At 39.4% G+C, this 116894-nt stretch overlaps 3 protein-coding genes across 3 annotated transcripts; 1 reads left to right on the top strand and 2 right to left on the bottom strand.

The window, feature by feature from the left end:
• Positions 1–2406: 2406 nt before the first annotated feature.
• Positions 2407–50335, bottom strand: LOC117434970 (G patch domain-containing protein 8-like). Its single transcript, XM_034057732.3, has 8 exons — positions 50144–50335; positions 47121–47195; positions 38824–38896; positions 34111–34178; positions 33486–33572; positions 28327–28470; positions 10340–10470; positions 2407–6951 (listed from the first exon to the last, which is right to left on the bottom strand). The coding sequence occupies exons 1-8, from the start codon at positions 50210–50212 to the stop codon at positions 3249–3251; spliced, it is 4350 nt and encodes a 1449-aa protein (XP_033913623.3). The 5' UTR covers positions 50213–50335; the 3' UTR covers positions 2407–3248.
• A 5076-nt stretch (positions 50336–55411) lies between these two features.
• On the bottom strand, positions 55412–77670 carry psme3 (proteasome activator subunit 3). The gene is made up of 11 exons (XM_034057125.3): positions 77492–77670; positions 70509–70541; positions 65029–65091; positions 63288–63392; positions 62714–62768; positions 61730–61848; positions 61430–61498; positions 61282–61349; positions 60270–60324; positions 59756–59842; positions 55412–56443 (listed from the first exon to the last, which is right to left on the bottom strand). The coding sequence occupies exons 1-11, from the start codon at positions 77531–77533 to the stop codon at positions 56363–56365; spliced, it is 777 nt and encodes a 258-aa protein (XP_033913016.1). The 5' UTR covers positions 77534–77670; the 3' UTR covers positions 55412–56362.
• Positions 77671–81322: 3652 nt separating this feature from the next.
• On the top strand, positions 81323–85625 carry LOC117434693 (large ribosomal subunit protein eL27). Its single transcript, XM_034057302.2, has 5 exons — positions 81323–81459; positions 82408–82490; positions 82837–83006; positions 83528–83638; positions 85540–85625. Exons 2-5 carry the CDS (start codon positions 82410–82412, stop codon positions 85586–85588), a joined length of 411 nt encoding a protein of 136 aa, XP_033913193.1. The 5' UTR covers positions 81323–81459; positions 82408–82409; the 3' UTR covers positions 85589–85625.
• The last annotated feature ends 31269 nt before the right edge of the window (positions 85626–116894 follow it).

The following is a 116894-nucleotide window of genomic DNA, read 5'->3' as shown; positions in this document are numbered from 1 at the left end:
TCAAATTCTACATTTCTATTGGAGACTCTGCTTACGAGATTTCTAATGAGATTACAATTACAGTATAAGGCATGTTCGCGCGATTTAAAGCTATATTAGATAATTTAAAACAGAGTTGCAAATTGTGACAAAATATAAATAAATGCCTTGACACAAAAACCCCAGAAGAATGTGCCCATGACCATATGGATTTTGTTGTTGAAGACAGCAAAGTAAAGAAGGTAAAACTAGTGTGCAAGTACTGTCGAGTTACTGCTATTGTGACAGAAAAAAACGGCCAAGCATTTTCAAAAATAACTGAAAACAATAATGTCATGCAGTATATAAAAAGCCAAAGCCCTGAAAAAAGAGGATTTACATAAAACTCAAATAACAAATCACAAGCAGTACATTCATCACAAAATCAGAAAACACTCCAACATGTTCATAAATCTTTTTATTATAAAGGGATTGTATTACTTTTACAGCAATATACTGTCTGTAATATACTGTGACAAAGTTAAATACAATGGGCCAGTTACTGTCACTGTTTAAAGTTACAAGAAGCTGGAAACAGAACTAATAAAAACCAGGCCACAATCACAATTTTCATTTTAGGTATCCAAACAGATTTTTTTAATTACAAAAGAGGAGGTCACCACATCGCCATATTGCCAGTTATGCTGTTTCTTTTTTCTTTTTCTTTTTTTTATTATTCAATAAAAATTAAGTATTAATTACTTAATGAAAAAAAAAGAAAAAAAAATCTGAAAACACAAGCTGCAGGATTTGAAACACATTGAATTTCACTACATTAAAAATCACATTTATCTATAAATGGCTCTTCATATTAGACTAAACTATTTATTTACTGATGATTTGAAATACTAGTGATGAAATGTTGGATATTACAGCAATGCAGGTTCATAATTAAGAAAGTGTAAAATCATGTAACTAAGGGTAAAGGGAGGAAAAACAGATTTAATAAAAATATTTTAAATTAAAAATGAGAACTCTACGCTACTGCATAATAACTCTCATGATTACTATCAAGTACATTAATTCAGACGAGACATCTAATGGCCACAAGCTGCAACAACAGCGTTAGAAATAAAAAAAAACGATATATAAAAAATACATAAAAGTTTCCGCTTCTGTCAACTTACATTTTTTTTAAGTTAGAGGATTTATCTAAGCCTTGCACAAGGCACCTTGCTTTCTACAAGAACCTTGCTTTCCACAAGCTAAAAACTGCAATATACTAATCAGTCTGCAATCATAAAAATCTGTTCATTTTTTTTAGTTCCACCCATTCACTAAAAAAAGTAATGTAAAATAAATAAATAAAAAACGTACATTATTGAATACATCTCAAATGCAAAACTTCTAAACTTTATAGAACTTCAAAAATACATGGGTACTGATAAAATCTACACTAGACACTGTGTTTTGCATTTAAACAGAAATTACAAACCCTAACCTTTACAAGTAATTTAAACTACAGCAGACATATTTACATTGAGCCAGACAATGTTAAGAACCAAATGTAACCCAAACCAGCTAGTTAGAAAAATAAAATATTGCAGTATTCTACAATCACATAACTCAAAAGCAGCATTTCTGTATACAGTTTAGTGCAATTCATTACAATGGAGAAAAAAAAAAAAAAAAAAGATTTGCCCTCTCAAACATTCACAAACTTCCAACAGTCAATTAAAAAACCATCAGCATCAAAGCATTGATATGCAGTTTTCAGGTTTTTTTTCCTGCAGTTTTAGATACAACAGCTTAAGCTTAGCTATCAGACAACAAGCTACGGTCCAGTATTCTTTCAGTGTTAGGGATTGTGAGGGAGACATTTACAATAACTAAGGTTAACTAACAGAAATAGAGGACCTATAAAAGGTGAAATATGACCATTGGCAAAGAAGAACGCATGGCTTATCTTTTAATTCTTTTAATTATTATTTTTATTTTTTTTACCACACAGGCTGACTCATAACCATTGCACCAGAGGGTACAAATAGTACCATAGAACATGTCTTTTAGTTTTGTTTCAAGTTGACATTTCCACACTAAGTTCTAAGTTAATGTAATGTGTCAGATGTAACTGGGAAGTTGTGCACCAAGCCAGGAGAATGGCAGTGCTCAATTTGAACATGCAGCTATGTAATCATGTCTTTATTGTTTTCTGAATCAAAGATAACTAACATAAATAACTGCCGCCACTCAAAACATAGAAAGCATGGCTGTTCATTGGCTGCAAATTCCAAAACTCATTGTTTAGCTCATAACCATGCTTTTATCGTAATTCTTCTGTACACCCCTTTGTTACTCTACTGAATTGCAAGGAAACCTGGTACTTACATTTCGTATTTTAAAGATCATTCATTTGAATTTGAAAAAAGGGAAAACACCACACACAGATTACAATTTATACACTTCATTTATTCTCAGAGATTCCTGAATCATGTACACGCTGTTCTAAAAACTCCCAAATCTTTTTTTTTTTTTTTTGCACTAAACAATGCAGGTGAAAAGTAATCAGAATGGTTTAATGCATTAACTCAAGATTTCCCACCCCAGAAGGCAGAGGGATGAATGAGGTAATCTGCGGGCGCAGTTTCAAGGGGACACACATGTGGAGGATTGAAAGATCTGGGATTGCCTCTCCTTACCAACACACATGGAAAGTCTGCAGTCCCTTCATATGGATGTGGGAAAAAAAAAATTCAAACTTGGAGTCTCTGTAAACAATCACTGTGCAATCACTCCACAGCCCTTCCTTCTCTCTTACCTTTCAAAACCCTATTCTAGGCCCTGCCCAGAATCCCATGAATTCAGGAGCTCAGGGACCCTGTTCGTTCAGTTTATATGATCCCCGCCCCCCTTAAACAATTAGGCCCCTGCTGCACAATTGTACTTGGGCTTCCATTCCTGGGTTACGTGATTGTTTCAAAAGTTTAATAAATGCAATCAATCCGAGCACTCCTCGCAGCTTCTAAGATGCCACCTATGGTGAACACAAGCTTTCATGCACTCTCATGCTTTGAACTCGTACACTCAGAAAATATATTTAGACATAAAAGAACCCTGGTTTGATTAAGGAGCTGTGCTCTCTTCTTACTGGTAAGAGCTGGCGGTTCTCTACAATGACAAGGCGGGAGTTCTGTCTCAAGCTCTGATTGAATGGGACTCGATTGACGTGGGCTGAAAGCGAAGATCTGCTTGAGCCGAGCCTGAGGGGACTCTCGCCGAGTTGCCCCCTCTCAGGAGCCATGATTGGGGGGGTGCTGCAGGTCCTGTCCTGAGAAGATGGGGTGCAAGAGGGGGTGAAGGTGCAGGGCAGCAGCAGCGGCAGCAGCTGCTGTGGGTCGGGGGGCAAACAGGGTGGGGTAGAGGGCAGTGTGGGGGACATGGTGCAGCGCCAGCTGGGTGTGGTGGATAGCTGAGGCTGGGATGATGTGAATGGGGTGGCTGGACAGAAAAGCAGTGTGGTGGGCTGGGATAAGAGAGTGGCCCAGCGGGGACAGGGAGAAGGGGGTTAGGTGGTGCTGTGGGATGTGGTGTACCTGAGCCAGCTGCTGGGGGTGATGGTGGTGGGGGTGTGGGTGGAGGCCGATGGCAGCTGCAGCGGCGGCATGGTGCTGCAGGATGGCATGCTGCACTGTGGTGATGGAGGTAGCGGTAGCTGTGGCTGCTGCAGGCTGCTGGATGTGGATGGGCTGCAGAGCTGGGGCAGGTGCCAGGTTGGCAGCCACTGGGAAGCTCTTGACTTGCTTGGCAAGGAGCTGCTGCTGGATGTGCTGCTGGGCTGCCAGCTGAAGCTTGCTATACTTTTCCATCTCCTCTGGGGTGAAGGTGATGGGCTGGCTCTCCAGGGGTGCCAAAGAGGAGTCCTCTTCTGCTTCTGGCTCCTCTTCCTCCAAGGGTTGGGGAGTGTACCCTGGAAAAAGTTGTAGCTCGGAAGGGAAGGGCTCCAGAGTCAGTACTTTGGCAGGGTCCTGGCAGGGCTCAGAGGGATAGGGCTGGAATAGGTGGCCTGGCTCTGGTTCAGACAGGCAGGCAGAGGCTTCGGCGGGCATCCCCTCCTGGGGGGCTTGTCTGTTCTCCCCAAGCTGTGGAGGGAGCGGCGGAGGAGGGGGGGGGAACTCTCGAATAGGCTCCACAAATACCACCTCCCCAGTAGTCCCATCTGCCTCAGGAATTTCCATCTCTTCTGCCCACTCGGATGCCAGTTCGTCTGGTCGGCGCATTAGAGGCTTTTTGACCACGGGCAGCTTCCCAAACAAAGGAAAAACAGCCTTATTCCCAAGTAATGGAGGGAGCTTTGGGCCAAAGTATCCCTGTGGAGGATCCATGAGTTTGATCCCTGCATTCCCAGATGCTGTAGGACCATCTTCTGGTCCCTTGCGGGCCTGCACTTTCTCTAGCAGCTGCCTGGTGGTCAGTGAGTTCCTCTCTATTACAATGCTTGGTTCAGGGTCGGTCAAAGCTGCTCCTCCTCTTGCTGCTGCTGTCCTCTGAAGAGAGGTGGTGCTGCTGCTGCTAGTCCTGGTCTCCTCCCTCCTTGCTGTGGTGCGGGAGGAGCAGTGCGGGGACTGGGAACGGTATATTTTGGAGCGGTTGAAGTCCCTGCGACGACGCCGCTCAAAAGAGGACTCGTGATGCCGGTTCCCTCCCCTGGAGGACCCCTTGGTGGAGCTGGATGACCGCCGGGACCGGCTGCCTGAACTGTGGCTGTAGCTGCTTTGGCTTCGTTTCCAGCTGTTGCTGCGGCTGCTGCTGCTGCAGGAGCTGCGATGTTGGCTGCGCCTCCGATGGCTACCTCGGCCCCTGCTACTGCTGCGTGAGCAGCTGGACTCTGATGAAGAGTGCTGGCGCCTGTGAGAGCGATGGCAACTGCGTCGGGAGCAGCCATAGTCAGAGTCAGAGGTGGGGGAGTGTTTGGAATGGCACCGCTGCCGTGAGCACTCGCTGTAGTCACTGTAACTGTCCGAGGAGCTGCAGCCCCTGCGCACGCTGTAGCGACTGCTGCGCTCTGAGAAGCGGCCCGAGCTGCTGGAGTCGGAGCAGCTGCCTGACGAGGCTTGCTGGCTGTGGCAACGCCCCCCTCTCCGGGAAGACCTGCTCAGTGAGCGTTCAGAGTCCTCACTGTAGTGCTGGTGCTGCCGCTGTGTCCGCGAGCATGACGATTTCCTGCGGGAGGACTCACAGTCTTCACTTTTGTCTTCCTCACTGCTCCTGTGCCGACTCTGGCTTCTCCTACCCCGACTGGAAGATTGTTTCCGCAGGGAAGAGGAGGAATAGGCCACAGCGGCGGGTTCCGATTTGTGTCGCTTGGCACCATTGTGCTCTTCTGAAGAGCTGGTTGGCTCTGAGCTCTTGGCCTGGTTGCCTCTACTGCTCTCCTCGGTTGCTGTCCTTTGGTGATTATCCTGGAGGAGTCGCTTTCTCTTGCCTTCTTCTGACACCTCTACAGCCTGCAACTCTTGGCTCTCCCTCTCCTCAGATGCCCTGCTTTTGCTTTTTTTCTGTTTGTGCTTCTTCCTCTTCTTGCATTTCTCGTCGGGAGCCTCTTCGCTCTTGCCTACCCCGCTGCCCCTCTCCTTCTGCTTTGATCGCTTGGATGACTTTTTGTGTTTCTTTTTCTTTTTCTGCTTGTGTGACTTCAGGGTTTTGTCTTTCTTTGGGGCTGGGTTTGTTAATGCTGGCTCTGTCTGTCCGTCTCCACTTGCCGCAGCTGTTTGCTCCGGTTTGTTCCCCGTGCCCTCTCCAATATTCCCTGTTGGCTTCTCAGCCTCCAGTCTGGCTTTTTGGCTCGCAGCTTGCTGCTCTCCAGTACAAACTGGGCCAGACTTTTCTGTGGCTAGCTTCCCCCGGCCATTTTTGTTCAGCGAGAGCTTAAAATCAAAGTAGAGAGGATTGCAGCTGTAGGAGAGGGAAGGCTGAGCCCGAGTGAACTCCAGGAGCTCTGATGGCCACTGCAGGGTGGTGCTCTTGTCTTTACTCAGGACTGGAAAGAAAGGGCCAGTGGGCCGACGTGGGCCATCGTTTGGCTCTGCAATAGTCTTCTTGTGTTCCACTGGTTGCTTTTCAGAAGCGGTGACTTTTGGGGAGCCCACTTTCTCTTTTACTTTGACCATGTTGGACCTTGGCTCTGTAGCAGCTGCTCTATTGTGTTCCACTTTGTGCTTGCAATCAGTTCGCTTGTTATCTCCTTGCCGAGTCTCCTTGAGTTTGCTATCCCCTGGTCTGTCTTCCCCCTGTTTGCTGCTGTCCCCTTCCCTGGCATCCTGGGGACACTGACTGTTCTTCTCACTCTCCTCTCCGCAGCTGCTCTGATCAGAAGCCCTCATGAACAGCAGGAACTGAAAGTTGGGCTTGACCCTGCAGTGCGCTGGTGGGATGTAATGGTAATACTGGGGCTCTTGATGAAAAGACGACTCCTCTCTTTTCATCATTATCTTCAGTTTGGAAAGTGTGGAAGCCAGCGCTCCCCCCTCAGAGTATTGCTGTTCCTCCCCCCCCCCATTGGCTGCCTGGGTGCTCAGAGGGCTATCTCTGCCAGGGAGTTTAGGGGGCACTAAGGGGTCGCACCCAGTTTTCTCCTCTTCCTCCTTTTGAGATTCATCTGTCAACACCTCCTCGCCCAGCTCCTTGAAAACCGATGCTGTGGTCTCCAGCTTCACCGGGACCTTCTTGGCAAAGGAGAAGGAGAATCCCACTTTGGGCTGGGGTGTTGAAGAGTTTTTTACAGGCAGAACGCTCACGGTAGTAGTGGCTCCCTGCTTGGGTGAAGCCACACTGACAATCTCACCATAGCTGGGGGTTCCCTTTTCCTCTGCAGGCATCCCCTCACTGGCTCCAGCCAGGACTGGGGTACCATCAGGGTACAGGCTCCCATCTTCACTGCTCTCCTCATCCACTGCCACTGTGGTGGCTTTGAACATGGGACCACTTCCTGGGGCGCTGCAATACAGACAGACAGACATATCAGACTGTAATGAGTGGGCTGAGTTACAGCAACAGACACATCAGACTATATTGAGTGAGTTGGGTTACAGTAACAGGCGTTGTCTTGCACATTATGGACCACCTGTTAAGATCTGAACTGATAATCCCAGGTAGCCATGGCATTTTAAAGCCTAATGCTGTTGCTCAAATATCTTTTTAATAGAATTGGGAAGGTTCTTGAGTCCATCTCCTAGTGCTGTTACTCTTCAGATTGGCTACCAGTCGTATATTTTACCAGAAAGTATCTAAGTAACTACTTAGTTTTTCACAAGCATATGTTTAAAACATGTTAAGGGAGTCAATGTTTTACTTAAATGTTCTGGTAAATTACAGAACACTAGTGGTAGCTTCACAGTATGCAAAACTATGTATTCTAAAAATCCAAGTTTTATCAAATTTGGATAAGTGGTTCTAAAGACATCATTAACCTTTCTAAACCAACCAAGAAGAGGCCTGAATGTCCCTTGATTCCCATACCATTTAGGAAAGTTGTACAAATTTGTGCCAAATGTATGTGGAACATGCGCTGGTGCCTCTATTACATCCCCAGTCATCTAGGATGTGAAAAAAACTATGGCACTCAGGGATTAATAGGGGTGTAACGACACACTAATGTCACGATAAAACTGCTGACCATCGCTGCTTCTGAGGAGGCAGTTGATCAAGAGATCCCCTCTGAGGAGGATGACTCAGATGGCGCAACACCAGTCACACGTTATCAGCTGAGCTTTTGCCACTGATAAAAAGGGCCACGGAAACACTCTCTTTTCCTCTTTGAGGTGCATTCTTCTGGGGTCACCTGGCTACAGCACCTGCTGCTTCACGTTCTTTGGGAACGCTGTACAGCCTGCATGAGGCAGAAAAACTTGGAACAAGCCCCAAAGCTAGTGCTTTTAAATAAAGATGCTACCTGCCTGAATAAGCAGTGCAGGGTTTCTGAAATTATACTTAAAAAGGCTTACTCGGCTGGTGCTTTTGCTGCACGGTTTGGTAAATATAACAACATCTTGGTGACTTACCAGAGCTGTTTGTTGAAGTCTCTTTCACAGACCCACACCACAGCAGCTCGAGGAACTGTGGCTAGTGAATAAGAACCTTCTCCATATTTCAAAATTAAATGGATAGGCAGCGAGTAGGAACCTGGCTGCTTTAGTAGCTGCAAGACGTCAGCTCTGGCTGTCTCAGGACACAGTTTTGGTCCTGTGGTAGATGACATGCTGCAGCGCTCTCATCAGGCGTGGGAGTCTACGAAGGAACTGGTGTGTCTGATGCCAAAGAGGCCACCTCCAGTACGTAGACCCACGCCAAACTGGAGACCGAGGTTCCAGCACCCTCAGAGACCGACACAGCCGGCTTCTGCTAAAGCCAGAGGGGGTTTCCACAACCGACCAGCGGCTGCGCAAAGGGGGAACTTCAATAAGAGCTGCCGTCAAGCGCAAAGGCAAAAGCCTCAGTTTAAGCCTCAGGCAAAGCAGCAGCCCTATTAATTTGCCGCCACAGGCCCAGGGCCCTTTTTTATGGAGTCACCTGGAGTTCTGGTGTCAGTGCACCGCGGGCACTGCTGCAGAAGCTGGCTATTTGCACAGTTCATCCTCTTCATTTGGAAGGTTTTTACTCCAGGTACTTCCTGGTGCCCAAACGGGATGGTGGCCTCAGACCAATCCTCCATCTCAGACAGGTCAACCCATATCTGAGTCGTCAGAGGTTCAAAATGTTAACCATGCAGCAGCTGTTGCAGTCAATAAGGCCAGGCGACTGGTTCACTACGATGGACTTACTTTCACATCCCGATAAAACAGGAAGTACCTCAGGTTCGCTTTCCAAGGGACAGTGTACAAGTTTCGGGTTCTACCGTTCTGCCTCTCTTTAGCCCCCTGTGCATTTTCAAAGTGCATGGAAGCTATTCTGGCCCCATTGAGACTCAAAGGCATCAGAGTGCTCAATTACCTGGACAATTGGCTGTACGAAAGCCAGCTCACACCTTCACAGACAGCCTCCTATTTAGGAGTGTGTCTGGATTCCAGGACCATGTTATCCACTCTGTCGGAAGACAAGAGTGCGGAGAATAGCTGCTTGTCTAAGCTTTTTCAGCTCAGCAAGAAGTTCACAGTAGTGACGTTTCAGCGGCTACTGGGCTTGATGGCAGCAGCTTCCCAGACCCTGCCCTTGGGTCTTCTGCACATGTGCCCTCCCCAAGGCTGGTTCAACACTAAGGTTTTTTTTTAAACCCACATTGAACTGCGGCCGTCTGCTGACAGTGTCTCGACTGGTTTGGTGACTTCAGCACCGGGTCGGTATGGTACGGGCATGGTACCGGGCCAGCACCTTGGTCAGGAACAGAGTGGGTCGGTGACCTTGGTACTGTGTGGTAAGGGTCCACTGGATCGCTGTTACCACTGGTAGCAATGTACAGGGATGCCCACCGGTACAAGCCACTGGCAAAAAGGTCAGTACTCACATGAGAGAAACCTACTTGTTAGAATGAACCAAGAGCCTTCGTAATGGTGATGCTAAAGTTGTCACCAAAACAGCATCAAGATACTGTGGAAGAGATTGCAAGCAACCACAACCGAAGCAAGTATCTTGGTCCTGTGCAGTGCTGCTGTTTGCCCAGCAGCTGCTCTAACTACATGTGTGCCGCAGCACCATGCTGCAGACAGACCTGCACCTAGTCTCTGTAAAAACAGAAAAAAATCAATGAGAAAAACACTTTTCTCAACAAAATACAGTAATTTAACAATTACATAAATAATAAAATACATCTCGTAATTTTAGCCAAAGTCAAAACGAGAAACAAATAACTCCAGCCGGAGCTATTGCAACCTGGGGGGAGAGCACAAAGTCAGCCGACTTATGTTGCTTGATCCCTGGGAAGGAGCGACTCAAGCCGCTGGCCTCCCGCGGGGCACAAGGCCGCAGTGGGACATAACAAACAACAGCAATTATTTTTAGGTCTGTGACCGCAGTGCCTTTATGCCCTCGGGGGCGGGCCATGACTGTGTCACAGGTTCTTGCGAGCAGCTTTGATATATCTTATTTAGGTTTTGGGTCTTTAGAGGTAAACACCCATATGATAATGGTTACATTTCGTACTTGAAAGAACTATTCGGTCAACTACAACAAGCTATGTTGTGCTTTTGGTCTTGTATCATGATACAAATGATTATGATATGATATCCTGTAAATAGATCATCACAATTCATCAATACACAATTAATCATTACACCCCCAATTATAAGAAATAATCAGAAACTGATTAACATCTATCTATCTAACACAGTACACTAATAGTGTCTCTCTGAGAAATCTGTAAATGAAAGAAGGTGATGCAGTAGTTTCTTACCAATCCTGCTGCTTCCTCTGCTCTGCCAGTTCATGCAGTCGCCGCAGTGCTTTCTCCTGCTTCTTCTCATCTCGACGCGATTTCGAGGAAACATTTCGGGCAAATTCACGTTGCTTCAGTTCCTTCAGTCTCTATACAGAGAGAGAGAGAGAGAGAGAGAGAGAGACAGGGTTCCATCTCGGTCACAGCTCTCTCTACACAAACTCCCCTGCGCTTCAGTCACTGCATTTCCAGGGATGGATAATGTGTGTAAAGGTTCTCTAATAAAACAGAGGTTGAAAAGGCTACCTGCAAGTATCTTGGTCCTGTGCAGTGCTGCTGTTAGCCCAGCAGCTAACTATGGTACAGTACAGTGAATCTGACAGGTGAGGTCAGGATGGATTTTAACACAACTGTTAATTTGTATTGTATTATAAATGAAATAGAAAAATGTAAATTTGATTTTACTTATTTAGATTTAACTAAAATATACAGTGCTTAGTGTTATGTACAACAGGTACAGTACACTTAACACACACACACTCAGAAACAGAAAACTCTTGTGTACATACAGCAACACAGCTTCCAATGTACTGAGCTGACTATACCCCGGCCCAGCAATCGGTCCGAATCTCTGACCCAGGCAGCACATGCTTAATGATTATGTCCATCAGAGTCTCCGCAGTCCCTTTACGACATACACGATCACTCCACGCCCAGCACTAACATCATAGATGCCGACCACCCACTTCTAAGGAACTTTATGTCCCATATTAAACTTCCTCTTAGTAATCACTGACTTGTCTATTTGAACAACATATTGAACTCCTCCAAAACGATTTGGTTCCCGTAGGGTAGGGGTACACAACATACAGGCCAGATTAAGGAGGCAGTGGGCTGTAATCATTTTAAAATGATGTATGAAAACCGGCCCACCTGCAGCATATATTACACTTGTTCTGTAACTACTCAACGCAGCCAGGTTCGCTCTCATAATACAAAACATGGGATACAATGCCCTCTAGTGTTCAAATATCTACATTGATTCTATATACCAAAATGTACGTCTCGTTCGTACTGACGTTCTTTGCGTGCATCACAGTGAGAGCCTCAGGAGCTGGAATTGAGTGTGAGGTGTTTAGTGGATTAGTGGCTGTAATTTTTTTCCCTACACAAAAAAAAACACTTAGCAAAAAAAACTGAGCTGATCTGAAAGAAAAAAGGATTTGTTTCGGACAATATATATTGGGTGAGTGAATTCACAAATATATCTCCGTCAAGCCAGATACTGGGAAAAGAGAAAGATTGATCATGTACACCGGCAGTTTACCCAGAGTGGAATCAAAGCTGGGTGTCTACACTTGTCTTGTCTGCCGTGAATGCCTAAAGAATACAATCTCCGTCGTCATTATGAGACAAAACATGCAAACTTCAAAGACTTGCTGGGAGAATTGCAGTTATTAGGCCAGCAAGGTGTTTTTGAACATCAGTTGAATTTGAATCTGCTATGAAAGCAAGTTTCAAAGTTGCTCAGCTCATGGCAAAATTAGGACTCCCCTTCACAGAAAGAAATTTTGTAAGAATGTCTGATGGAAATGTCATGCCGTTTGCAAAGAAAGAATCCTTTAGGTGGTTTGCCTTTCCAGAATGACTACGCAGCAGCATGTAAAAGACATGTGTGACAATAGGTATGATCAGCTAAAAAGCATATGTAATGATTTAGTGTACTTCTTGATGGCTCTTAATGAAAGCACCGATGCCAGTGATACAGCACAACTTTTAATTTTAATTTGTGAAATAACGAGAACATTTGAACTGGCTCTGACATTTTTAATGCATTTAAAATAACAGTAGAATGTTACGTTTGCCCTGGGATAAGCTGATGGGGGTGACTACTGATGTTGCACCGGCTATGACAGATGCGAGTTCAGGGTTCATTGGATGTTTAACACTAGAAGGACCGGAGATATACTCATACCTAGAAGCCCCGCAGCAGTCTTTCCGACGGCTGTATTCAAAACACTGTAAATAGTGTAACAAAAGGAGAAACAGTCTGATGCAATTCTCTTTTTTTTTTCTTTATTGAGTATGTTACATAACATCTGAACAATCGAAGCATATTATATACACTACCGGTCAAAAGGTTTAGAACACCCCCATTTTTCCAGTTTTTATTGAAATTTAAGCAGTTCAAGTCCAGTGAATAACCTGAAATGGTACAAAGGTAAGCGGTAAACTGCCAGAGGTTAAAAAAAAAAGTTTAGGTTACCAAAAACTGAAAAATAATGTACATTTCAGAGTTATACAAAAAGGCCTTTTTCAGGGAACAAGTAATGGGTTAACAACTTACAGCTGTTCTGCAGCAATGGAAGTAAATTAAGCCTTGAAAGTTAATGCTAACAATTCCTACAGGTGTCCCAACTTTTGTTGATTACTTACAAACCCTCTGTCTGTATAAAAGCAGTGTTGGAACAGACTGTGTTACTACACCCTCTTAAGCATTATTTGGACAGTATTGTACTGCAGGAAGTAGTATATTGCTCTCATAATGGCGAGAAAAAGGCAATTAACAAGGGAAGACAGACAGACCATTATAACCCTTAAAAGTGTAGGTCTTTCCTTTAGAGAAATTGCAAAGAAAGCCAAGGTGTCAGTGAGTACAGTTTCCTACACCATCAAAAGGCACTTGGAAACTGGAGGAAACTCTGACAGAAGAGGTCTGGCAGACCCAAAGCCACAACAGAATCAGAAGACAAGTTTCTGAGAGTCAACAGCTTGCGTGATAGGCGGCTCACAGGACAACAGCTTCAAGCACAGCTTAACACTGGTCGAAGTAAGCAAGTCTCAGTTTCAACTATGAAGAGAAAACTTCGAGCTGCAGGTTTGACAGGTCGAGTGGAAGTAAGAAAGCCATTGCTAAGATGGCAAAATAAGAAAAAGAGGCTTGCCTGGGCCATGAAGCACCGCCAGTGGACTACTGAAGATTGGAAGAAGGTCTTATGGACCAATGAATCAAAATTTGAAATCTTCGGTTCATCACGCAGGGTTTTTGTACGCCGTCGAGTAGGCGAAAGGGTGGTTCCTCAGTGTGTGACACCAACTGTCAAACATGGAGGAGGAAGCGTGATGGTCTGGGGCTCTTTTGCTGGATCCAGAGTCGGCGACTTGCACAGAGTGAGTGGCACCCTGAACCAAAACTGCTACCACAGCATTTTGCAGCGCCATGCAATACCCTCTGGTATACGCCTAGTTGGTCAGGGGTTCATCCTACAGCAAGATAATGACCCAAAACATACCTCCAGGCTATGTCAGAACTACCTTAGAAGAAAAGAACAAGACGGTAGGCTTCAAATCATGGAATGGCCAGCACAGTCTCCAGACTTAAACCCCATCGAGCTGGTTTGGGATGAGCTGGACAGAAGGGTGAAAGCAAAGCAACCTACAAGTGCAACACATTTGTGGGAACTTCTGCAACAGTGTTGGAAAGAACTTTCCGAACAATATTTGATTTCCATTGTAGAAAGAATGCCACGAGTGTGTTCGGCTGTTATATCTGCAAAAGGTGGCTACTTTGAGGAGTCAAAAATTTAGATTAAATTTTGTTAAACAAAACGATTCCATGATTTCTTTTTTGTCTCCAATTGTTTATTTGTTCTATGCTTTAATTTCAGAGTACATTGAGACATTAAACTACGTAAATTTCAATAAGAACTGGAAAAATGGAGGTGTTCTAAAACTTTTGACCGGTAGTGTACATATGAACATTTATTTTACAAATCAAAACAAGAAAATGTAAATAAACGGTTTAAACATACATATTTATAAAACTGAAACGACAGCAATACATTTTTAACTTTTCAACAGCAATCGTTTATTATCAGATGAGCAAAAACAACTGAACAACGTAGATAAATACTTAAAAAAAACATTTTACAGAAGCACACAGCACAAGAAGTTATACAAAAAAGTCTAATTTATTTTTCTTTTTTTTCGACAAAAGGGTATTCCTTTACTAAGGCTGTTCACAATCAATACAGATAATGCGCTTCTCCACGCCACCTTTCTGTACAGCTGCCCAAAGTTTTATTTTTATTGCACTTGCCAACCTGGCATTGGCGTATCTCAACGGGGTTGCCAGCTTCAGCTGTGGGTACACGCTTGGCAGTCTCCCTCTGTTCCAAATGCTTCTTGCGAAGTTCTTGTGCTAACTGTAAAATATATTCTCTCCTTGGTAAATTCTTCTCCATGCATTCTTTGTAAAGTACCCAGGAGTTGAGTTCCGCCCCCTTTCTAGCTGGCCGACTACCCTTGAACCCAAGGAAAGAACTGTCAGGCCAGCCCATCCAGGGAACTCTGTTCTCGCTGTTTAGCACCCTCACAGGTCGGGAAGGAGATTTACTACCAAGTATCATTGTATTTCTGTCACACTGACCCTATGGTGGGGAGCCCTCTGACCTGCAGGCACTGCCGGGCCGCTCAGTCTGGGGCTGCTGAGCCCTAGGGCGCCAAGGCACCATTTGTTTCCTGGCTTGAGGAGCTTTTTGGGCAGCAAGCGAACCAGCTCTTTAGTGGACTTGTGTGCCTTTTGGGAGCTCAGCAAAAGTTCGTCCACCGCTGAACCGAACGTGGCCTGGTGTGACCGGGGCATCCAAAAGGGACACTTTGTCCCCATCAGGCACTCGTGCCCGGGAGAGCCAAAGCTGCCGTCGAGCAGCTATCAGTGCTGCGAGGCCTCGCCCAAGAGACTGTCCATTGTATCTGGACAACTGCAGCAGATGGTCAGTGACTAGGCGCAGCTCCTCCAACGTCCGCTGGGGCGGCCTGTGATTCACGGACAGATTCTATACAAGCATCGACTAGTAATCCACCGGGTAGCTAGAGCTTCTGCCACATCAGCAGCCCTGGGAACGTCTGGGAATCGCCGGGGTCGTCGTGGGGTGTCCCCAAGTTGATTGGACCTCGTGCAGAAAGTCCGGGTGGACACGGGGGATCGAGGTCCTTCTAGAGGGAGCTGAGGGCCTGTCAAAAATGGAGCGCTTCGGCTTGGACTCCTCAGGCTACGGCACTTCTAGTGCTGTGGTGGCTCTTTTCAATAAGGCCATGAGCTCTGCGGAGAAGGGGAGGAGAGACGCTAGTGGTTCGTCCTCCTCCAGCTCCTCCAGTTGAAGTTCCTCTAGCTCCTCAGGAGTTCCAGAGGCAGCGAGGGACATGGAATCATCCTACACCCACTGCAATGGCCACTTGCACCACAGGGGGAGCAGGGGCGGGTTGTGCCGGGCATGCCTCAGCCAGCGCCTTCAACATCTGGTTCTGTGCCGAGATGGCTTCCCACATGCGATCCATCTGGGTCTTACTGGCCGGGTCGTCTGGGGAATGGGGGCGGCTAACCTTCTTATGCCTCAGGGGAGAGGACGAAGACGATGAGGCCGACATAGAAGACCGCGAGGAGCTTATGTCTCTGTGCTGTTGTTTGGCGACTGGAGCACGATCCGCCGGCGGGACCTGTGAGAGGAGATCGAGAAAGCTGGTTCTGCAAAGCAATTGTACCTGCACTCGACCGAACGCCTGGTGAGCACTGCACAGGCCCCACAAAAAGAGCGATCCTGGGAAGCCTGTTGAGCATGCTCAGCCCCAAGACACCACATGCTTATCCGGTATGGTACGGTACGGAACGGTGCATGGGTGGTACTGGCAGGGCATAAACAAACTGCGCGTGACCAAGGCAGCAACACAGGGATGCAATGCAAGAACCTGAAAGCGCCTGCTTACAGCTCTCTCCCACTGACAAGCCTTCACAAAGAGGTGCCGAAGTTGCCCGCTATTGTGGGATGGGGAGCAGAGCAAAGCTCTCTAACTGCTGGGCTTGAACCCACAAGTTAGTCTGTGCAACGCGAGAGCTAAACACAGTGCCCATCCAGGAGCGCTGGTTTGCAAGTGAGTCTGATTCCAGACCACTGCGACTGCTTGAGCAATGAGCTGCCCACACAGCACCTGGAATAAAACAGAGAGAAACACAAATAGAACAGTTTCAATCACAAAAAAATATTAAAAACATAGTTTAAATTCACAATACACTTGTAAAAAACAAAACTAATAAAGACTAACAAAACAACAGCCAGAGTTAAGGTAGAAAAAAGAAAATAAATAATATTAATAATACTGTGTCACTGATCTGCAAAGTGCAGGAGCAGGCAAACCCGCTGCTGCTGCTGGCCAAAAGGCCGCGAAGAACAGACTCATGATAAAACACAATTCAATTATTTAAACAATTTCGTGCTTCAGCGGTTTACCCAAGGGGAAATAAAATAATACAAGCTTATCTGACTCCTTCTGGTCGAAGATAGTGAATTTTCACTCTCTCGAACTGCTGAGTCGCTCTCTGTGTAGCAGAAAAGGCTGAATAGAAAATGGCACACAGTTTTGTCTCCTGTGGGGGCGGAGACAGGCGTGCTGACGTCGCGGGTGTAAGACGCAGCTTTGGTAGAGTGTTCAGTTGAATCGGGTATAGTAGGTTAACCCATTGTGTAATGGAACACATTTCGTACTTGAAAGGGAAAGCTTATTATTATGTTTAGCTACCAGGGTTTTAAAACAAATGCATATAGTATGCAATACGTGAGAATGATTTAAAATGTCTTGGTAATATTCTTTACTTCATGAATTTCGGCCCTTGGTGAGTTGGCGTTCTCTGTATCTGGCCCTTCAGAAAATATAGTTCTGCACCCCTCCTGTTAGGGTCTTCCATGAACAGATATCTTGAAAATATTCAACACACTGAATAACAGTCCCTTTCCTAATATCAAGGTGATTCACTGTTAGGTGAAATAAGGGTCTCACAAGCCCAAAACCAGAACAGGTATATAATTTTCTTAAAAGAAACACAGGTATCCTCAAAAAAAAATTGGTCAATGAAATACATTTACGGAACTTTGTACACCAAAAGGCAAACGCGCTTTTATAACTCTTTGTCTTCTCAACACTCATTTCCTTTTGACAGTTTCTCACTGGGCACCACACCTTCCTTCTCAGCAGTCCTTCATTCTGCAAGTCTGAAGGTAATATGCAGTAATATTTGGACCTATATTTCATAAATAAATTCAAAATTTCTGTATTTTCCTCACTTTATTTTTATTAAAATTGCCTATTAAAGGTTAACAACAAATTTGGAAACATTTTCTGTTTTTGTGTGTGAGAGTTGTGGTGCATATTCCCTGAATATGATATTCATACCTGAACGTGTATTAGAAATGTAACTGGGAGGCTTTCCGAGTGGTGCATCTGGTAAAGGCGCTCCACGTGGAGTGCAGGATGGGCCCTATAGCCTGGAGGTTGCCGGTTCGAGTTCAGGCTATTCCAAACAAAATAATTGGGCTTTCCAAATTGGTGAGAAAATGAAAAAAAAAATTGCAGATTCCAAATTTATTAAAAAAAAAAAAAAAGAAATGTAACTGGACTAATTAATGAAATCTCTGTCATGAAGAAAAAGGGCCCCTTTCCTGCAGACATACTGAACTGGATGACCAGGGTGAGGTGGCATCTGGATTCAACTGGATTAGGCTGAAAGGACAGTTGCATTATGTACAGATAAATCACAATGGCAACAAGCATTTTGATGCCAGGAAGACATAAAGCATCTATGTCCCAGTGGAAAAGGACACTAAACATCACACTGTGAGTTTTAAAGAGACACGATACACAAATGACCTCCTGCGAATAGCTACTTAGCAGAGTGAAAAGACTATAAATATTCAAGCAAAAGTAAACAATTTGCGCTCCATATCGATTGCTAAGAAGGTGCTGTCATTCTGCTAAACGAAGCTGCAACTCCTGGACTCTGCCTGAGACCAGGACCCAAGAAGAGAAAGCAAGCTGCAAGTAAGTCAATGACCAAATGCTATGAGTTTGAGGCCTGGCTGGAGGACTGCTGTAAAACTTAAGAGACTTTTATCAGACAAACCAGTCTGGGTCTGCTGTACACCTAAAGCCACAGCATCCAAAAGTGACTGCCCTGCTACCTGCATAGCTAAAGATTCAGTGAAAAGGACAGAGAGGACGGGAGCTGTTGTTGATCCTATCGGGATTGAAGACTTTGTTGCATAGTTTCTGGATCCTATTGGAGATTGAAGACTTCATTGCTGAGGAGAGCCTTTTATACTGGACACTTAATAGACAGAGTTCCAAACCAGCCAACCAAAAGTCTAAGCTTCAGGGAAACGTTGAGAATTCCAGTTGAATGTTCCTTTCATGGAACTAAATTAATTAATTTTAACACATTCACATAGAATTGAACTATTAATTGTTTAGTTTGCACATCTTGCTTGTGAAACTAATTTTAGTGAAAATGACGTACCTCACATTGTTGTAGAAGAATTTATTTTAAAAGCAAACTTGCTATATCATTAAACCATACCATTAGTAAGCTTAAAGTGATAGTCAAAGATTGTCTGCACCATTTCAGTTTAGGCTGTGTTTGTGTGTGTATTAGCAAGCTACTAGATACGTCACAGCCTGCACGCTGTTGCTGAGTGCTGTGTGTGAGAGTGAGCAAGCCTTATCATATTTCACTTGCCTGCCAGCTGCTTAGCATAGTAGGAGAGCCTTGACTTGTGTTTCTGTATGTAGAAACTAAGAGATTTACTTCCTGACTTTTCTGATTTCTGTTTAATATTTGTGTACTTAATAAAACGACTGTTGATTAAACATCCCTTGTGTTTAGTGTGTGTATGTGTGTTCATAGTAAATCCTCAATCTTGTAACACGTTAATTATTTTTTATAAGAGAAAATCAACCTAGACAAACTCTACATTATCAATTATAGAATTGTTCTTATAGTTAAGTGTACTGTAATCATGTATACTAAGTGAAATGTATTCAATACTGCCCTTCCTTGTGAGCAAACCCTCTATCAACTAACATTTTAAAAAAATACATAATTAAACCACAAGCTGCTCCCTTGAATGTAAAACAGACATTTGCTTATACTCAGATACATTTTCTAAAGATCTGTGTAGAATAAAGTGGTAGCTAAACACAGTACCAAATGCTATTTCACAGTTGCTCAATAAGCCATTGTTCTATCTGCCACATCTGCCATTTTCTGTACTGTTAACAGTTATACAGTGACAAATACCACAGAATGATATTTCACAGTAAATATTTGAGAACCGTGAATAACAGTGTTCAGTCTCATAGTGCACTTGCAGGAGGCATCTGTGGTAACTAACTGAACAATTTAGCACTTGCTTTCTGAGAACAATACCAAATAATAAATATTAACTTCCCATCCATTCCGACTACTCTTAAAACAAACCAATTTCTCAGTTCAAATCCCGGCACTGCAATACAGCTGTGCTCACCTAGAACTGGATCTCAAATCACTGCATTGGTGCTTTTTAAACTTCAACAAGCTGTTTAATTGTATTAAGTCACTGCTTGTGCATGCTGGGGAAAATGGACATCACACAAAATAAAACAGGGAAGCTGCATATTAGCTTGATCCTATATTTAATGGTAGATGTTTAAACTTTTGGTGTATTTAACCCATGTTCATTATGCAAGATATTGTACATGAAAAAAAGAAAAAAGCGAGATCTTTGTAATAAAGTACAAATCCTAGTAAGTATCAGACTTTTCCACCTTATACAGCCTTACTTACCAGCGCAGAAAATATACCTTTAAAGCAACAGCAATGGGGTGGTCTTTGCAGGCTGCTCTTGAGCCTTCACAAAAGGACATTACAAGTGGTCTTTGGCTAGTCTTTACTGACATTGGTAAGTGGCTGGATGTTTTAATGCTTTAAAGCCAGGGTTCTTAAACCTTCCAACGGAGCTATGCTTTTAGAAGAAACTCCCCTAGAGTACCACACTCACACACAGCCCTTACCTGCTGAAACCCAGTGACCGTACTTCTCTGCGTGCTAGGCTTGCTGTGATGAAGTGGTTTCAGAAAACAGGGTTATTGTGTTTTGCAGCAACAAGCAGCAGGTTACAATGTACAAAGCCACAGGACTCTACTGCACCTGTCACTAAGTGTAAGGCAGGGGTTGGATGAAGGGGACTCTGTAAGCTGATGCAAATGCAAAACTCCAGGGAAGCTATAGGGGGCACAAAACAATGTCCATATAGCAGGAAGGAACATTAGGACATTAGGAAGGGGGTCACTATGCAACTACATGCCACTTGTAGGGTTAAATTGTTCGTTCTGCAAAAACCATTAGTTGTTTTAGAGAAAGAAGAATAATCATTATTATTTTAGAACAAATGGTTTAGTTTGGCACAATGCTGTTTACACTGTAACTGGTGTTTTTTTGAAAGGAGATGTTTATGTTCAAAATGAGAAACAATCACCTGGAGAGTGGATATTATTAAATTTGCCATATGGATCTATTCTTGTAAAATGAACAGGCATTTTATCCCTTTCAAAAAATAGGAGTTACAGAAGGGAGTAAACACCCTTGGATACCCTTAATAAAATGTGACACTTTGTGAAGCGCAGAATGTTTTTCTGCATCCTTGTGAGATAGCCCATGTACTACAGCCCTCTGCAAAGTGGACATTGCTTTGAAAGGGTGCAATGGCATCAAACGAGACCAAGGGATTCAAATCACACAAACACAAATACGACTAATTCACTACATGAAGCGGGCAGGAGGGAGGCAGACACACAATACAGCTACAGAAAGGAGTAGATAGAAACTCACTCTGGTGATCTGGACGCCCACATTTTAGAAGGGTTTGCTGGCAATACATCAGCTGAAAATGTTAACATTGCAAAAAAATAAAAGAAATAAATAAAGGAAAAAAATAAGAGTGGAAAAAGAGAAAAATTAAAATTAAGCATTACATGGCAAGCTGTTCCGGCACGCAATCTACACAGACCATTACCCAGAATGGAGAGGGCAGGGGGAGGGGGTCCAAGCAGGGAACAGGAGGTAACGGTATAATGACAAGCACTGAGTAAAAGTTGGCTCCGGACTCCTACCAAGCCTCTCACTGGATGACTGACTCACCATTCTAGCAAAGATCCTTGGAATTATAATCCATGCTGACGTTTCTATTTGTGGAGCTGCAGTCGAGGTATTTTCAATCTTTAGAAAGCCCTTGCTCATGTGTACCAACTCCCCAGTAATGTTCTTGAAGCTGACACCCTGGGATCCTTCAAGAAGCTGCTTGATGAGATTCTGGGATCAATAAGCTACTAACAACCAAACGAGCAAGATGGGCTGAAGGGCCTCCTCTCATTTGTAAACTTTCTTATCTTCTTATGTTCTTATGTTAATTGCAAGAATCCTTTGCTAACATCTCACTGGCAATTTATTTTTTTCTGGAGCTAACTTGGGCATTAACTTTTATGTTCCCTAGTATCTTTATGCACCACTAACTCATGCCTCCTGCCAAATATTACACTGAGCTGCATCAATAACGATTGCAGTGGGTTTATTCCTGCTACCGTGGAAGGGAATATTGTTTAGATGCAAGACATTTGATATATCATCTGTATCAGTAACTGAGCTAAAAGTGTGACTCCATTCATAGATCTGAGCAGGTCTTCTTTACAAGACCACTGGACACCCGATCTCCTGATCGAGGCCATTCACATGGTAAATACATGAGTAGAGGCAAATCAGCGTCAGACCTTCGTAACAATTCCATTGCAATGTTAACATAGTGACTTTAACCTCCATGCAGCATGCATATAACCTTTACAGAACAGTCACGACTGTGAAAGCAAGCAACCACAAGCATACCTTGTAAAGATGCAAGCAATAGGCAAAGAAAGAGTGACATGAAGAGGAAACTTGCAAGGGCTGATATTTTTTATTTTATTTTCTCGTTCTTAAATGCATTGGGTCAATGGCTGGATTGCTATACATGCACTGTTCAATAACTGCTCATACTACAGGTAGATGGGTTGTGGGCAGTTTAAATTGAATGTATTTCAACACAGTGACTTAAGATTCTGATAATACAAGTACAAACAGAAACATAATGTAACCACACTGTAAAGTTGATTAACCCTTGACAAACTGGCGCAAGGGAGTCTGCTTACTGTTCTGTTCACCAGAGTAAAATTTGCCAACTTGTGCAACTAAACATCTGACCGGCTGTAAACAGTCATAATTTAATGCCTTAGTAGAATACAAAGTTAATATGTTATAAAATGGTTTATTTTGTGGTCTAAATTATATCTAGGGCTCTGATTTTCGGTTTTAACCAATAAAACACCCCCGATACAAAAAAAATGAAATTAATGGATAGCTGTGACAAAGTGGTTACTGATTATGAACAAGTGCAGAGGTGATGCAGTGCAGGAATAAACAGACAGAGGTTTGTAATCCAGTATGGAAAATGGTTGTTTTATTTTTGTTTATAATCCAGGTCTGGTGACCAAATAATAAACTCCGGTTATACACAGCGATGCGTAAAACACGGAGAACAGTAACAGGGATTGCAGCCCTAAACAATAAACACAGTATCTCTCCCACAATATACAACCACGGTCACCAGTCCTGGGTGCGTGCTGTAGTGCTCGTGGTGGGTGATACAGGTTAAAGAGTGACAAATAGTGCAGTGCTGTTCAGGGTTCAATGCTGGCCCTTAGCGACGCTCCGGAAAGTGTTAGCCGTCTATAAACACACAAGTAACAATTATAGACAAGCAAACAAAACAAACACTCACGATACTCTCAATACACAGTGCACGGGTCCTTCCGGGTCTATTTCAATACCGAAGCGAAGGAAAAGATTTACAATTTAAACTAGAAAGGAAGGGGGGAGAAAACAAAAAAACAGAAGGGAGACCACATCAAAACAAAGGCAACAACTCAGGTAAGACAACTATTAAATGTATTTATCTTAATGCTAGTAGTCTCAGAAACAAAATGTTAGAACCTGAAGCTACTGCACTAACAAGTAACTACAATGTAATAGGTGTTGCAGAAACTTGGTCGTCTGAGAGTGATGGAGACAAATATAATATTAGTGGGTACACACTGTAAAGGAAAGACAGGCAGGACAGAAGAGGCAGAGGGGTAGCGCTATACATAAGAAATAGTCTTGAAGCCCAGGTGTTAAATCTGGACAAAGAAAAAACAACGCCAAATCAATATGGGTCAGAATAATGGACAAAAATTCAAAGGGCATGATAATAGGAGCATGCTATAGACCGCCAAATTCAGACGCCGAGCAAAATAATCTGTTATACAATGACATTAGAAATGCATGTAGAAAAGGAGAAGCCATACCTTGATTTAGTCTTTTCAAATAACGAAGACAGAATAACTAAAACAGAGGTCAGAGAGCCACTGGCAAACTTAGACCACAACATGGTCTCATTTGAAGTGTTTTTTAAAACCCCAAAAGTAATGACTAAAGCTAAGGTTTACAATTTTAGAAAAGCAAACTATGAATGTATGAAACAGAGACTAACTAGATTGGAGTAAAATACAGAAAACATCCACAGAAAAAGGATGGCTGTTTTTTAAAAATGTAAGAACATAAGAAGAATATAAGAAGAACATAAGAAATTTTACAAACGAGAGGCGGCCATTCAGCCCATCTTGCTCGTTTGGTTGTTAGTAGCTTATTGATCCCAGAATTGATCCAGAATCTCATGTAGTACTAGAGGCGCAAAACAATTACATCCCAAAAGTAGACAAATCTAAATCTAAAACAAAATGGCCAAAATGGTTTAACCCTTTGCGGTGCATTGTCGGACCTGGTCCGACATTGCAATTATTCCTATCCGGTCCATTGTCGGACCCTGTCCGACATCATCAAAAAAACGCAAAAAACGGGTTTCTAGTCGTTTTTTCTCCGGAAAAAGCCGAGAAAGCCATTCAATGGCCGAGTGGGAGCGACAGGAGCTGAGACAAGCCGATAAAAAAAAATAAAAAAAAATGCCGTATCTCATGATTAGTCATACATGCCCCTAGCATTACATAGGGGGCGGTCATAAGCTGAATGGTACTGTATCAGAGCACAGAGACTATCACGGACATTTGCAGAGATTTTTTGAGATGTTATAGTAATAAAATAATGACATGGATTGCATTATTGAGGAATTTGGTGATAAAACGAGTGATCAGGAGATGATCGATCGGTATGTACGACTATTATTATTATTATTATTTATTTATTAGCATATGTGAAAGCGATAGCGAACGAAAGGGTGGGGCGGGGCTGGAGATGCCTAGTGAGTGCTTTGTTGATATGCAGGGCCTTTTAAACCCGTTTGACTGTGAAATAAAAACACTTTTAAACAGTGCGTCTAAAATTAACTGCGCGTGTGAAAATAAATTGGAACTGACGCGCCTGACATGCACTTAATAAATGGACTGCAAAGGGTTAATAGATCAATTAAAAAAAATATTCTGTGAAAAAAGGCACTTTACAGAGCATTTAAAAGGGACCAAAAACAAAGTACACAGAAAGAGTACTTGGAACTGCAAACACAAGTCAAAAAGGAAGTTAGAAAGGCCAAGAGAGATCGAAATCAATATTGCTAAGGGGGCTAAAACCAATTCCAAAATGTTTTTCCAATATTATAACAGCAAGAGGACATTCAAAGAGGAGGTTAAATGTCTAAGAAACACAAATGGCAAAATCATAGACGAAGAAAAAAAAATAAATAAATAAAAAAAAATTAAATGATTACTTTTCACAGGTTTTTACAAAGGAGGACATGGACAACATGCCCCACATGTCGACCTGTTCCTATCCAGTTTTAAATAACTTTAGCATAACAGAGGCAGAAGTATTAAAGGGACTAGGAGCTCTTAAAATAAACAAATCCCCTGGGCCGGATGAGATCCTCCCAATAGTACTCAAAGAAATGAAAGAAGAAGTTATTTACAAACTGCTAACCAAGATCATGCAACAGTCACTTGACGCAGGGGTTGTACCGACAGACTGGAAAATTGCAAACGTAATACCGATCCACAAAAAAGGAGACAAAACCGAACCAGGTATTATATGTAAACTTAAGGAAACTATAATAAGATCTAAAATGGAAAATTACCTATATGGTAACAATATCCTGGGAGACAGTCAGCATGGTTTTAGGAAAGGGAGATCATGTCTAACTAATCTGCTTGATTTTTTTGAGGATGCAACAATCGACAATGGATAATTGTAAAGCATACAACATGGTTTATTTAGATTTCCAGAAAGCTTTTGACAAAGTCCTGCATAAAAGATTAATTCTCAAACTGAACGCAGTAGGGATTCAAGGAAATACATGCACATGGATTAGGGAGTGGTTAACATGTAGAAAACAGAAAGTACTGATTAGAGGAGAAACTTCAAAATGGAGCGAGGTAACCGGTGTTGTACCACTGGGATCAGTATTAGGTCCTCTGCTATTCCTAATCTACATTAATGATTTAGATTCTGGTATAGTAAGCAAACCTGTTAAATTTGCAGACGACACAAAAATAGGAGGAGTGGCAAACACTGTTGCAGCAGCAAAGGTCATTCAAAATGATCTAGACAGCATTCAGAACTGGGCAGACACATGGCAAATTACATTTAATAGAGAAAAGTGTAAAGTACTGCACGCAGGCAATAAAAATGTGCATTATACATATCATATGGGAGATATTGAAATTGAAGAAGGAATATATGAAAAAGACCTAGGAGTTTATGTTGACTCAGAAATGTCTTCATCTGGACAATGTGGGGAAGCTATAAAAAAGGCCAACAAGATGCTTGGGTATATTGTGAGAGGTGTGGAATTTAAATCAAGGGAAGTAATGTTAAAACTTTACAATGCATTAGTAAGACCTCACCTAGAATATTGTGTTCAGTTCTGGTCACCTTGTTACAAAAAGGCTATTGCTGCTCTAGAAAGAGTGCAAAGAAGAGCAACCCGAATTATCCCGGGTTTAAAAGGCATGTCGTATGCAGACAGGCTAAAATAATTTAATCTATTCAGTCTTGAACAAAGAAGACTACGCAGTGATCTGATTCAAGCATTCAAAATCCTAAAAGGTATAGACAATGTCAACCCAGGGGACTTTTTTGACCTGAAAAAAGAAACAGGGACCAGGGGTCACAAATGGAGATTGGATAAAGGGGCATTCAGAACAGAAAATAGGAGGCACTTTTTTACACAGAGAATTGTGAGGGTATGGAACCAACTCCCCAGTAATGTTGAAGCTGACACCCTGGGATCCTTCAGAAGCTGCTTGATGAGATTCTGGGATCAATAAGCTACTAACAACCAAACGAGCAAGATGGGCTGAATGGCCTCCTCTCGTTTGTAAACTTTCTTATGTTCTTACACCCTCGCACATGTGAGAGGCTTGCCTCCACCAGCGCAGTGCTTCCCAGCATACGTGAGAGATATGCGTTTGGGGTGTAGCTGGAAGGCATTGAGCCACACCTGAAGCGGGCACATATGGAGTAATCCTATCTGGAGGGCTGATGAAGCCGCAGCCATCGGACCCAGCAACCTCTGACACAACACCAAATGTACTATCAATCTCAGTTGAAACAGGGATAGACAGTTCTGAATGGCTGCCACTCTGTCGTCTGACAAGAGGGCTCGCATTTTAAGAGAGTCCAGTCGGAGTCTCAAGTAAACCTTACTTCGCACCGGTACTAATTGGCTCTTGGCATCATTGGGTGAGACCCAGCCTCGACAGATGCTCCGTCATGATCGCCGTGTGCACCACTGCTCCTTCCTGCGACTGGGAACAGATCAACCAGTCGTCCAGGTAGTTCAACACCCTGATCCCTTGCAGCAGCAAAAGGGCCAGGTTGGCATCCATTTACTTTGAGAATGTTGTGTAACAGTTATGCAACATACTCAATAAAAAAAATAAAAAATAACTATTACATCCGACTGTTTCTCTGTTCGTTATATTATTTACAGTGTTTTGAATACAGCCATCAGAAAGACTGCTGCGGGGCTTCTAGGTATGAGTATATCGCCGGTCCTTCTAGTGTAAGGAATAGAAAGAAGACAAGCATTGAATTGACAATAGAACTGGCAGAAGGCACAGATGTCATTGTACATCAATCAACAGTCCAAAGCACCTTTGACCATTGTTCCATAGTCCTATTTCTGTGTTCTTATGCATATTTTAGCCTTTTAGTCTTGTTCCCCTTTCTTAACAGAGGTATTCTTATTGCAACACATCCTTTAAGTCCTGATATCAAGAGTGACCTTCATACTGTTGATTTGATGGACAACGACACCATGCCTTCTACCAGTTCTTTTGTCATTTCAACGCTTGTCTTCTTTCTATTCCTGAAGGGTATTATCTTTAAGTACTGCTCATCCTTGTTAGACAGCTTTTTAGGTCTTCCAGTCCTGGGTTTGTCAATTACAGATGATGTTTCTCTGTACTTGTTGATTATGCTTCAGATACCACACCTTGAAAATCAAGTGATGCAAGCTATTTCACTCAATGTTTTTCATTCTTTATGCATGTCAAGGTTGTTATAATAGTAGAAAACACTAGTGGAGGCTTTGAGTAAATTGTTGTTGCTCATAAAGCACCAGAGTAGAAAAATGCAACAGGTCTAAGACTTTTGCACAGCAGTGTATATAAAATAAATATATATGAAAAGGTGCTAGCAAGAAATAATACTGACTCTTGAAGAACGGAGCAGCAAGGGAGATAGCGTGAACTTAGCCGTAGAATGGGACTGAATCCCAGGGAAGGGGCAGGAGAGCTGCCTGCTTTGCAAGTGAAAGAAAAATGGCACTGATCCGTATGCGAAAGTCGTTGATATCTCCTGGGGGCAGAGACAACGCCTGACACAGACGGTGCTCTTAAAGAGCAGCTTTGATAAAAGTGCTCAGGTAATTTGGGCTATAAGAGATATATCCCATTCAGTAATGGTTACATTTCATACTTTAAAGGTAACTGTTGTGTTAGCTGTGAAGCACTGATTCAGCAAATGGAGAGGAGTTTCTGTCGCAAATGGAGAGGAGCGTCTGTCGCCCTGCCAGCCCTGGACATACATGGTTTGTTACAGCCCTGTGCTCTGAGCTCCCTACCTGCTTGTGTGCGTGGTCATAGGAGTTAATGTGGTTGTCGAACTCCTGGTGTTTTTGGTACTGCTTGTCACACAGCTCGCAGTAGAAATTTGCTCTCAGATCTTCCAGAGCTTTGGCGATTGCCTTCTCCTTCTCGGCATAGTCCTTTGGAAACAGACAGATAGGGCACATGTTAACTGACAATTAATGCTACTGTGCGTTCATTTCTAAGCATGTTTAGGAAGAACAGTTTGTAATCAAAACCAGTAAGAAACCAACCCTGTTAAGATTTGCGATTTGTTCATATTCTGATTGCATTCTATCCCATGCTAAAAATGTAAGGGGAAATAGCATATAATCTAAGGCTGAGGCGATGCATCGATGTATCTATCGTTTGACAACTACTGATAGTCAAGCCTGTGCACTGTTTTTGTGTAAAGTGTTTAAGAAATGGAAAGCTTTTACTTTTTATTAAATTTGGAATGGGCAATTATTTTTTGCATTTAGCGCAGAGCTTCTCTGCTCCCCTCAGGTGTGACTCGCTAAATCTGCATGGGATTGAGCTCACTTCTCCCCTCTGCCCCACCCCGCTGGCCACCCCCTGGGAGTGTTTACTGATGGGATTGGATCTGTACAGGAGTCTTCAAAGTAACAGAGTGTGTGCTAGAATTACAAATACTGTATCGATCCAGCTACAATGCTTTTCGATGTTTGACAATTACTTTCTAAAGTAAGACGGCAAGAAAGAAAAGTAAAGAAAGTAATGTTTGGGATACTCCGGTAACACAACTAATTTGCATGACCATTTAGAGATGCAGAGGTTGTGCTAGCCTTTAAAAATGTGTATTTGTAAAACGCATACCATCTCAAAGTCTGCGTTTTCAACCATAACACCTGCGTTTTTACATATTACATCAATATAGTTATATTATTTTCCAGTTTAACTATTTCAGATTAACGAAGTTAACATGCAAAACAGTACACAGTATAAATAATGGTAGTAGAAATAGACAAAGACAAGCTTACAATGAAACGTTTCACGACGTAAAAATCTATGTTGCAGAACATGTACCAATGTCTCTGCGGGTAGCTGTCAACATCAGAACTATTTACAGTTTTGCTGTTTAAAAGTTCTTTAAATTTTCCTTTTCGCACCCAAGTCAAAAAATGACTCGTGCTCCTTCCAAATCAGTGTTAATAATTCTCAGGAGCTTCCATTAAAATTGTCATGTTAGATGATCCTCACACACTCTGTTCTGACAGAGTTCTGCTGGTACACTAGATACAGGTATTGTAACTGCTACAAGTTTTGCGAAAGCAGGAATATGTTGGAATACTTCTCAATAAAAACCCTGCATGTCTAAAACCATGATTTGTGAGCATGTGTTTTACTTGTCCAAATTCCTGGCTGAGATTTCAACAGGTAAGATGCTCTGATACAGATTAGTGAGTCGACTTCCTAACCGGGGAGGTGTGTAGTGCTATATGGGATACTGAGACCTCCTCTGCCTTTTTTTTTTTTTTAAGAGGATGCAGGGAGCAGTGGAATCTTTTTTACACATTGCATTGCATAAAACTACTTTGTAATATAAATAAAATCATTGGATAGGGATAAAAGGGGGGAAGTTGTCTTTTACATCTACATTTTAATCACACTGCTGTTACTGTTGCTTTGACTCCCAACTACTGCATATACAGACGTGCTCAAATTTGTTGGTACCCCTCCACAAAAAATGAAGAATGCACAATTTTCTCTGAAATAACTTGAAACTGACAAAAGTAATTGGCATCCACCCTTGTTTATTCCATATTTAATAGAAATCAAACTTTGCTTTTGATTTTTTATTCAACATAATATTGTGAATAATAAAACAAATGAAAATGGCATGGACAAAAATGATGGGACCGCTAACCTAATATTTTGTTGCACAACCTTTAGAGGCAATCACTGCAATCAAACATTTTCTGTAGCTCTCAATGAGACTTCTGCACCTGTTAACAGGTAGTTTGGCCCACTCTTCCGGAGCAAACTGCTCCAGCTGTCTCAGGTTTGATGGGTGCCTTCTCCAGACTGCAAGTTTCAGCTCTTTCCATAGATGTTCGATAGGATTCAGATCAGGACTCATAAAAGGCCACTTCAGAATAGTCCAATGTTTTGTTCTTATCCATTCTTGGGTGCTTTTAGCTGTGTGTTTTGGGTCATTATCCTGTTGGAGGACCCATGACCTGCGACTGAGACAGAGCTTTCTGACACTGGGCAGTACGTTTCGCTCCAGAATGCCTTGATAGTCTTGAGATTTCATTGTGCCCTGCACAGATTCAAGGCACCCTGTGCCAGGCGCAGTAAAGCAGCCCCAAAACATAACCGAGCCTCCTCCATGTTTCACCGTAGGTATGGTGTTCTTTTCTTTGAAAGCTTCATTTTTTCGTCTGTGAACATAGAGCTGATGTGACTTAGTGTGGTGCACACAATGATACCAAACAGCACAGTGACTACTTTTCTCCATTTAAATAGGCTGAATGACTGATTACAAGATTGGAGACGTGTGTGATACTAATTAAAGAAACTAATTAGTTTGAAATATCACTATAATCCAATTATTTATTATCTTTTCCAAGGGGTACCAACAAATGTGTCCAGGCCATTTTAGAATATCTTTGTAAAATAAGCAATAATTCATCTCTTTTCACAGCTTCTTTGCTTTATTCTATGACATACCAAAGGCATGCAAGTATACATGATAAAATAGCTTTTAAATTTCATCACTTTTCAGGAGGAATGAAGCATTATTTCAATGAGCTGTAAGGGTACCAACAAATTTGAGCACGTCTGTACATAAACTGATGTAATCAATTTAATATGGATACTAGTTTTTAAAGTGTTACTAGCAATGTTACACAGTAATCCACAGCTTCACAAACTCTTTAACACCTCTCCCTCCCCCGCACCCCCTCCTGCTCCAACCCCTACACCCTTCTCTCCACTCTCAGACTCTGACCTCTCCTCCCTGCTCCAGGGTCACAAACCCACCACGTGTGCCCTGGACCCCCTCCCAAATCTCCTCTTTCAAGCTGCTGCTCCTGCTCTACTTCCCTTCATCTCCTCCCTTCTCAACACCTCTCTCCTTTCTGGTCTCTTTCCCTCTGCCTTGAAACATGCCTCTATCACTCCCCTCCTCAAAAAACCTACCTTTGACCCCACCTCCCTCCAGAGCTACCGTCCTGTCTCCCTCCTAACCTTCCTCTCCAAAACCCTCGAGCGGGCTGTACACCGCCAGCTCTCTGCTTTCCTCTCCAATCTGGCTTCCGCTCTGCTCACTCCACTGAAACCACCCTCCTGTCTGTCACCAACTCACTAAACTCTGCCCGAGCTGCCTCTCTCTCCTCTGTCCTAATTCTCCTCGACCTCTCTGCTGCCTTTGACACTGTCAGTCACTCTATTCTACTATCCTCTCTCGCTGACCTGGGAATCTCTGGCACTGCTCTGGCCTGGTTCTCCTCCTACCTCTCCAACCGCACTTACCAGGTAACCTGGCGTGGAGCAACCTCCACACCTCGCCCTCTCTCAACAGGAGTCCCCCAAGGGTCAGTCTTGGGTCCTCTCCTGTTCTCTCTCTACACCCGCTCCCTGGGCCCCCTCATCGCATCCTATGGTTTCTCATACGATTTCTATGCTGATGATGCTCAGATTTTCCTCTCCTTCCCCACCTCTGACTCCACCATCCCCTCCCGTATCTCTACCTGTCTGTCTGCTATCTCCTCCTGGATGCACTCGCATCACCTCAAACTCAACCTCTCTAAATCTGACGTCCTTTTCTTTCCCTCCTCCTCCTCCTCCCCCTCCTCCTCCTCTGATCTCTCTATCTCTGTTCCTCTGGAATCTACCACACTCTCTCCCTCCTCCTCAGCTAAGAGCCTCGGAGTCACCCTGGACCCCTGCCTCTCTTATTCCCAGCACATCTCCACTCTGGCACGCACTTGCAGATTCTTCCTGAGGAACATAGGAAGAATCCGACCCTTCCTCACCAACTACGCCACCCAGCTCCTGGTCCAGGCCTTGGTACTCTCCCGCCTAGACTACTGCAACTCCCTCCTGGCTGGCCTCCGTACGTCCGCCAAGGAAGAAAAACCAGATACGACTGGAAATGAATACATTTTGTAAAATAAAAGCTAATTTACAGTTCCGGTTGCGCTGTGTAATTTACAGTTCCGGTTGCGCTGTGTAATTTACAGTACCGGTTGCGCTGTGTAATTTACAGTTCCGGTTGCGCTGTGTAATTTACAGTTCCGGTTGCGCTGTGTAATTTACAGTTCCGGTTGCGCTGTGTAATTTACAGTTCCGGTTGCGCTGTGTAATTTACAGTTCCGGTTGCGCTGTGTAATTTACAGTATCGGTTGCGCTGTATTGCTGTATTAGTAATAGCAAGTCATTGGAAGCACATTCTTTCTAGCCCAAGCTAACTGTCTCTGTTGCTTCTCCAGCTATACTTCTGTTTGCCGAATAAACTATACACAACAAAAAAGATAACACACAAAACTAACAAAATAGTATTGTCAAACACAAGCCAGGCAGTGCACTATGGTAAGTAAATGCACTTTACAACTCAAATGACAACCTCTTTTTATGTAGTTAAATCTGGAGCATGAACACACGCTTAAATATAATCAGGAGTTTATGTAATTTTACAAAGCAGGGCAGTTATTTATTGCAAAGATATTAGTGCATTTGCTTTAGGTTAGTACTGTAAATGCTGGCAGTGCACACATGACTGATTAAAATAAATTAGACTTATGGGTAAATTAACAATCTGATCAATAAAGTGTAATCCAGTTTTCACATTTTATGGTTTTATAATTTATGAAATTATTAAAAAACATAGTGGACATTTGAGGTCTTACTGTATTAAAAGATTCACCTCTGTTTTGATCAACTGTACCAGTAGAAGCAACAAGCTCTAAGGTATTTTGGACTCTGTCACAGCTGGGCTATTATTATAAAACCCCTTTGCTGTGCTTTTCTGCTATATTGTTGATTTTACGTATATGCTTGTTACCATTTCGTACTTGTCCCAATAAATATGTTGGGGGAAAAATGTATGTGAAACGTGACCCAGTGGTTCCAACCTGTACATAGAGCTACAAGCAGCACCTGAAAAGCTCAACGCTGCAGAAAGATCTACCTTGTATTTCTGTCTCAGCTCCTCTGTATCCTCCTTCTCCACCTCCAGAGCTCGCCTCCTCTCCGTCACATCCTCTGCATAGTCCAGCTGGAACAGTGAGAACACACACACTCAGGGCATCGCTCACCGAGAGCATTCACTGCACAACCGCTACAATGCCCGGACCTTCTGAAGCGTTCGGGTTATTACACAGGGAGACAAAGTACAGCACTGTGGGTAACAAAGTCTTCACTAATCTGGACAGCACTACTGCCAAGCTGTTAAGATTTGATGCAAACCATTCTTTATCGTCTGCAAAATAAAAGGGAATTCGCACCCCCCCCATATTCTTAATTGACTTTCAAAGCTAGAATAACTAAACAAATACTTTAGTAAACAAATGACATTTGCCATGTTATCCCCATTGTTCACAAATAAATTACACCAATTAGGTGAATCTCCGGCACTAATAATTGTGATTAGAGGGTACTGAAAAACATATTACCCTCTTGCTCATTCCAAGCCCTTGGTACTGTGGTTTCAAGTCATATTGAGATGTTGCAAAATCCTACAGTACCACACTCACCACCACTGTGCTACTAAACACTGCCCTCTGCAGGTGATGCTGAAGCAGTGCAGCGCTTACCTCCATTTCCATTCTCCCCATTCCCATGACATCATACTTGAGGATAATCGGGACGGGATCTGTCCTGCCTGTAAAAGGGAAACAGAGAGAGGGGAGTGAGGGCAGGGAAAAGCGAGCTCGGGGCACACTTTGCACAGTAGGTTGTTAGAGATCTTGCCTTGGAATGCAGAGACCAAAAAGCTACAGTGAACCAAACACAAGCCATTCTCACAGCTTACAACTGTTTGTTTTTATTCAATCAAATTGACGTTCTGCTATCAAATCTTTGTATGAAGGCGGTAGCAGGAAAACAAGACCAAAATTAAGAGTTTTAAAATGTATTGCAGGCTGTGCTCAATCAGATAACAGAACTCTCCCAAATGTATAGTACAGCACATGATTATATCTCTCTGTTGGCCCAATCCTCAGAAACCTGCCTGCAATCTAAGAATTAGTTTAGGAGGACAATAAATATAAAAGCAGTTTAACAGGGAGAGAGCAATTTGGAAAGAACCGGACTAAAGTCTGAAGCAACGTGCATTAATTACTGGGGATGGCGGTGTTGATGGTTGCAAAAACACTAACACTAGGTAAACACACAATGAGGATGATGAGAATAATAATGATGATTCTTTGGTTTCTTTTTCCTTTACAATTTACGGCTTCACTAAACAAGGTGGCGATGTTCCTGTACTAGCGTTTCAGATGACAGCTACAGTTTCAACGCTGTATTGTTATTAGCAAGCTGTGAAAAGGATAAGTTGAGAAGAAATTAACTTTAAAAAAAAGAATCAGACTATGTTGGACACATATTGTTTAATTCACTAACCAGCCAAACAAAGCCAAACGGGTGGAGACAAGCACTTCACTACAGCAGCGGTTTCACATCACGGCCTGTGGACTCATCATGATGGGAGCACAGGTTATACTTACCTGGGTTTGAGTGAAGGGGGGGGGGAGGAAGGATTGCAAAAAGGAGGGGTGGGGGGGCTCCTTAAACAAAAGGCACAACACATACCTGCTGCTGCCAGGTATGTTTAATTAAAACAGATCAAGTTTGTCGGTACTTTTCGATTCCCCTCGTTTTTATACCCTTGGGCAAAAGCCTTTTTAAGAAATCAGAAAGCCAATTATTTTTCAAACCACAAAAGGGCTAGGAATTAATATCTAGAACTAAGATAAAGGTTAAAAAACTAAAACTTTCACAGAAGAATAATTAGTGAGGATATTTTTTTTTTTTTTTACGGTTTCACCCAATGACAACTTCACCCAATGATCTTCTAATTACACTAAAAGCAGTCGCAAAGTGTCGTCTGTATTGTTTTTGTATTTATTTATTGTTTTGTAAATATGACAGCGTAGCCGTGAGTTTTGTTTGTTGTTTTATTTAAAATGTGTTCTGGCAGAGGCGAGAGTGGGTACTCGTCCTCTGCCAGGAATAATTATAAAAAACCTTGTGCAGAAGGTGGCCATCTCCCAAATTAATTAAGTGATTAATTTGTTGCTAATCGGGAGATGGTTACCTGCATATAAGCCTGCAGCTCTCTGCGCTCTGGGTGGTGGGTGTGTTAGCAGCAAGAGGAGCGAGAGAAAAAACGAAACTAAAAATGAAATACAGGATCAGTGAAGGCTACTGCCCAGCCTGACCGGTATTGTTTATACTTTGTGTTTGTGATTTTGTTTTGTTTACCTGTTTCATTTTCGCTCTGTGAGCAAGTGTTTTTGTGTTTAAATATTTTATTTATTTTTGTATTATTTTAATAAAACGGCGCACGCCGCGTCTTTCTTTTGCAACCGCAGTTGCCTGTGTGTGCTCTTCCTGCTTCTGGCCTGACATCTCAGCCACCCTGCCACAGCTACCTTAACTAAACTGAATTAAAACTAAATTAGATCTGTCATTAACACAATTAATTTCTAGCCCAGTCAGCTTTTTTTTCTTTGGCAGGAGGATGGATTAGTGGCTATAGCCCAATGATATGATTAAAGAATGACTTAATTCCAGGGCTGCTGTACTGAATTGCACCATTGTTTGAAATGATGACCTCCACAGCAGTGTCTCTGAGCCGGGTGACCTTCTTAGGGGAGGGGGTGAAATTGCATACCTCTGTGACACTGTGTGACCTGGTCGAAACAGGCTTGTGGGGGTCTGTTTCACAAAAAACACCAGCTCTCCAATAATCATTAAAAAACTCTGCTTTCCTAAATTCTGTGTGCCCTAAGAATCCACGATTACAAAAATCGGGGCTCAGAAAAATATAGTGTTATACATCCCCACGTGTTGCTACAACTGTTTAAATAACGTACCTGACATTTCTCTTTTCATTGTTAACATCCTGACAACTTTTTACACTTAGAACTTTAAAGTCTGTTTCAAAGCTCTTTTCAAGTGCACTTCATTTATGTCCACCTTTTAAAGACATTCTAATTTTCCCTATCAGTGAATTATCAAACAAAATAAAAACATAAATAAATGAAAACAGACACGTCAAATGTCCCCTTGTACTGGACAGAGCGCTCTTTCTTTAGCAGAAATATTTCTGATCCTCGATGCAGCTGGTGTCTTTTTCATTAAAGACATTTTAAAGAAATTGTTCAGCTCTAGTCTATGCTGTGTGTTCGATCATTTACTGGAAGCAAACTAAACCAGCTGCCAGGTTCCTAAATGCAGTTTAATAAGACACATTTTTAAGTATATAAAAAAAATTGTATTTACATTAATTTTCAGAATTTGGAATTTTTAAGCTTATAGTAAATTTAACCGAAAACGTGAAATCTGTGGGAAAAAAAATACAGCCTTATCTATAGTTACTACTGTATGAGCACCAACAGCTATATTTCTACTAGTTTTTTGTGACGTTTAAAACATCAGTCAACTGAACGTATAGAATTTTGTCTGAATGATTAAACTATTAACACCCCTATTTTATGCTCATATAAGCAGAATCCCACAATGTATACTTAACTATATATCAGTGTAACAGAGCCCTCATATCTACAAGTATTCTTATAAAGCCAGTGGATTGCGTTGGTTGTCCAGATTTAGACAGATATTTTTTCCACCTCCTTGCTCACAACCACAGCTGTGAAGGTCAGTATCCAGCACAGTTTGCCTCAATTAGTTACTACCTGTTTCCATACTTTTTGCAGTAGCCAGTGCAGTAGCCAGGGGAAGGGAAAATCAGGTTTGGGCTGTATTCGATTTTTACGGTTGAACTGATTTGCAGTTTTAAAACAGATTGCAGATAATCTGACACCAACACAGGAATGTCAGGCTCGGGTGCTGGTGCCGGAGTTTCCTGATGCGTTTTCTCCCGTCCCGGGGCAGACTCGAGTAGCCCACCATCACATTGAAGTTGAGCCGGGGGCGCCAGTTCGCCAGAGGCCGTACTGCATATCTGAACGCAAACGGCAGGTAATAAAGGCAGAAATTGACAGACTGGGGGTAACAGAGGAGTCCCAAAGTGACTGGAACAATCCAATTGTTTTAATGGATAAGTCGGACAGGTCAACTTGATTTTGCATTGACTTCAGGCACGTTAATGAAAAATCGAAGTTTGACGCCTATCCCATGTCCCAGGTAGATGAGTTGCTAGAGCATCTAGGTATGGCTCATTTTGTGACGACACTGGATTTAACGAAGGGGTACTGGCAGATACCCCTGACCCCGGAATCCAGAGCGTTTTCAGGTTGTACCAATTTAGGACCATGCCCTTTGGGTTGCACGGAGCACCATCCAGTGGATGATGGATCGCATTTTGCGGCCCCATCAGCAATGCGCCGCTGCTTACACAGACGACGTGGTTATCCACAGATTCCTATGCAGGAAGCCAGTGTAAGGAGGCCAAGACAGGAGTAATATGTTCACCTTTTCTGGTTTTAGTTAGAATTCTTGCAGCAGCATTCTGAATAAGCTGCAAGCGAGACACCTTTGGAGACTTTAGAATCCCAGAAAAAAGTCAATTACAATAGTCAATTCTCGATGAAACAAAGGCATGTATTAGCCTCTCAGCATCAGATACAGAAATAATAGCTCAAAGTTAGCTATATTTCTCAAATTATAAGAAGATGCTTTAGTAATTTTCCTAATATAGGACTCAAATGATTGAGCGGAATAAGCGGCTGTCCCAATTAAATGAGAGGCATCTGAGATGACCTTAGTCACACTTTTTTGTTTATAAATGAAAAGAAAGAATGGAATGACATCACATTATGATTAAATGTTAAATACATCATTTAAAATAAGAATCAATAGGTTTTTTTTTATTCCTAAACAAAATTAATTGCTGTTTTTTATTTCAACATGCAATGAAAAAAAATGAAATCCCATCTTATCACAAGGCGAGGTACCTGTGATGTTGATACTTTCTTTGCAACAGCAGCCTGAGACTCCAGCTCCTTCAAGAGTTCATCATGGTTTACGCAATGTATGCAAGTCACAGCGTAATCACATACTGCACTGTGCTATGCGAACCTGTCTTTGCTCTGAAAAGCGATCTCCGTTCATCATTTGAAAACACTGTATCCCAATTAAATGAAGTCATGTCCCAATTAACTGACATAAATAGCATTGAGAAGAACTGTCTCCCAGAGTTGTATGCTACTTAAGCAGAAATCCTGATTACCAGAATGCCAATTAGGCGGCGCTGACTGTATAAAAAAAGATAGATGTTTGGTAGATGGACAGATACTGAAGAGGAACAGATATAAAACACAGACAAGACAGATACAACTTACCCTGCATCGTTTTCCCCAGTCCCTGCCCCAGCTTCCAGCCATGTTTCTGCAGTAACCGGTGTCCGACATTATCCTGACAGACAGAACAGAGAAGAAAAACCAAAAATATTCCAATAATAAGAACACCCTTCTCCTGCAGATGTCAAAATTATCACAAGATGAGGATCATGTACATAGTTACTATGGAGAATATACAAATGCATGCAAGAAAGTGCTAGAGGAAAGGACTGGGGATGGATGAACCCCTACCCCTCTGAGATAGAAGGGACTGGTTTCCTTAGAGTCAAAGCTCCACCAATCTCGTTCATGGTGTGATTCAGGCAGACTCAGTGCATAATGTTTAAGAAAAAACATAGTAAAGCTAGGTGGTGGGCACAAAAACGTGTAGAATATTTAACACCATATCTAGCTAGTAGATGTTTTATAACACTACATAGATATCGTACATAAGCATGGTGATACCCATCACCTGAAAGAGTATTACATTGCAGCAGGCAACAGAGAGGCATTACATTCTACTTTAGTCATTTGGTGTGTGCTTGAGTGCGAGTGGCTTTTGTTACCCTCGAAATTCACCAAGTAAAATGCAAGGCGGCCCCACCGCTACATAAAAACAAACACAATCATAGCAAGATTATACCAGGCTAGATTCAACTGGGTTCTGAAAACTAGCATGCAGCCGTTTGTTAAAAAAATAATTATAAAAAAAATTAACTAAAGTTAGTAAAAAATACATAAAAAAAGTGAAATGAAAAGACAAACAATAAAACCACTCAATAAATATCAATAAAATGAGCACAATAAAATGATGTACTTAACGTGTTATCAACAGAAGAGTTAAGGTTAGGATGGAACAGGCATAGCCATGGGTTAGACAGCAAGAACTATTAGTGCACGTAGGGGAAATCAGCAAGCAGAATGTCTCATGTATCCTTGGTGTTGGAATGCATTTTAATGGCAGTTCATTCCAGGGTCAGTCGGAAGCCGGCCATACAGGAAGGGGCGGAGCCACAATACCAGAAGTCATCGCCTTAATGCGGTAGGTGACGTGTCAGTCACGGATTGGAGGATACGTGATTGGCCATGCCAACGAAAGAGGGCGTGACTGAGGGTATTTAGGGGAAGTGGCTGAGCTAGCTGTTCCTTCGTCGTGGTTACTGAAAGGACCCGTTTAGAAAATGGAAGTAATTAAATTATCATGAGTGTCTCATGTTTTGTTTGTTTGATTGTGCTAAATGTTCGTCTTTTGTCACTGTTAGACGGCTAACACAAACCAGGAGGTGTCGCTACTAGCCAGCACCAAAACCCGGACTACACTGCACCACTGTTTCACAAACTGTTGTCTTTCACCACACCTGCACACAAGCACTCACTGTCTGGAAAAGTGACCATGTCAGTGTTTGGTGTTATTATACTGTCGTATTATTTCGGGACTAAAACCCTTGTTTTGCACGGAGCGATACACATGGCTGTGTAGAGCCCGTGCTTATTATTTAAGTGTTGTTGACACGCAACCCAGCTAAATAAAGGGAGCTGTTTTACTGAACTTTCACTGTCTTGTGTGTGTTATTCCTGCGCACTGCAAACCACTTTGCCACACCAAGTGATCAAACAGCTCTTGAGATCTGGGGGCCTGCTTTTCAATAGGATGGATATGGGACGATTTTGGCCAATGACTGGGGTTTCTAAGGGGCTTGTAGGAGAGCTTTGATGTCAATAAAAACCCAATACTAATCCAAACTGATTGTGAACATCTCAAAATACTGAAAGAAGCTTAATACATTCATGCCAAACACTTAAGACTTTCTCAATGTCTTCAGATGTCCTGAAGAGAAAGACTAGTCAAAACTTTTGGTCATTGTATTTATTACAGGTTTTTTTTTTTTTTTATATATTTCTAAATTTAACAGGTGTTTTATCATTGCAGATGACTGTAAACATGGTTTTCACCAAACCATTATTCTTCTATTTTTTATTGTGCTCAGACATTCATTCTTACTTTCCAACTAGGTTGTCAAATTCTGAATGCTAAATCAGCCCACAACTACAATAGTGGCACAGTGTTGAAAAGAAGCCTATAAAACATGCACAGCTCTGTGTGTGCGTGTGTGTTGCCCGCGATACCTTGTTTCCATTTGCAGATGAATTTAAAGAGCCCTGGCTCCATCTCAACCAGTCACGTAAAATTGGTACCGACATGCAAATGAAGGATACTGTACCTCAGGGCACAAAGTAAGTATTTCTCTCTTGCATGATAATGTTAGTGTTTCTTCCCCAGTTTGTCCAGAACAAATGTACACTTCTTATGGGTCTGAGGAAAACAAGGCAACCACTTTTTGAAAGAAAGGGTTATTTGTGTATCACTGAAACTATTGATTAAAGTCTGTTATGCCTTTACAAGAATTACCTTAGTGTTTAAAACGTATACAGAACCTCAATTATCCAAAGTAATTAGGACCAGGGGCGTGTTCGGAAAATCAAGTTACAACAATGTAATTGTTTAATATTATTATTATTATTTGTTTATTTAGCAGACGTCTTTATTCAAGGCGACTTACAGAGACTAGCGAGTGTGAACTATGCATCAGCTGCAGAGTCACTTACAACTACGTCTCACCCGAAAGACAGAGCACAACGAAGACTTGTTCAGGGTCACACAGTGAGTCAGTGGCTGAGTCGGGATTCGAACCAGGGACCTCCTGGTTGCAAGCCTTTTTCCTTAACCACTGGACCACACAGCCCATTACTGTATTTGCCCGAATATAAGTCGAGAAATTTAACCCCAAAACACAATCTAAGTTGGGGGGGTTGACTAATACACGAGTAAAAAAAAAAAAAAAAAAAAAACCTTATCAGCAAACCTTTGATGTCTGCAAAAGTCATGGCCAGTGTGTGGTTAGTACAATCCCCGTCTGTACTCAGCAGGGTTTAGGACCCAGGGGATGCATTTCAGTGCAGGAGGCAAGTTTACATACAGTACTTAGCAACGCACCTGCAGGTCGCTTTGAGGCTAGCTCACTGCCGCTTGTTTGTCATTTTTCTTTATTAATAGTTTGTATTAGCGCTTGAAAACAAAGTCTGGTTAAGATCAGGTTAACTTAGTTCAGAGAGAACGGACTCGTTCTGTTTCACTGAACATGCTTTTATGATTCACTGCACTGCCGCTGTGCACCTGCATTGCCATGCCTATCTTTCTTTTGTGGATTACATAAGAACATAAGAAAGTTTACAAACGAGAGGAGGCTATTCAGCCCATTTTGCTCGTTTGGTTACAGAGAATTGTGAGGGTCTGGAACCAACTCCCTGGTAATGTTGTTGAAGCTGACACCCTGGGATCCTTCAAGAAGCTGCTTGATGAGATTCTGGGATCAATAAGCTACTAACAACCAAACGAGCAAGATGGGCCGAATGGCCTCCTCTCGTTTGTAAACTTTCTTATGTTCTTATGTATGCTTTGCAATTATCCATTGATGTTCCATCCTCTAGAAAATCAAGCAGGTTAGTTAAACGCGATCTCCCTTTCCTAAAACCATGCTGACTGTCTCCCAGGATACTCTTACCATATAGGTAATTTTCCATTTTGGATCTTATTATGGTTTCCATAAGTTTACATATAATAGAAGTCAGGCTTATTGGTCTGTAGTTACCTGGTTCGGTTTTGTCTCCCTTTTTGTGGATTGGTATTACGTTTGCAATTCTCCAGTCTGTCGGTACAACCCCTGTGTCAAGAGAGTGTTGCATGATCTTGGTTAGCAGTTTGTAAATAACTTCATTTCTTTGAGTACTATTGGGAGGAGCTCATCCGGCCCAGGGGATTTGTTTATTTTAAGAGCTCCTAGTCCCTTTAACACTTCTGCCTTTTATGCTAAAGTTATTTAAAACTGGATAGGAACAGGTCGACATGTGGGGCATGTTGTCCGTATCCTTCTTTGTAAAAACTTGTGAAAAGTAATAATTTAAGATTTGCTTTTTTTTTTTTTTTCTTCGTCTATGAAGTCGTATATATGTAAAACAAACGTAATAATACAAAAAAGTAATTGCATAGGCCTACAAATTCATTGTCATTCCATTAAAACGCATTCGTATTTTGGGATGATCTTGTAAAAAAAATAAATTAAATAATTCACTTAGCCTAGAAGTTTTCTGTAGTATATACAAAACTTATTTATTAACATAATTTTATTAACAAAGACCATTAATCAGAGCAAGTATCAAAGCTGTCAATTTAATTAATATGCAAATCGAGTCATCCAAATATATAAAAGGTGTTATATTTAATGTATTCATACCAAAGATGGCGGTCATGCTCAGAATTACTTGACAGAGCAGAAACTTTATTTTCTTGAGTACATAAAAAATGATATCAAAATGGTAAAAGGTGGTAGAAAACACGCCACAGTGGTTTTGCAATGCTCAAATGTCTGGAGTGAAATTGCAACCAGATTTAATGCTGAAAGGCGTCCAGGAACAGTATCACATTTAAAAAAATTGTGGAAAAGGCTGTTGCAAAGCAATGCCGACAGTGATTGAGCGGAGCGCCTGACCATCCTTTGCCCCAGATACAGCCTTATTCCATCGATGATACCCAATTTGCTTGCATCAATAGAAGGAGCTATTGATAGTGATAGCATTGGGGTTGATGCACAAGAATCTGGAACGTCAGGTAATATTAACTGCAGTTTCATCAGCATATTGGCTATTACTAAATGCAAATAGTAGTTGTACATTAACGGTCCATTCATCACAGGTGCAGAGAGAGACGCACGGCATGGAATCCGCGCATCATGTGTGCTGCCTGCCCATCGGGCAACCACGTTAAGCATTCCAAGATGATGGTCACACACCATCTGGCAACTGATTGACTTGTAACTCTGCCTGTTGATGAACTTCGGATCCATATATTGCCTATGAAACCGAATACGGATGTGTGTACAGTCAATGGCCCCAATAACTCCAGGTATTCCAGCTGTAGAATAAAACGTGATACAAATATCTTGTTGCTCCTCTTCATTGGGCATGACAACATAGCCTTCATGCAGTGCCACTATCAGCTTGGAGATCCTGTGAACAACACGGCAAACAGTGCTTTCGAGGTTAATTATATTTACTGCCTTATTAAAAATGGAAAGCTCTTCTAAATGTAATACATATTTTGGATTCTACATATTTGATACCGGTTTTATTAATAGTTTCATTTCAGAAAATGTGTCTTTAATGAGGTTTCTCATTTAAACTCGAGTTGGTACGGTAACTCTTCTACTTAGTCTAAATAATTTGATGGTTTACTTTAGTCCCGTATATCAGGAACCTCTAGGGGGCAGCAGTCATGATCTGGAGTGCGGTGCAATTGGGAACATTTTTAATACGCACCTGCGGACTATCTGGAAGTTCTTGGTTTGTTGCAATTGGTGACAACTAGCACACTAGTTTAGTCTAGTCCTGAGGTACTAACCATGGGATCATCTGCAGCTTTTTGTTCGTTGCAATTGACCCATAGGTTAACAGATATTTACACAAGAAAAGCAATAACTTACTTTTACTTAGCTTTGCTTCACAAGATCCATGGAGAAAAAACAAGGTCTTGTTATATTGTTTTACAATCCATGCCATCATTAGCCACCTCAAAACCGAAATATTTATATACTTCACTGCGCAGGCTAGCCAATCTGGAAGTCATTTAATCTTCTCTGCGTGTAAATGCACGACACATCTAAAAGTATTAAGTACAGTGTCATACTGAATGTTGCATTATTTTGAGATGTGTTTTGAAGTACATCTAAATTTATAATGCCAAAAGTTCACATTTTAAATACATTAATAACAGTGTAAGTAATAGCATGGAAAAAATGCAATGAACCACACTGACGCATGCGCATACCTCAAAATAATCCCAATAGTGCTTAATGCAGCATGCAGACAACGTTTTGGTACATTGTAAGCACGTTCTGAATGGAAGAAAAAATTATATTCATATATCAAATTATTTAAGCCGATATTCCTGTTTATTATGTTTTTAGGTGTGTATCCCTTTAAAAAAGACAGTTCTGTTTCTTAATTAGTTGATGTAAGCACTTTTTGAAAACAGGATATAGTTTGGCTGGTGAGAGGAAACAGGTGAAGAAACGGGAGTAGAGCATACAAGAGAGGGTACACAGGTTGTGGATTTGTTGTTTTTCTTGATTTGTAGCTACTGAATGTTTGAAATACATTTATGAAATCGGGTTCTCTCAAAAAGAAAAACGGCAATCAATGGAATAAAATGGTAATAATTTATGTGTGGTGTTTGCCCACGAGACTAACAATGATTGGGTATATACAGGGTTTGTTGTATCTTAATAAAAAATAAACTTGATTATAGTGCGTTTGTGTTTTCAGCAGTAATAGCAATAAAATGTATGTCTCCGTCAGCGTACGTGATTTTTTTTTATCTCACGATATCGCGATATGGAAATTATTATTGATATTGAAATCATATCAAATTATTGATATTGGTGCCCACCCCTAATAATAATATTTAAAAAATGTTTGGATGATGCATTTTTAGCAGGATCAGATAAAATACGTATACAAATATGCAACAGCTACTTTCCCGAAAATTTCTTTGCTTTTCCACTCACATGAAGAATAGACTTGTGGTCTAAAGTGTGTGTGTGTGTATATATATATATATATATATATATATATATATATATATATAAAATCACACATACAGTGCCGTGAAAAAGTATTTGCCCCGTCTGATTTTCTGCATTTTTGCACATTTTTCACATTGTATTTGGTCAGATTTTTTTGTGGGTTGTAGTAGTATGTAGAGGGAGTCTGAGAGAAAAAATGACACCAAAGTTTGGTGCTTCTTTCATTTGTTTGGTGTGCAAGGTAATCAAACATGCAATCTTCAGGTGTGAAAAAGTTATTGCCCCCCTAGTTAACTCAACCCAATTAAAGGGATAATTAGGGTCAGCTGTTTGAGTACTTTGGTTAACAACCAGGCCTGATTTGGGCCAGAGCTGCCCAATATAAATCCGACTAACTTTGGCCCTTACCATCAGAGTGAAGTTGTCAGCACACAGATTCTAGAGGCACATCATGCCACGAACAAAAGAAATTCCTGAAGACCTCCAGAAAAAAGTTGTTGATGCCTATCAGTCTGGAAAGGGTTACAAAGCCATTTCTAAGGTTCTGGGGCTCCACCGAACCACAGTCAGAGCCATACTGTCCGAATGGAGAAAGTTTGGGACAGTAGTGAATCTTCCCAGGAGTGACCATCCTGCCAAAATCTCTCCAAGAGCAAGGCGTAAAATCGTCCAGGAAGTCACAAAGAACCCTAGAACAACATCCAGGGATCTGCAGGCCTCTCTCGTCTCGGCTAAGATCAGTGTTCATGACTCCACCATCAGAAATGCACTGGGCAAAAATGGAATTCATGGCAGAGTAGCAAGGCGGAAACCATTGCTCACTAAGAAGAACACGAATGCTCGTCTCAAGTTTGCCAAAAAGCACCTGGATGATCCTCAAGACTTCTGGAACAATGTTCTATGGACAGATGAGTCAAAAGTGAAACTTTTTGGCCAACATGGGCCCTGTTATGTCTGGCAAAAACCAAACACTGCATTCCACAGTAAGAACCTCATACCAACGGTCAATCATGGTGGTGGTAGTGTCATGGTTTGGGGATGCTTTGCTGCATCAGGAACTGGACGCCTTGCCATCATTGAAGGAACCATGAATTCTGCTCTGTCTCAGAGAATTTTACAGGAGAATGTCAGGCCATCCGTCCGTGAGCTGAAGCTGAAGCACAGCTGGGTCATGTAGCAACAAAAATTCCTCCACGGTGTGTGTGTGTGTGTGTGTGTGTGTGTGTGTGGTCTGCTATGAATGTGCAGACTTGCCAATGGACATGATGTATATCTGTAATCCATCCAATGAATTGTAACGGTTCACAGTACATTATCGACTCCTCACAATCACACAACAGTATAAACATCTTAATTAAGGGCAATATAATATAAAGAAAAGAAAAAAGCATAAAAAGACAAAAACACACTAAAATTAATAAAGGATTTTAAAACTTTTTTTTTTTTAATCAATCCTAATTTTAAATCAGCAAATGAATGAAAAACAATTAAATAAAATGTTTAGAACTAAGTGAATTGTATAACTGTACAGCGTGTGTCTCCTATTCCTTGCTGCGCTCACATCCATTCCCACATATCTGTAGCCAGCCTGCTCCCTGTGTGTGTGTGTGTGTGTGTGTGTGTTTGTGTTTGTGTTTGTGTTTGAGAAATTCAGTGCCTTACCGATTCTATGGGCTTATCCAGCGAGGCCTGCTCGAGTTCCAGCTGCCCCTCCTCATACTGATCGAAGTGATTTCCCTGCGGTTTAAAAAGGAATACATGAGTACAAAGTGAAGACATTGCCCGCTACTGTCAATGCAATGAGATCACCAGCCTCTCTTTCATACACACACAAATGCACAACAGCTGTATCGAAAAACATCATTCAGCAGAGGAGCAAAAAATACAGGACCCGACACTATTTTCTTTTACCACAGGTCAACCTTTAAATTTAACTTTGACCTTTTTATTCAAATAGACATTTTAGCTAAAATGACCTGTATTATATTCTCCTATATTAACCTAAGTCAGACATGTCAGAAATAAACAGACAGCTACTATACCCTTTGTGTTTCAGTACCAACCCCTGCCATTGGAGAACACTGTTTATGGATGACGGTTCACCAGCACACAGAGCATCCCTTATAAAAGTTTACCGGAGTAAATTTGCAGTTTTCCAATTATTATTTTTATTTATTTTCCCCCAATTTGGAATGACCAATTATGTTTTTTCTCCTCACCACAGCGAGTCCCCACACAGCACATTCAAAATCCTAAAAGGTATAAACAATGTCGACCCAGGGGACTTTTTTGAGCTGGCTCTCTATAAATATACCCGGAGTGTCTTTCTAGCAACAGAACGCAGATGAAAAATAAATAAAAACTTCTTGTCCAACGGGCAAAGTATAATGGCAAAACGTGTCCCTCACACAAATCTTGTTGTCCCGGGCGTCAGGTCATACGAATTGCACACCTCTAGTATTTACTACTGTAGGTTGCATAAACACACAAAAAATGAAACATCAGAGGGGCGATGAAACACCAGAGGAGCGCAGGATATTTATTTACTCGCTCTGCTTACTATGACGTGCATACACATTTTAATAACACTTATTATTATTATTATTATTATTATTTTTTATTAGGCAATGTTTAGCTGAATAAATTGTTGTTCAACTTATGTTAAAATTCAAGCTGTTACCTGAATCATACAGTACAGTATAAAAGTGACTAACTCAATGTGTGCTTTTGGTATTGACGAGCTTTAGCATGTGACATCATACATGCCAACAGTTCCTATGAGGTCGGGACAGTCCCGATTTCCTAGCAAATGTCCCGCGTCCCAATGCATAGGAAGAAAGTCCCGATAGTTACACATAGAAAAAAATTAATTTATTCTGCACAGTAGAGTTTGTGAAAACGACATGCTGTGCTCTTCATGCGGCTGACACATCTGCTGATACAAAGGGAAGAACGCTTCATTGTGCATGACAGTAAAGGTAGACACAATTTCAGCTATAATCTGTAACAAACCGGGTTCTAGTCAGATAACGTCCTCTAGTGGTTAACAAACAGGCATATCGCATTGACTTTAGTTTTATCTCAGAGTACCGAGCCATATTTGGACCTTTTACAGCTGACTATGGCTACCACTATAATAATCCTCTTGTGTACTTAATGAGTTAAAATATATTAAACATGTATGTCAACAACATATACATCCCCAGTCACAGCTGTAAATACAAAACTGGAGCAATCTATCATGAAAATGCCATTACCATGACCTACAGTATGTGCAATAAAGTCTTAACAAATATCCATCCCTTTTGGACAATCATATGGTCTTGAGTCTCCATTTAGGCTTTAATCAGAGGCCATAACTTAAGTAGGTCACCCTGACCTAGATTCTGATCCCCTCAAAAACTTCTGCCAAGGAATGTTTCAAGACAAGTTTCCTCATGATTGAATACGCATTCCCTTGGTATATGTATTTTTTTATTTTATTTTTATTTATTTATTTCTTAGCAGACGCCCTTATCCAGGGCGACTTACAATTGTTACAAGATATCACATTATACATTATTTCACATTATACAGACATCACATTATTTTTACATACAATTACCCATTTATACAGTTGGGTTTTTTTTACTGGAGCAATCTAGGTAAAGTACCTTGCTCAAGGGTACAACAGCAGTGTCCCCCACTGGGAATTGAACCCACAACCCTCCGGTCAAGAGTCCAAAGCCCTAACCACTACGCCACACTGCTGCCCATCTGTAAATGTATTTGTGACATATCTATGGACTGACTGACATGTGCCGAGTATATCCTCAGACATGCTGAATGTCTCTACAGTTGGATGAGCAGTTGTTATAAATACACACCTCCACTGCTCCCTGTGCCAGGGATAAAGTACCCCACAGGGGATAAGAATTCTATTCACGATTGAGAGAAACACACATAATAATGCCAAACATGTTGCTATAGATGCAAGAACCTGGCAAATCATTCCGCCAAGATCATTCTAGTAGAAAGTTACCTTATTGTAAATGTAAAAATGTAAGACTTGCATTACAGTTAAGAAAAAAACTCAGATAAACAGTTTGCCATGCAACAGTTCTCTAAGAGTACATGATTCACGTGTCCTTGTTTTTGCACAGTGTATAACACAGTCAAAGCATCTGACTGTGTGTACCGACGCACAGCAGACAGCAGTTAGGATTTGGCTGTGGACATTTTGTAGCGCAAAACAACAGATTGAAATGGTAAATACATAAACGGTATACAAATGCATAATGTGTGTAATGTTCTCAAAATCCCCAGTATTTAAACTCCTGCATGACCGTAGTTTTGCTGCCTTTGCACCAGTAACTTAAGTACACTGTTCTACCGCACTGTTCAATGTACTTATTCACCAAAAAATAACAAGGAAGCTATTGGCACTGCTTGATCACTCTGCTTTAATCACAAAGCAACGACAACGATGCCAAAAATCGTGACAGACATACTCCAAGGAAGCATTACTGCCTGCGTACATACTGAATGAACCGCCTTCATAAAGCTCGCACAAGCCACTCACAGACGCAACCGGCTGCATATTTCAGTACAGTTAAACGATATTTTGCTTTGCATTCGTACCAATGGTCTGCCCCTTCTCGGGAGCTTGTATAACATTCCGTTCTGTTTTTTTAGCAAGGTTTTACCTGGAAATCACGATCCTCGTTGAAGCGAGAGAACCTATCAGCCATTTTCCTGCCGCAGCTACTTCTCATCCCTCTGCTCAAAGGGTGCGTTCACGACACTTTTTTGCGGGCTAGCTTGCAGACGGGAGTCTGCGTGTAACGTCACGGTCTGTGCAGACGGAGCGTGGACAGCTTTGGTAGATGAACAACAGTTCTGAGCCAAAATGGAGGTGGTGTTGAGAGAAATTCTAATCGCAGAAGTGGATGCAATCGAAGTTCCATTTGTGCTCCACCAGCTTCATAATTTACAGCATGATCAGAAAATGTATAGTGTAAACAGTCCCTGCTATAAAGAGATAATATCAACGTATGTTTTGTGATGTGAGACAAATTAATGAGTATTATAACGGGCAGGATTCGCCCCCGCCTTCTCACAAAGGGGTTGTTAGACAATACTGTATTTTGATCTGGGACAAAAATAGTTCAGATACTTGCACATATGGTCACATATCTCACTTCAACTACCTGTTATTAAACCTGATTTATTCTTAATTCTCCCTATCCCTGATAGCCTTTCATCAATAACCAATTACACCTGCTGAAAATAACAGAGCGGTTTTAGGTTCATTTCAACCGTTTAGCATTATTATTATTTTATTATTGTATTATTTTTACATGTTTAAACCTTTAGCAGACGCCTTTATCCAAGGCGACTTACAGAGACTAGGGTGTGTGAACTATGCATCGGCTGCAGAGTCACTTACAATTACGTCTCACCCGAAAGACGGAGCACAAGGAGGTTAAGTGACTTGCTCAGCGTCACACAGTGAGTCAGTCAGTGGCAGAGGTGGGATTTGAACCAGTGACCTCCTCTTTGAATGTTCTCTTGCTGTTATAATACTGGAAAAACATTTTGGAATTGGTTTTAGCCCCCTTAGCAATATTGATTTCTATCTCGGCCTTTCTAACTTCCTTTTTACTTGTGTTTGCAGTTCCAAGTACTCTTTCTGTGTACTTTGTTTTTGGTCCCTTTTAAACGCTCTCTAAAGTGCCTTTTTTCGCTGAATATTTTTTTTTAATTGATCTAGTAAACCATTTGGCCATTTTGTTTTAGATTTAGATTTGTCTACTTTTGGGATGTAATTGTTTTGCACCTCTAGTACTACATTTTTTTAAAAAAGCCATCCTTTTTCTGTGGATGTTTTCTCTATTTTACTCCAATCTACTTCTGTTAGTCTCTGTTTCATACCTTCATAGTCTGCTTTTCTAAAATTGTAAACCTTAGCTTTAGTCATTATTTTTGGGGTTTTAAAAAACACTTCAAATGAGACCATGTTGTGGTCTGAGTTTGCCAATGGCTCTCTGACCTCTGTTTTAGTTATTCTGTCTTTGTTATTTGAAAAGACTAAATCAAGGCATGCCTCCCCTCTAGTCGGTGCCTTGACAAATTGTGTTAGGAAGCAGTCATTTGTCATTTCCACCATTTCAATTTCGTCCGTCATGCTCCCCATCGGGTTCTCCCATTTTATACAGGGGAAGTTGAAATCCCCCATTAGTATGGCTTCTCCTTTGCTACATGCATTTCTAATGTCATTGTATAACAGATTATTTTGCTCAGCGTCTGAATTTGGCGGACTATAGCATGCTCCTATTATTATGCCCTTTGAATTTTTGTCCATTATTCTGACTATTGATTCGGCATTGTTTTCTTTGTCCAGATTTAACACCTGGGCTTCAAGACTATTTCTTATGTATAGCGCTACCCCTCCACCTCTTCTGTCCTGCCTGTCTTTCCTGTACAATGTGTACCCACTAATATTGTATTCGTCTCCATCATTTTCAGACAACCAAGTTTCTGTAACACCTATCACATCGTAGTTACTTGTTAGTGCAGTAGCTTCAAGTTCTAACATTTTGTTTCTGAGACTTCTAGCATTAAGATAAATACATTTAATAGCTGTCTTACCTAAGTTGTTGCCTTTGTTTTGATGTGGTCTCCCTTCTGTTTTTTTTGTTTTCTCCCCCCTTCCTTTCTAGTTTAAATGCTTCTGGACCTCCTCAAGGATCCACACAATACCCGTCACAGACCGCTTCAGTCTGTCAGTGAACTACGCAAAGAGCCAGCTCACACCTTCGCAGACAGCCTCCTATATAGGAGTGCGTATGGATTCCAAGACTATGTCGGAGGCCAGAGTGCAGAGGGTTAATAACTGCTTTTCTGAAGTTTTTAAGCCCAACATAAGGCTCACAGTAGTGACGTTTCAGTGGCTCCTGGGCTTGATGGCAGCAGCTTCCCAGACCCTCCCTTTGGGTCTTCTGTACATGCGCCCTTTCTAAGGCTGGTTCAACAGCAAGGTTTTTCAACCCGCATTGAACTATGGCACTGTCTGCAGGCTGGGGCGCCATGTGGAATGACGGCAGGGGTGCGCAAGGAGTATGGAGACCCCCGTGGCAGAGTCCCTTTGAGCCCTTGCATTCAGCGGAACTGAAATATTTATCCATGAAAGCGGCTTTCTTGCTCGCTATTACTAACCAGGTGAGTGAGATGCAAGCTTTTTCAGGTGCAAAAGCCTACTTAATTACTGCATAAGCCAGGGTGAAAGTCACACTTCGCACTAATCATCTCAGCATTCCACTTGAAGCAGACGGTAGAGCTTGAGGCTTTTCTTCCGCCTCCTTTCCAGTCTGATAGAGAGCGGCAGTTCCATACGCTTTGCGCGGTGCGGGCACTAGCATATTATGTGGACAAAACCAGAAGTCAGTCTTAGCAGTTTTTTATCTGTTATGGGAAAGCTCTGTCTAAACACAGGCTATCAAGATGGATCACAGATATGGTTCAGACTGTATGAACGAGCCAACTTGCACCCTCCAAAAAAGCTCACAGCCCATTCTGCCAGGGGCATGGCAACTTTGTGGGCTTTATTCCAGGGCACAATTGTCAGACGCGAGTGAATCCAAGTCATAAATCTCCTTCCCGATCTGCGAGTGCGCTGTACAACAGGAACAGTGTGCCCCGGACTGGATGGGTTGGCAATTCATTCCAGGGAAAGTCGGAAAGTCGCAATTACAATTGCGGATTGCAGGAAAAGTGATTGCACCAGCTACCAAAGGGGGACATGACGAAGCGATCTGTTTCTCTGTTATGGTTATGCAAGGACCGCTGGAGGAGTGTAAAATAACCGTGAGTGTTTTGTGTTGCCTTGTCTATATTAACTGTTGTTACTTGTCATTATTGATGACTAAATATCCAGGAACTGTCGCTTTTAAGCCAGCACCAGACCTGGACTGCACTGCACTACTGTTCAGCATTTACTATGTATTTCACCACTTACACTGAGAGCATTCACATTGGACTGTGATCGTGTTGTGTCTAAGTGGTGGTGTTGTTAGTATTTCAAGACGGAAATCCCTGTGGGGTTTTGGCTGGGCAACTACACATTAGTGTATATTGCCAACCTTATTATTTATAAAGCTTTCATTAACTGGAACTGTGTTGGGTCGTTATTCTACTGCACTGCAAACCACTTTGCCACACAGAGACATTTGTGATGCAGCGGTGTGGGCCACACCCCACACTTTTACGCGGTTGTATCGGCTGAATGTCGTGGATCCACAAAACCCTGGGTTTGGAACAAGAGTGTCAAGGGCGGCCTCGAGCTCGACCCTTGCAGCATAAAAATGAAGGCGAGTTTCCTCTCAATTTTTTAGCCGACTGGGTTTCTCACGGTAACGTGCAATGTGGCCTTGGCCGAGCCTTGTAGCTTTTCAACTTGGTCTGCAATTTTCCTTGTGACAGCTTTGGTATGTCTATTCAGCCTAGATGGTATCAAAGGATTAATACCCATGAGGTAATGGTTACATTTCTATTTCAGAGAACCAGGGTTATGATAATAACCTAACTTTTTTTTTTTTTGTTCTCTCCAGGCTCACTCCACTTCTCCCAAATGTTACCAATATAGCTTCATTCTCTAATAAAGAGGAACAGGAAGCTGACCATTTCTAAAACTACAAGGAGGTCCAACTTTGAATTACAGTCTGTCAAAAAAAAAAGTCCCTAGTCACTTTGTTATCAGATAATACATAATGAAAAGTGGAAGACCAAGCAATTTGCAAAATTATAAACAAATCTAAAAGTAACAGATCAGTGTAGGTAAAATTTATTAATCCATTCTTGCAGCAAAGATTAAAGAATTGGATTGTATCAAAATAAATAGATATGAAATACATCGGTTTGCCACTGGTTCATGAAATTGAAGCCAAATTTTAAATTTCACACCCATACAAAACAAGATAGCTTCAATTGCCTATTTATTGGATGGTTTTTCATTTTTGTAATACGTTGGAGTGGTTAAGAGTTCTGTTGCACCAGTATTGCATTTTTTAAGTCTGTATTTAAAACTTGCCTGGCCTGTTTAAAAGGTCCCAAAAATTAATCAAAATTTGGCAAATTTAGGTGAAATCTTACATCTTCAGTTCTAAAGGAAGTGAATTTTCAGTGTTGTCAGGGTAAATGTATTTGACCCAAATTAAAGTTTTTTTAGTTTTTTTTTGTAAGTTTCTCATACAGCGATTGAAAACCCAATATCGGAAAATAACCAACAATTAGGTTGATTGCAAACATCATAAATTATTTATTCATGTCTCTCTCTCATCCTTTTTTTTTTTGTTAGGACATGTTGTGGTTGTTCCACCCCGTTGTTTATTGTTTATTGCCTACGTTATTTTTTTAGTCAAAACCTTTCCCTATGACTAAATAAAAAACATATTTGTTTTATTTATTTACGGTAAAAATTATTTGTCTATTTCGTCAGTGTTCATTACATACAAACATACATCTAGCTTTCAGCTTGTTTGTACACTGTACTTGTAATAATCAAGCGCATGCAGAAAACAGAAAAAAAAAAAAACCCCAACTCACTCCCGTAGGACCGGCAGTGCATTTTAGAACTCACTACTCAAAAGGTTAATGGGATACAACTCTGGGAGACGGTTCTTCCTAATGCTATTTATGTTTGAGATGACTTTTTAAAATCGGGATACAGTATTTTCAAATGATGAACGGAGATCGCTTTTCAGAGCAAGACAGGTTCGCATAGCATAGCACAGTGCAGTGATTACGCTGTGACTTGCATACATTGTGTAAACCACTTTGAACTCTTGAAGGAGCTGAGTCTCAGGCTGCTGTGGCAAAGATGGTTGGCGTATAAACATCGCAGGTGCCTTGCCTTGTGATAAGATGGGATTTAATTCTTTCATTTCATGTAAGAATAAAAAAAAACCAACAATGGACTCGTTTTAAATGATGTATTTAATATTTAATCATAATGTGATGTCATTCCATTCTTTTATAAACAAAAGTGTTACTACGGTAGTCTCAAATGCCTCTTGTTTAATTGGTACAGCCACTTAGGTCGGTATATTTTTACTTCTCCCAAGGCGAAAAAGTGGTGCCGACTGTACTTTGATAAGTTAAAAAGAATGCAAATGGGAGGCACCTCACTTTAAATATACTGTACACCATTTCTTGGTTACAGAATACTAAAGATCTGAAAACGTGTTGTAAAACTATACAATGTAAATGCATATGAACAAGTGCTATACAGCTTCTAATTCTTCTCCTTCGACACAATCTTTCTCTCTGGAACAAAGTTGTTTGAGATAAATCCGAAAACTGCAACAGCACAGAAACCAAGTAATAAAGATATTGTACATATCGTTTTCAAAAATATGCTTTAAAAATTAAAAAAAAAAAAAAAAAGCAGGATTTTAAAAGGAACCAAAAGTAATTAAATTATTTGAGAAATGGGGAGTTGGTAAAATTGGTCCAGTTCGGCACAATTAAAATCCCAATCTCTAAATTGCAAGCGCTATAAAGGTATCATTGTAACTGAAGACCTGTTAGAGAGAGAGAGAGAAAAACAAGTCTTTACAGCACTTAACATGAAGCATACTAATGGTTCTTATCTTGGTTTCGTAGAAGACATTCTTCCGTATGAAGTAAGCACTCAAGAAAGAATACCTGAGGTTTAAAATTGCAACACATCACAAAAACATAACAAAAATAAGTTTCTTTTTTAATACCAACATATAAGCTTGAAGTAGCATATGCTTTACAGTTCCAGCCATTTATTCCAATCTTGACAGTCCATTTGCTCGGAAACAAACCCAAGGCAATCATGGTCTTCAGCTATGAGAACAGTACTTGGATTCCCTTAAAAAAAATAAAAATAAAGTTCTTTCCTAATAAAGGGTCTCTGCGTTGCTGCTTCTGGGTCTCTTGATCTTTTCAATATTTTTGAGAATCATGTCATGCAGTGTTACCTGTATATGAATGAATAAAAAAAAAAAAAAGTAAAGAATGTTAGACAATTTCAAGATGGCCATGAGGATTATATTTCGAGGCAAGACTACAAAAAGAATTTGGGTCATTCCACACCAACAACCAGAAATGGGCCATTTTGTTGCCCGACCGTCTCAGATTTTTCTAGAAAAATTCACCTGGGGATTTTCGGGAAATGCTAATCTTTATTTATTTATTTTTTATTTCCCCTTTGAGCGGTGACCTGGCAATGGTCAACCTAAAGTAAAAAGTGACCCCGACCAGAAAAATCACCCAGGGCTCAACTTAGACGTTACCATCATGTGTAGCACCTCGTTCGACTCGTAATGAATAGGGCTGTCATGAGAAATCACCCAAAATATATTTTTGGATAGATGCTGATGAGATCTACCGTATCCGTGGATTTTGGATTTTTGAAGTTGCATTCGAGCATTGCTTGTGGCCACTTTGGTGAGGCTAAAGTACCACATACTCCTAACCAAACTGCCATTCTTCTTCTTCGAGAGAGAGAGAACGAACAAACTAGACTGAACAGAACGCTGCCAAGTTGCTGCCATTTCTTTTTTTTAATTTTTTTTTTTTTTTTTAATTTAGTCATTGCCAATTAGTTTTTATTATTTTCTCCCCAATTTGAAATGCCCAATTATTTTTTATTTAGGCTCAGCTCACCACTACCACCCCTGCGCTGACTCGGGAGGGGCGAAGATGAACGCACGCTGTCCTCCGAAGCGTGTGCCGTCAGCTGCCCGCTTCTTTACACACTGCGAACTCACCGTGCAGCCGTCTCAGAGCTACAGCGTCGGAGGACAACGCAGCTCTGGGCAGCTTACAGGCAAGCCCGCAGGCGCCCGGCCAGACTACAGGGGTCGCTGGTGCGCGGTGAGCCGAGGACACCCTGGCCGACCTAACCCTCCCTCCCCCCGGGCGACGCTCGGCCAATTGAGCGCCGCCCCCTGGAAGCTCCCGTCCACGGTCGGCTGTGGAATAGCCTGGACTCGAACTCGCGACGTCCAGGCTATACAGCGCATCCTGCACTCTAGCGAGTGCTTTTACTGGATGCGCCACTCGGGAGCCCCATTGCTGCCATTTTTTAGTTGGTTTTTGGCTGGAGCCATTTTTATTGTGTTTTGTTAAAATAACATTTAACTGTATTTGATCGTTTTGTTTTGTATCTTTCTGAATATTAATAGGAATTATAAAACAGTTTAAGGTCGACAGATTTCTCTAACTAAGTGGTGCTTGCGCCACTCATGCACGTGCACAAGCAACAAAACAAAACAGTAATAATAAAAGGCTAATAAAAAGGCCTGTGTATATAAATAAGTCTTTAATCTTGTCTTAAATAGCAAGACTCCGAGCTTCTCTGACAAAAAAAAGGCAGAGCGTTCCATAATGTAGGAACCTCATAAGAAAAGTCCCTTCCACCCATACTGTTTGTATTGACCCTCGGAATAACCAAGAGCCCTGCATCCTGAGATCTAAGATTCCACTTAGGAATGTATGGGATCAACAGTGCTTGTAAATAACTGGGTGCTAATCCATGAAGTGCTTTATAAGTTAAAAATAAAATCTTAATCAATTTGAAACTGCATAGGAAGCCAGTGTAAGGAGGCCAAGACAGGAGTAATATGTTCACCTTTTCTGGTTTTAGTTCGAATTCTTGCAGCAGCATTCTGAACAAGCTGCATGCGAGACACCAAATACTTTGGAATCCCAGAAAAAAAAGTCCATTACAACAGTCGATTCTCGATGAAACAAAGGATGCATTAGCCTCTCGGCATCAGGTACAAGCACATTGATTTTTGTTTTCATTGATTTTTGTGCAGTACATTCTCACTGCCTTATGTAGTTCTGCTTTTTAAACTAGTAAAACGTGTGCTTTCACGAAAGGGGTTAGAATGTGTACTATGCTTAAAAACATATATTTTTTTTCCCCCCCCGAATCGAGTGTCCAGCAATGCACCATAACAAAAATGTAAATCCTTTGCAACTGTAAATTTCAGAACTGTGAAACTATATAAAGTCTCTCAAATGTAAACATCTAACATTATGTACATCCAGCTGTTCATCATTGTGAAGCAGAGCACGCTCCATTTCCTGACAAAGTTCCCCAAAGCTGCGTTGTTTGGACAGGTTTTGCAACAGCGGTTAGCAAACTACAGTTGACACTGCAGACCAAACTCATTTGACCATTATCGTTATTAAACTCCAGCCGTGGGTAAATCTTCAGCCAGTTTGCTTGAAAATCTGTCTAACTTTCCCTTCACTGACATTGTGCTGTTGTATCATTAAGGCTGTATCTAAGTCTCTAGTCTAATCTATGTATTAGTCAGTGGTGTGTGACCGAGTTTAGAAAAAATACCCTGAATATTTATTTGCCAAATTACACATTGTATTTTTCATTACGAAAGTGTTGTTTTTAAAATTTGATTTTATTTATACCATTTTGATTTTTACAATGGAAAAGGAACCTGTATTTAATTTTTTTTAGGGTGTGAATCACAGAAAACTTTGATTTGTTTGAATTACAATTTTATCAACATAATAGGCTCTCTGTATTTCTTTTGTTGTTTTATGAATGATTATGAACTCGCCTTGGTGCCCTTGGGTTGGATTTATGTTTTGCCTTTTTGCCCCCTAGAACTGCCTTGGTGCCCCTGAATCTTCACGCCCAACGAAAACAACACTGCCTTGCCCTTCATGACCTTAACTTCATCCTCTGGAATGGTACCATCTAAGTTGAGCCGAGGGTGATTTTTATGATCAGGGTCACTTTTTCACTTTAGATTGACCTTTGCCAAGTCACAGCTCAAAAGGGGGGGCGGGGGGAATTGGCATTTCTAAACTCAGCGGGCCTGAAACCCCCCAGGTGAATTTTTCTAGCAAAATCTGAGACAGTCTGGCAACGGCTCTGGTTGAGTTGGTATGGAATGACCCATCTGACAAACATTTCAGCAATGCTTTCACTAATACTTTAGATTAGTAATATAACTTTGCACTCAACAAATGGTTCTAACATTGTTTAGTAATTTTCTGTATGTGTAGAATAATGGTGTTACTGATAAGACATAAGACATTAAGTAATATACTCATCACCACTGGTTACTACAACTTAATAGCATTTTACTACTTAAATTTAATTTGAGGTTATATTAGAAAGTCTGCACCAGTAACCCTCCCACCTTCTATAAATAAAATCTAGTAAATCTCTAAATGTAACAAACAAATAATCCTAGTGCAAAAAAGCCGTCAAGAATCCCATGCAAAATTCAAACAAAAACAATGTTACTCACGTATTGATTCCTCAGCTCGGACACTATAATTTTCAGGCTGATGTACTCTTTTTCATCAATTTCTGTCACTGTGCGCCGGTAGTCTTCCTGATGGGAGATCACAAGTATTTTTTGTTAGGACTCAGTTATTGCTGCTGTGGGAGAGGTATTCATAGACAAATCAAAGGATGCCATACTTAGAGAGATGCCATACTTTTTTGCAGTACAATTGATGAATGGTGGTCATATTGAACAGGTAATACAACACTAATACTGACAGATACACCCACTAAATACTGGCAAAGAAATGACGCAGTATTTGCAGGGAGAACCATGGCAGACAGTGGTTTAGTGTCTGAACTGTGAACTTGCCAGCCACTACCAACTAATAGGAAAAAGTAATTGCTAACTTGGGGGAAAGGTGCAATTGAAAGCTAAACATTCAAGATAAAAATTGTATTATGGTCCAACAGCCCCCCTAGATTCTCCCTCACTCGCCAATTTACTGTTGCATTTGACATACACATTTACTTACCACATGTGGATATTTAGCTATCTTGGACACCAGTTTTGCTCTTGTGATGTAGTATCTGGGGAAAAAAAGAAAGAAAGATGAGAAACCATGTATATTTAAAAAAAAAAAAAAAAAAATCATTATTTATTACATGGACTAGAGTCCTGCAAACAGGTCGGGTACCTGCGGGTGACCCGCAAAAGCGGGTCGGGTTCGGGTCCGAATGTGAACTTTTTTGCGGTTTGCGGTTCCGGTGCAGATCCAAAAAAAATATATATATACATACAATTTTCGGGTCTGAATTTGAATAACCAAAAACAAAAGGTAGCTCAGGGTTTATATCATGTAGTGGATAATAGTTCGAGAGGTACCGCTAAATCAGAAGTGTGGAATTATTTTGGAATCATAGTGAATGAAAATAATAAACATGTGACTGCATTCGTTGCTTGTAAAATCTGTCATGTTTTTGTAAAATGACAGCCACAAAACTGGTACATCTCTGTGAAAGCACAGGTGTAGCTCCCTTTCAACTGGTGGCACGAAAGGAAGAGGCAGGTATTTTATAGTAAAGTAAGTAGAGATAGTTAATATGTTACAATGTTAAAAATATACCCAGACCACTAGAGAAAGCTACCACGCTGTATATCCTTATGTATAAACTCAATCTGTGGAGAATGGTAGAGAATCTGTGTGTGAATGAGAACGTGAGAGAGTCAGTCGGCGCAGACAGTAGGTAAGAACAAACACCTGCGGGTTTGAGTCGGGCTGCAGGTCTTATTAAAGCGGGTCGGGTTGCGGGTAAGAAGATGGTGCTGCAGTGGGTTGCGGGTTCGGGTCTGGTCCTGTAGTAGCGATTCCGGGTCGTAAAAATGGGTCGTAAAAATCAGACCTGTGCAGGACTCGAACATGGACCCCCTTGGGACATGCATGGCTGCATGTCCAAATATTTACATTGTATATGGAAGAACTTTGTCACCACCCACCCGAAATGTAAAAGCACTATAGTAACACTTTTTCTTCAGTAAATAAATACCTTGAAATCTGGTCCAGGTAGGAAGCTGCCTCCCCCTCAACGGTACGGAGCTCCGCTACAGTCTCTTCCTGTTGGTTAGATTATATATTATAAATGCTTAACTTAAATGTACTTGATGCTAAATTAACTCATTCATATTTTTTTTTACCTGAATAGATACACCAAAGTTGTTTCCATCTTCTATTCTTGGAATTAACAGCTGAACCCACATTTTAACCTGAAAGAAATTTACCAAATTACACCAGTATCACTAAAAAGTAAATCCCGACATCCAGTATCCACTACATGCATGTGAAAGTTTCTACATGTGCAGACAGAGGCCTCAATATACCCCCAGATTCTGATACTCTTGTGCTATAGAAAGTTTAATCACAACTGGATAAGCGGTTCTCTAGAAAGGGGTTAAAAAAAAAACACACATTTCATGATCTTCAAAGCAATGACTTACTGTATTGCATTTTTCTATAAGGGTCCTGATCTCTGGCTTCACTTTTTCTATAAGGTCCACCAGCTGCTTATTACTCCTCATCATCCCATTGGGCATCACAAATACCTTGGTACCTGCCACTGTTCAGAGAAAGCCATTAGCAAGATACACAACAGTACAAAAAACACCTTTCACAGCAGAAAATGTTTTTAGCAACACACCTCCCACAAAGGTTATAAATCAGCATGCTCGAGAGTTTCACCTGATGTGATCTACATGGATAGTACATTCCCCAACTTCTTGTAACAAATGTCAATGCAAAGTGTGATCAAATTCAGGTGTAAAATTCCCAGGATACTGCCTTCAATAGTGTAACAAGCCTTGAATATGAGCTAGGCTATATCTTGAATCTCAAGGTTTTGTGGCATATGCCAACTTGCATGTTACTACAACAATCAGATGCCAGAAAGGTGAGGAAGCAGGTTTGTGTAACTTTTACTACAACGAGTCTATTACCTAAAATCAAAAGGAATTCCTACTGTAATTAGTTTGGCCAGATTGCTCAGATTTAACACCTGTTTACCAAAGTAGTTCTATTACAGCATTAGGTGCAAGGTAAGTGGATCTGTCCATGCTTGAGAAGAATGAAAGGAAGGCCTGACGAGCCATCTGATACCAACTATGATCTAGCATGCATCTAGTAGTGAACCACTGCTTTTAACCTGATACAGCAGCATGCATATGAACAGGTGCAATATTATTTGCAAACATATGAAATAATTTAATTAAATTAGCTCAGCCCTGGTGGTGATGTGTTGACAATTTATGAAGGAATAAGCCAGAATATCATCATTAGTGTTAGTTGCATACTTCTGTTACCTTTATTGCATTTGCAGATGTGTCAAACCTAGTACTTATTGGCATGAACCAATTGGCTAGTTTCAAGTTCCTTTTATATTGAGAAGACAGCACATACAATTCTAATGGGGGGGGGGGGGGGCTTACCTTGACAATTTCCATCACCTGCATCATCATCCAGCTTTCTCTTTTTGGCATTTTGCTGCAATATTAATTACATGTTTAAAAGTAAATCCTAAGATGTTCCAGAATACATTACTTGCTTTGAAACAATTTAACAGCCTTGTAAATGTATGTTACTTTAAAAAGAAAAATGCAATGCAAGTTTCCCACAAATAGTTTTTAGCTTGCATCTAGAGATCGTGCAGGAGTCATGGAATCACACAGTCATAAGAAACTAAGTTAGACGTTTTTACATTAGGATCTATATGGATGCAATCACCGAGACAGATAGTTTGTTGCTTGCAAAGGGTGCTGGGAGATGGAGTTCTTCTCCCCTGAATCAAGTGATTACACAACACTTCCATAAAATACAGCACACAATACTACAATCTAAAGGCAGTTCCATGTAAACAAATACTGCTGCACTCAATTACAGGGTTTTCCTATGAAGTGTGATTCTTTAAGATTTGAGACAACAATTACATTTTCCTATAGTCTAAATACCCCCCCCCCCCCCCAATTACTTCTACTATATAAAAGTGCAGTAATTGAAACTTACATGTTCCAATGCATCATGACTGTTTGTGAGCAAGATTGGGTCTGGCACCGTCAAATTTATTTCTGAATGGATATCTTTTAAATCCACAACGTTTAAGATTGGGTCCTACAATAGTAAGATACAGAAATATTAATACTTTAAACAAATGCATGCAACCCTTAATTGATACTATTTTAGTATATAAAGACTGGCGATGCAGGCCAATCCATTACACACTGCTGTTGAACTTTATGAAACATGATGTGCTTTACTTTACAAGCTGCTGTATTTCAAAGACCCCAAGAAGTGATTAACAAACTAATCCAGTTTTCTCCCAAGGGATCAAAACAATGTTAAACGCAGATCAAGGAAATTAATAAATTATAACTGACTGAGATTTTTACAACACTTTAGGTAGTCCCCATTTAAATCTGCTCTGAACTGTTCACACTTATCATAGCATGCATAGGTCACACATGAGTCTGTAGGTTTACCAATAGGAATTGTTCATGCAGCTACAATAGTGGAGGGACAAATTATTTAACAATTTAACATCGAACTCCTGGCTCCTGAAGATTTACATATAGGGCTTGAAGTTTTCGGTTTTAACAGATAACCATAAAAACACCCATTTAGAATTTTTTTTTTTTTTAATTATTATTTTTAAAACCGATTAAAGTGTGCAAAGACATGCTACTGACCAATTAGTTTTATGGACCTACGTAATGTGACGAGTGGGCTGAAAAAAAAAAAAAGCTCAGCGTTGGAAGACTATTTTTGTTATTGTTTAGAACCAATAAAGTCAGGACCAGTAATTAATTTAAATGTAGGTTAACACATTGTGTAAAATATTAAAATAAATCATTATTTTGATTAAAATACAAAATACTTACTGTAAAAGGCTAGTAAGTTAAATGGTTAAACTCTCCTGTTAACTTGAATCTTGTTTTGCAGTATGCTTTGCAGTGGCGTATTAGGGTTTGCCTGCTAATTTTTGTATAAAGTTATTGAAGGGTCTTGTATTCAATAAGCTGTATTGCTAAACCAGGAGGTGAGTTGAGGTGAGATGTTTGTAAACAATGGGTGCGCTGCAGTAAGACCACTGTAACATTGGAATCTGTCTGCATCCAGCTGAATTACTGATACAAGAGTTATTTTTTCACCATATTCGAACCCCAATATTACAGTGTGCAGACACGCGGGCGTAAAACTAAATATTTCTCACAATTGTCAGGATTTAAAATGCATCCAGAGTTCTTCTTAATGTGGACATCCTCACTTCAGCACAGTAAGTTAATGTTTGTATATGTATTAGTAAGACGTACTGGCAATGTATTATTGAAAATGAAAATTGATGCGTTTGAGTGTTTATTTTTAAAAAAACGAAAATAACCGGTTTTGCCAAATAATAACTGAAACACCAATGAACAACAAATAGTAAAAATAGAAAAATTCAAGCCCTATTTACATAATACCATTAATTGAAGTTAGTTCAATCCTCTAAACATGGAATAAGTGTTTAAGAATGTGGCTTTTATAACACAGGGCTTTTTATTTTTTTACCACCATGCTTCAATAAGGCATCAATTATTGAATGTAATCAAATGGAGCTAAAAATAAATAAATAAAAATAATAATCACACTCTCTAATTACTGTACACCTACTTTTTTCTTTACTCTTGAATTACAATTTTCATAATGCACATCCCTTAAACTGAGATAAGCTAAAGTGGAGAAAAATAAAAATTAGTGACATACTAACCTTCAGAAAATGATCTAGTTCTAATAATTTCTTTGGAAAGAAATTTGCAACCAAGTCCTCTGCCTATCAAAAATGAAAACACAGGTTAGTAAAAGATGCAAGAACTTGTGTATGTTCAGGGGAAAACTTTGTTAAGAGTATTAGCCTCCTTTTGGATTGCATCTTTCAGATGGTGTTTAAGGCTGCATTCATGGTTTGGTAACAATTTGCTTGCTGTTCACACTTCTCTGCAAGCAAAGGGACAGTTCATTTGGATGCAAGCTAAAGTTTGTTCCTTTGGGTCCTTTTACCTTTTTTTTTTTTCAGGACTCAGTTGGTTTGTGTTTACAATGCAGATTGAAAGTGCACTCTGTTAATTTATATCTGGCCGGTTTACAATATCCTGCAAGGCATCTTGGTATCTGGAAACTATTGATGTATTGCTCCTGTTTTTAGTAGCATGTTTTAGACTACATATTAATTTTTAATAAATAGCTCATTTAATAAATGTGTTGTGCAGTGTTCAGTTGCACAATACTGCACTATTCTCCTACTGGTCGGCATAAACAAAGTAATTTTACTATTTTCGTGAGTTTTGTCCAGTTCGGCTTGCCTTTTGGTGTCTGACCAAATTTCTATGAGAGCTTCAGTTTCTCACACTGTCCATGCAGTTAAGGGTTACCAGATTTCCAGTGAAAAACTAGGAGGTTCAAAAATTAAACATAGGGTGTATTTATTGCAAATCATAACTCATTATTGTCTTTATACTGTCATCTAGTCAAAACATGTTAAATGTGCAAAAAGTCAAATTAAAAAATAATTACAAAATAAATCAGCTATTACCATTTAAACCACAATCAGAATGATTAAACAAAAATAGGCTAATCCATGTTCATTTTTTGTGAATGGTGTTAACTAAGACTGTAAATCTATGTGTGAAGTGTCTAAATATCCAGTTGTTTACCAGTTAAACGACTTATAAACATCCTGTGGCAAAATGGTTAAGTGGATACAGGTGCAAGAGTAATGCAGTGTGTGATTAAATAGACAGAGTTATAAACCAGTTGGAAAAGGGATTTTATTATATCCAGGTCTGGTGACCAAATAACAGGATCCCAGCAATACACAACAATGTGTACTGCACAGAGTAAATAACAACGGGTTGCAGTCTCAAACAATAAACACAAAATATCCGCCCCACAATAATACTAACACGGTCACCAGTGTCACCAGTCCTGGGTGCGTGCAGTACTGCTCGTGGCGATACAGTTTATTAGTGACAGTAGTGCAGTGCTGTTCCGGCTTTGTGCTGGCCCTTGGCAACAGCTCCGGAATCACGTTAGCTGTCTAGTAATTTACAAACAAAAACAAACAAAACACTCACAATATTGTTATTTCTCACTGGGTCTCTCACAGTCCTTCCAGGTACAAAACACCAAAGCGAAGGAACAGATTGCTTTTCTCTGTCTCCTTTTATGCCGTCACACATGACCCCTTGGTAAACGAGTGCAACCGCCCCTCCAATCTGCAGCTGCCACGTCGTTTCCCTTCCGGGTCAATGCGTTAATGCAACGGAGTCCTGCTCCCTTCCTAGCTGGCCGACTTCCCTTGAACCCTGGGAAAGAACTGTCAGGCCAGCCCATCCAGGGAACTCTGTTCTCGCTGCTTAGTGCCCTCACAGGTCGGGAGGGAGATTTACCACCAAGAATCATTGTATTTCTGTCACACATCCCTATTTAATAAAAGTACTCTTGTGACTTAATCAAATGTTACTAACTTTATTTTAACTCGTATTTTTTTACTTACGTTTTTTATTGACAAATATATTGTCAGTACTGATGTTTTAAAACTAGTGGTTTAAAAAAAAAAAAAAAAAAAAAGTGCTATTTGGAACTACATCCGTTGACACAAGTTGTCACAAATTGTCTTCTGATCTAAAATGAGCTTATGTTATTCAGGAATCAACTAATATGTTCTTTTAATCACCTTGCAGGTTATTTTTTTTCAATATAGCGGGGTCACTCTGAACATTATCATTCATTAAAGTTATTGTACAGATATAGATTTAATCAATTGTATCTATCTACATTTTTTTAATGGTGCATAGCATTAAATGGAAATGTTTATCTACTGAAAAATGTGGGCTACCAAAATTTGTGGTGGGCTACCATAGTTTGCCTTTTGGTAGTCCATCGGTCTACCACACATAGTAGTGATTTGTCCACCCCTGACAGTAGTAAAATCTAGTGTGTATTTCAAGTAAAAAAAAAAAAAAAAAAAAAAAAAAAGGTAGACAACTTTCTTTCTTTTTTTTTTTTTTTTTAAATAAATCACTGACCTTGTTATGTGTTCGCAATAAACAACGTGGTCATTAGACACATTTTCATGCAGTAATAACATTGGTTTTTAACTTGAATAAACACTTCAAATAAAATGCACTTTAAAAAGAGAGTGTTGTACAATGAAAAAAAAAACAATATTTACTCACTGTTTTATTTCTTTTTTTGCATTCCACATAACAAAAACTAGGATTGCATTGTGAAAGAAAATTAAAGCGTTGATTAATATACGAGTTTTGCAAGCATGACCTGTATCCTAACATTGCAGACAGAAACGAACCCTGATTGTAGCGGCGGTAAGAATCCAAGCATACAACTTATCTTCCAGAATAGAAATCTATTTTATTTAGTAAAATCGAGTGAACAGCAACACTCGGGCTGATCTTAACTGACAGTCAGAGCGCACCAGGAGAACGCCCCCCACTGTTCCGTGCCTGCCAATGGGGCACTGGCAGGACACACCCCCCACTCACAGCAGCAGCAGTGACAATGGCAAATGGGTGAAAAAAAATGAAAACAAAAATACAACACACATTTTTACAGACCTGCCCCTTTAGTCATAGTCGCTCCCCCCAACTTTGCGTACCACTGGTCTAGAGGCACACTCATTCACTGTTGTTAGTGACAGCTGCCCGTCACAGACCTTTTGCTGCCACTGACGATGGGTTCAGTCTCTGCCAGTAAACTTAGCTTTTGAAACCGTCAGATGGGTATTTACCAGTTAACAGAAACACTGAAGCTATTGTAACAGCTATACCTTGCTGCACACAGGGGTTGGTAGCGGTTTGCAAGTTCATTATTTTGCTTGGTTTATCTTGTCAGCAATCTCTCGTAGGATCCTGGCCATGTTTTGCACATCTGGGTGTAGTAAAACAAGAGAGTACAGACTGAAATTCCACTAAATGGAGACAGGCAGAAGTAGTCAAGGGAGGTGTAAAACATACTTTCTGTAAATGCATACCCTTGCAATCGGCATCATCTTGCCTTTACTCTTATCTACAGTAATGCTGTATTAATGTAATATCATAAAACATTGGAAAACTGTGCTCCTATTTATTTAATGCCATGTGTATGACTGCTTCCTGCCCACTAAGTGGCATTTCAGTATGTACTGGACATCTTTACTAGGGATGCACCGAATCCAGGATTCGGTTTCGGCCCAAATAGCTACTTTTTGAGTTCGGGTTCAGATTCGGCCAAATTCTTTGGATTTGGTGAACCGAATCCTAATCCTACATCCGCCCAAACACATCCATTTTAACCCTTTGCGGTCCTATGTCAAAAAGATGTAAAAGCACAGGTCTCTAGTCGTTTTTTCTCCGTAAAAAGCTAAGAAAACCATTCATTCAATGGCCGAGTGAGACCGATAGGAGCCAAAAAAAAGGGGCGGATCTGAGCAATACACATAGCCCCGGCACCACAGAAATAACACGGCCATAAACAAACAAGATAGCTGCTTCTGCATCCAGTGCTCAAAGAATATCACAGACATTTGCAGAGCTTTTTGAGACATTACAGTAATAAAATAATGACTTGGATCGCATTATTGAGGAGTTTTGTGATAAAACGAGTGATCCGGAGATGATTTAAATCGGTATGCACGACTATGAAGAGGTATGTGAAAAATACAGTGAACAAGGGGTGGGGTGGGGCGGGGCGGGGCTGGAGATGCAGTACTGGGTGTCCTGTTGATATTAAGTGCCTTTTAAATCTGTTTTACTGTGAAAAACATATTTAAAACAGCGTGTGTAAAATAAACTGCGCGTGTGAAAATAAATTGGACCTGATGTGCTGAATAAATGGACCGCTAAGGGTTAATACATCCCTCCAATGTGTGCAGTTCTTTAAATAAGACACGAATCCGGTATTGAACGTAACTCTTGTATTTAGTAACAGGTATTCAAGAACAAGAACACGTTTGATGAACTCTGTCGCAGCTCTCAACTCCCTAAATTACTGGTGGCGCACTCAATAAACACGTCACACAGCTGCTGAATGTAAACACACCCCTGTATGCAACACAGCACAGTCAAATCACACTTTTTATGGAGTAGTTATGCAGTAAATCTGTAATTTATAGTAACGGCAAACTGTTGTAGACATTTGTGCTTTGTCTAGAGATCATACGGAGATAAAATAAAAACTCGGTGCACAGAAATATATATTTTTTGTAACTTTACAACTGTCAGATGCAAGACGTTGAACAATATGCTTTAGTAAATGACATTTTATGTTATTGTAATGTGCCAATACAAGTTGAACCATTTGGGAACTGCTGTGTTTTATTAATTTAAAAACTATCACAATTTTTTCCTCATAGCTCTCAGATCAGTTGACACGGGTTGAAACATCATAAAAGAAAACAGTGGCTTATTTATGGCAAAGATGCAGCTCTCCTTTCTTGTAAAGGAGAAGTAAATGGTTCTGTATTTTGACATTTCTGTTGTGGGTGGGAGGGGGCTAGCGGTAAATTGTGTAAGTTTCAAACAAAAATCTTCAGAGATATATAAACATTCGGTAATAAAAACACTTAACTAAAAGGCTTAAAGCTATAGATTGTGCGCGTCCCTTGTTAGTAGCTGCCAGGCAGTTTTTCATTCAACATTTTTCAGTTTTCTTGACAATTTTTGTAGGATTTGGTATTCGGCCGAATCCCAAAAACTTAGATTCGGTGCATACCTAATCTTTACTGAAGTGATTACCAGTCGGCATATGCAAAGATTGAAATACAAGATGAGCAAATCAAAACTGAACTCGGTAGCTGCTACTGACTCCAGTATGTAGGCATTGCTGTGGAGAACCAGCTTCGTGTGAGAGCTGAGTGTAACTATTCAGCAACAATGTGGGTAAACTGATGGATCCAGGTGACTGCACAAGGGGCATTATAGTGGATTCCCATGAAGTTGTCCCTGAATGCAGTCTCTCCTGTTGTACCTGGAATGTCAACGCTTGCAAAAAACCACCACCAGAAAGCACAACTCCAGTAACAACCAGTCATGATGGTTCAAACCCAGAGATGTGTACAACACATTGTGACAAGCAACAGCAACCCATATCACTGAAACCTTCAACGGTGGACGTTTAACATACACATCGTGCACTGTTAAAGAAATCCTATAATTTGGCTCAGAGTACGAAAGATAAATATTTTCTTCTACTTACTTCACCAGTAATTCGTTCTCTGAAAGCATCGACCTGTAAAAAATAAAAGGGCAGGTTAATAATCAATTTTTAAACAGCAGTAACTAGCACAGCAAACTGACCACAAGCATATAGATTCAGTGTAGTAATCAAGGCTTTGAAATCCACTCATTAACACTAGTAATCAGTGTCCCTGACTCAGTTCAACTTTTCCTTGAAGCTGCAGACACTGGAAGTCACTGCTGTCAAATGGGAGTATCCACACCAGCAGCAAGCGACGTCTGAGAATTTCACGTCGCTAAAATAGACCGTTTCTATTTTATTTTTTCGTTGCGCGACTGGAATGAAACTGACCAATCAGCAGCCTTGAAACACTCAAACACACGCCTCAAAACACGTCACGCCTGAAAACAAGTTAATCATTTTATGTAGTACCAGTAGTCGTGGCTTGCAGGTGGTGCATTTAGCAGCACCGAGAAATTTTCTTTCAGATTGTGCAAGTTGCATAAAAATAGGTTTATTAATAAGCAAAAATAAACCAGACCACACATGCAGGCTATATATCCAGCATTTAAATGAAAAATGTGCACTTTTGTTGGCTTTTAAAAATGACACAAAAAAAGGTCCCGCATTCACACAACTTAGAACATGTGACCTAATTTTAAGCTATGGCTTTTTTTGGGTTTGCTTGTTTGCTTTTATGATAAATAACGTTTTTTCACTAAATTGTTCTATGGCACAAATGTGACAAGAATGTCTTTACATATGCATAAAGAGATTCACCAAAACAAACAATTTTAATTGAGGTCCTACTATTCTATACATTGTAAAACAAAGCCAGCAACACGTTTGTATTCTATGTGACACATCCCAACATTACCAAGTAGGGATGTGCTTTTGGTACATTTTTATGAACGTTTAAATGCTTTGCAGTGTCAGCGTTTAAAAATATCTACGTACACATACTCTTTATATTACATTCTGATACAGACAGCCCTGGTTAGTATTTTCTAAGCAAATAAACCCTAAATAAGCAAATAACATTTTAACATTGCAAAAGACAACTACAAAAGTTAAAAAAAAAAAACAACACACACACACACGACTGTATAGCGCTAATGCAAAATGGCTTCAGGAAAGCAAAAGGCAGTTGTGCTTACAATTGAAGAGAAGCTGGAAATACTTTCACTTCTGGAAAAGGCAATTACCACGGATAAAATAGCACAATATTTTGGAATTGTAAAAGAGCACTGTGCCTGATATTTAAAAATAAAATAAAAAAAAGTCTGCCTCAGAGATTTAAAAGTTTGCGGTCTTTCATAGTAAGGGTGGGATTTTTGAGATCTATTGCTCGAGAGGAGTACTTGAGCATTACCATTTCCAAGTACTCTAATCAAACGCCACTCTCCTCTACATACTGTACTAGTGTACATAAACCTCCCAAACATTGCCACAAGTCCAATTTTCCTATTTAAAACACAACTTCACATTAAATTGTAAAGAGATGCCTGGCCTAACTGTCTGAAGTGTGACTCAGGAGGTCCTTTACTAGTACAGTAGTTCCAACATACAAATAAAAACTGTACTAAACAAACGGCTGTTGGGTCCAAAAGGTTACAGAACAATTTCAAGTGAAAAGGCCTTCCACCTATATGGAAAGATTGGAGAATGGGGTCCACAACTCTGTGGTAATTGCAACTTTTTCTTTTGAAAGTTTTCTATGAACAGCTGCAGCACGATTTTCTGTAAGTTTTTCCAGGCTCGCTGATATTGTTTTATAGGTCGGCACAGTATTGGGATAATCTTACATCGATTTCAAAACTGCATAGTTTATAACAATTTCATAAACACTTCAAATTAGTAATTGACAGAAATATAAAGTTCAACTTATTCTCTTCGCTGCTGGCCTAAAAAACACAGCAACATGACTGACAGTACTGTACCTTACCTGCAAAGCAACTTGCTTCCAACAGGCTGCGCTAACTTATGGAAGGCCATCCGGGTCAAAAACACATGGTTTCAAATAATCAGTACACTTACTGATTCGGACCAATCAGAATACATAAAATAGTATGTGTTCTAAATAAATGTATACTAGCTACGGGCTGGTAATTTTACAGAAGTACCTAGTCATGCAGACGTAGTTGCTTATGATTAATTTGTATTGAGGTTTTTCACGTGACATCACAGCACGGCACGGCCATACTGGCGGTCAAACAACCATGGTGGCTAATGCAAAAACGGTATCTTCCACACCAAAATGATATGTATTTGCAACCACAGAGCAGACCTCCCACCTCCCGTCACAGGAATTAGAAAGATAATGGTAAGTGCCAGATACTTGGAATTTGTGGCCCGTATTGTGCACCCCCGATAAGCAAGCACACTCACGTGATTTGCTGTGTAAACACCTTCTAGTTTTTTTTTTTCTTTTAAGAAAACTTATGAGTTACCAATTAAGAAAATATACATTTAATAGTTTGTTTAAAAATACAGTACTAATATGAATTATATACAGTACTATGTTGTTTGCATATAAACGTTTTACATCTTTGGAAATTAAAACGTATATGAAATATTTGGTATCAACTAGAGCAGTGGTTTTCAACCTGTGGTACGTGTACCTTTACTGGTATGCAACGACAGTTCTTTTATGACGATAAGATTCCTCAAAAACACAATGCTCCCTCAAATCGCTCCATCTTAATGTATCAATCTGTTTGTACCACTGAATCACAGAGAAATGACAAATTATGATGCAGGGCTCCAGACTGCAACTGAAATGGTTACAAATGCTAAAAAAACCATCTTTTTTAGGGGTTATAGGCACAAAAATGCTACATCTCCCTTCAAAAGCAAGTGTCAATATTTACAAATGCAACACGACGTCAGTCTACGTATGTATGTATGTATGTTACACACACACAGTGTCTATAGAAAGTCTACACCCCCTTGAACTTTTTCACATTTTGTTGTGTCAGTGCCTCAGTTTCATGCATTTAAATGAGGATTTGTTCCCACTTATCCACACACCATACTCCACATTGTTAAGGGGAAAAAAGGTTTTATTGAGAGAAATTATATTTTAAAAATACAAAACTGAAAAGATCATAATTGGATAAGTCTCCATCCCCGATTTAATACTTGGTGGAAGCACCTTTGGCAGCAATTACAGCTGTGAGTCTGTTGGGATAGGTCTCTACCAACTTTGCACACCTAGATTTGGCAATGTTTGACCATTCTTCTTTACAAAACTGTTGAAGCTCTGTCACGTTCCTTGGGGAGAGTTGATGGACAGCAATCTTCAAGTCATGCCACAAATTTTCAATTGGATTTAGGTTGGGGCTGAGTGGGCTACGCAAGGACATTTACCTTTTTGTTCATTAGTCACTCCAGTGTAGCTTTGGCTGTGTGCTTTGGGTCGTTGTCATGCTGAAAGGTGAACTTTCAGCATAACAAGGTGAAGAAAAGTCCTGGGGACACTGGCGCCAGTGTTCCAAAAGTGGGACTGTCCCGCTCAAAATGGAACGTCTGTTCACCTTAGCTACGGTGAATTTCAAACTTAAACTCTTTTCCTGTGTTTTAGATAGAGCAACGTAGTGCATCCTCCTCTATCTTTGTCCATCCACTTGCCATCCCCCCCCCCCCCCATTACTGTGATCTCAGGCTGTATACAAATTTGTCAGCTGGGGCCTTTAAGCTACACACCACGTATGTTCACTTCTCATTGGTCGGTTTCCCTAGTTATGGTGTGTGCAGCTTCAGGATTGGATCAACATTGCAGAACAGTGGAGCCTGATCCAGATCCTCGGAGTAAACCAACATCTCATGATCGGCTTCAGTGATCCCAGATCCGATCCCATTTTTCTTCCCATTGACTTCTACACTGACTACTGATTATACCTATACATTTTCGTAAAATAAGAAAGTTTTAGTACACCTGCAATGCGAGAGGGAATATTTACCCATCATTGAAAAACTGAGGGGGACATGTCCCCCGTGTAAATGACGCCTATGGTTCCTAGTGTATGTCTGCAGACCGGAGGATTGTGAACTGTACAGCTCAAGATTGTTAGCATGTGTGGCATCAACTGGATTAAAATAAGGTAAGTAGTATATTCATTTGTAAACCTACCACATGTACATATTTACCCCTAGGCTGTAACAGACGGCATAGTTACTACAAACATATTTTAATAGCTGACAAAAAAAAAAAAAATAATAAAATGAAAATCTTATTCCTATACTGTTGGTACTCCTCGTTATCTACGTATAAATATATTTGGTACAATACATTTCCCAACCATGCACACAACGAACCAAATATATAAAGAACTCCATCGTAATTATCTATTAATTTACATATAATTAATATACAAGCGATTTTTTCAGCAATTTAAAATATGTTTGTACTAACTATGCCGGTGAGTTACAGCCTGGGGGTAAATATGTGCATGTGGTAGGTTTACAAATTAATACACTACTTACCTTATTTTAATCCAGTTGACGTCACACGTGCTAATGATCTTTAGATGTACGGTATGGAGCGCCATTTGTGCCTAAACTATCCAGCTGTTAGTTTGTCAATTCGTGAATTTGTCCAGCAATTCATCCATAAATTTGTCAATTCATACAGTAATCCATAAATGTATTTGTTAATTCATCTAAATTAATTAATTAATTTGTCAATTCATTAATACGAAAGGCTGTGGACCTGCAAATTTCCAATCAACCAGACAAATTTCCCAACAAACAGACAAACTTCCAACTGTCAATCTCGCACTGTGCCAAAAACACTGCAACCTTTCTAGCCAATGGGAGCACACACTAATATTTTAATCAATGAAAATCCAGCCTCTGTCAAAACTGCTTCAGCCAATAATATTTAGAAGGGTGTTTCAAAAGATATTCTATTTAACAAGATACTCGAGTCCGCTGATTTTCAATGGAGACTTCCGTCTCACTGCGCAAAGCATTGTGGTATATAGAGAGTTAGGCAAAAAAAACTTATATGGAGAGTCAATGCAGGCGTACGAAATGTTGCTGGTATTCGCCATGTTAAAAAAATGTATAAAACTTTTGAAGTAGATGTCACATTTGCCCAAGGCCTTTTGAAGAAAACGGCAAAATTAGCAAATTATGACAATACGTAGTTATTATGAAAAATGCTATTTTCTGAGCATTGTCCCATGCGCAGAAACATCATTCTAAAGAAGCGTATTGATTAAATCATTTAGTCCGGTAACGCCGGTTACTTTAGAAATACATAACATAAAATATTATCAAGACACAGCAATATAAACAAACTACCGGCATTTTTTTTTTTTTTTTAACATGGTGAAAACCAGCAACATTTCTTACACCTTCATTAACTCTCCATATAATTTTTTTTTACCTAATATCACAATGCTTTGCGTGTGCGCAGTGAGACGGCAGTCTCCATTGAAAATCAGCGGACTCGAGTATCTTGTTAAATAGAATATCTTTTGAAACGCCCTTCTAAATATTATTGGCTGAAGCAGTTTTGAGAGAGGCTGGATTTTCATTGATTTAAAATATTAGTGTGTGCTCCCATTGGCTAGAAAGGTTGCAGTGTTTTCGGCACAGTGCGAGATTGACAGTTGGAAGTTTGTTTGTTGGGAAGTTTGTCTGGTTGATTGGAAATTTGCAGGTCCGTACAGCCTTTCGTATTAATGAATTGACAAATTAATTAATTATTGGGTGAATTAACAAATACGTTTATGGACTACTGTATGAATTGACAAATTTATGGACGAATTGCTGGACAAATTGACCAATTCACAAATTGACAAACTAACCGCTGGATAGTTTTGGCACAAATGGCGCTCCATAGTACGGTTCAGGCGCCTCTGGTCTGCAGAAGAACAACGACATCAAAGGCATAAACAAAATTTGGCAGCACTGTTGACAAGGTTCAAATTAATTTGTAAATAAGAATTAATTTACAAATTAACTTATAAATTGACCAATGTAATAATTAATTAACAAATTAACTATTTAATTTATATAATGCTCCATAATAAACAACCTGTTGGTTCATCAATAATAACTTCTGCAACTACATTTACAACCTCTGCCATTTTTAATGACTGGGTCAGTTATTGTGTTGTGGTCACGTTCAAGTGTTCTTGGTCAAAGATCGCTTAATCCGGTTCTGTTGCGGTCAAAACGCACCCTTAAAATGTACATTTATTTATAACACATTTCTATTTTATGTATTCTGATTGGTCCAAATCAAATACGTGTACCATGTGTGCGTTTTTGACCCGGATGGCCTTTCAAACCAACCTACTCTGACCTGTCAATGTACTTGTATAGTATATTCCCAAATTTTAGCCCGTTTTAAAACTTTAAATGTATGTATTAATAGAACGTAGGTAGGTTTGGTTTTCTCTTAAAACAGTAAGTACTACTAGCTACCACCATTTTTTTCACAAAATTAATTGACATTGGACTCACACGTTTGGTAATTGAATTTCCAAGTGCAACCACCTAACGAGAACTTTAAAGTGTAGTGCTTTTTTAAAAGCTGCTGAAATAGAAAATGAACCCGTGCGCTTTACTTATACAGAATTTGTTTTAGGTCGCCAATATAACAACTCCCCGCTTCAACAATGTTGTACTGCGCACACGCGGCTAGTCTCTACTTCCACCCCGTCGATTTACTTTAGATAAGGCGAATCCTAACCCCCGTGAATTTTAACCAGGGTTAATTCTCACCCCGTATAGACAGTTATCCTAGTCTAAAATTCACGGCGGTGAAAGTTGGCCTGGGGGTGAGCATTAGGCGGTGACACCAGATAGCAACAAAAGATAAATAAATACAACAATTAAAAAAAAAATAGGACCAGAACGACATTATAATTAGCTGTACGCCCGGCACGTATACTACTTATTAGTATATAGGCCTAGTTTTTTTTTGTCAGCTATTTGTTAAGCTGAAACTATTCTTTGTACGTGGGCCGTGCTGATTTCTTGCTTACCTTGGTCTTGATTGCATTATCCACCTTGAGAAGATAAGACATTCTAATTGCAGACAAAAATGTTGAGTACTGTGACAGTATTACAAGCAAAACGTCTGCACTAAACAGATCTCTAGGCTTAGCTATTCTTCACAGCAGCACGCTACCAATGTGGAAAAAAGAAATGACGCTTAAAATCTGCGACTGCTGCTGAAAAGGCGCTCCGTCAACCACGTGTTTTGGTTGCCAACCTTATCATTTTGTTACTGACATAATTTTTTTTTTTTAATCAGAAACAACAACATATTTGTTTCTACTTACATTTCTTTAAGTCTTATTTACTTCGTATGGTCATATTATAAGCCACGTTTGTAGACTGGATAATTTGCTTTGTTGGTCTGAAGCTAGTGCTGTTTTTAATAACAGACTTGATAGTCACAATTCAAGCCAGCATATCTGTAGAAATTTGATTTCTTATGTCTGTTTTTACAAGGTTCATCTGAGGAAAAGAAAACTTGTTATAATTATGCAGTAGTGTGTGGCAAAGCTAATGGGAAAATGACCACTGTGGTCATAGCATTAAAGGCGATTTAATCAGGCAGTATTCTGGACACTCTTGCAAGCTGTTTTGTTTTGGACTCAGGAACCTTGGAATTTTAAAATGATTTATCGTATGTTTATTTCTGGCCTGCGTTGAAGATATGGTACAGACTTGAATTGTCAGGAAGAAATGGCGACTCGAAATGAAAATAAACCTTCAGTTAACAAAAAAAAAAAAAAAAAAAAAATCAGTTTCAGTGCAGAGGAGGTTAGTAGAATGATGAATAATTTAGTGACAGTGATGGATCTGGTTTGGAGAGCTGCGATACCGGAGACGTGTTGTGCTTTGTAGAAGGAAGAGAACCTTTATTGGAGATCTAAGCATATCATTTGTTCTCTTTATATGATATAAAAATATTATTTAGAAATTATAATTGTCATTGTTTATTTTTTGTTAATGTCATATACTTCTTGAAGTAATAAAGTACGCGCGCCTCGTATATTTGATGTGCAGCTGGTCACAGCGCAATGCATGGTGTTGACATTAATTTTTTGCCTTGTTGTTTCCAGGTTATAAAATAAATATTCTGAGTAGGGATGCACCGAATCCAGGTTTCGGATTTGGCCCGAATATCTACTTTTTGAGCAGGATTCGGAGTCGGCCGAATACTTAGGATTCGGTGAACCAAATCCGTATCCTACATCCTACCAAACACACATCCATTTTAACACATGCCTCCAATGTCTTCTTTAAATAAAATACACGAATACGGTATTGAACGTAACTATTGTGTTTAATAACAGGTATTCAAGAACAAGAACACATTTGATGAACTCTGTCGCAGCTCTCAATTCCCTAAATTACTGAGGCGCGCGCATTAAACATGTCACGCAGCTGGTGAATGTAAACATACCCACGCCCCTCCCTTCCCCACTCCCCCCCTCGCCAGTATGCAACACAGCACAGTCACATCACACTTTTCATGGAGTAAAGTTATGCAGTAAACCTGTAATATATAGTAATGCAAACTGTTGTAGACTTTTGTGCTTTGCTGCTTTGTCTGTGAAACGTGTTCTAGAGATCATACTAAGATTTAAAATAAAAAAAACTTAACAACTGTCAGATGTGCAAGACGCTGTTGAACAATATGCTTTAGTAAATGACATTTTACGTTATTAAGAACATAAGAAAGTTTACAAACGAGAGGAGGCCATTCAGCCCATCTTGCTCGTTTGGTTGTTAGTAGCTTATTGATCCCAGAATCTCATCAAGCAGCTTCTTGAAGGATCCCAGGGTGTCAGCTTCAACAACATTACTGGGGAGTTGGTTCCAGACCCTCACAATTCTCTGTGTAAAAAAGTGCCTCCTATTTTCTGTTCTGAATGCCCCTTTATATAATCTCCATTTGTAACCCCTGGTCCTTGTTTCTTTTTTCAGGTCAAAAAAGTCAATACCTTTTAGAATTTTGAATGCTTGAATCAGATTGCCACGTAGTCTTCTTTGTTCAAGACTGAATAGATTCAATTCTTTTAGCCTGTCTGCATACGACATGACTTTTAAACCCGGGATAATTCTGGTTGCTCTTCTTTGCACTCTTTCTAGAGCAGCAATATCCTTTTTGTAACGAGGTGACCAGAACTGAACACAATATTCTAGGTGAGGTCTTACTAATGTATTGTAAAGTTTTAACATTACTTCCCTTGATTTAAATTCACAATATATCCGAGCATCTTGTTGGCCTTTTTTATAGCTTCCCCACATTGTCTAGATGAAGACATTTCTAGGAATCAACATAAACTCCTAGGTCTTTTTCATAGATTCCTTCTTCAATTTCAGTACCTCCCATATGGTATTTATAATGTACATTTGTATTGCCTGTGTGCAGTACTTTACACTTTTCTCTATTAAATGTCATTTGCCATGTGTCTGCCCAGTTCTGAATGTTGTCTAGATCATTTTGAATGACCTTTGCTGCTGCAACAGTGTTTGCCACTCCAACTATTTTTGTGTTGTCTGCAAATTTAACAAGTTTGCTTACTATACCAGAATCTAAATCATTAATGTAGATTAGGAATAGCAGATGACCTAATACTGATCCCTGTGGTACACCACTGGTTACCTCGCTCCATTTTGAGGTTTCTCCTCTAATCAGTACTTTCTGTTTTCTACATGTTAACCACTCCCTAATCCATGTGCATGTATTTCCTTGAATCCCTACTGCGTTCAGTTTGAGAATTAATCTTTTATGCGGGACTTTGTCAAAACCAATCTAGGTAAAGTACCTTGCTCAAGGGTACAGCAGCAGTGTCCCCACCTGGGATTGAACCCACAACCCGCCGGTCAAGAGTCCAGAGCTCTAACCACTACTCCACACTGCTGCCCAAATATAAATACTATACCTGTAGCAAAACTGAATCAAGGATTTATCCATGAATGCGTCAGTAAAATGTCCATCTTGTTTTATGTTATCAAAAAGGTCCAGCCAAAACTGAACGCATTCCTTTCTTAGTGTGAGCCACCACTGCTCAATTTGCCGGTTTTCTGTACTTGGACCAAAAGTGAAGCTTTGATGTGCATCTTGTTAACCAGTTAATTGCATGCTCAAACACAAATGTCTTGAACTATGGAAATCTATGGTAAGTCACTTGAGATAGTAAGTTGAAATAACGAGATACTAAGTCAAAATTATGATAAACCTTAAAATGGAAATTTAAAATGTATTTCGTTTTTTTTTTTTTTTTTTGGTGGCGGAAATGGGCTTCAATCCTAAAACATCCACGGATAGTATTTTTTTGTTGAAGTGTTTCAGAATTGAAACATTTATGTATCAGTATTACTTTGCCGGTATCGAGTATGTAATTCATAAGGAAAATGACATGACTAGAGGCGATTCACACCCCCTACATAGGTGGCAGTAGCACGTGGAGTGAGGATCGTATCTGGTTGACTACACACCTCTTTGTCAGCTAACACGCCTCTTGTCTTGCAGGTATACACTGTTGGCCGCGGCTGGCTGTCCTCACAAAGGTAACACAAAATTATCCTGTCAGGACACTGCATATTGATTGGCTATCATATTATTGTTAATAAAAAAAAAAGAAAAATAATCTCCCTACACCTAAACCCTAACCTTAAGGTCAGTATCCTATACTGCAGCCATTACACATCTAAAGTAGTTCATGTTTGGCAGTGAACAAGCGTTTTTGTTACTTTAAAAAAAGGTGATCGGAGGTGCTGACGCCCTCAGTTGTCCTCACAGGAACATTTCGTGGTACCTTTGTATGCACTGCCCGCGGCTGCTCCAGTGCAGTGCCTGGGGAGCTGCGCCATGAAGCGCTCAATCCTGCAGGCGGAAGAGGCACTGACGTCACGAAGTGGGTGGTGTGAAAGGTCAGCCGAATCCGTTTCTTCTTTCTTTATTGTCAGCGGCGGCCATTGAGAAAGAAGAGTGAGTAGTTTTTTGTGACTGTAATCCCTCTCCATCACCCAGAATTCAGAGAAATAACCTGAAAAACACACTCTTTGTGATTAATATGTATACGTAATAATAAAGTGAAAGTTATATTTGGAGGTTTACTTGTCCTGTTAAAAAGATAATAAAGACGCAACACAGCTATTGTCGGCACTGGTTTAGTGGAATATGGTAGCGTATATTTAAACCACATATAGTAACGTGTACATATCAACACAGACGAACTAATGTAAATATTGCGTTTAAGTCTTCATTTGTTACAGAAAGCGAGTAAGTCCTGCATTATAACCTCTATACTTGAGAGTAGTATTTTAAAAAACGTGTGTTGCGTTTTAGGAAGGTACTATAATGTAATATACACTTGCTATATATATTAAGTAAATAAGTAACGTTTGTGTCAGCCAAATTCGTGTGCCATTGTAATTCAACAAATGCCAGTGCAATTGAAGTCAAGGCATGGACTGTGTTGTCACAGAAATAATTGTGTTTACATATATAATACTGTGTCGGGACTACTGATGAACTTTTCCGAGTTGAGATTGTATTGTTTTATAATTAAGAACATGTAGTATTCCCATAGTCTTACTGCAGGCCTGGTGTGGCCTTAGGTGATATTTTGCAGTAATTCTACAAAGTTTATACAGAACTAAACGAGAGAAAACCAGCAATTGCACTGTACTGCTTTTTAAGATTTACATTTTGGAACCATGTTGTGTATATTAATCTGCCATGCAGTATGGACAAACTTCAACTACTGCCTTATAAAGGTGCCTATAAGAAACTAAGTGCACTAATGGTTGTTTTTTTTAATTCCATCAAAGCAATTCAGAGAGCCAAATGAGTTTGTTTGGAAAATGGTGCTGACCTTAAATAAAGGCTGTTAATTTACTTAAATGTCTTCATATCAACACACTTTTCTTGCAGAGATGGGCAAATTTATGAAACCCGGAAAAGTAGTAATGGTCCTGGCCGGACGCTATGCGGGACGCAAGGCAGTTATTGTAAAGGTACGGTCCAGTTTACTATCTGACTCTAATAGTAACTGTAGGCAGTAATAAGAAATTACAAACATGGTGGTGTATTTGGGTTAAGAGAAGTCAGAAGTGGTTGACCGTTACATAAGTCATAGCCTTAATCTAGGGTTTTAATAGGAAATTTAAATGAGCATATCTTTAAGAAAAGTAAACCTCACTAGTTCCAGACCTGGTAACCGTTGAATACTGGCAATACTAACATAATAAGCCTATAAAACCAACTACTAGTCTCTATTTAATAGTGGTTGTCATGTCCAGAGTACATAGGGGAGGGTGTAAACAATGTGATAAATGAATGTATTCTGTCTTTGCTTTTCAGAACATTGATGATGGCTCCTCTGACAGGCCGTACAGCCATGCCCTGGTTGCTGGTATTGACCGTTACCCACGCAAAGTGACAACCACAATGGGCAAGAAGAAGGTTGCCAAGAGGTCCAAGATCAAGGCCTTCGTGAAGGTCTACAATTACAACCATCTGATGCCAACCAGGTTAGTAACGATTTAGCAGTATAAATACAGCTCTAAACATTTTCAACACGCTGTTGTACCTCAAGATAGTTTGTGTAATTTCTATGTATCGGCATACCTAGACTAGTTTGAAGTTCTTAAGATGGAGATCTCCATCTTGGACTTCTACCCGTCTAGTGTTCAAAGACATTGTTATAGTGTTTTTAGAAATACTGGAAGCTCATTGTTTCAACTAAGTCTGCTTGCTCGCAAAGGTATTTTAGTATGTCTAATGGATTATATGGTGTCTTGACAGAATGAAAGGCTTTCTGTCAAGACACCATATCATTTAGGTTCCCAATACCTAACAGATCTGAATGCATATGTACTTAAGTTACTGCTGCAATGTCAGGACAGGAGAAACAAATTGAATACAAACCAAATTTGCTCAAATTGGATCAGTCATGCCTTCTTGTGAACAGCAGCCCACATAATACTGTCTTATTAGTGCATCTGGACTGTTGCTATTTCTGCTAAACAGTCGTTTTTCTGTGTGTTTGCAGATACTCTGTCGATATCCCTATGGACAAGACTGTTGTCAACAAGGATGTGTTTAGGGACCCAGCCCTGAAACGCAAAGCCAGACGTGAAGCCAAGGTCAAGTTCGAAGAGAGGTGAGTGTAAATGGATTGTACTCAGTGCTTTGAGTTTCAGTAGTTTTGTGGGTTGATTTGTGAATGGCTTAAGAACATAAGAAATGCAGTATGAACTGGCAGCAAGTTTACAGCAGATGTACTTTTATCCTACCATTGAAATCCTAGACATTGCATTATGGTGGTACACTAAATTGTTCATAATACGGGTACTGTTTTTTGAAATGGGATTAACACATTCTGTAGTGCACTGTATGTCTTTTTGCCTGCATGGATCTAGTCGGCCGATTTTACCAGTATTCAGTCTTCTGGGCATAAACTTTGTACATACATTCAGGGTTTGCTGATTTTTAAATAGAGTTGATTTTAAATCGTAATTAAATTATTATTATTTTTTTTTAAATCATTGATTTTTTTTTCATTTACTACCTATTTTATATAGTTTCAAGGTAAATGCATGAATAGTATGTTTTAAAAACCTTTTATTAAACACAAACATCTTAAACTCTTACTGTCTAAACTAAAGCTCTTAGGGCTGTATTCTGATCACAGCGCAAATATGAGTGCAAGCGCAAACGGTGCTTGCCCCCGATTCTGTGGCGCATAAATGGAGCGAAGACTCTCCAAAATACTTCAGTGAAATGGTATTCTGAAGACATGTCTTGCCCCGTTGTAAAGCGCCAGCCCAATTAACATATTCACCAAAGCGATTCTGATGCCCCAAATAGACAATTGAGCACTGTGTTAAGACCTGCTGAAACCAGGTTTATTTAGTGGTGCAATCAGGAACTTTAACAATTGAACACACTATAAAAAGCAAAGTAGTCCTAAGTAACAACTGCGTGTGTTTGGACTGACACAGAAAGCGGAAATCGAAGGAAGAAAAGTAAAAGCAAAAAATGACTGGGATGAGTGAAGGGCGTTTTTCTCTGGTGTACTCAATTGCTAAAGGCAAGCACGTCATTATGAATGCCTTGCTTAAACGCTGCCCAACCTGCTGGAAATGTGTAGTGATTTTTATGTATGTATTTATTATATATTTTTTCTTTTGACTTTGTTACGTGGAATGTAATAAACGAGAACCAAAACGGTGAGTTTTTTTTCCCCCTTCGTTTTACAACTCTATTTCCACATTTTTTATTGGAAGTTAAAGTAAAATTTGTTTGTTTGCTTGTTCAACTACAAAAAGGCACAAGTAAACCTCATGTTATTACTTTATAAAAACTACACATGGCCACTGTTTACTGCGATGAAACGGCAATGGCAAGGAATGAAAAAGTAATAAACAAATAATGCGGTGTCAGCTTTATGTACTATATTTGGGGAATAAACAAAACAACGTTTAACTTGAACTGCTATTTGGCATCCTTTTGTTTTGTAGTTAATTCACTGGGGTAAAAAAAGTCCTACATAATGTGTTCTTTACTCCTGGGGTATTTTTTTTTACTTTAACAACTTTAGTGTAACGTCTTGCTTTAAAATAAAGGTGCATACACACACAGTGGCCATGCCCCCTGCCTTTGCTGCTATGCTGTCTCTGCCTGCGTTCTGAGCAATATAATGGCTTTTATTACTTTTTGAAAACTAACGAATATTTCAATTGAGCGAATATCCGAACATGTTCGTCCCAGCACTGATACATATTAGTACTAAAACAAATTGGACTTGTCCACAAACTGCAATAAACTAAACTATGCGGTTTAAAATTTGATGCTTGTGGATTGTCAAATTCACAGAAGTACGTATATGTCTTTTGAAGATATAACTTTCTGTAATCCTTGTTGTATCCTAGTTCATATTGTACATGGTAGTATTGCATTGTAATACTTTACTGTCCTGTAACACCTGTGTGTTACCTTGAATAAATGTGTCTGCCAAATAAATAATGATCTTGATGGATTTTTTTTTTCCCCCCTCTACAGATACAAGACCGGCAAGAACAAATGGTTCTTCCAGAAGCTTAGATTCTAAACTTACTAAAATGTTCCAATAAATTTTATAAAATCCACCCACTGGTCTGTCTTCAATGATAAAGGGTTGCAGTTTGCAGAATATTGAAATGTGAAGATCTTTTGTTTCCATCTCTTGTTGAATATACATGAAAAGATTAATTGTTTGTTTTTCTGCAGGTTCCCCTATTTATGTATTTTCCACCCTGATTCTAAACATCGGTAGCTCTTGCACCTCCAAATATTTGTTATAGTTTCTGTTCAGATCCAAAACTAACTTGCGAGTATATTTGGGGGTGGATCTCTCTCCCTGCAGAAGTGTCTGTGTAATACTATGTTGCATCCTCTTGGGATGTGTATTCCAGGCAAGGGCAATGATGATGATGGTGGACATCCCTCGAAGTTATGTATATATGGAGAACCGCATATCCACTTGATGAAACTTAATGGGACATTCTGGTTGAGCATCAATCTGGGGATTTAAATTGGTACTTGTCATGTGTCAAGTCACACTTGGATTATTAAATATCTACATAATTTGGGATTAATTCACAGTTGACATTAAACTTCAGGAGTTTTTGACCTACAGCTGTATGTGACTTGAACATGAATTTGCAATTCATTAAACAAACAAAATATTTTATTCTGAAACTAAATTAGGGCTGTCACTCGATTAAAAAAAACATTCTCATTTTGATTATCATTAATGAACATTTTTGTGTTTGAATTGAAAGTGATGGTCTCGAGTCGAATGGGTCAAAGTTCTAGTATATTTTCCTCAAGAGGAATTATCACTTTTAAATGGCTCAGGATACAAATATAGCCTTCATCCATGTATTGTATCTGTGTGTGTGTATCGATCGATAGATGGATAGATTTTTCAAAATTACAGCAATATAGCTTTATTGTAAAACTTGATTGGAACAGAGAAATGCCTCCATATACAGTGCGTGTGTGAGAGAAAGAAAAATAGAGAGGAGAGAGATATATGTTGTCAAAAGTTTGCAAACACCAATGTGTGGAAATATACTTACATTGGAGATTTAAACTGTTGACGACAACTTTGTTGTCAAAACTTTGTGCTTAAGCATTTGTTTATTTATTTCTAAATAAAACCTGAATATTTTTTTTTTATTTATATATTTAAAGAATCAATTTTTTTTTATTGAATAATTCTACCTGATTTTTTAAAAAAGCATTCACCCGAATTTGGAAAACAATTTCACCCGAAAATCAGACGCCCTACTTCTACAGTATTCAATTTGTTTTGTCAATTACAGAAAATCTTTTTGTAATACTATTAAATACTAGCATATTACCCTTGTAAACAAGTAACAGGCAATTTACATTATCAATGGCAACACAATGCATTTTCCTTTTTCTGGATTTGGGACAAATATTGCCTCATTTGTGGTCCTGATGTGGTGTCGTTCTGGTACATATGGAACCATATTATTATATACTGGTCCATTGTGATCCTACCAAGCGGTACCATTACCAATCCCTCATCCCATTGCACTTGCCCTTATGGTACCCCTCATTGGTAAGGGGTGTGCAGTACCTCTGTTCAACAGGGCATAACTCACTTACTGAATTTATTCAGTACCAACTTTTCCTTTTTTTTTTTTTTTTTTAAATCTGATTACATTTCATTTAATGTTTTAATTAATAACGTAGCTCCCCATAGATATATTGTGACATTTTTACAAATGTACACATATATCAGTATAAAAAATAGATCATTTGGGAAAAAAGCAATTGACTTAATTTCCTTTTAGTTTTCTGTGCTATACTGAGCTGAATTCTGAATTCAATCTATTCCTGCTAGCGTGACACACAGGTTTCAATGAGCTGGTGTTCCCTGTATTAAACTAATATATTGGGGAATGTAAACAAACTAAACTGTCTACAAGTTACTTTGTTTTAAGAGTATAGTATATGGAATATTTGTTAGCAAAACATGCGCTATACACTGACAAAAGCTTGCACGCAAATAATTTGATTTGACTTAAAATGAGACACGAAGGGGTTCTGAATTTACAACTAAGCAAAGAAAACCTGTTCAATATAAATATTTTAGAATTGGGTGTTCAGTCCCACTGGGCTTTACAGATCTCATTGGAAGAAAGTTTATTTTTCAGACTTCTTTAATCAGCGTTGCATGAAGAGAAAGAGCTCAGAGCAAACTGAAGAGTTACAGTACATTCATGCACACCTAGTCTGGAATTCCAAGTATGTGGTAGAGACCATGTATGGTTGGTGCCATTTCTACCATCAAGCACTTACACAACTAAAAAGTTAACATTCACAAGAACCAAGTCAAGTAGACAGACTTTTCTGCTAGTGCCTTTATCACAGTATACACTAAAAATGTTTCTAGCCGTTGGATGATCTTCACCACTGCTGGGCGTACTGCATTGACTGAAAGAAAAATAAATATCTTTGTGACAGTGCAGTGGCACTGACAAACATTCAGACAGTTACCCAATTTCAATATAAACATATATATAGTTTTAAGATTGTAAGTCATTATCAATTTGTATTTAAAAATTACCAGATGGTACGACATTTTAATAATATGTTCCTGTTTACATTTTCAGCTGTCCATGGAAAAATACCTTATTCACTACCTAACTAATTTATGACCATCATATTTTGAAACGTCAAGTTTGTTGATTTTTTGCTGCAAAACATAAAATATTTACATTTAAAAATGAAAAAACACACATCAGGCATTAAGCCTTAATAGGAGTAAAATATCTTGAAAATTGCACGCAATATCAAAAGATGACATTACTCACTGAGTATCTGTTCTCCATTTTTGCACTGTAGTGGTTGTGACAGCGTGGTTGACAGTTACATTGACTTCTAGATGTCTCTGCTGAAGCAAACCAGAAAAGGGACACTGTGGTTCAAAGTCATAAACCATTTACAATAGTGCAAAGATTGGAACTTTTATTTTTAAAAGGAAAAACCAATTGATTATTTTATAGGTCTAGAAAGAAACAACTCTGCATGTGGGACATCCTGAATGAACCTCCTGGGTTATTTATTTAAATAATGTATTTGGAACAGATATTGCACAGTGGTCCTGATACAGTGGCACACTGATACTGAGGTATAATAGTATACCAATTATACAATATAATTTAATGGATTACCAGCAGTTTAATTATTATTCATATTATTGAGAGACCACTGATATGTCAAAATATGAAAATGTTACCATTGTGGTTGCATTCTTTGCAAAATAATTATAGAAATGTGTTATATTCAATCCAGAGACAATTATTATTACACTTCTCTTACATATTTTAGAGACATAATATGCTAGATGTCAGTTATTATTAAAAATACCTTGTGTAGTTTTTATTACGTTTGTAATTCCAAACATAACACTCTACATTCCATGGAGGCATAGAGAACAAAAGCTGAAAATATCAGAATGTTATCTTTTGTAGTTTTTAAGATATTATCCTTTTTTGTAAAATAAATGCAGTTTAACTTATTGGGCAGGCACACCCAGGCTGCCACTCTGATCACAGAACACTTTGAACGCAGTGTCTAGGTGCTATGCTTCCACAGATAGGGACAGGTGCTGGGCTCTTATTTTACTCTGTAACAGGGGGTCTTAGTACCTGCTACTTTAGTTGTGGGTGTCCGCTAAATGATGAGAGAGAGACAGAGGGATGCAGTTGACAACGCCACTCTGGCGTCCAGGTTTTATTCAAATAAACACAAAATTGCAGTGACAGGTGGCCACCACTAGGGTACCAGCAATCAGTACTTTTACATGACAAAGCATTAGTTTTCGGAAAGCTGAATCTTAAAACGTCACTTTTCTGTGTTTACATGATTAACGATAGAAAATCTAAATACAATTCAACTGTATACATGGATTGAAGTTTTTGGAAAATGCAGGATATTTTCGCATGCAAAGTACTGTGGTAGCCTAAGTACGATTTGAAGACCGATCCAATATAGTGCTTTATCCAAGTGTCAGGTCTTAAATTCAAAGATTACTATCCTATACCTATATTCAGATTCCCCACAATGTGCAATCAACCTTTCCAACAGCTCATCCTGTTCTATATTACCAGTTTCTTTTGCAGACATTATTTTAAATTCTCACGTCATTTTAAAGCTGGAAAACATTAGCTGCTTCAGTATGTGCTATTAACAAATACATGCAGACTTTAACAAACGTATTACTTTATCCCTAACTAGACAAATGGATGCATGCAGACTGACTACAGATTATTATTATTTTCTGTTTTCTAAAACCACGTGCAGGAATGAAGATCAAAGTTTGCACATGTGCAGTACGTTATCGGAATAAGTTTTCCAAAAAGTTTGTTTACATGACATACATTTTGTTAGTTTTCGGAATTTAATAGGACATTTCTAGGTGTTGTTTTCCGAAAACTGACTTTCGGAATATTCCGCAACATTTTCCGAAAACCGTGTTTATATGACTTGATATCGGAATTAGTTTTCAGAAAACGTAATTTTCTGAAAAATATCGGAATTCTCATGCTCATGTAAACACACCGATTGATTGGTATTAATAGGGTTTATTGTATTGGTGGCCATCACTAGTTTATTTATCTTGAATCCTGCAACTCATTTTTTACTGCTAATAATCTGATGAGGGTGTTATTAAAGGTAAAATGCAGGAGGCTTTGCAGAGTGAAGACTGATGGCTAGTATTGTTTTGTTACTTAGTTCTGGACCACATGTGATTAGATGTTAAGAAGCAGTAAGTACATCACATGATCAAGTTTAGCTTGTCAACCCGAACCAACCGAATTCCACCAGTCCTAAGCACTGAGTGGTAAGGTAGTTACTGACAAAACTAGACCATGACTTTTCTCAAAGTACATACCTGGAAGTTGATGCTTCTCGTGGTTTTGCATTATGTACCCATCACTTGCACTTGGCTGCACTGAAGCCCTTTCCACCTGTGGGAGGGACTGCGATTAGTCTTTTGATGGTGGAAAGCCTAGCTAGACTCGCCACGCGCTGCCACATTTGCGTGACCAATTTCTAAATGAAAGCTCTTCGCTGTTGCCGTGAAATTTCCATAATCTATGACAATCTCCCAAGTGGGAGACCTGCTTATCCTTCTCACCACAATTGCAAGAGGTGGTGGATTTTCAAGAGTAAGTGGCAGGGTTCCGCCATGTGATGCTACAACTGTTTAAACAATGTACCTGTAATTTTTCTTTTCATTGTTAACATCCTAACAACTTTTTACACTTCATAAAGCTTGCAAGGTCCCAGGCAGGACATCTATAGTGCCTGGTATATTCATTGGTTAATCTACAAGCCTATTACCAGCAAATTCCAATAAACCTATAAGGTGTGTGTATATCTATATATATATATATGTGGTGACAACCTCTCTCCTGGTAACACTGCCCAGCACAGGCTGTGTCCACCAAGATAGTGCCTGCATACAGTGTCGAGACACTGTCTCAGCAGACGGCCGCAGTTCAATGTATGTATATATATATATATATATATATATATATATATATATATATATATATATATATATATATATATATATATTTCGCAAACTCAGTCTTGTCGTGCTTTCGAATTCCTCCCCAGCCACCACCACCTCACTCCCAGCCTCGTTCTTTCAAAATGGCCGCAGTGCACTGATAGTGTAAGGATTATTGACCATATTGTCAAACAGGTAACACAGCAATAATAAACCATGATGTGGCACAGAACTGAAAAGCCAGAGCACTTGTTGTTATGTTGCTCTTCCTGCAGTGATTTAGAGGACAGATCTCAAACCCCAGTACACTAGAGCGGACATTTTTTAAAAAGCTTCGAAACAGACTTTAAAGTTATAAGTGTACATAAGAACCAAGAAAGTTTACAAACGAGAGGAGGCCATTTGGCCCATCTTGCTCGTTTGGTTGTTAGTAGGTAGCTTATTGATCCCAGAATCTCATCAAGCAGCTTCTTGAAGGATCCCAGGGTTTCAGCTTCAGCAACATTACTGGGGAGTTGGTTCCAGACCATCACAATTCTCTGTGTAAAAAAGTGCATCCTGTTTTCTGTTCTGAATGCCCCTTTATCTAATCTCCATTTGTGACCCCTGGTCTTTGTTTCTTTTTTCAGGGCAAAAAGGTCCCCTGGGTCGACATTGTCTATACCTTTTAGGATTTTGAATGTTTGAATCAGATCGCAGCGTAGTCTTCTTTGTTCAAGCTGAATAGATTCAATTATTTTAGCCTGTCTGCATACGACATGCCTTTTAAACCCGGGATAATTCTGGTTACTCTTCTTTGCACTCTTTCTAGAGCAGCAATATCCTTTTTGTAACGAGGTGACCAGAACTGAACACAGTATTCTAGGTGAGGTCTTACTAATGCATTGTAAAGTTTTAACACTACTTCCCTTGATTTAAATTCAACACTTTTCACAATATATCCGAGCATCTTGTTGGAATTTTTTATAGCTTCCCCACATTGTCTAGATGAAGACATTTCTGAGTCAACATAAACTCCTAGGTCTTTTTCATAGATTCCTTCTTCAATTTCAGTATCTCCCATATGATATTTATAATGCATATTTTTATTGCCTGTGTGCAGTACCATACACTTTTCTCTATTAAATGTCATTTGACATGTGTCTGCACAGTTTTGAATGCTGTCTAGATCATTTTGAATGACCTTTGCTGCTGCAACAGTGTTTGCTACTCCTCCTATTTTTGTGTCGTCTGCAAATTTAACAAGTTTGCTTACTATACCAGAATCTAAATCATTAATGTAGATGTAAAAAAAGTTGTCAGGATGTTAACAATGAAAATAAAAATTACAGGTACATTATTTAAACAGTTGTAGCAACACATGAGGATGTGTACTCCCCCAGGCATCTACATAGATCCCTGAAATGAAAAAAATAAAATAAAAAAATAAAATAAATTACAGTGGCTTAACTAGTAAAGATACCAGTACCATTTAGTATTAAACAGTATATTTATTTAAATATTAAGACATTTAGTGCTAAGAGACATCTGTTACTGGTCCTAATTGAAGCAAAGGCAAAAAAATATATATATATTGTTATGGTTTGAAGCTTTTTTTTTACTGTTCAAATGATTTGTACTTGCTTCAAGTAGGGGTCCTACGTTATATGACATGTATGTTTTAAAACATGGGTTGCATAGATAATTTTGATTTGATTTTCTGGTGCATAAAGGCAGACTAAAAAACTCATGGAGATACGTTCGCTTGCTGAAAAAATTGTAGAGCCTGAAAACTAGTGTAATTTACCTAATGAGGGAGGAGTTCTGTCAGCCATTTCTAAAGATGCCTGCCTAGATACTGAATGAAAACAAACACTAACAGGCCTGGGGGGTGTATGCAATTTGTTTATTAAGAAATGAAGGCACAATCCTTTTTCATTTTGTGCAGGTATAGCAAGATCTTTCTTTCAATAATTAACACTGCTCTTCTGTGTATTACATAGAAGTCATGTTTACTTAAGGGCATTACTACTTCATTTTATTCAGTACATTGCTAAGGGTGAACTGTGCATTGCTTTCTAATACTACTAGCATTTTTGCTTTAAAAAAAAAAAAAATAATAATAATAATGATGGGAAAAATCTTTTATCTGTTAAAAAGCAGCCAGCAAGAATGGTTTGTAACTGTATAATAAGGTTGGTTTAAATTTGCTTTGTATTTGTTTTATTTAAGTCTCTATGTATTATTGCTAATATTAACTTTATACCATCAACATTTTCATCATGTTTAATTTGTATCTGTTTAATATCCTGTTATATGAGTTATTTATCATCCTCTATTGTTGTTTCTGCTTAAATCATTTTTACTCAGATTACTTGCTAACCACTTGGTATGCTTGGTGCAGCTGTAATTTCTGATCCTTTGTTGTTGAAAAATTATATTAGTTAAACAATTTATCTAAGAAGAAACAGCAGTAGAGAATTATACAAAACACACATAATATTAAGCAGGTAGAAATGAATTGACTGAAAATGTAACTGGATAAAGTACCCCTTTAAGATCAGCTCTTTAAATGTTGCATCAAACCTGACAAAAATATTTTGGCCTTCCAAGCACAGCCATGTGGTCAGGGAAATTCAGAGTTATAATTAAACCCAAGGCTTTTAACAAACATAATAGAATACAAAGCATTTCAAATGAAAGCATTCTAAGTGCTTTTTGTGCATTTCTGCCTCCAATGTCTACTTTTCTAATATGATTATGTTGGCAGACAGGCATTACATAATATGGTTAACATTTTTGTTTTTATTTAGCTAATAAGGTCTGCGTGATCCGGCACCTATACAGAGATCAACAACACAGTGATCCATTACCCTGCAGACTGAGTCAAATCAAGACAGCCTCTTAATAAAACAGTGTGCTGACACAATTTTGCCACTTATACGGATTGGGCTGCCTCCTTATATGGTTTATAACTTCTGTGTTTGATCTTCTGTGTATTGGGTGTCTAGGTTCACTGTCTGAATATTATATTACCTTACCTGTTTGTGCATCATAGCCATCCTCCTGTCCAGTACAGATTGTCTGCGGCGAGCTTCCCAGTGCAAGGCTGACATTTCAAACCACCACCTGCAACTGTTTTATATTTCACAAAATGAGACTGATACAGGACCAGTAATCCAATATCAGTGCCTTTGTTCTTAATGCCTGATAATGACTAACCTGAAAAAGACAACACTACTCTCCTTGGTATAGGGATAAGTGTACAGGCCTGTTAAGCACAGCTTTATTGTGACAGTATTTTAATATAAAGTGAATTCTAATACTGTAAATTGGTACTTGAATTTCTTAAAAGCTAGTAATCGCAATCGTGGTCTTATTTCATACAATGAAGGTGCATTTTGTAACCATTAAAACAGTTATTATTTATTTATGTTAATGATTCAAAACTGGTTGTGAGTAAACCTTACCACATCAAAAGCACTGTTAATGTTACGCAAACACACCAACAATAAACAGACAGACAGAGGGCAGGCAGACAGCTAAAGTGTTACACAAAGTAATATTGCTTTTGATTTAATTTGTCCCTTATAAGAGATAACACTGAAAATAGCACAACATTGTCCAGTTTTGTCCATTTCCCTATGCATTTATCATAGTTTACCATCCATGGTGTGTCATATTTTTAATATGCTTTACCATGCCTCTGTGCTTTTCAATGTTTACATATGCTACTATGCTGTATTATACTTTGCTTGGTTTTTACTACGGTAAACATTTATAAGTGGTGTTTCAGAGAACAAAAACATAACAGTTTGTATTTAATGTAATCTACGACTATACGTTGTTCATATGTTTCACTAAACCGTGCTTTCCTTAATTAACATATTTTCTACATTTTCTATGAGCATATAGACAGATAGATATTGGATAAAAAGTTGCGGGGTCAGGACTAAAGCATAACCATAGCGACGCCTATGCAGTGTCTGATGACGGTATTTATGATTTTATGTTGCCAGAGGTAAACTATGACAGGGTCGCAGCAGTATTCCATACAAAGCTATTTTTTTTTTTTTTTTTCCAAAGAAAAGTTTAAAATCAAACAAACAAACTCAACCATAACACATTTTAAGTAGTAGAGAATACAAACATGATATGCGTGTGAAGGAATTTAAATTGTACAACTTACAAAAGAAATATGTCTGGACGACAGTAGGTGTGTGGAAGACGCGGTGGTGAAGTTTTGAAGTTTTACTTCTTAAAAAAAAAAAATTTAAAAAATCAATGATCAGTACGTTTGGCTTATCAGCAATGTAGGTGTCAGCCCTGAAACACCACCAAGTGCTTTGAAGGCTGCAGGTTGCTAAGCAAGAGGACGCACAGTGGGTGCGGAAAAACAAACGAGTAACTAACCAGCTGATTAGGTCACACTGAACAGGCACTTCATAAATACTTGTAACAACACGTGACGTTTGGATTAACATTGGTTCAGGATAGAAAGCAAATTTATCTTTTTGAAGATACGCAAATAGTTTTTCGTAGCGATATATTTTCTTCTAATTAGTTAACTTTTTAAAAACATGTTTTTTTGTGTGTGTGTTTGTTTTATCAGACGACTGTTAAGCCAAGAGACATAATTGCCCTGAATATCAGAAAGCTTTACCGACCGTCGGGGAGGGTTCTGGTGAAAAGCCGGTGTAGCGGCCAATTCAGACAGTATCCCCTCAGAAATCTGTAACCCCTGGCGCAATGTGTAAAATGAGATCTGCTCACGGGCACGGCTGATTCTTCTTTTGCTCCTGTCTGAGGTAAAATACGAATAATGTGCATTTTACTATAATTTACTCACGGTTTCGACAGGACGACATGATTTTTTTGTGATGTGTATAGTCAGCTATGGTCTGTTTTCATTAACGTCTTTGACGTCTTCTTTAATACGCAATTTATCACAATGATCTTGAGCAACCTGTTGAGTTTTGTCTTGGTTAAAAACGACTTATTATTATTATTATTATTATTATTATTATTATTATTATTATTATTATTATTATTATTGGTAATACTGTAGTGTATCTAGTTCAATTCTATAGTCAAGTTACAAGAGCACTAGAACATAAGAACATAAGAAGGTTTACAAACGAGAGGAGGCCATTCAGCCCATCTTGCTCCTTTGGTTGTTAGTAGCTTATTGATCCCAGAATCTCATCAAGCAGCTTCTTGAAGGATCCCAGGGTGTCAGCGTCAACTACATTACTGGGGAGTTGGTTCCAGACCCTCACAATTCTCTGTGTAAAAAAGTGCATCCTATTTTCTGTTCTGAATGCCCCTTTATCTAATCTCAATTTGTGACCCCTGGTCCTTGTTTCTTTTTTCAGGTCAAAAAAGTTCCCTGGGTCGACATTGTCTATACCTTTTAGGATTTTGAATGTTTGAATCAGATCACCGCGTAATCTTCTTTGTTCAAGACTGAATCGATTAAATTCTTGTAGCCTGCCTGCATACGACATGCCTTTTAAACCCGGGATAATTCTGGTTGCTCTTCTTTGCACTCTTTATAGAGCAGCAATATCCTTTTTGTAACGAGATGACCAGAACTGAACACAATATTCTAGGTGAGGTCTTACTAATGCATTGTAAAGTTTTAACATTACTTCCCTTGATTTAAATTCAAAACTTCTCACAATATATCCGAGCATCTTGTTGGCCTTTTTTATAGCTTCCCCACATTGTCTAGATGAAGACATTTCTGAGTCAACATAAACTCCTAGGTCTTTTTCATAATTCCCTTCTTCAATTTCAGTATCTCCCATATGATATTTATAATGCACATTTTTATTGCCTGCATGCAATACTTTACACTTTTCTCTATTAAATGTCATTTGCCATGTGTCTGTCCAGTTCTGAATGCTGTCTAGATCATTTTGAATGACCTTTGCTGCTGCAACAGTGTTTGCCACTCCTCCACTAGTATGCAAAGAGTTAAGCTTCTTTAGTTACGTCATACAGTTAAGACTGCTCAAGTGCATAACAGTGCAGTACTACAAAAGACTTTGTATGGAAGCAGCTAATAAACACAGCGTTAACTTTACTTAGGTTTCTAGTCTCTTAATCTTGTTGTATAATGAAACACAACAAACTGGCGACGAGGATGGGATGTTAAGAGAACCAAAATGTGTATGGAATGTTAAATAAAAAATAAATAAAATACAGCAAAAACGAAGAGGGTCGTCGCGTTGCAAAGGCACCAAGTCAGCGGACATCTTAAACACAGGAACTACGAAAAACAAACAAAAGAACTCCAAGAAAAAACTGTGAGTAGCTGTGTCTGTTATTTCTAATAATGATTTTAACAAATGTTTCAAGGGACTCAAACTTCTGGAAACCTCCATTCTACTAAAAATGTATACAGGAGAGAAGATTGCACCACTTGGGCTGTCAAAAGTGCTTGTTCAGTATAAAGACTAGAAATGCAGATTGGACCTCTATGTCATTGAAAAAGGAGGACCACCATTGTTTGGCCGTGAATGGCTCAGTAAAATTCGTCTAGATTGGTTAAAACTCTGCAGCCTAGCACAGCAGCCGGAAATACAAAGCTGACGCTAGAGAAGCTATTGGCTGATGCAGCTACAGTCTTCAAAGAGGGCATTGGAACTTTAAAAGAAATAAAAGCTAAAATTGTGCTAAACCCCGATGCAAATCCAGCACGGCAAGTACCACATGCCATCAGAGACAAAGTGGACAAAGAGCTCGAATGCCTGGAAGAAATGAGAATTCTGACAAAAGTCAATTGGAGTGAATGGGCAACTCCAATTCTGCCAGTTGTGAAGAAAAACGGCACAGTCAGAATCTGTGAAGACTTTAAGGTGACAATTAACCCTGTGCCACAACCTGAGCAGTATCCACTGCCCCGCATTGAAGACATTTTTCTGTCACTCTCGGGAGGGAAACAATTCAGCAAGCTAGACTTAGCCCAAGCATACCTCCAGATGGAAGTGGAGGAAGAATCAAAAAAATTCCTCACCATCAACACACAAAAAGGGCTTCTACAATATAATTGGCTAGTCTTTGGCGTGGCCTCAGCCCCAGCCTTATGGCAGCGTGCTATGGACCAAGTGCTCCAGGGCATTTCTGGATGCAGATGCTACAGTACATATTTTAACATTAGCATTTTAACATTTCTTCTGACAGCGAGTTTAAAACCAGCAATAATGTATTCCTGTCAGTCAGGAAAACTCTTAGAAAAGCAGGTAAAGACAAGGTCAGACACCACCCTCCAAATTACCGGCCTGGATTTGAAGTGTCTGCTGGAAACTGAGGTCCTGTCCCCTGACACCGTGGTCAGATTGGTGCGTAAAGTCTGGTTCAATCATCAACTTAATTTGGCACGACTAGGACAAGAGGGTGTCCGACAACTAACAAAACATCTTTTGAGATCCAAAAGGATGAAAATCCGGCTTCAGCGCAGCTGCTCCTGCCTTTCTCAGTGTCATTTGAAACTCAGCTTGTGCTCAGTCATCTAGTTTCTAGTGAGATGCAGGAATTAACAATAACCGGAGATGTGCAATTATTTTTTTAATAAGTGAACAATACATTAAATTGAATTACATCTGGGATTACACTGTGGATGTGTATATGTAGTAAAACTATAATATAAAACATAAGAACACCACATATCCACTAAAAACTAATACCTACTGTAAAAATAGCAATGTCGTTTATGGAATAGCCTGTGAAAAATGTGATGAAATCAAATATGTTGGAGAGACTGGAACTACTTTATATAAAATAATTCAGAACCACCTTTCATTAATTAGAAATAAAAAAATGAATGAACCAATAGTACAGCACTTCACCAGTCAGGGACATGACATAAATGATGTAAAGTTTGTAGTATTAGAACAGCTCAAATTAGACAATGCGACATATAGAAGAATAAAAGAAAGTAAATGGATAAATAGACTGAACACGATTATGCCAGCAGGACTCAACAGAAAAGAATGAACTAATTAACTTCAATTAATATATAACATTTAAATAAATAAACAAAATTCATTCAAAAGTTGTGCATGCTGATGCGCTGGGGAGGCCAAATCTAGACTGATCCTCAGAGCCAGCATTGCATGATATAATAAAAATATAAGTTTATATAAAGTAGTGTTAATTAGAATTAATACAGATTCAAAGATAGAAGTAAAAATGATGTCACAATATATAGAACACCATTACATCATGTAAGAATAAATCATGGATTTGAATGTAAACAATAACAAGTAGTTGTCATGCTGTCAAAAACCTATAAATACCTCCATGTTTTGATTCAAACACAGGCTCCCTTGAGAAAGATATGTACAACATATCGAAACGTTGGGCAGCTGGCTCTTTGAGCTAATATATATATATATATATATATATATATATATATATATATATATATATATATATATATATATATACAGACGTGCTCAAATTTGTTGGTACCCTTACAGCTCATTGAAATAATGCTTCATTCCTCCTGAAAAGTGATGAAATTAAAAGCTATTTTATCATGTATACTTGCATGCCTTTGGTATGTCATAGAATAAAGCAAAGAAGCTGTGAAAAGAGATGAATTATTGCTTATTCTACAAATATATTCTAAAATGGCCGGGACACATTTGTTGGTACCCCTTAGAAAAGATAATAAATAATTAGATTATAGTGATATTTCAAACTAATTAGTTTCTTTAATTAGTATCACACATGTCTCCAATCTTGTAATCAGTCATTCAGCCTATTTAAATGGAGAAAAGTAGTCACTGTGCTGTTTGGTATCATTGTGTGCACCAGAGAAAGCGAAGGAGAGAGTTGTCTGAGGAGATCAGAAAGAAAATAATAGACAAGCATGGTAAAGGTAAAGGCTACAAGACCATCTCCAAGCAGCTTGATGTTCCTGTGACAACAGTTGCAAATATTATTAAGAAGTTTAAGGTCCATGGAACTGTAGCCAACCTCCCTGGGCGCGGCCGCAAGAGGAAAATTGACCCCTGATTGAACAGAAGGATAGTGCGAATGGTAGAAAAAGAACCAAGGATAACTGCCAAAGAGATACAAGCTGAACTCCAAGGTGAAGGTACGTCAGTTTCTGATCGCACCATCCGTCGCTTTTTGAGCGAAAGTGGGCTCCATGGAAGAAGACCCAGGAGGACTCCACTTTTGACAGAAAAACATTAAAAAGCCAGACTGGAATTTGCTAAAATGCATATTGATAAGCCACAATCCTTCTGGGAGAATGTCCTTTGGACAAATGAGTCAAAACTGGAGCTTTTTGGCAAGTCACATCAGCTCTATGTTCACAGACGAAAAAATGAAGCTTTCAAAGAAAAGAACACCATACCTACAGTGAAACATGGAGGAGGCTCGGTTATGTTTTGGGGCTGCTTTGCTGCGCCTGGCACAGGGTGCCTTGAATCTGTGCAGGGCACAATGAAATCTCAAGACTATCAAGGCATTCTGGAGCGAAACGTACTGCCCAGTGTCAGAAAGCTCTGTCTCAGTCACAGGTCAGGGGTCCTCCAACAGGATAATGACCCAAAACACACAGCTAAAAGCACCCAAGAATGGATAAGAACAAAACATTGGACTATTCTGAAGTGGCCTTCTATGAGTCCTGATCTGAATCCTATCGAACATCTATGGAAAGAGCTGAAACTTGCAGTCTGGAGAAGGCACCCATCAAACCTGAGACAGCTGGAGCAGTTTGCTCAGGAAGAGTGGGCCAAACTACCTGTTAACAGGTGCAGAAGTCTCATTGAGAGCTACAGAAAACGTTTGATTGCAGTGATTGCCTCTAAAGGTTGTGCAACAAAATATTAGGTTAGCGGTCCCATCATTTTTGTCCATGCCATTTTCATTTGTTTTCTTATTTACAATATTATGTTGAATAAAAAATCAAAAGCAAAGTCTGATTTCTATTAAATATGGAATAAACAATGGTGGATGCCAATTACTTTTGTCAGTTTCAAGTTATTTCAGAGAAAATTGTGCATTCTTCATTTTTTGTGGCGGGGTACCAACAAATTTGAGCACGTCTGTATATAATAAAAGTTTCCGGTTTTGTCTTAATTTAAAATGTGTTTTAATTATTTTTCTTCCCACAAATGACAAGGAGCCGTATTATAAGCGGTATAAACCACTTTGGGCCCTGCGGTTCCGATGCTATAAGCCGTTCCATGAGGAGGATGTGAAAAAGTACTTGTTCAGCAGCTTTGTGGTTCCAATTGAAAGTCAGAATTTTGTATTAAATATGGAGCATTTGGAGTCCAAGATGGCCAACACAAGAAGCACATTCTCAAGATCCAGTTTCTATACATCTATGCTTTAAACCATCTTCAGATCCCCATAATCAGGTTAACAAATGTACCTTGAAGATTAGGATTGATTATCTTTTTTTAAACACCCGTAAATATCTCTCCATCTGATATTAATTTCCCATTTATATAGCAGTCCAGTTGTTGGCAAATACCATATTTATTTTGGTGTTCCCTTTGCTATGCTTTTACTGAGTATACTACAGTAAACATTTATAAAGGATAAGATTCAAGAATGAGAATTATCTGCAGTATATACTGTGTTTTATTATATTGAGTACATTAGAATGAACTGCCTGTATTGATTGGAACATGTGAGTTCATATTCCTGATCTAAAAAAATACTGATTATTTTGTTTATATATATATATATATATATATATATATATATATATATATATATATATATATATATATATATATAATCAGCATCTCTTGTTAATTAAAAAAATTAAGTAAGCCTGTGCCCAACCGCTCAAAAAAAAAACATGTTCTTTTTACTGCAGTCTTTACCAGCTGGTAATCTTTACCAATATAATTATGAAACTAATAAACACAATTGAATAATTCATTGCCAACATGACTTGACTGGAGGGAACCAACAAATACACACAATATATGCATATACATGTTACTTTACCATGGTGTTTTTGCACAGTATTTTTGCAGATTTACCATGCTTTTCCTATGGATATACTATACATTTACCATAGCTCACCCTGGTTTGCCATGCTTATTAATATGCTTTGCCATACCCAGCCATTCTTTACAATGCTTCCCTGTACTTTACCATGCTTTTACTATGTTAAACTTTTATGAGAGACACTCTTAGGTATATGGCATGTGCAATATTTCGCTTTATTCCACATTCCATTTTCTGAAATTATCTTAAGGAAGGCTATACGAAATACTACATTTGTTCTGTGTTGTATTTCTTACTGATCCACTAGGGGCAGAGTGTTGCAGGAAGTGCTGTAACTTGCCCTCGTGTACTTGCAGGCTGTGAACACGCATCAGTCTGAGCATTGGCATGCTGGCTGTTCACACTCATAAAGCTGTAATAAAAAAATCTAAATTATACATCTTGACAAGTGTTGAGGAAATTCATACACTGATATAGACAGAATAGTATTTTATTAATGGGAGAGTATTCATGAACAATGGTTGTAAGTTTTTTTTTTTTTTTAACAGACCCACAGAGTTTAGATATTGGACATCTCCTCTTTAAAATGCTTCAGATTACAGGAAACAAACTTCAATTCACTGCTTTAAAAAAAATAATGCTGGTTGAGTAACAAGTGGTCACTGTACACATCTTATCAGAATGGAGCTTATTTGCCACTTAAAGGGTAGTACTGTATGTGCAGGGGTTTAGACAAAAAATAACAGAAACACCACACTGTAAATAGGTTCCCACTGGCCAACCAGCATGGAATAAATTCAATGTGACAAGACGGCAAGGCTTTTAAATTATTCTGAAATGATATATTACCATTTCTGAATAATTATCACCAATAATTCCTCCATGAAAATTTGAAGGAAAGACTCCTTTTTTGAGACTGTTCCTTGTGTAATTTGGGAAGCGTTACATGCATAACAACACAGGTACATAGAACGAATGAGGACACAATTGGCCAATCAAAGCTCTTCCAGTTCCTAGTAGCTGATAGATAGAATTTTGTCTAGTCGGTTCTTAAAGGATCCCAATGATTCAGCAGCAACAGTCTGGGTGGGTAACCCATTCCATACACTCATCACTTTCTGTGTAAAGAAGTGTCTCCTACCCTATGTCCTACGGCTGTCACCCAACTATGTCCTCTGCTCCTGGTCTCTGTGCTGCACTTAAAATATTGGATATGATTAACTTTGTCAACTCCTTATAGGATTTTAAAAACTTCAATCAAGTCTCCCTTAAACCTTCTTTATTCTAAGCTAGATTCAGTTTCTTATCTGTCTCCTTCCTTTTAGCCTTAGTGTTTTTGTAGTTCATAGACCAGAACTGAATGCAGACTCTCAAGTGTATTATACAACTTCATCATAGCGTCCTTCTGTTTTGAATTCTACATTTTTGATTATATAACCAAGCATTCTGTTTGCCTTTGTAAGTTGCTTCCCCATGGTTTGGTTGCTGTCAGCAATGAATCTATTACAACACCAAGGACCTTCTCATACCGTCCTCTTCCAGTTCTATAGCAGACATTTTAAATTTGAATACTATTTTCGTGACTAGTGTAAGGCTGATGGATTTGTAGTTTCCTGCTTCTGACTTCTCTCCCTTAAATATTTTTAACATGGCCTTTTTTTAACCTGTGCAGGTACTTCCCTATGCTCTTTTTTAGTTTTGATGTGCTACTTTATCTTTTGTTTGCCCAAATCGCAACCTTTGCAACCTTTGTGATGAACTGGCCCTGAACTTCCACTACTCTGAACTTTTACCCCTTTTCCACTGGCAAAACCAAACCTGGGGCCCTTATGTACGCGTGGATCTTCATGAAACTGGCCTCACAACACATCTGAATCTGTCTCGGAGCTAAGCAGGGCCAGGTTTTTTTTTCATGATTTTCGTCATTACGTTGCATCAGTCAGTACACTCAAGGAACATTGAACTACATGGCATTCTTCTCCTCTTTGCATAATCAGCCCCTCATTGCATTTCAGTTGTATTCAGTATTATATGAAGAAGAAAAACAAAGAAAAACAACCATAACCACTGGATCTGCCATACTTAAATACAGCACTTCTTAATATGCATCATCTACATGTGACTCAACATGTTCATTGCGTGTGATGTCAGTTGCACGGCTCAGGCTATGCAATGGAAAAAACAACCAGGCTCCTCCTAAGCCGCACCAGGCTGGCTCAGCACGGCCCGGCATGGCTCGTTGTACAGTGGAAAAGATGTATTTGCCTTCCAGGGTCTTATCCCAATCAGTGTTTTGCAGGCTCTGTCTCACTCCTTCAAGGAAAAAAAATATTATTTGAATAATGTATTTAAATAACAAAATAAATCCATACATCTTACCCATTTTGAACTTACATTAGCTACATTGGTCTCAAATGTACAGTTTTTAAAAAAACGTGTTATAGCAAACAGATATTTCTTTAGCCTAGTGTAGACCAGATATCATGTTTAAAAATGAAAACACATGTTTGCTAAAACATGTGTTTCTTTCAAAACTGCACCTTTGAGACCCATATAATGAATGGATGTACAATGGTGGAGAAAATGTATGGAACTATTTTGTCAGCTAAAATTACTTCAATGAATGCAAAAATAATCTACATATATTTTGCTAAATGAATCTGTTCAGATGTTTATTGTCCAGCATTACAGTATATAATATCTGTTTAAAGCGCATTCTGCCTACAGTATGTGCAGGATGTGGAGTATAGTACAAGTAATTAACCCCCAAAGGATTCCTACAGATTGTACTGTGTTCCTCTTTACTGTACCAGACCTCCAGAGTACAGTGCGTTCTCAACTATCTGACCCCTGGACTGACGTAAACAAGGAAAACTGTGACAAACAGACAGGTTAATATGTAACAGTTGTACTTTGCTATGGAATTAATCAGTCTTGGCCTTGGGTCTTCAGGATAAATAAAATAACTGGCTCTATGCCAGAATCCCTGAGTCTCCCACAATGTGCAAAGTGGCTAGTCTTTGCTAGGGATTCCACAGGGAGCATTGCATTATCTCTAACAATGGTACGGGTTAGGGAGTCAAAATCATCACGGACTGTTCCTCCTCATCCTGCTATAGCAGACCCCGCAGGCCAACTCAGTAAGCTTCAATCAGACACATGCAGGGCTGAGCTTTGGCTTTTAGGGGCTGGTAGCTTACAGACAGCCATTCTGATGGTGGAATCACGGGAAGCCCACTGTCCCTTTCCCTTGCAGTTATGAAGATTGCTCCAGTGAGGAAACATATTGGACATTAACACTAAATCATTAGAATAATAAGGGATACAGCAATGGTGAACTAATGTGTTTCTTATAAACACTGCAGGGTGTTCTAAGACAGCATTTAGCAGTATTGAGAAAAGGTTTGCTAAATCCATTGCAGACACCCTACAATGTCATATTAGCAAGAAATTGGCTGAGAAATAATAGTTGCTAATAATGTTCTAATCTGTTGCTAAATGTTAACAACAGTTAACACAGCTTTGATGAATCATGTTATAAAATGGTGCTTTAGAAAAAGGACCTGGAGCAACCTGGAGAATTTACATGTTTGAACAAAAGCAATACCTATACACATTGATGGAGTTTTCCATCATTCCATGAGGTCAGTCCCAAGTCCCAACTGTGATTGCATCCCAAAAGTAAAGATTGCAGCATAATGTACCACTTGCTTGCTCAGAGGGGCTACAAAACACAGGGTTATATTTTCAATATGTGGTTTGACTATGCCAGTTCAGTGCAATAAGGCAAACAATATTTGATAAATGATCAAGTTATTTTTATTCGGATATAGAAAGATACATATAAAAGCAATGAGAACATTTTTATTGGACAGCACAGTTAAAGGAGCAACAACCACATTGTTAAAAGATAAGAGTTGTCAATTACAGACTTTCCATCATAATTAAGATTTATCAAAATGCCACAGTGCAAACTGCAATATTGCACTTTTAAAAAGTGCTTAGTGCATTTAGGAAAGGTGTGGTTCGTTAACCAGGCTTAAAATACAGGGTAAAACAAACTATTATAAAATAAAAAAATAAAAAAACATTTTTTGACACGTTGTCTGTGCAGGGGAGAGGACATCAGAGCGAGGGAAAATATCTGTATAGCAAACAATCTCTTTACTTTCCATACCATAGGCTCCAATCAGCTACCTACAAGCTAAGACTTAATTCACTCACACTCATTGTTTAAACAGGCATACTGTATGCCAGCCAAATACTACATGTGTTCCCACTCCTGCACAAACAAAACCACAATGAAAGACGGAAAGAAGGACACACAGACACAAGCCCCCAGGATGGCCATGCAGTTTGCAAGAGACGTGTGCTATTTATATTCAGTTGCGAATATAAATTATTCAATTAGTCAATACCCAATAAGGCATAAAAGGTGAACAGGGTGGAGAAGCGACTAAAAAGTGATGAATCAATTATGAAGTGTTTAATCAATAAAATATAAAACATGCACTAATCAAATCAAAATGTAAATTTATAAAAATAAAACATAATAAATATGTGAAAGATAACATGGGCATTATTGACCCTGTTACTCTTTTCATATTGCATATGTTTAGTCAATGTTCAGCTGTAACATACCAGCCAATCCATGGATTAAAACTTCAAAACTTCTCCGGAGTTTGTTGGGACAGATTATGTAATCCTAATGAGATGAACAAATTCATTTTAAATGAAGGACAACCTGATGTGGAAAACACAGATATGCACTGGGTGGGAATGCCATAAACATTAAACAACAAAATTCCAACGTCACGCCAGACCAGAACACATGCAAAATTAGGCTAATATAAAGTGAATGTTGTTGATCAGAGCTCTTTTTGGATAAAAGAGCCATATAGCTGATCAAGGAGATTGTAACAAAATAATTCCAAAATTATTGATCGGAATGCAAAATTAGGCTAGCAGATGAGTAGACCTGTGGCGGGGAGAGGGGGGCTGTCTAGCTAATGATAAAAGTTGATGATGAGGGGGTGGGGGCTGAAAACTGTAATTCTTAAACGTTCCCAATGAACCTGCGTAGAACAGCGTGCTGTTTGTTGTCTGTGTGTCTGCGTCAGGAAATCAGAATGCATGTTTACATGATTGAGAAATATATTTGGATAAGGACTCAAATCTGGTTTCTCTGAACCCCAGTGTGTTCTTGTTTTGAGCAGTGCTTGCCACTGCTACTACTGCCAATATATCATAAAGCATTTCATCTGTAAACTTCAGATTTTCAGTATTGGGAAAACTGCTTGAGAAAAATCTAACAGCACTGTTCACTTGTGTCCGAAGATTGCCGCTATAATGGGATTACTTGGAGGATCACACAGTTCTGAACTCCATACAGACAGGCATGCAGGCGCCCGGCCATCCATAGGGGTTGCTTGTGTGTGCAGTGAACCAAGGACTCCCCAGCCGACCTACCTGGCTATGTAATCCCTGTACGCAGCGTCAGGTTTACAGTTTGAAAAAACAGCACTGACTGCAACAGCAAGCAAGCATGACTGGAAAGAGAAAAGCGATGAGCATCATCATGAAAATTCAGTGTAAATAAAATCTCGCTGTTAGATATTGTACGCTTGCTAAAGCATGTTTGGAACTCTGTCAGTCAGCATACAATGCAACGTTGCTTCAAAAAGCTGAGGACAATTTGGGAATGGCCCTGATTATGGACTGGGGAAGGGGATTGAAGTGCTTTGTAAATTATGTGTGTTTGTAAACTGTCTTATTCCTGTTCAGATCTGTTAGAGTTCTCTTTGTGTTTTGGTGCTTGTGTGACTTTGAGCTGAAAGGCTGCCTGTGTGTGAGTGCGTCACTGAGGGGGGTGGGGGGTTGGGGGGGGTGGGAGCAGGTCTGACACGAGCAGTCAGAGATAGGGAGTGTTGGACCAATGAGTGAGGAGGATCGCGAAAGAGTTTTGGTGGATCTCGGGACAAATCAGAACAAGCACTAACATATAAGCATACAACAGTTTTTGTTACGGCTGATGGCATATAAAAATGACTAATAAATGACTAATAAATAATTAATACATTAAATATTAACTTCTAACAATAGATAGCGCTAATACTTTATGTTTTTAACGTTACGATTTTGTCGCTAGATCCAGCGACTTTTCGGTTTCCCTAATGACAAAAACATTGTCAAAGCGACTAGCGACAAATCTAGCGACTTTCACTGCAGACAAGAGGGATTTTCAGAGAAAGAAGTCACCAAATTGTGTCATCACAACATAAGTCACACGTAGCTCAATACACCACGCTTCTCTCGTCCTAAAGTAGTACAGTGGTGGTGTTCTCCTCGTAGTGCAGATTTCCGCAGTTCTGCACTATGGCAAGCCAAATTATCATTTAGAGATATCTCTAATTGCATTTTAAGATATCTTGAAATATTTAGAGATATCTGTAAAACATTTCAAGATATCTCAAATTGAATTCCAGATATCTTTAATTGTGCAGTTTTTAAGATATCTAAAATTAATTTAAAGATATCTGTAAATCAGATATCTAAAAATGAAATAAAGATATCTCAAATTGATTTACAGATATCTTTCAATACTATGGAAACCATATGGATTGTGCTAGCATGGCACGCCAAACTGTCATTTAGAGATATCTTAAAATGAGGGTTTTAAAGATATCTCTAAATCATTTAAAGATATCTCGAAATAACTTCCTGTTCATTTAAAGATATCTTTAAATCGTTTGAAGATATCTTCAAATAACTTCCTGTTCATTTAAAGATATCTCTAAATCATTTGAAGATATCTTCAAATAACTTCCTGTTCATTTAGAGATATCTCTAAATCATTTGAAGATATCTTCAAATAACTTCCTGTTCATTTGAAGATATCTTTAAATGGACAGGAAGTCCATTGAAAACATAGAGCATTTTCACAGGACGTCATTTTGAGATATCTTGAAATGGCTTCCTGTTCATTTGAAGATATCTTCAAATGATTTAGAGATATCTCTAAACGAACAGGAAGTTATTTCAAGATATCTCTAAATGATTTAAAGATATCTGAAAAGTATTTAAAGATATCTCAAAAACATTTAGAGATATCTTAAAATGATTTAAAGATATCTAAAAATGCATTTTAGATATCTTAAAATGATTTAGAGATATCTAAATATTTGAAGATATCTTCAAATATTTAGAGATATCTGGAAATGATTTAGAGATATCTTCAAATATTTAGAGATATCTATAAATGAATTAGAGATATCTCTAAATGATAATTTGGCTTGCCATACTGCACAGATCTGCACAGTTCTGGACAGAATTGCAGAGATGCGCGTTCTTCGAGGGATGCTGCATGACGTCACTCAACTCCACCCGCAGAAATCTGTGCAGATCCTGCACAGCCCAGCGCAGCTTTGAAACGTTGCTGTGGAGCTGGTTGCGGATGTGAACCAAAGAGATCACGAGTGACCTGCTAATCATAATGCAAATAACTACTATAACTGCTGCCCCCTTGTTAGCGGAAGCGAACAACATCAATTATGAAAACAAACAGTGATGTATAATGTGACAATAAAATCAATGACATCAGACTAACTCTGTACAGACTCTGTACAAACATAAACCATGCACAAACAAAGATAGGCTCTATTCTATGCTGTATTGTGAATAATAACAGGAGATTATCGCCTATGAGTAAGGACCGTAATACAATAAATCAGAAGCTACAGTATCTTGAAGGGAGTTAACTATTGCTGAGCATAAAGTCAATGGTTAGCTGGCCACTGCACATTCAGTCACATACCCTCAGCGTAGTCAGTGGTGTCCCATTCAGAAGCTTGTACTGGCATCCAAGGAGAGAAGAACTTGGCTAGCTCCATTGAATGTGACCCAAAGACGGGAAGGGTGCAACATGCCATACTTAATTCCAGCACCACACAACTGGGATTTAACTTCGTCAAAGGCAGCCCGACGTCGTGCCAGCTCAGCACTAAGATCGGGGAACATAAAAACCCGGGACCTCTGGAAATAAAGCTCGCTCGTGGAAAAAACGAAGGATCTGCTCCTTGGTTTGATAATGATGCCGCCGTATGATCATGGGTCTTGGTGGATCGCCCTGCCGCGGCTTCGGGGCCAAGGAACGGTGCGCTCGATCAATCACCAGTGGATCATCAAAGCTTTCTTCCCATGCACCTCTGTAAAAAAAGAAGCCATGAATGTAGTTGGCCTGTATCCTTCAGCTCCCTCTGGTACTCCAATCACCCTGACATTCTGTCTGCGTGAGCGGTTTTCAAGATCATCCAGTTTCAGCTTCATTTTGGCATTATCAGCGGATAAGGAAGAACATAATGACTTACTTAAGTACTTTATTTTTGGGATGCTTTTACTTTTACTCAAGTACGTTTGTTTAGAAAATATTGTACTTTTTACTCCACTACATTTTCCAGAAGCATCTCGTTACTCGTTCTTTCAGCACACTGACTCTTGCACTGGCCAGGATTTTGACTGGGTAAAGCAGAGTCACATGCGCAAAGTGTCTGCTCGCTTTGATGACATAGTACGGGGATGGCGAACCTATGGCACGCGTGGCATGCAGACTTGTATGCTGGTTGCCAGTCTCTGATTTGCAAGGCCGGCTCCATCCCGAGTAATTGAGCAGTGCTAACTCTATCCGTTATTATCTGAATGTACTGTTTGACAGTTTATGGCTGTTTTATGCTGTTGTGCTGCACTCTGGGGCCAGGAGGAAGCAGACAAAAACAGTAAGTCTGTCCATATATAATTGTGGTCAGCTATGGATGTGTCAGCAGGACTCGTGGGGTCCGGGGAGGAAGAATTTTGCTTACCATTATCTCCAGTACTATTTGTACTTCACACTCCGACACAATTTAAAATCATCGGATTTGGGGAGCCTAAAAAACCCTGAATAATATAATTCGAGTGAATATATATATATATATATATATATATATATATATATATATATATATATATATATATATATATATATATATATAGACTTTGGGCACTCCAGGTAAAAAAGGTTTCCAATCCATGACATAGTATGTTGATGCCCAACCAGAGACCGTTTTGATTTTTAAAATAACTAATCAACAAACACAAGGAAGAAGAAGATACTGATTTTGAGTAATTGGACTCATCTGTGTTTTTTGTGGTCCCTCTTGTTTAGCTGCGGAGGATGCATTAATAGTAGTTTAGAAGAGTAACTGGAATCTACACGCAGTTTCAAAACAGGATTTCACATTTTTAACATTTGAGCCTAGAATTGTTTCATGAATTGTTTATTTATGGATAAAGGTTGTGACTAAAATTTAAATTCCTGATTTGAGATTTCAATGTATATTAGTATAGGTGTGTGTAAAATAGTAGTGCCCCCTGATAAATATACTTAGTGTGTAACTCAGGGTAACAGCAGATTTCCATGGGTACAATTTAAGGGCAGCTACTTTTTACTTCTGATACTTGAGTACTTTTAAGATATATAAGTTTTGTAATTTACTCAAGTAGTTTTCTAGAAGGATACTTAATTTTACTTAATTACATTTTTTTCCAAGTAACAGTACTTTTACTCAAGTAACTTGTTTTTCCACACCTGCTGTTAACGAATGTTCTACATTTATAAGCTTTTGTCCTTGAGTCGAAACTGTGGCTTGCAATGTAGACACTGAGATCGGAGCTCCGCAGGGAACTCGGACCGGAGTGCTGACACCTCTTGACGAATGCTGGTAAGGAGCTCTCTGATCGAGGCTGGAGCTGAATCATCTTCCGCGGTCGCCATGTTGTCAGCAACTGACAAGGCCCTATCCAAGTCTGTGGTCAATTCTGTCAGATTATGCTTCCCTCTGTTCTTGGACATGTTTCAAGTAAGAAAAGGCTTTGTACTGAAGGTCAGTTAGTCCAAAAGACGTGGTACAGTTTAATAAAAGTTAGTTGTTAATAGAATAACTTGAGTATTATTGCGGAGCACTACATGCGCATCCTACTCCATGCACATGCGCAGATCCGTCCCCGATTTCTTGGTTAACACTGGAGTTATCATTTACGAATTTTTGAAAATCCTGCCCTAAATGCCTCTCTCAGTGACGTTGCACGAAAACAAAGTCAGGAAGTGAACATCAGTCCCTCCCCTATCCAGTGATATATGTTTCAAACCTGTACTGCAAAGTGCGTTAGCCCTGTAAGTCATCAAAACGAAGTGCTTTTTTTATTGTTTTTCACGATTGTGGTCCAAGAAGCCCACTTCAGTATGATAGTGTTAATATTATCCCGGTTCTTAAAGGGTTAATGCTAACAACACATAAACTGCCAAAAAATGTCAGTTATCTTTATTCCAGTTGTTTTATTTTTTATTAATGTTTTAAAAGCTGGAATAAGGATATAGGCACCATAACAAAAATCTTAGGATAAGTTTATTTTCAGTACTGCTGCCGTATTAGCTAAACAATAATTCATATGTCTTGAATGGTAATAGAGTTTTCAACTAACAAATTGTCTATTTTCAGTGATTCCATTCACTGGTAAGAACAAAAAAGGTGATTCAAATTAGATAGAGCTAGGTTATATCCTATTGAATGACAGCGTGGAGAAGTGCTTCATGTAAAAGTGCAGAGCAGTTTAGAAGCAGTAAAGAGAAATTAGATGTTTAACTGCTTTAATCAGAAAATACTGTAAATTAGGAAAATGCTGCAGCTGAAATTCTAACAGCTGCATGTTTTTTTCTGATAACAAGCTGAAACTCAGACCAGCTGATTCAAACTCGGTGCCTTTCTGAGACAAGTGACAAAGCAAGAACAGACACACACAAAAGCAAGGCAGTTCAAACAGCGACAGTGTGGAAAGCGACAGCTGGAGAAGTGCTTTGTGGAAAAGTACAGAGTAGAAGCAGTTTGAAAGCAGGTTGACAGCTGTATAAACTAAACTTAAACTTACAAAAAAAAATTATAATTAAATCTGTGACACCTGCATGATGTAGAAAATCCGAGAAAACCCAGCAGAACTAAACCAAGTGTGTGTAAAGTGCTGCAAGAGCCAGGAATTGCTTCAACGAGTAAGTATGCTAGAAATGCAGCTGCATGAAATGACAGAGCAACAGAAGTTTGAGGAGCTGGTACACCCAAAATTTTTAGAAGTTTGCACCCCTAACAGACAGGAAGCCACCAGGGAGGTAGTAGTCAAACACAACCACCAGAAATCAAAACGTCAAACAAATTTGACCCACTTCAAAATTTAGATAATCAAAACCAACATCAAGAGAACAAAAGGAACAACATCTAGGACCCCATAAAATGTACCCATAAAAGAAGTTATTTACAAACCGTTGAGACATGGGTTGTACCAACAGACTGGAGAATTGCAGACGTAATACTGATCCACAAAAAGGGAGACAAAACTGAACCAGGTAACTACAGACCAAAAAGCCTGGCTTCTATTATATGTAAACTTCTGGAAACTATAATAAGATCCAAAATGGAAAATTACCTATATGGTAACAGTGTCCTGGGAGACTGTCAGCATGATTTTAGAAAAGGGAGATCGTGTCTAACTAACCTGCTTGATTTTTTTGAGGATGCAACATCGACAGTGGATAATTGCAAAGAATATGACATGGTTTATTTAGATTTCCAGAAAGCTTTTGACAAAGTCCTGCATAAAAGATTAATTCTCAAACTAAACGCAGTAGGGATTCAAGGAAATGCATGCACATGGATTAGGGAGTGGTTAACATGTAGAAAACAGAAAGTACTGATTAGAGGAGAAACCTCAAAATGGAGCGAGGTAATCAGTGTACCACAGGGATCAGTATTAGGTCCTCTGCTCTTCCTAATTTAGATTTATGACTTAGATTCTGGTATATAAGCAAACGTTAAATTTGCAGACAAAACAAAAAAGAAGGAGTGGCAAACACCATTGCAGCAGCAAAGGTCATTCAAAATGATCTAGACAGCATTCAGAACTGTCAAAAATGTCCATTATGAATACCATATGGGAGTGTGACAGAGACAGACTGATTCTTGGTGATAAATCTCTCTCCTGACCTTTGAGGGCATTGTATAAAGGGAACAGAGTGCCCTGGACTGGATGGCCTGACAATTCATTCCCAGGGTTAGGTGGAAGTCGGCCATCTAGAAAGGGGGCACAACTGCGGTACATTAAGTCATCACCCCAGAGAGAAAGCGATGTGGTAACCGCGGATTGGAGGAGAAACGGCTGCACTCGCTAACCAAGGGGGCGTGACTGAAGGTACAAGAAGGGGACGTGGCTAGGTGATCTGTCCCTTTGTAATGGTTAAGAGCGAACCGCTGAAGGACGAGTTTAAAATTACCGTGAGTGTTTTGTTTGTTTTGTCGTGTCTAAAAATCAACTTGTTTGTTATTATTAGACAGCTAACATGAGCTGTCGCTACAGGCCAGCACTAAAACCGGACAACACTGGACACTGTGCCACTAATACATTGTATTACACCATGAGCACAATAATAATCACTCTGGACTTGAGAACGTGTATCTTTGTGTGCGTTATACTATGTTTATTATTTACAAACTGTGTGTTATTATTTCAGGACTGCAACCCAGTGTTTTGGAACAGTGCAATAATGTATTGCCTGAGTTTATTCTTTGTGGTCGCCAGACCAGGATTACAAATAAACATATTGTTTGGACCATGAACTTTGTTGTTTGTCTTCTGTTACATAATCACATCACCACTACACCTGCGCAAATCAAACCACTTTGCCACAGGGAGCTACTGAAATTGAAGAAGGAATCTATGAAAAAGATCTAGGAGCTTATGTTGACTCAGAAATGTGTGCATCTAGGGGCTCTCGAGTGGCACATCCAGTAAAGGCGCTCCACGTGGAGTGCAGGATGCACTCTATAGTCTGGACGTCGCGAGTTCGAGTCCAGGCTATTCCACAACCTACTGTGAATGGGAGCTCATAGAGGGCAGCACACAATTGGCTGAGCGTCGCCCGGGGGGAGGGAGGGTTAGGTCGACCAGGGTGTCCTCGGCTCACCGCGCGCCAGCGACCCCTGTAGTCTGGCTGGGCATCTGCGGGCTTGTCTGTAAAGCTGCCCGACAGCTGCGTTGTCCTCCGATGCTGTAGCTCTTGGGTGGCTGCATGGTGTGTTCGTCTTTGCCCTCCCGAGTCAGCGCAGGGGTGGTAGCGGTGAGCTGAGCATCAAATAATAATTGGCCATTCCAAATTGGGAGAAAATAATAATAATAATTGGCAACAACTAAATTTAAAAAAAAAAAAAAAAAAAAAAAGAAATGTCTTCATCTAGACAATGTGGGGAAGCTAAGCTTAAAAAAGGCCAACAAAATGCTCGGATATATAGTGAAAAGTGTTGAATTTAAATCAAGGGAAGTAATGTTAAAACTTAATAATGCATTAGTAAGTCCTCATGTAGAATATTGTGTTCAGTTCTGGTCACCTCACTAAAAAAAGGATTGCTGCTGTAGAAAGAGTGCAAAGAAGAAGAATTCTGGTTTTAAAAGGCATGTCATATGCAGACAGGCTAAAAGACTCTATTCAGTCCTGAACAAATAAGACTACGTGGTGATCTGATTCAAGCATTCAAAATTCTAAAAGGTATTGACAATGTTGACCCAGGGGACTTTTTCGACCTGAAAAAAGAAACAAAGAACAGGGGTCACAAATGGAGATTAGATAAAAGGGCATTCAAAACAGAAAATAGGAGGCACTTTTTTTTCACAGAGAATTGTGAGGGTCTGGAATAAACTCCCCAGTAATGTTGTTGAAGCTGACATCCTGGGATCCTTCAAGAAGCTGCTTGATGAGATTCTGGGATAAATAAGCTACTAACAACCAAATGAGCAAGATGGGCCGAAATGGCCTCCTCTCGTTTGTAAACTTTCTTATGTTCTTATGTATGTATGCTTATTCATTAAGATCCCAGCAATTTGAGGGTTCCTAGAAAGAATTGTACCACAGCAGGCCATGGAGATGGTTAATGCTTTCCATAGTAAAAGCAAAGTGCAATAAAGCACAGTGAAGCATTGGAAGCCCAGTGAGGTATAGTAAGCATATTAGAAGACATGGCAATCCATGGTAAGCTATGCATAGTATAAGCAAAATGGGAAAATATATTGCGGTAAACTTTTATTAGGGTAGGTAACATAATTTTTATTACAGCTCTGTAAGAGCACCCCAATCCTGACCTGAACACGCACTAGCTGCCATTCAGTCCAGGGCCTTTCTCACACAGAGACTACCACTACATTATGTATTGCTCTGCACGTATGGTGTATGATGGTTGTTTATCGAAAAAACACTCTGTTGGCTCCCTGGCAATCATTTATCTGTTGACCTTAAACCGTGAGTCCGTGCTGCACGTCACAAACACTTGTCTTTGCCCAAACCCCTAGCAGGGTCACTGTAATGATTTACCTGCACTTGTATTTCTGGAATAACAAACAAACAGGGGTTTAGAATGCAATTCTAAACATGGAAAATGCTGTAAATTCCCTTTACCCTTATAACTTTCTAAACTTTTTTTTTTTAATTTTATTTTTTTTACATGTCCCAATATTTATCCCCATTAGCGTGTGCAAGACCATATGCTAAAAACTGTTTATGTATGTTAAAAATAGCCTACATTATTCATTATAGCCTACAATGACATTTTCTTCTGAATGAAAAAAACACCAAATCAAATTCAAATGAGGAACAACTTAAGACTAGATACTAAATCATATGGCTGGTTTGTTTATATCTTGTTTGATGCTCTTTTTCTTTTTCAAAAATGTGCACTAATGACTATTTAGAGTAAATTGCATTAAGAATCTAGCCCATATTGTA

The sequence above is a fragment of the Acipenser ruthenus genome, chromosome 28 (assembly GCF_902713425.1).
Source record: "Acipenser ruthenus chromosome 28, fAciRut3.2 maternal haplotype, whole genome shotgun sequence".
In the NCBI taxonomy this organism is placed as follows: domain Eukaryota; kingdom Metazoa; phylum Chordata; class Actinopteri; order Acipenseriformes; family Acipenseridae; genus Acipenser; species Acipenser ruthenus.
Note: the sequence above shows the minus strand (reverse complement) of the source record. Positions and strands in the feature narration are given on the sequence as shown.

Coding starts and splice junctions, on each gene's coding strand:
- LOC117434970 (XM_034057732.3), bottom strand. CDS start 50,212: ATGAGAAGTAGCTGCGGCAGGAAAATGGCTGATAGGTTCTCTCGCTTC. Junction 47,196..50,143: donor ACGAGGATCGTGATTTCCAG/GTAAAACCTTGC, acceptor TTTAAACCGCAG/GGAAATCACTTCGATCAGTA. Junction 10,471..28,326: donor ATGACCACGCACACAAGCAG/GTAGGGAGCTCA, acceptor CTCTCTGTATAG/AGACTGAAGGAACTGAAGCA.
- psme3 (XM_034057125.3), bottom strand. CDS start 77,533: ATGTCTTATCTTCTCAAGGTGGATAATGCAATCAAGACCAAG. Junction 61,350..61,429: donor ACTTTGGTGTATCTATTCAG/GTAAAAAAAAAT, acceptor TCTAACCAACAG/GAAGAGACTGTAGCGGAGCT. Junction 56,444..59,755: donor CCGAGCTGAGGAATCAATAC/GTGAGTAACATT, acceptor ATTCATATACAG/GTAACACTGCATGACATGAT.
- LOC117434693 (XM_034057302.2), top strand. CDS start 82,410: ATGGGCAAATTTATGAAACCCGGAAAAGTAGTAATGGTCCTGGCCGGA. Junction 83,007..83,527: donor AACCATCTGATGCCAACCAG/GTTAGTAACGAT, acceptor GTGTGTTTGCAG/ATACTCTGTCGATATCCCTA. Junction 83,639..85,539: donor AAGGTCAAGTTCGAAGAGAG/GTGAGTGTAAAT, acceptor CCCCCTCTACAG/ATACAAGACCGGCAAGAACA.